We start from the raw sequence: 144,179 nt of genomic DNA, 5'->3' as shown, positions 1-144,179 counted from the left end.
ATGATTGCGTCACTCAATTTTTATTACACGCATGATACTGCATTAAGATTTAAGCATTAATGCAGGATATTATATTATATAATCAACTCCTATGTTAAAGAAAGAGTGAAGACGCGAAACATATAATTTAAAATATCATAGTTTGAAGGACTTTGCTCCCATTGATAAATGGGTGGGGTTTGTATATGGCTGAGGCCCCAAACAATCAAAGTAAGGCGCACCTTTAAATATTGTCGGTATATATATTTTGGTACTGAAAATATTTGTGATGGCTTGAAACTTTACTTTTATATCTAATTTTAAAATTTAAATCTTCAGAAATAGTGTAGTTTGAGCTGATCTATGAATACCTGAAAATTTTTGAAAATTGACAGTTCAGAAATAATTACAAGCTGGACTATTTTTAATACTTGAAATCCATTTTTTATCATGACCACACATCTTGAGGTCGAAATGATCGATTTGATAAATTACTATAATATAATTTCATTTACTGTCCGTTATTGATAATTATTCTTAGGTACCTTGCTTCTAATTTACATGTAGGTTCTTTCTTTTTGACAAAATATCAATAGAGCTTTCTCTTTTGTTTATTTAGTATTCTTTTTTCATTAGTTTCTAATTATATTGACTCATAGAATCATTAATGTGTTACTTTTGTAGGTGAATGGTGGAACGCCAATGTGGTGGATTTAGAGGGAAATTTTATTCGCACAGGCAGCGCCAACATATCTGACGCATTCACCATAAATGGGAGGCCTGGAGATCTCTACCCATGCTCTAGTGGTTAGGGTTTCTCTCTTTTAACATCTTTTAAATTTTAGAAATAACCAATAAATCTTTTATTTCTTCACAATAATATGACCATTTCAACCGATGATCCACTATAGAGCACAACAAATAATCAATATTTGGGTCCTGTTTGGATGTACTTGTTATTACTATTAATCATGATAATGAAGTATTTGTTGTTCGCTAGTACCTATCACAAAGTTTTTTGAAATAAATTTATAGACAAATTTACATATAAGTTTATCCTTTTGAATAGCTATTTTTACTTTATTGAAAATAATTTACTAAAAATCACTTTTTTTACAAAAAGTAGCTGAAAATCACCCAATAAACTTAAATTACTAATTAATTTCATACATGATACAAACTACATATCAAACAACTTACAAAATAATATTCTTCACCCAACTTTTTTTATTCTAGAATGTATTAAGTTTAGATAAAATAGTAGATTCAAGATGACATGAATTGTCATCCAAATAGGCCCTTGATCTAGTAAAGCACGCCCAAATTTCATGTAACCAAGCCATTACAAAATTCCATAATATGCTAATTTTTCTTTTTGCCTTTTTCTTGTTGCTTTACATTGTAAATGTCTACAGGTACATACAAGCTCAATGTAGATCCAGGAAAGAAATACCTCCTAAGGATCATCAATGCTGCACTCAATAACCAGCTCTTCTTTAAAATTGCTAACCACAACCTCCTGGTGGTCGGCGTAGATGCCTCGTACACCAATCCTTACAAAACCGATGTCGTAGTCGTTGCCCCCGGCCAAACAGTCGACGCCCTCTTAGTAGCAAACCAGCCTCCAGCAAGCTACTACATGGCTGCCAGGGCATACATAAGTGCGCCAAACACCACTTTCGATAGCACGACCGCAACCGGAATATTGGTGTACAAAACCCCTAACACTACAAAAGCTTCACCAATTATGCCTAGTCTCCCCGCTTTCAATGATACACCAACTGCCCATAAGTACTACACTGACATCACTGGCTTAGTGAGTAGACCTAAGTATATGGTTCCTCTTAATGTGGATGTGAAGATGTTTATAACAGTTGGATTAGGATTGTCTCCATGTGCTCAATGCGCTAGGGGATCTGGCGTTGCTGGTAGCATGAACAATGAGTCATTTGTGATACCAAATAAGACATCTATGCTAGAGGCTCAATTCTATGGTACAAGTGGGATTTTCACTAAGGATTTCCCTGATAGACCACCCCTTGTGTTTGATTACACAAACTCTAGTTTGCCAACAGTTCCATTTTGGTTTCCAAATAAGAGTACAAGAACAAGGAGTGTGGCCTATAATAGCACAGTGGAGATGGTGTTCCAGAACACTGCCATTGTAGCTGTGGAGAACCATCCTATACATTTGCATGGGTTTGATTTCTATGTGTTGGCTCAAGGATTTGGAAACTTCAATGAGACACTAGACAGGGGGAAGTTCAACTTGGTTAACCCTCAAATGCGTAATACGATTGCAGTTCCGGTTGGTGGTTGGGCAGTGGTTCGATTCGTCGCGAACAATCCTGGTAAGGAGCCTCTTTCACTTGATCAACGATGCAGTCAAATTTCAAAAAAAAAAAAAAAAGAAAAAGAGAAAGGAAAAAAAGAAAAGAAAAATGCATTCATTTATATTTTTGTTTTCTGACCCAACCTGGGTCTGGGTCTGGTCTGAATCCTAACCTTGGACCCAACAGTGGGTAGTGTTGCTTCAGCCGGGACCTGCCTTTCTCTGGTCATGTTCCGTGTCAACCTTAACCTTTTGTGTGTGTGTGTTATATGATACTTTCTGGGTCCGGATCTAGGTTCTAGGCCTGACAACGGACTTGGACCCAGCTGGGTTGGGAACTGGGTCAGGCCTGAACCCCAAGTTGGACCTTACCACCCTACAATTCTACCCCAATTTCTGCATGCTAATTTAAATGAAGATGTAAATAAATAAATGGAGTGTGCCCTATTAGAATTCTAACCCTAATTTTGGCATGTGTAATGAAATGTAGGTGTGTGGTTGCTGCATTGCCATCTTGATGTGCACTTGCCAACTGGTCTGGCTACTGCCTTTGTGGTGGAAAATGGACCAACCCCTTCATCTAAGCTCCCCCCTCCCCCAGCTGATCTGCCCAAGTGCTAAGCTCTTCAGCTAAATAAATTCATATTCAAAGTTTACTGCTTTCATCTCAATTATTGAAGGACTATTAAAACTCTATACTTTAAGGGTGCTAGGAAAATAATACTGCAAAAGACGGATGGAACCTGAAGCCTCAGAATATCCCATATATCCCTCTCACCATGTATTTGTCGAAGTCAAGTGTTTTTTTTGTTTTCTGCCCATTGAATAAACTGTAAACTAGGATAGTTATTGTTTCTTGTGGATTCAAAATTCTTGAAGATGCATTTTTTAATGTATGCTTAGTCTAAAGGGAAAAATAAACAGAGCAAGCGTACTTGGAACATTAAAAAAATAGTATGAAATTGATGTAAGCATTATTCCTTTGTGCTGGCTTTTTCTTTACAATATATATATGAGAGAGAGAGAGAGAGTTGAAAAAAGAGCCAGACGAACATGCTACTTGCGGTAAAAAGGATCACGGCGCGTATACTATGCTCCCACATGGGCATTACTGTACATATACTCCCTCAGTTAAAAGACCTATTTGTGAGAATTGTTGTAGTTTGAAATTTTAGGAACCATCTAAGGACAACCAGATTATTGTTTTCGAAAGAAAGAGTTTGAGTTTTATTTTTTTGACCCTTAGATGTCGCCCTTCAAAAATTGGACGGTCCCTGTTCTTGAGACTTTTTTTTCCAGTTCATACAGAGTTCAATTTGGATACTTTTTTAATGAGGTGAATCTATAGGTTGAAGAAGTTACATCCCGGAAATTTTGGCTCCTGAAATTACTCCCATATTGAATTTTACCCAATGAAGTAAATAGACAATATACTCTCGTGGGAGTATAATAACTTTTGACAAAGGATAAAGTACGGTTTGGGTAGAGGAATTGCTTAATTATTGAATCACTCTCTATATTGGCTTTGGAAATAAAGTGGTTTAGTTAAAGAGGAAGATTAGAAGTTCTTGTATTTTGTAGCAGAATTGGAAGATCCAATGGCCCTAAGGCCTAGTGAAACATACAAAAGATTTAGGCCAAAAGTTTCTATAGTTCAGCTGGAGCACATACTCAATTCACTCCTACGAGTGAAACCCTATTGAAAACTATTTTTAGGCTCCTCCTACCCTAACAAAATAAAATAGCATAAAACAAATAAAATTCACACTTTTTATATGCCTGGAAAAAATAACATCGACATAGACCTTCCGGCTTTCGAAAGCTCTGATCAAGGTCGTTAGGAACTTGAAATCAGTATGTATTATATTTTTGAACACCACATCTGGTTATTTCAATTTGAATTCTAGATTTTTTTTTTGACAATAAGAGTTTCAGAATGGATATTTGTTTCACGAGGTCTGGACCGCATTTCTACATATGCAGTCCAAAAATTGTAAATCCATCCTAAAAATAGATGCAAGTAGGTATTCCATCTAAAAACAATGGAAACTAAAGGTCCAAATATTTTCTTACTAAAATTATTATTTTTAATTTTTAAAATATATTTATTTTTTTATATTTGTGATCTCCATGTTAGAGATTGCATGTCCTTAAAAATTAAGTCTTAAAATCCATCTAAAAAATAGATTTATTACGAGGTCCACATTTCTAAATATGCCAAAAAAAAAATTTTGTTCTAGGGTGTAGCTATGCAGTATGCTCCTGCAATAGTAGACATTGCATCAATCAACATTTAGAATAATAAAAGGAAGGGCAATGCTTTAGAATACTTCTTAGGCTTTTGGGGTACACCCAACTCGGTCTTGTACCACCCCCTCAGGTGTCCTTCAAATTTAACAAATCCAAAGGCCCAATTCTCTTTAAGTGATCTAGAATGATATCGAGAGAATTTTACTAATTGGAAAAGGGGTAATTAGAGATTTCCAAACTCTCTATGTCTCACTTGTGCAAATATTTAGGGCACGTTTGTTTTCGCTCATGTTAGGTGTCGGAATATTATCACACAAATTGGTTTCAAAGCATTGTTTTACACCAATTGACAGTTAATTGATATGAAAATATTTCCACACCTAACTAATCATATTAGATAGTTTTTTTTCAGACATGCAAACTACACATACCGTTAGAAAGAGAAATATTCCCAGCATAACAAACAAATATCACAATCTAAACAGTTGTTTTTGTCCATTGAACATTACTTCTAGGTATTTGGGCATAAAGTTGGATGCAATAAATATGTGAGCTTAGGTATTTCGGCTTTAATGTGACGAGCTTGTGATATACTGGGCAATATTTACCCATATTCAAGTCAAACAAACATAGAAAAAGACTAAAAAAATTCAAGGGTTTAGCTTAGATGCATTTATCAAGTGGGTCCAAAATAAACTGCCACTAACCTTTAAAAATGTCAAACTTTACAAATATGCAAAAATCCAAATATTGGAGAATGCATCTAGCCTAGATGCACCTATGTGCTTTTGTCATGAAAGCCAGACTGGCAAATGTCTAGACTAAATCTCTATGGTTTTAGATCTACTTGTTTTTAATCAATTTTTGAGTTTAAAATTTTATGATTATAAATAAAAATAGACTTTTAGATAATCATGCGAAGTCTCTACATCAAAATTATATGTTATGATGAAATTTGGAGGTGTGCCTTAATTGGATTGTTTAATATTGCAACCTTATAGAAACCACATCCGTTGTGGAATCTATAATCTCTTGTAAGTTTTCACTATTTCTCCATGATGGATAGAATTTTTTCGAATAATGTCGGATTAAACTCAATCACCATTGAAATCATCATAGAACTTCCTACTTTCCAATATGGAGTATACTAAAGAAAAGATAATGGATAGGCGTTTGTTGAGTTGGCCGACTCACACTATTTTTGTACAGTCTTCCTATAAAATATATCTCAAAGATGTATTTTCGATCCAAATTTTTAGAGTTCGATAATCTCAACCATGACAATGATCTAACTTTGGAAATTTTCTTTTCCAAAAGATATAAATGTTATTTTTTGAATCACTTTCTTCACCATTTATTTTAACTTTTATTAGATATAACATTTTTCGACATCATTTTAGAGATTGACGTTAGATAAATAAGGGACCTCAGGGCAATAGGTGAGTTGGGAAATTCACCAAAACGGTCTTAGAGAGTAATTTGGTCCCCTCAATATCAAGAAGCCTCACATCAATATGCCCCCATACCATTTTGAACTTACCCTTACCTGTCATACGTTTCTAAAATCTCATATGTTCTTTACATGGATTTTATAAGTAAAATTAAGTTCAAATGACTCATTTTAGATTTCTAGAGATGACAGAGGAGGTGGAAAATAAAGAAGGGTCTGGGGAATCCAGAAGCTTTAGAAAAAGAGAGGAGGAAATGAAAAGGTTGCAGTGGTACCCAAGTTTGACAAATGTGGCTTTCCCTTTGGCTAAAGTCCTATCTACAAGTATTTTTAGGACCTTAAATTTTGGAGATATAACCTCATCAATCGAACGACGAACCTCTAACACGTATAAAATAAACTTTTATAGGTGCTTTATAGGTATTTGGAAAAGTAACACCTAAGATGGAATAGGGACCGTTCAATTTTTGGATAGTGAGAATTAAGTTTCAAGGAAATCAAAATCCAATTTATTTTATTTAGGAAAATTATTTCATGCGGCAAGGACTGCATTTCTACATTGCGGCTCCTGAGGTATAAAGCATCCATTTTAAAAATGGATGCAAATAGGTGTTCCATTTAAAATTAATTGAAAACTGATTTTTTCTTAATAAAAATTATTATTTTTTACTTTTCAAATTTTATTTATTTTTTCACACTCATGATCTCCATGTTAGAGATTATATCCAAAAAACCATCTCAAAAATAGATTTTTAAAAAGTGACACATTTATACATGGACTTATAGAAAGCGTGTCCTTTTATTTATGCTGAAAATATTCATATCAGATCAAAAAAATTCTCCAAAGTATGTCAGTATGTCCTAGAGAGTAAATGAATAATGCTCTACCGCGGGCACTCTTACATTCACCCCACGGGGTAAAAACAATCTAGGCTAGGACACCAAATTTTCGGAGGTGTAACCTCTTCAACTTATAGACCAACCTCGCAAAGAACTTTCATAAGCATTGATAAGGGGGAAAGGTTTATGTGTGACCTCAAGTAAGTTATATGTGACCCTACTTCTTAGCCGTTACATCTGAATCGACCGCTACGATTGTTCATGCTATAATGTCACGCTGAACACTATTTTATCTTTCACGTTATTTTTCTATAGAAAAAAGTTTGGATGAAAATTAAGGTGTCCCATCATAAACTTAGGGATAACCTAAAAAACATACAAAAAATATTTCCATAAAAATAAATGACCAAAATGCTCCTAAACTTTCCAGGGTTATTTTGGTAATTTTTTTGCCATTGGGAATATTGTTTTTGTTATTTTCATGTGTGCTTGTCAGATATATACATGCTCCAAATTTTGCTTCTTTATTGAATAAAAATAAAAAATAAAAAACTTTGGGCCGTCAAATCAAGATTTGATGGTTAAGAGCCTGGTTATGATATTATTACTCAAGTCATCTCAACCATCTACTCAGATCTGACGGCTGAGATCAGGGGTCACATATACTATATATGTGTATATGTGGGTGAGGTTATATAGAAAGTTTTCCCTTGATTAGGTACATAAGAAATAACAACTTGAGATTCAAAATTGGCAATGGGATCTAAGCTGTTCACCATTATTATCATCCAACTCTTATCCAATTTATTTGGGGTCGGCTATATAAATCGCGTTCAACCATTTTTCTCTATCGAGGGTCAACTCAGTAAGATCAAATGTCACCATACATTTTCTCACTACTTTTATCCATGTCTTTTCTGACCTTCTTCTTGCCTTTTTATAGCCTTTCACTTGAATAAAATTGTACCTCCTAACAGATGTTATATTAGGCTTACAAGGCATATGCCCAAGACTCTTACTTCTACTTTCCACCATCTTATCGCTTATTAAAACCAAAATAGGGTCTAAGCTTTTAAGAAATCAAAACAGTTTTGCTCTAAAAACAATGATCTAGTGATTTCAAAATGGAATTCAGAAAGTTAAGATTGAGAAAAGTATGTTGAGTAGATATTTATCCCTAGGGAGTCAATGTATGGTGTGCTCTTGCAATATGGCAATTGTGATTTGAGAAAATATAGATGTGGTACACAATGCACCAGATAGATATTGATTTGATTTGAGAGTGTATTATGGCAAATCCCCAAGATCTGAGTCCGAGCAGTTAGAATTAGAATAAGTTCGGCAGTAGATCACAAAATCTTGGTGATTTTCTCTATCTAATTAATAGAAGAGACTTTTTTGAAATGGTCCATCCCCGGGGCAAATTAGGTCTCCTTTGAAGGGGTAGAAAAATGGTTCAAACTTGAGAAGACATGTGGATGATAGCGTTCTTGACAAAAGTTGAGAGCTATCAACAAAATATTGAAAGAGAGGGAAAGAAGACTCGAGGGTTGTCCTTTTAAAAGATTGTGGCATTCATAGGATCCGATTTCAGTGTGTCAAGTGTATGTTATGATGGGCCTTCTTTTCAATGTTGATGAGCACTGTGTGTACACACAATGTTCCTAACTGCAAGGTTCCAATGGTTGCTCAATTTTCTTGCTTCTTTCATCAACAATGAAGGCCCATCAAGAGAGAGAGAGAGAGAGGACGACTTTAATTTCAAACAACTTTAGTGAGAGAGAGAGAGAGAGAGAGAGGCATAGTGTAGATCAAGAAGGGGCGGTGTAAGATAACCCAGTAAGAAAATGACAATGGACCAGGATGGGACCAATCCTAGTCTAGAGAGAGAGAGGCATACTGTACATAAAGAAGGGGGGGTGCAAGATAACCAAGAAAGAGAGAATGGACCAGGATGGGACCAATCCTAGCCTATCAACACTTTGGTTGCTTCGTGGGGGACGGAGAAAGAGACCACAAATCATGATCCACAAAGTGCTACAGAGAGAAAGATCATGGTCTACAAATGAGAGAGAGCCACAAATAATGGCCCACACAGTGTGAGAGAGAGAGAGCCACAAATGATGTTCCATGGAGTGCTAAAGTGAAAGAGAGAGACAAACCATGGTCCACACATTGCTAAAGAGAGAGCCACAAGCCACGGTCTACACAGTGGTTGAGGGAGACCACAAATCATGCTCCACATATAGCTACAAAGAGAGATTCGGATTGATAGACGGTGGGAGAGAGAGCGTTGAGGGCATAGTTATTAAACAAGCGAGAAATCCAGCAACCATTGGAATCAGTCAAACAAGTGGTCCACTCAAATTGGTTCTCTCTCTCCGCAATGCTTTTGATTCGTTTTTTACCTTTCAAAAATCAATTAAAACTATTGTTAGACTCCAACAGGGTTTAAATGGTTCAACAAGTTAAGCTCAACAAAATAAAAGTAATTCCCTAACTTAAATATTTGTCCATAAAGTATTTTGGGCATCGGAAATCCCACTGATGACTTTAAAATTATTTCTCAGTATCGATTATGAAATTTGAAGCTAAAAAAATGGTACAAATCTTACCAAAAAATATTTATTTTTAGTGTGAAATATACAGTCTTGATATTGTGTTACAATATATATTATTTTTAGAGCTTGAAATCTTCATTTTTTTTTTCATGACCATAATAATCAAGGCCTAGATGATTTTTTCAAACTAAAACTACAATATTCATTGAGTTTTGAGATGTGGCTTTACTTATTTTGATAGGGTTGTAATTTTATTAAAATACTTTTTTTTTTTTTTAACATATTTTATATTCTTAAACTATTATACTTATTTTTTTCTTTATTTTTTAAATTCGGTTTAACTGATTCGATCAGTGATTAGACCAATTTAGAATGAATCAAACTCCTCTCTAATTTGGTAGCCAATCCGAACCTGATAACCCAATTTCACTGTCCAGGATGTGATACGAAATCCTATCTCGTCCGACCAAGGGAACTTTCCAAAACTGCTCGAAGTGCCATCCAGAGATCATCGTCTCCCACAAAAAAAAAACTCGGCCAAAGAGAGTGACATAGTGGTGGTCACTTTTCGAATCCCTGCACCATTGTGGTAGAGAGAGAAGGGGCAATTGGGTTTCAGAGAAGAGGCAATTTGGCTCGAGAGAGAGACCATTGTGGTGTGGAGTGAGAAGAGGAGAACAATTGGGCTTGAGAGAGAGAGACCATGGTGGTGTAGAGAGAGAAGAGAGGAGGGGAAGTTGAGTTTGCAATTGGGCTTGTGAGAGTGAGAGAGAGAGGAGAGGACAATTGCGTTTGAGAGAGAGAGGCATTTGGGCTTTGTGAGAGAGAGGGCTCGGGCTTGGGCTTGGGCTTGAGAGAGAGAGAAGGGGGGAGGGGGCAGTTGGGCCTAAGGGAGAGAGAGAGAGGGAGGATTGGGGTTTAGAGAGAGGAGAGAGAGAGAGAGAGACTTGGGGTTGGCATCACGCGTCTCTCTCTCTAGCAATTGTTTGGCATGCGAGTTGGGTGACAGAATGGGACCCTGGAATCTGTAGTGTTGGGAAAAGTGGTGACCATGTCTTTGCGTTGCAGCCCCATTTCAAAGTGGTACCACAAAAACTCATTTCAAATCAAACCCCGACAACCTCATGCTTCTCTCTCCTGCAAATAATTCATGCATTCATTCAGGATCCCATCCACTCAACCACCCATGGCGTCACCATGAGGAGGTGTGAGGCCCATGAGATTTACACATGACATCCCTAGGGGAAAACCACCCCACAATTCCCATAAGGAAAATTGTTTAATGCGGACTGCACCGTATTCCTACAATATGCCGTCCCGACCCGAGGTACCAAGCATCCATCTAAAAATAAGTGTAACTAATGATCCAAATATTTTTTTAATATAATTATTATTTTTATTTTTTTTTATATTCATGATCGCTATGTTAAAAATTACTTATTTTTTAAACATCAGTATAAAATTATATTTAAAAATATATTTATTGCTAAGCCCGTATTTCTATAATATGTGGGCTGGCTGCACACAAACCGTGTCCTTCACATAAATGCTCTTAATTAAGACCTCGCCTATATTTACTTGTGGGACTTTAACCCCCCTCTCTCTCTCTCTCTCTCAAATTTTTTTGATTGGTCCCTCTCAACACTTACAACGGCCCTAAGATATCTCTCTCTTTATTTTTTGAATGGTGTAACTCTCTACCACTTGGGATTGTCTATAAAGAGACCATTTATTTATTTTTATACATAGAAGTTACGATCATTCTCACTCGTTAGATGTCAAATTGGATTGGTTTGAGGGGAGTCACGAAGTCTAAGATTTTTTTTTTTAACATTGTATTTATTTAATGACACTCTTTCAACCACCCATTTTGAAATTTAAGGGACGGGAATGATTGTAACCTCTATGTATAAAAGATAAAAGAAAGGTTTCTATACTTCACTTACAACATAGAAGATCTATACTTTCCCTACCATCCAGCAGTCCAATTTTGATCAAGAGAGCCTTTTGATCTTAGATCTGACGTCTCAAAGTATTTATACAAATACATCTCAAAGTATTTTATTTTTAGTTTTTTTTATACAAATTGTATGAATATGAAATTTGGTACGTGCTATCTTCTCATTGTGGCGCACTTATAAAAAGTATTAAAAATAATTTTTTGATAAAATATAATAACCAAAATACCCTTTTAATCTTTTAACGGTATTTGGTAATTTTATTTTATTGAAAATATTTTTTTTATATTTTTCGCTAGTGCGAATTTACTAGATGATTGGAAATACAAAATTTGAGGCAATCTTAGCCCTTCATTCTGAATGGACGGTTGGATAAGGGGAAGTATATAAGTTTTATGTTGTAGGGGAAGCATAGAAAGCTTGCCCAAAAGATAAATAGCCTCCTTGTAAACAATCCCCTCTCTCTCTCTTTCATTCTCTCTTGTTTTGTCAAATGCTTAACAACTTTAAATAGATTATCAGTACAATGACAATCATCAAATTCAATTACAACAACAAAAAACAATTACAAAAACTATCTTGTTTTGGTGGCTAAGCTGGGATCCTCACTCTCTCTCTCTCGAGTGTGCTTCTTTGAGAGAGGTAGAGATAAAGATGGATAAATAGAAAGTTGATGTAATACTTTTACAAAGTGTACTAATTTTAAGATTTAAAATCATTTTTTCGTAGCCATACATATTGAGGTTTAAATAATCAATTGAAGGGTTTTACAATATTACAATAACCTTTTTCAGGAGATTTTTTAGGGGCACCATACTTGACACCTTATACAAATCTTTCCCATTAATCTCAAATGGGTATTCTTCATCATCATGTACCCATGGAAAATCTATGGTCACATCACCATCCATTTGATGGATGGATGTTTGGTAGAGGGAGAGGAACTCGCTAGATAATTTATGGAGGTCACATATCCCTCCGTCGCCATCCATTCCTCTCTAGTTGGATCGACAGTGACAAGCACCTATGACCATAGAATTTCCTTGGTCCTGTAGACCATTGTCTACTGTCCCCATTCAATGCCAATGAATGTGATCGAAGTCATCCCAACTTCTTTGACTTGTTCTTGGATTCTTTTCCTACAAACTTACTATTACGAATAAGGATGTTTTTTACAAGTGAGAGTTTAAGAGAGGAATGGAGCTCAAAATCTAGTGTAAAAATATTTTTTAGAAAAAATTAAAAATAAAATGGTAAGAAATGTGACATCGTGATTGGAGTCATCTCAGCTGGCCATTCAAAATGGATGGTTGAATAGGGGGAGGTATATAAGTTTTATACAATAAGGGAAGCATAGAAAACTTGCCCCTAAGAATATTTTATATTCCAAAGATCTAACTTAGTTAACGAGGTTTATTATGGTGTAGTTTAACCAGAATTCCAAAACCACTCGATCATGAGTAGGAATTGCCTATCCATACTGTAAATTGAATATGTTTCAAGAAGATATACCTTTCATATTTTTTAACTTTTTTTTTTAAGTTTATCTGATATTTTTTTACGTTCTCCACTAAAATACCACAGCCACGTGAACCCCTTATTTTATTTTTTTATTTTTAATATTTTCTGAATCACCAATTTGCATTGATCCGGAAGAACAATACAACATGTACATGTGTGTTGGACGATCCACCTCAATGAGTTTTGAAATACTGAGCTCAACCATACCGTAATGGGTAAGGCCTATTTAGTTTTTTTTCCAATCTTTTATATATATATATATATATATATATATATATATATATAAAAGATAGAAAGACATTCATATATCAACTTTATTCAACCGTACATACCGCATAGGAATCAAAATTTTGCACAAACGCAGATCTCATCTTGACAGTCCAAATAAATAAAAACTGAACTGAACTCAGACAAATAGAGAAAGGGAAAAAATAATTCCGCTATTTTTTTATAACACAATCCGTCTCTTTAGTGCACGGTGGATCTAAGCCTTCGAGACCACAAAATCATTTTCTTTTTAATTTGCTTATTTATTGAATTATTGATGTGGATTTTAGCCAAAGAGATTTGAAATTAAGATGTTTCATAGCTCTGCCTATTCTGCAGTAGTTATAAACCTATTAGTTTATAGAATCTTCTACTTTTAAAGATTGTGTTGACATAAAATATGTTAGAAGCCAGAACTTATCAAGAGGAACTCAAAGGAAAATGCTTATATAAGGTGTCAACCTTATATTATACAAGGAAGCCATATTTCGACACGCGAAAACCTCAAATTGAACATCTCGAGCTTGAGATGTCTGAATATGACAAAAAACAAATGGTATTTTAAATCTTAAAGTAGTGCATCTTATAGCATATTTTCTCGGCCATCCATTTTCAAGATTTATAAGTATTTATAGATCTGTTTGATCTGTATGATTTTTTGAACTTCAAATTTTATGATTAGGAGTGGAACTAGGTCATCATAAGGTTTTCAGCACCAACCTCGAATTTGAAAATGCATCTTACTTTTGATTGTTTAAATTGGATGCCTTGTACAAATCTCACCCAAATTTAATAATACCAACTCTCCAAGTTCTACTACTCTTGAAAATTTACATAAAGAACAAAATATCCCTGATTGTGAAAGGTAGGCCGATTATGAGTACGATCCTCTAGCTCGAAAACATGGTTATGAACCATCAGTCCTACTAATCTTTGAATTGTCACAAAAACTCTCTATATTTTTAGAACCAAGCGCGTATACTATGTTGTCTTGAGAGCATACTATACATTTACTTCCTTCGACAAACGCTGATTAGGGAGTTTTTTTTTCCTCTCTCTTTGAAGTTTCGGGATCTATCTAATTATAACTAGATGCTTATTTTTAAAGGAAAAAATTAGAATTTGTCCCTCCAAAAATTAGACGATTCCAGTCCAATCTTGGGATGATATTTTTTGTTAGGAACATGAGACTGAGAGGCTTTTTCATCTTTGAGGTTGTTTGTCGGATTCTAGAGATCTCCAAAATTTGAGATAAAAAAGATATCCCTAGTGTAAGTTTTGCCCGAGGGAGTAAATGGATAGTTTACTCCCACAAGAGTAGGAAATCTTTTCACTTTAGAACCGTGAGACCTTATTGTTTACATGCTTAGTCAAGCGAAAAGGGAAATATGCCAAAAAAACAAGAAAATAAAATTGTTTAGCTATGAGGCAAAGCAAATATTTAAGTTGAGTGTGAATGGTTTCAATTGTCAATTTCATAGTTTGAGATAAAAATTGTTGATCGGGATAAGGAATTGTCTATCTAGGTTCGAGTTAAAAATTGTTGATCTGGATTAGAAATTGCCATTCTTGAGTTAAAAATCGACTATGTGGATCAAGAATCACTGATCAGATCGAATACGGTGCATGTGTAAACCACACCCTCTATGTCTGTCTTTTCCAGTAGTTTTAAGTTATTTCCAGACTAAGAGGGTTTTTTTTTTTAAAATCAGTTACCATGAATTTCATTCACGCATGAACAATTACAAGGAGGTTCAAGAAGAAAAGGATGTCACCGCCGATGAATTTTGGTGCACACAACCCTTTGCTAAAGCATCGTCTTCTATTTTAGGCTCCGAAAAATAATGAGATAACTCAAAAGAACCACTATTTAAAATGAAAAAGATTTCATCGAAAATACGGCATAATCTCCAATGTGGCTTCATTTTTCCTTTTGCCAAAACAATGACATTACTTGAATCACCTTCAATCATCTTTTGTCTCTCGAGGTTCTTTATTATCTTTAAACCCTCTAAAAGAGCTCTTGCCTCAGCTTCATTCACTGTTGTATGTCCACATGATCCCGAGTAGGTGAACTTGTAATTACCCATGTGATCTATAAAGGTACCACCATAACCTGTTGGGCATGGGTTTCTAATCGAGCTTCCATCAAAGTTGAGTTTTAAGCAATTTTCATAAGGAGGCATCCAAATAGCATTTCAAGTATGTCTGTCATTATTAAGCTTAGCAACTTCATATGGGTTCTCAATAATCAGTGATTTTGGGATAAACTTACAATCCTTATTTGTTGAAAACCATTTAGCTGTTGTTGCCAAGAGGACCCTTAAAATAAATATGTAGCACCTAAGGCATCAAAATGTTCAAAAACCCAAAAAATGACCTCAAAATTTGAGGTTGGTTTTCACAAGGGACGCACAATATATCCCCAGCAATGTCTTGGGTACCACCAGTTTCAATTCATTCGAGAACAATTGCACCATTGTAATTATAATTAGGAAAATATCATTTGAGGTTCTAAGTCATAGTTATCAAGACAAGACCGAACGTGCCATCTGGGTGTTAGGTAGCATGATCCAAAGCAAAACCAAGTTTACTAGAAAAAGTGATCGAAACCAAAATTTCAACAGTTTTGGTTGGTCGAGCCAACTGATTTTAATTGGCCAAATAAAGTTAGACAAATATCACACAACATATTTCATATTTTGACTATCTTTATTTTTTATTATTAAAATCTTGTTCATGAATTCCTTTAGTAGCTAGATTGGTTTTGACTAGACCAAATCCTTTACCACTTTAATGAGTGGAGTGATATTGATAATATTGGTTGAAATCCCATGTGACATCATTAAAGGGGTCACAAAAAACCAATTTACCCTAAAATATTTACATTTTGAAGTTCATTTCACTCAGATATTTCTCTAGAAAATATCTTTAAAAATACCCAAATTTCTATTGTTCAAAGTGGGGAATCTTCAACAAGCAAAAATATTTCAGTAATATGACCCACCTAAGAACTCCCAATCAAATGTCAAGTGCACCTTTCCTTGATTAAGGTGGATCAAATTATTGAAATGCCCCTATTTGATCACGATCCCAACCCTAATCAAAGGCAACTTAGATGCTCTTTAGATAATTTTTCTGGAGGTACCTAGTTGAAAATCGGATGGTAAATATTATCAAAACATACCTTACCTATATAGTATTTAACATTTCACTCTTATGTTATTAAAGTTTGTAACTATTCTCACAAGTATTTTGATGGGCATTTAGAAACTAAATCAAAAAATAAGTATAATGTCAAATAGTTCATCTAGTAGATTTGTTTTGGTAAATTTCTAATTAAAAGTTAATCATTAAGATTTAATCCTTCCTAGGTTTTTCATGTTCGTCAAAGCTTTGTTTTCAATTAAATGAGGTCGGCTTAACAAATCCCGATCGGCCATGATGCTCTATTGAGGGCCATACAAGGTCCTTTCTAGGACCCAAGGAGGAAAACCATTCATCTTTATACAGAGATAACAGAGACTATAAATGTACTCTTAACATTTTAAGGCCTCTCCCTTTATTTTTTTGAAAAAAAAAATAGTGATCGTAGACCAATAAATGAACCATCTAAGAAAATAAAAATAAAAATAGTCTTAAACCGTTCAAACATGCAACAAACATATGACTCTCTAAATTCAGGTATACAATTCGCTCTCTAAAAAGGCTCTCTCTCCAGACCACACACACATACACAGCATAGTCTCTCTCTCTCTCTCCAAACACACGTGCACAGCCAGCATAAGTTACATTTGTTGGTGGGAGGCATAAAAGGAGAGAGAGAGAGAGAGAGAGAGAGAGAGAGAGAGTGAAAGAAAGAGAGCAGTCCTCCATTATATATTGTGGGCTCGCATTACCTGCCTTTTCACATATGGGAAGGACGTTGTTCGTCTCAATTCCCTCTATTGATTCTATTCTATTCTATTCAATGGGGTTCTACTACAATAAAGAAGAAGCACGCTTTTCCGTGGTGCACCAGTCGGAATAACAAAAAACAAAAGAGGAAGAAGCTCTCATCAAGACTGCCATGGTTTTTGACCTCTGAGACGGGATGAAGCATCCAAAGGGATCGCATTGATCCGTCATGAGAGAGAGAGAGACCAGTACAGAGTTTTAGAGAGAGAAAGGGAGATACCAGTTTAGAGAGTGAGAGTCGAAAGATTGATGGATCATGCGATCCCTTTGGATACCTCCTCCTCTGGCTCCACTCTTTTATCATCTTCGAACTTTCTGGTTAGTGTTTACTGATCCATCCTCTTTCTTTACAAAAGAAAAGTGACAGTCAAAAGGGAAAAGTAAAAACAAAGCAAATTTCAGATCAGAGAACTCATCAAAGATTTTCTTCATTACTTATTCTTTTCACAAACCTTATAATTTAGGGTTTCTATTTTCTGATTTATCTTTAAATTGGATTATATGGAAATAATAGTTTATTAGAATCGAGCATCAACGATAAAATTAGTGTTTTCAAGTAGTGCAATCCACATCTATTTCCATTTTTACTGTATGCATATTTTTCAGGATTTAATGAGAATGTGTGTGTGGATCTCTCTGGGTTTAAAATATTGTTTAAGGAATTGTGTTTGCAGTTTGGAAACAAACTTGTTAATGGAAGTACACTTTGGTTTCAGTAAATTGGAGCTTTTTATGAGTTAAATAATTCAAGAATGAGGTTTGTATAACGCCTAGGCCTTATGAAAACAAAATAAAGTCTCATCTCAAATCCTGAAAGCACTTTCCGAATAAAAAATTTCCACGATGACTCTATAAATCCCGATAATAAAATTTAGAACTCAAAAAATTGTATAGATCCTTATGTCTAGGGCGAAATAAACAGTCTAGATGATTTCTTGCAATATACACTATTTTTAGATTTTAGATCTTGAAATCCCAATTTTTTTAAAACAACGGAAGCTGAGATAGTCGATTTAAAGGTTTTCCAACGCTTGAATTGATTTACAATGGTTAGGCTTTTCCATACTCTTCAAATACATGTTTGGTCTTGATATTTAGGCTTATGGGAGGGAGAGAGAGGGACGCTGAAATTTGTCATTCGTATGCGTTGCCTGTTTTTCCTGTTGTCTTTGTGGTTGAGATAGAGAGAGAGAGATGGTCTGTGTGCGTTTCCCTTCTCAGGCTTGTGTGTTCGTGTTTGCGTGTGTGTGTGAGAGAGAGAGAGAGAGGTGGGTGGAGAGAGTCTTTCTTTTTAGGCTTGGGTGTGTGTGTGAGTGAGTGAGAGAGAGAAGGTGAGTGAGAGGTGGGTAGAGAGTCTTTCTTCTTGGACTTGATTTGCATGCAGTTCTCAATGTGTGACTGTGTTTTTAACTGTGTGTGTGAGAGAGAGAGACAGAGAGAGAGGGAGGGAGGTTATATGTGTGTGTGTGAGAGAGAGAGAGTTAAGAGGGGTCGGGAAGAATGGTGGTAGTGGTAGGAGATATTTTCATTTGCATGTAAATTATCAATTTTTTGTGCCCGTGTATATGTACGCATGTGTGTTTAGAGAGAGTATGTGTGTGTTTAGAGAGAGATTGTGTGTAACAAGTTGGAAGTGGTGGATTTTGCAGCTTTTACTTTGAATTGTGAAAGACATATATATGCAGGGAAGCAATTGAGGAAAAATGTGTCTCTGTTCTCTACCCACCCAAACTGCCCAAAAAGATCTCTATACCAAAAGCTGCCCCTACCATACCATACCTTCTCTCTCTCTCTCTCTCTCTCTCTCTCTCTCTCTCTCTCTCTCTCTCTCTGTGCCAGTTATCCTCATTTAAGTAGTTAGGGGCGCATGTGATGGGCATAAATTCTATTCAGTGGTCCTCAAAAATTCCAGGATGGATGGATGGTGATGGCACTTGCATCATCCAATATGCAATGGAAGAAGTGAAGTTTTGCACGGGAGATGTGGACACTTTAGATGCCAAGTGCTGCACTTCCAATTCTATGTGACCCTTCCTAATCTGCCACATAATCTTTTAGCACTATAAATATTTATATATGTATATATTTATTGAAAAAAAGTTTGTATAAGGTTGCAACTTTAAATTGAAGAATTAAATTGCATTTTAAAAACCATCGAAAAGGCTGTTATAATGTTATAAAACCTTTTAATTCATCATCTCGTTCTCGAGATCAAATATGGAAAAACAAAAAAAATTAATTTCAAGTCGCAAAAATAATGCATCTTGTAACATATTATCTGGACTGTTTTTTTTTAAGATTTTTACTTTGTTTATAAATCTACTTGATTTGAACCATTTTTGGAATTTACATTAGATATGAAAATAGATTATTAAACATCCCAATAATTTCGACACCAAAATTAGGTGCGCCTTACTTTGATTGTTTGATCTTACGGCCTTATACAAACCACACCCAATATATTGCGTGTTTAAGTATTGTATACGTCATCAGTCCGATCCTTTGTAGGAGCTACCAGTAATAACAAGCTTCCAAATGGATATGTTTATCATAATGAGATATATTGTTCCTGACCCTGCTGCACCTTAGTTGTTATTTGAACAAGAAGATAACAATCAACTTTTCTTTTGGTAAAAGCTATGTTTTGGTTCAAATAGAGATAATATTTTCGCTTTTACATGTTCATGGAGTTTTGAAAAATCCAAACATATCCGAGAAAAAATAGGCATAGAGGCACAAATTTGTTGAATGAACCGCACTCTTTCGTATACATCAGGAATACATGAATGAAAAGGGGTAAGGGAAAGCCCCATGTTCTACGGTAATGAATAGAAGCACAATTGAAATTCATGGGGAATTATACATTTGTTTGCAGGCACGCATGCGCGTGGGTAAGCTCATCAATGAGGACAGAGAGAGATAAGCTTGTGTGTGAGGGAGAAACGTAGAGAGAGAAACTCATACACCTCCGGGCATGTGTGTGTATGAGAGAGAGAGAATCAGCACCATATTCCAAGAGGGGAAATCACCATTATACTCCGAGAGAGAGAGAGAGAGGGAGAGAGAGCATCACCAATATAGTATAGTCCAAGTAGCTGAGAAATTAAAGGATCTATAAATGAAATTGCAAGGTTTGAGTGGTGTTTCAAGGTCTGGTCACTTTTTCTTTGAACATTTCAAGGTCTCATCACTTGGACATCCTTATAGTGCACTTAAGTCCTTTCTATTTAAAGTGACCCTTGTGCGATGCCTTCACATGCCAAAATGCAACTTTCACCTATTTATCGAGATATGTATCAGCCTTAACCTTGGTTTAGCTTTAATCACGACCTTGGTTTAGCTTTAATCACGACCAGAGTTTTACCAGACACATAGTTTGGAACCGACCGTACAGGAATCGGTCGAGTCATGCCGACTAGGACGAATCTCAAACTGACTCAGTTGAATCGGGTTGCCTAACTCAGGTTCAGGACCCTAACACGTTCGAACCCCAGACCTTGCTCTAAAACATTGATAATGGGGAATGGGTTAAGAGATTAGTATTGGTATGTATTATGATGGTAAATCTTTCACATATAATATGATTATTAAGATCGGTGCGGTAGTTCCGAGGCTATACAATAGAAAGTAAAGCCACATCTAAAACCCTTTCGAAAAATGTCGTCCTGGCCATGACGATATGAAAATATATTTTATCCATGATTATGAAATTTGAAGCTTCAAAAGTAACGTAAATCTAATAAATTAGTTAACACTTGAAAATAGACAATCTAAATAATACTTTACAAAATACAACATTTTTAATATTCGAAATTCTTATTATCGTAATTCCAGAAACTCCAAGATCAAGATGATCAACTTCATGCTTTTCGCCTTCACCATCTTAAAAATATGATTAGCAAAAGTCAAAAACAAACACTACCTTGGACCATAGTTATCGGGAGAGCTCAACTAGGGTGGCGCTCCCGCTCCGGAACCTAGCTCCGACGCTCTGTAGCAGGATCTCGATTGAAACTCATTCCCTACTTTTCAAGAGCTCACTCCTATTTTTGGGATTCTCGATCTCGTTAACAACGAAGCTCGCTCTCGATACTGCACGGAACGTGTTTCTTAAATTTTAGGATCTCGTTCTTGAATCAATTAGATCCCTGCTCCCAGAGTTTTAGGAGCACGATCCCTACATTTCCGCAACTCCATCCCTACTTTCCCGAAACATCCTAAAAGAAACTTTTTAAATGAAATTAATTTTTAAAATAAGATAATTATATTTTAAGCCAAATTTTCATAAAAGTGGAGTTCTACAATGGGAGCGTGGACTAATCATGCACAAAACCCGATCCTTCCATGAATGGAGCTCAATCATTTCCAAATAGGAACACGGTCATTCTTAGATGGGGGTGCGATCGTGTTGTTGATGGGAGCACGATCCTAAGGAATATCGGAACACGATCCCATTTGACATGAAAAGTGTTCCCATTAAATAAGGATCTCGATTCCAATGTTTTGGGAACATGCTCCCTATTCATACAGGATATCGATCTGCTACTTTTACCATCACCGGAACTCGTTCCCCGAGCTGTAGAGTTTTGGGCAGACGTCGCTCCGACACTCCCGCTCCTGGAACCGGAGCCGTTCCTGCTCCCGGTAACGGTAATTATGCCTTGGACACATCCTTTATTTTAGAACATAATTAATATGGCCAGCCTTGCTTATATCTTTTCCGAGACTCTGATTGCATATTTACCATTTTTATATGATATATCATTTTTCTTTACATTTATATAGTCGTGCATTATACCTTACACTTACACTCATCAGGTATTTGATTATATCTGCTATGTAAAAACTGTACTATTTAAAAAAAAGATTCATTTATATAAGAAAGTCATATAAAAATTGGAATTAACAAATTTGAAATTAAATTTTTATATGCCAAAATTGAAATTAACAAAATCAGTATATTAAATTTTATCCAGTTTAGGAAAGTTTATTCCCAAAATATAAATTCCACTGGTGAAATACAAACCACCATTACCACTAATTGATTGCGCTTTTTTCGCCTTCCTTTCCATAAATCCTTCGGCGCTATACTTAACACTAATATTACATGAGAATAACAAATCTCCATCCCACCCATAATAATAACCATAACAAGAATAATAATAATAATAGTAACAACAACAACAACAACAACAACAACAATTTGGTTTGTATAAGGCAATCTATTTATAATGTAGAAGTGAGGGCACCTCTAAAATTTATTTGGACTCCAATGTCAGTATGATAGCTTGAAAATCTATTTTCATCCCAAGTTATGAAAATTAAACTTTAAAAAAATGTTACAGATCGAGCAGATATATAAGTATTTAAAAATCTTGAAAATAGACGGTTCAAATAATTAGCTACAAAAACAACTATAAGCACTTAAAAATTTATAAGCATTTAAAAACAACTATCCTAATTATAGTTCCTATTTTTAAAGCAATTAGAAGCAAAGACGATGATCTTTTCATCCTTCATTCCCACGATTTAAGGCCAATGTAGGGTCATGTACATTATTTGTGCCCCATATATGGACTCCAACTATCTTATGGTCAAGCAACCCAACCTAGTCCACTACACAGCCTTTCTCAAAAGTCTATTATCAAAAAGCGAATAAAAAGAAAATCGATAAAGCTACCTTTTCAAAATTTAATCCAATATTTGGCACATGTGTGGGGTTTCAATTTATTTGCAATAATTGGGAGGCAGAAGTTAATAAATAAATGTAAACTATGCTACTACCTTTTTAAAATTTAATCCAATATTTGGCACATGTGTGGGGTTTCAATTCATTTGCAATAATTGGGAAGCATAAGTCAATAATTAAATGTAGACCATGCTTTTAGCATGTATCATTACAAGAAACAACTCAAAAGGTTTCGAAATTGTTTAATATTACTGAGTCCTTGGATGTTTAGGGAAAACTTTATGATCCTTCCCATGCAATTATATTAATCACAAATTTAGGTGCTAACATATACTGCAGATCTTTGGTAGGACTGCTCTATTGAGAATATTTGGTCCATATATTTGTGCTTTTTGTGAGCTATTGAATATATTCAAGAAATAAGCTTGAATAGAAGCGGGCTTCTGTCGAGACGGTAAAGGCTAGGTTTTCGTAGTCCAACGTCTCAAGTGAACATTCCTATGTGTAACCTTGTCCAAAAAAAAAAAACCTCAAATAGAAAAGAAGATTTCAAACCATTGTTGAATACTCTCAGAGCCAAATAATAGGTTGAAACTCAAGGTGATTAAAAGAATATATAAATTTATATTAAATTATTGAAATCAATATATAAATGTTTTATATATGATTTCGATGTTATTTATGATGATTTGTGAGTTTTTTTTGTCAAATTCCCAATTTTTATTTTATTTTTTATCTGATTTTTTTGAAATATCTCGAACTGTAAATCAATTTTTCTAATCTATAGTTTATATTATTTTTTTCAGCTTATTTTCACTTTTTCTGTTGTTTTTTGGGTTAGTTTCATTTTTACTATTTTTATGTTGTTTTAAGAAATATATATATATATATATATTTAGGGCCGTCTTGGCCATGTGCAGCACTCGGCCAAGCAACGTAGCCAGTGTTCAAGTCTCACGCCCAAGCCCGAGCCCAAGCAGAGTTTCTAAATAAAATTTGAAACACTTTGTTCAAAACTCGGGCCAGTTGAAATGTGGTTTTCAATTTCAAACATTGCTAGACTAGGGAAATTTTGTTCATCTAAAGTATCTCAAAGAAAGAGATTTTTGTTGAACAAGTTAATTTTTCACATTTGGTTTGTGACATATTTTTGTCTAAGCAATTTACGTGGGTCATGCGGCTCTACAAAAGGTGTTAGGAAACTGTTTACTTTTGGTATTAGGAAGTCACAATTATTTTTAAGTAATAGAATTGAAATCCAATCGATTGAAGTGTGTCACATCATTCAAGATATTATATTTTGGACTTTGTGCTCAATCAATGACACATCCTCAACCATTTGATTTCACATCCAATAGTCAATAATGATTGTGATCTTGTTGTATCAAAAGTAGATGATCTCATTATATATATATTCCCATACAAAATGTGAAAAATCTTTGTCATTTCATACATAACATTTCATACATAATAACTAGCTTCATGCTGAAAGGAGGTATGAAGCTGATTTCATGAAATCGCAGGCGTGGAGAATGATGAAACCAAATCATAAGAGATATTCATCTCTTACTCGAAATGGCTGTGTTCATGAGTTGCAAAAACATGTTGGAGTGGGGACAATTTTTTTTTGCCATTTGCCAAAAGCAATGGTAAAGCAATAATATGAATTATGAAATGAGACTTTAACAGGAAGGCACCATTATGTGCATGATACATAAGGGTGGGAATGGGTAGGGTGGGGGCACTTTAACCAGAAGGTGGCATTATGTGCATCATGCATAGGGGTGGGAATGGGGGCAGGTTGCATCGGTCGTCTCCAACCCGGATCTGATCTGATTAGGTCCAAGGTAAACCTAAACCCAAACCCAAACCAGACCTGAACTCACTGGATGGTTAGGTCTAAGTTTATAAATACAAAGGGATTGTTTACAAAGAGACCATTTATCTTTATTACAATGAGGTAACAATTATTTCCATTAATTAGATGTCAAATTGGATGGTTTGGGGTGAGTTACGAAGTCCGAGATTTTTTTTTCCAAAAACTTATGTCTATTCAATGAAACTCTTACAACCACCCATTTTGAAATTTAAAGATCAAGAGTGATTGTGACCTCTACTTGTATAAAAGATAAATGATATTTTTCTAAAATAATAAAATATAAAAATTAGCTTATATATTATTATACTATAGAGATAGTAATATTTATGTGTATTTTATACTAAAATATACCAGACTCGGATAGGTTAGATTTGATGCCAAATTGGACCCAACCTACCTGATGGGATCCAAGTTGGACTTGGAACCTAGACCTAGACCCAACCCATCGTGTTCATTGTCTAGTTCCATAGGACACAGTTAGGTAGACCCACGTGTCGAACAGACCCATTTTCCACCTATAATCATACATCTCACTTAAAAACTTGTATTAGAAAACCATAACATGGTGCACGAAGTATATTGTTCACTTTTGAATCTATACAATTAGCTGCTTGTGGCCATTCACAAATAGCGGTAGGAAAAGTATACAAAGAGACAATTTACTTTTGGTACAAAGAGTTCACAAATATTTTTGTCCATTAGATTTCAAATCATATGGTTGTAAGAGTGTCATTGGCTAGACTTAAAGTTTAAATAAAGTTTCTCGAACTTTATTATATATCCAAAGCTATCTAACTTGACATGTAATGGTTAGGAATAATTGTGACGTTCTTGTAACAAGGATAAAAAATGTCTCATAGTATATCATCCCATAATGGAAAATATCGAGGTTCACCTTCAATCAATGTTATCAAATTCACTTCACTTTGGCCATAGAGGCCGAAGTCTTCAGTTTTCGGTGTAGACCGAAGCAAAGTTACGTTGCATCAGCTTCGGCCTGCATCGAGACGCTTCAGCCCGCTTCAGTTTGATTCGGCCTCTCAGACCGAAGCTTTGGCCTCTTCGCCCGAAGCACAGAATCATCGTTTCTTTTGTTATTTTTTAGCTTCTGAATATTTATTTTTTAAAATTTTCTTATTTTAATATATTTATATATATATAAATATATTCTTTATTTATATTACATTTTAAAAAAATTCCTCCGAAACACCAAATTGTTTGGTTTCTTTACCACCAAAGCGAACAATACTACCTTCAATGTCCTGCCCTGCCCATTCAGGACACGGGAGACCAAGAGATGAAGAGAAAATAAAATCAAAGGTTTGGAAAATGGTTTCAAAACTAAACCCATCAAAAAAGGGACTTCAGCAAATGTATGTCACGAACTCTCTACATCGGTACACAACCTAGGCAACGACTTGTTAATTCACAGATCTAAATTATGCCTTCATCTTTACTTGAAAGAAATAAAAGAAGGATTTTTTATATAAACCACTAATTAAGACAAAAGAAAGATAAATGAAATGAAGTCATAAGGAAAGAAACCTGGAGGAGTTCACGATATGAAGAAACAGATGGATGGCTTGATCTTGGTTTTTTGGAGCGATTGATATTTAATATTTGAAAGTGTGGTTCTGATCTCATATATAAATAAGGAAAAAGTTTATATAAGGTTGCAACCTTAAAATGTAGAATTAAAGATGCAGCTCAAAAATCCATCGAAAAAAATTGTTTTAATGTTAAAAAATCCTCTAATCAATCATCTCGAAATTGAGATGTATGAATATGATAAAAAAAAAGAAAAAAGAATTCAATCCCAAAAATAGTGCATCTTGCAACCCATTTTCAAGATTTAACTATATTATAGATCTACTTGATTTGACCATTTTTGGAGCTTAAAATTTTATAATTAGATATGAAAATAGATTTTAGATAATTCTAAGAATGTTTTACACCAAAATTACATGTTATGATAAAATTTAGAGGTGCGCCTTAATTGAATTGTTTAAGGTTGCAACCTTATAGAAACCACACCTAATAAATAAAGAGTTGTATACTATGAGACCATTTACCTTGTTGCAAGGATGTCACAATCAGTTCTAGCCATTAGATATCAAATTGGATGGCTTGGGGTGCGTCACAAAGCTCAAGAACTTTGTTTTTCAAAATTTGAGTCTAGTCAATTACACAATTACAACTACCCGATTTAAAATGTGATGGCGATGAATACTTAGACATCTTTGTACTAAAAATAAATGGCCATTTTGTATATTATTTCATAAATAAATATAATAGAGACTGAATCAGAGGTGTAATGATTGGATTGGGTGTATCTAAGTGCATAAATGGTAAATCTATTGTGTAATGCTTATGGGAGATCCATGATGCACAAGGGTCAGAACCACTCATTTTGACTTTGTGTGATCAGATTTGACTAGATCTGATTTGAAAAATTCGAAGATATTCCTAGGGTTAAGGGTAGTTATAAGTCACTATATGGTTAAGTTCTCGGGTTTAAATTCCTAAATCTAGGGCTATGATGGAAAGTTATAGGGTCATAGGTATTTGCTCCTAAGGATTTAGGGATATTTTGGGAAGTATTGGATAGAGAGCTAGGGTTCCTAAAGGTCAGGGTCTTCTCTCACAAAGAGTTTTTGTATCTCTCACAGCTTTCCCATGTCCCTAGTGGGGGTGTTTATAGGTGAAGGTTGATTTAGGGTTTCTATCTAATATTCAATAATTGCCCCTTTGATCACAAAATTCTGATTAAAGCCGACCTAAACCACCTATGGAATCTTCTACTCCTGTCATGAATTTGTCCAGCTTCATAAGGGGCGGCAACCGGTCAGGTTGGGGTCGATATGGGACTCGGATCTGACCCAAAAATTAAAATATCTATGTATTTAACTATATTTAAATATAATTCATTAATTGGGACTGGAAAAATATTATATGACTCGGACCTAGACTAAATTAGACCTAGACCAGATCCGTCTAACCACTCGAATCCAAATTTTGGACCCATACCCAAACTCCGACTAGGTCTACCCCTTGGTTCCCAGGTCTGGTCCGGGTACATTGCCACGCTTAACGTCAATTTGTCTACTGTGAAAGGCAAAACCCTACAAGCCACAAAATATTTGAGAGGAAAAGCGTTTTTAGGCTATGGCAGAAGCCTATGCTGTGAACTAGTAGCAATGGCTGCGATTTTAGGTTAGGTTGTCCGTAATATGGTAGAAAAATAAAGAAATTTGTTTTAATGTTTTTGTGAATTGTCGTTATTTAAGAAATTCTTTTAAAAGGTTTGATTTTATATGCATACTTTTTCAAGGTTTCGGTGATCCGGATCGTCCTTTTATATTTTCGATCTAGTTCGACAGATTGGCGATCTGGATCAATGATCCAATTTACTGAATCGCAAATTAAAAACAAATTATGAAAAAATAATTGGGAAGTTATGGTAGAGAACAGGCCAAAACCAGTCAAAATCAGCCAAAACCAGACTGTTCAATGATTAAAAGATAAAAATAATAGGAAAAAAAATGTTGGAACCAGTACAACCTAAGATGAAACTGGCCAGTTCATTGGGGGTTCTAACTAATTCCTGATATTTTATGTGATCCAAATCGGTGTGGCATTTTTTATCCAAATCGGCTAATTCTAATCCGGATCACTAATTTACTAAACACTGCTTTTTAATTAAATTTTTATTATTTTTTGAATTGCCCCCAACTTCTAACCTAAAAGATCTGGGGTTTGATCGTTTTTTTTCATAAACTTACCTCGAGGCTCACGAGTATGGTAATAAAAGTAATAAATAAATAAATTCTACAAAAAAAGCCCAACCTTAATTGGTTAGTGATTTGGAACACTATATCCTATGCTAAGATCCTAGTAGGGGCATTTCCCCACTTACTCACTGTCACACCCCAAGAATTTACAGTACTGTTATTCCTGAGATGTGACGGACAAAACATATATACATCTATTGATAGGACAATTTTACAGTGGCGAGGTCTTACATAGTAAATAAAAAAAGCTAGCACAACAACAGTATCTTCCAAGGTTGATCTTGACTAGCACTCAAAATGAATCCGTAGTTATCCTGAAAAAAATGTTTACCATAGTTTGATGAGTTTGGCTACTCAGTAAGTGATTATCATAATCCTAAAAATAATCATAATTGAAAGATATCAATATTTTCCAAAATGAGATCTATTAACAGAAATGCATCAACAGTTTCACTTTCAATAAATGCATAATTAAGTATAATCCGAGTAATTGAAATGCTTATAACACTTTTAACGGCAGTACATAATTCAAAGGATTTCACAAAATACCCTACTGGCGTCCCAAGTAGGTCACCTATATACCCCATCAGCGTCCTGATGGGTCCACTTAATCCCTATCGGCGTCCCAGATAGGTCCACTTAATCCCTGCAGGTCCACTTATACCTCACCGGCGTACCGGATGAGTCCACTTAATCCCTACCGGCGTCCCAGATAGGTCCACTTATACCTCACCGGCGAACCGGATGAGTCCACTTGCATACTTAAATTATTTCTAAATCTCTTTAAACATTCGAAAGCAGCAATATCATGTACTCAACATATCACTGAAACCATTAATATGAATTTCACTTAAACCATTAATAACAGTCACTCTCTATAACATTTAAAAAATAACCAATCAAATATTTTGGGCTCAAATTTAGAAAGGTAGTAGTTTGTAAAGGCATTCTAGCATAATTGCCAATTTAATATGTATAGAAAAACTCTTATAGAAATTCAAGAATACGGAATTACCACAATTTATGGGATATCAATCCACAAATAAACATTTCACAACAATACTATAATCAATTGCAAAAATGTCAATTTTTAAATAATAAGGCAGTCATTTGCACATGAATTTTACATTGTCTAAATATTCAAAACAGTAGAAAGAAATATCACAATTTTACTAAAAGCAAAAATATCACATTTATTTCTAACAATAGACAAGAAAAATAAATAAATTTATTTTTCTAATTTACAGCATTCAAAATTTCTAACATAGATAAAATATCACAATTTTACTAAAAAGATTATTTTTCAAGATAATGAGGTCACGTGCGCATAAAATTTATCGCGCCTAAAATTCATGATAATAAGCAGAAATAATTATTTCATTTTATTTTTAAAAAGAATGGATTTTTTTTTTTTGAGACAATGAGATCACTTACACACAAAACTGATAAAATAAAGATCCTAGACGGAAATATCACTATTTATTAAAAATAGACTATTTTTCAGAAAGACGATGTCACTTACACACAAAACTTATAAAATAAAGATCCTGGACGGAAATATCACTATTTATTAAAAACAGACTATTTTTCAGGAAGACGATGTCACTTATCCACAATTATTTGAGAGGGAGCTTCCGATAAAAAAATTCGGTTCGAGAGAGAGATCTCAAAATTTTCTAGGGTAGGAGTGCTCACCTCCCCTATTTAAATTCTTAGAACGTATTATTATAATATTTTATTACGCTCTACCTCATACCTGAGGTGTCGCGTTAAGCGTCTGCTTTTAACATACGAAAACCACGTCCGCTAAAGGACGTGGCCAGCTGCAAGCAGCAGGAGGCAAAAGCAGGCAAAAGAAAAAGTAAAGGCAAAGGCAAAGGCAAAACCTTTTGAAAATAGTGATGGTCCCCAAGGACCATCATACTCAAACAGAACATCACCTATTTAAAAGCATATTTTCTCCTTCTTTTTTTTTTTTTTTTTGAAATTTTAGGATTGTTACACTCACCCAAAAATAAATAAATTAATTAAACTATGGACATTCAACCAAAGTATGGGCAATTTGGAAATAAAAATAAAAATTTTCTAAACAATGGGCACAAACTAAAATCAAACTTTGGGGGCTGGTTCTATAATAACAGTAATTCAGAGGGAAATTAGCATAATGTTTTCTAGAAAATACCGGCATAACGGTTTGGAGTGCACAAGGTCCAATGCTAGCACTGATAAAATATGGCAGCTCATGATATATCAGAGTTTAAAATTGAAATATATAATAATAATAATCTTTTAGAAAAGGAAAATGGATTGATAGGGCTACAGTTCTATCAAATTAAATAAAGCATCACCTTATAATTCATCGAAAATTACAATTCAAGCATTAAAAAATATTTTTCATCGGTCATCTTGGCTTGAACATTATAGAGTGAAAAAAAAAAAGATTTCAAACTCTGAATTTCAAAAAGAATATACAAGATTTATACCATTGTTTTTAGTTTTGAATTTCATTGTTGTAATTGAAAATTGATTTTAGAGAAGTCATAGAGATGTATGTTGTCAAAAGTGATTTCGAGACGAGGATTTAAAATGAGGGTTTATTTTGTTTTTATAAGACCTAGGCCTTATATAAACCTCATCCTTTAAAAAATGTAGTTTCCTTGGTGCTATTTATATTGGGCCAAAATTTTTGTTGCTCTCGCCAGAGTACATTTGCTCATTCGGATAAAATTGAAGCCCTGAGCATTTCTAGGACCCTAAAATTTTGAGGATGTACCCTCTTTAACTTAGTGATCAATTTTAAATAAAAAATAATTAGATCACACATTCTATGTGCTCAAAACGTTTGCCGCCCCAGGATTGAACAAGGATAAGCACATTTTTGGACAGCAAAAAGTGTTGAAGAACTCAAAATCGAGTCTTGTCTCTTGAAAATTATCTAATGATTCTTAGGTAGATCTTTCTTTAAAATTATCTAATGATTTTTAAGTAGATCCCAAAATTTTTGATAAAAAAAATACTCCTACTCTTATGATCGAGGGAGTTGACATACAATATTCTCCCGTCGAGCATGCTATACACGCTTTTATACTTGTCATGAAAGACTATATAATAGTATTAGGATTCTCGGTTTTTTTATTAATATGCTCAAAGGAAATTGTATATAAGGGGTGATTTCTTAAAAAAAAATTCTATAATAGGATTTTTTTTTGTTAACAACTATAAAAAAAGCCACTAATATATGGCCAGGAAATTTATAAAAATTACCCATGAAGAATAAGATATTTAACATATGCCCATTTGCAACTATTTCGAAGGCATTTTGAAATTAAATAGAAAATATGAGTAAAGTAATAATTCGCTCTTCTCGATGAGTAATTTGATAAGTTTCTTATATGGCCATTAATGTTGACTCAGGGCATAAAGCTTTTTATGCTTCCTCTAGAACATCAAATTTATATACTTCTTTTTATCTAACCGTCCATTTTGAATGGAGGGCTAAGATTGCCCCAATCACATTGTCATATCTTTACACTATTTTATTTTTAATATTTTTTTCTATAAACTATTTTGATACCAAATTTTGGACGCTTGATCCTCTATTAGACTCGCACTAGTAAAAAATATTAACAAATATTTCCAATAAAATAAAATTATCAAGATCCTCTAAAGTTTCAAGGGGTATTTTGATCATTATATTTTATCGAAAAATTATTTTTAATATTTTTTGTAGGTACACCGCAATGAGAAGATGGTACATACAAAATTTCATATTGATACAATTTGTTTTAAAAACAAAAAATACTTTGAGACTTCAGATCTAAGATCAAATGGTGAGTGGCTCTCTTAATCAAAATTGGATGGCTGGTTGGTAGGGGAAGCATAGATCTTCTATGTTGTAGAGGAAGTATAGAAATCTTTTCTTTATATTAAATTTCCTTTTTTCTTTTTTTAAAGGAACCAATGTTTTAATATCCAAATAGGCCAATCAAAAAAGGAAAAGAAAAATGAATATCTTTTTGGGAAACAAAAAATTTGTCAAACAAGCCTGCTATTTTGATCTAGGTTGATTCCCAATACCAAGAAGGAATCGCCTATTCTGGATCGGGGGTTTTTAAATCACCGATAATATAACAAAGAACCTAGCATGATAATGGACATTAAACATGCCTTGGCAAGTGTCATAATAGTTATCCAATTGGTATTCTCAAATATCATCCGTGAACATAAGTTATAACATACGTTATAAGCGAGATATGTTCTATTATACCTGTGCTTGATGCTAGAGGGAATCCATGCTTAAATGTACAAAACGAAACAAATGGAAATTTGATTTAACAATAAATAAAGATTACTTATAATTGTAAGAAGCAATACTCATAAATTTTTAGTCAATAACATAGTGTACTTTTTATTCATAGATCATAACAAGACCCTAAAATATAACAGTAGGTGTGTATAACTCAGCTACAAAGCTCGAGCAAATGCTTAACCTCTTATCGAATAACTCAGCTACAAAGCTCGAGCAAATGCTTAACCTCTTATCGAAAATCTAAAAAAGAGTGGATCCCTTTAATCCTCTGCTCAATCATGTACAATGATGAGAGAATTTCATAAAAAAGAAAGAGAAAAAAAGGAAGGCCTAAATTTTTAGGGCTGATGGAGCTGGAGCCGCCGCACCAGAGGGCTCACACCCCTCTGCCACTCCTGAGCTCAGGAGCTCGGCCATGCTGCGTCTTGGGTTGATTATTTGCTCTTGACATAGCTTAGGCAAGTACACCCCTGCTCCAAAACACCATTTACATAAAAATTGTTAGAATAGGAAATTGTTACAAAATAAATCTAAAATAGAAAAGAATGAGAAATAGAGAGGATTAAAGGCCAACTCCAAAAACAGAGGATTTTTGGAACATCAAATTTTAGTAATCAATATGTTTCTCTTAGTGAAAAAACAGGGGCTATCTTCCTAATATAAAAGGATAGTCTAATATTTACTTTAGGAAAATTTATCAAAATAAACCTAAAAGTTTATCAAAATAAACCTAAAAGATAAACTATTGAGCCATTTAAAAGATCAACTCAATGGTTTAAAAAACGGATCGGTGACCCGGATCCGGCTTCCAAAAAACCGATCCGGATCTGCGAATCGGCGATCTGGATCGGGAATCGGGTGAATCGGTCAGAATAAAGCTTAAAAAAAATTCGAAAAAATTATTAAAATTCATTATAAATATTGTTTTTTAGGAATTCAATAAAAAATGAGGGTAATCCATTAAGAATTTCCATGTTTTTGAATGAATCTACGAATATTGATATGTTCTTTCCCTGCATGAACCGCCATTCAGCATTTAATTTACAGTATCTCGTGCTCATCCCTACACTGTTGCTGTTGGGACTCGATATGTGAATAATATGGCTGGGATAGGGTGGCATCAGAATCATCATCTTTCTCGTTTTCTTTTTGAATAATATGGATTAAAAAAAAAAAAAACAAATTTTCAAAAAAATAGATCATGGATTAAAAAAAAAATCACAAATTTTCAAAAAATTCTATCATGGATTACAAAAAAAAATTCGATCATGGATTAAACAAAAAAAATCACAAATTTTCAAAAAATTCAATCATGGATTACATAAAATTCGATCATGGATTACATAAAATTCGATCATGGATTACAAAAAAAAACAAACAAAAAAAACAAACAAAAAAAAACAAAAAATTCAATCGTGGATTACAAAAAAAAGAAAAAAATAGTTCGATCATGGATTACAAAAAATTCAATCATGAATTACAAAAAACTCTATCATGGGTTACAAAAAAAGCAAAAAACAAAAAAATTCAATCATGGATTACAAAAAAAAAAATAAACATTTCGATCATGGATTACAAAAAAAAAACAAACATTTCGATCATGTATTACAAAACATTCGATCATGGATTACAAAAAATTCTATCATGGGTTACAAAAAAAAAAAAAAAAACAAAAAAATCGATCATGGATTACAAGAAAAGAAAACAAACATTTCGATCATGGATTACAAAAAATTCTATTATGGGTTACAAAAAACCAAAAAATTCGATCATGGATTACAAAAAAACAAAAACAATTCGATCATGGATTACAAAAAAATCGATCAAGTATTACAAAAAAAATCTATCATGGATTACAAAAAAAAAAAAAAAATTCCGTACGGAATCGCCTATTCACTATTCGGACTCGCCGATTCCGTACAGTGAATCGCCGATTCACTGTACAGAATCGTCCGGTTCTCTCTAGAACCGGACGATTTCCGATTTTTTGGGCGATCCGGTCCCTTTTCACGATTTTCGAGTCGAACCGGGCGAGTCCGGTTCGACTCGGCGTTTTTTAAAACGCTGGATCAACTATTTATGATGTGTTTTTTTGGTGGACTTCTTTAAATTAAACAAAAATTAAAACGTTAAGATTTGGTATATTTTGATTAATTTCCCTTTACTTTATATCAACCCAACGAGAAAAAAAAATAAAAAAAAGTTAGATGTCAATACCTTCTCCAGCTGCAAGATTGAAGTAGAGATCGACAACATTAGGACAATTGTCGAAGCAAGGTGATGCGCAAAGCTTAGCAGTGAACTGGGGATCGAGGAGTGAGTCCGACGAGATCCCGACAGAGTTTCTATCAAGTCCACATGATTGAATACACTCTTCGATCTCGATCCATTCGCTGAGCCTCTCGACCTCCACCTCAGAGGAGGTGCACTTGAACTCTCCCTCTTCACCATCATTCCCTGTATATTTCTCTAGGACACATCGCTTGCCAGCTGATGAAATTGAAAAGGCACACTCTTCCTTCGACAAATTCTCGCATACGATCTCAGCTGCGAAAACATGGAGGCCAGTGTTTAGGAACACACAGAATGAGAGAGAGAGAAAGATTTGGTCTCCATGGTTGGAGGTAAAGGGTACATGGGCAGGAATCACTAACATCCTGGTTTAAAATTAGCCGAAAGGGAATATCAAAATGGTACATTATATCAAATAGCTACTCCAGAGACCTGGAATTTCATAACAATTTATTGTAATAGACTATTTTGCCATCCACACTAGATTTGAAATTTAAAAACAAGGATTGTATACAATGAGATCATTTGTCTTATATTTCAAGCTGGTCACAATTATGTAAAACCATCTGATGTAAATCCAATATTCCCAGTTAGAGAAATTATCTTTGAGATTTGAGTTTTGGTCAATGGAATAAATGCAACCATCTAATTTCACATCCAATAGTTAAGATTAATTGTGACCACCTTATACCAAAGATAAATGGTATATACTTTGCCTTAAAAAGAATGGTGCAGTTTTTATAAGGATGCAACCTTAAACAATCCAATTAAGCCGTACCTTAAAAATTTTATCATAACATGTAATTTTGTTGTAGAAAATTCCTAGTATTATCTTAAAATCTATTTTCATACCTAATTAGAAAATTTTAAATTTTAAAAATAGTTAGAATCAAGTAGATCTATAAATATATAAAAATCTTGAAAACAGATAGTCTCAATAATGTGTTGCAAGATGCACTATTTCTAGGACTCAAACTTTTTTTTTAATATTCATACATCTTAATGTCAAGATGATCGATTAGAGAGTTTATTCAACATTAAAACAACATTTCCAATAGATTTTTGAAGTGCATTTGGGATTCTACATTTTAAGGTTACAACTTTATATAAACTTTTCCCTAAAATGAACAGAGAAATTTATCTATCGTACGTCTACTCCCTTGTGCAAAACACCTCTTAAGAACAAATATTTTAGTTTAAAATTTTGATGACCATATAAGATTTATAGTTCCCAAAATAACAAATTTGAATTTTGAGTTTTATGACACGTAGTTTAGCTCTTCAAAAATTAGAGAGACTATTCAAACTTGAGGCATTATTTAGTACACAATGAGTTTATTTTAGAAAAAAAATTCATTAACATTGGTTTATGGGGTGTAGAGATTACATCCCCAAGTTTTGAATTCTAAAAAGTATTCCTCATATGTCATACCTAAGGGAGTAAATGGATAGTATACTTCCGCAGGAGTAGGAAATCTTTTAGCGTATCAAAATGGTTTCTATGTTTACCCCACCGTATAAAACTTATATATAATAGTTGAGATGACCCAATCACAACATCATATCGCTACACTTATATTTTTAATTTTTTCTACAAAATATTTTGACACCAAATTTTGGGGTCACTCTATATTAAACTCGCACTTGTAAGAATATATCAAACTCGCACTTGTAAAAATATATCAAACTAATAATTTCAATAAAATAACCAAAATACCTTTGAATGTCTCAAAGGGTATTTTAGTCATTATATTTTATCGAAAAAAAAATTTAGGTGCGTCCCATTTAAAAGATGGGGCATACTGAATTTTATATTCATAAATTTGTAAGAAAAAAATTAAAAATAAAATATTCTGAAGCGTTACATCTAGATCAAATGGTGAGTGGCTCACTTAATCTAGATTGAACGGCCAGAAGGGGGAGTATATATCTTGTACATTGCAGGAGAAATACATAAACGTTTCCCAATAACATTGGACGGCCGGAAAGGGGGGTATAATAATAATAATAATAATAATAATAATAATAATAATAATAATAATAATAACAATAATAATAATAACAATAATAACAACAATAATAACAACAACAATAACAACAACAATGACAATGAAGCTCTCTTCAATTCAGCCAAAACTTCAACAAATCTTATGCAATCTTCGACCTAAAAAGAAGATTTTAAAAAGAATGTTTTAAAAAGAAGTAAAAGTCATGAGTTTTTACATACCGAGTGCCCCATGAAGGACCATGGAGAGGACGAAGAACAATGCCAGGGGCATTTTTGGAATGCAGAAAGACGCCATTGATGCCTTCTGCAAATTTGATGAAACAGAAGCGCTCTCTCTCTAAGCTCTCTTTCTCTCTGTCCTCTTTTTTTGGGTGGGTTTTTGTACGTGAGATTGGAAGGCGGGATGTGGAATGGAGGGGTTTAAATAGGGTCAGTTTTCTTGGGTTAAACGGCTGCCAACGATTTAGATATCTGTTTAATATGGAAGATCAAGTTAATATGGAAGGCGTATATTCTGATGAGTATATATATAGAAAGTGCATATTGTGATCAATATAATATTTAAAAAATAAAATATAATTATGATCATTGTATATACTCTTTTTATATATACGGATCACAATATACACTTTCTTTTCACATATATATTGTCTATCAGATTAATATAAAAAATGTATATAATTTCCTTTCTTAGGTGTGACTTGTTCAGATCCTAAAAAAAACTAGGGCCTACCCACAAAATGTAGCCGGGCTAAGCTACGCCCGAAAAGGCCGCCTGAGTGAAGACCGTGATATCGCTGGCCTTGGCCCAGCTCGATTTTTTTCTTCTTTTAATTTTGCCGATTTTTTATTAGGTTATTAGCCTTAGCCATGCCTGAACAAGGCTAGGGTCGGGCTTGTGCTAGTCTCTCTTGGGCATGGCCCAAGCTAGGACAGGCTCGGGCTGACCCTATAAGCATTGGAGCCCGACTAGAGCCACAACTAGCCCAGCCCATGGTGAGCTATATTTGAAAATTAGCTATAGAATCCAAAGAATTTTCGGGCCAATTTTTGACAACTCTTTCTTTGCTCTTTGACTCTTAAGTTTAACGAGTTTTCTATCTCTACTATTTAAATAAATAAGTACATAAGGGTTTTGTTAGGCTACACCACCAAGTGTAGACTATTAAAGTGCTCAACATTTTTTAATACTAAAATACCTTTAAATTGTAATACAAAATTTTTCAAGTAAGGGCATTTTTGGCCATTTAAAAATGAATATTTTTATAACAAAATAGTAGCATTCTATTAGTAGTTAAAAACAATTAACACATCTTGTGGGTGATGTCACACATTATATCTGTGATGTCATTGTCCACTATTGTTAATAAATATTTTTGTTTCTATTAAGAATTATTAGGTTACTCTTGACTAATTACTTAAAATACCCCTAAACAAAAAGTTACTGTACTATAGGATAACGGTATCTAAATTTCTAAAAATGTAGAGCATGTTAAGCACTTGTGGTGTAGCTTAACCAAACCTATATATATATATATATATATATATATATATATATATATATAAGGTGTGGTTTCTATAAAGTTACAACCTAAACAATCCAATTAAGAGACACCTTCAAATTTGGTCATAACATATAATTTTGATGTAAAATATTATTAGGGTTATCTCAAAATCTAATTTCATATCTAATTATAAAATTTTAAACTTCAAAAATGGTCAAAATCAAGTAGATCAATAAATATATGAAAATTTGAAAATGGATGGTCTAGATAATGTGTTGTAGGATGTACTATTTTTGAGACTCAAAATCCTTTTTTCTTTCATATTCATACATATCAATGTCGAGATGCTTAATTGGAGGGTTTTTCAACATTGAAACAACCTTTTCCAACGGATTTTTAAGGTGCATCCGTAGTTCTACAATTAAGGTTGCAACCTTATATAAACTTTTTCCCATATATAAATTATGTGTATTTTATATTAAAATATACCGGACTCGGACTGGTCAAGTTTGACGCCGACCTGGACCTGTACAATTAGCTGATCATTGCCATTCATGAATAGATGAAGGAAAAGTATATCATTTATTTTGATTGTTCATAGACTTCATGACACATTCAAAGCTATCTAATTTGACATGTAACAGTTTGGAATAATTGTGACCTCTTGTAACAAGAATAAATAGTCTCATAATATACCACATCCCATAATGGAAAATATTCAGGTTCACCTTCAATGTCATGCCCTGCCCATCCAGGACAAGACAGACCAAGAGATGGGTTATTTGAGAGAAAATAAAATAAATGGTTTGGAAAATGGTTTCAAAACTAAACCCATTTACCCCAGCAAAAGTATGTCACGATCTCTCTAAATCATTTACCATTTTTGCAAGCAAGTTACCATCAGTTAGAGCCATTAGATATCTAATTGGATGGGTTGGAGTATCTCACAAAGCTCAAGAATTTTGTTTTTGAAATTAGAGCCTAGTCAATTACACAATTACAGCCACCCGAAATGTAATGGGGAGGAGTATTGTGACCATCTTGTACTAAAAGTAAATGATTTCTTTGTATATTACTTTACAAATAAATATGGATAGTGATTTCATACAATGTTTGTATAGTAATATAATGCAATAACTTTCAAAAATCATGTCAGGGCTATTTGTATGATCCAAGTTTTAAAATATACACTCTTTTCATTCTAATAAACAATCACAAAAAGAAGAATTTGATAATATAACCTAAAAATATATTTTTAGCCCAATTAATATAGGTCGTCCATTTTGGTGAGATGCTTAGATCTAGGCTTTAGAACGATCATTTTTATTTTCAAAATTTTTAGATAATTTAATTATCATTAGATTAATAATATTAAAAAAGAAAAAATGATTTTGATTCATAAAAACCTAGATCTTGAAATTCATTAAATGAACGGTCTACATTCATTGTTGGAGATGACTCATTTTGACCATATATAGAGTACAAATTATTATTATTATTATTGAGATGAAGAGAGTGTGTGTGCAAAATTTTGGGTCATACAAATACCTCAAACATAGTTTTCTAAAAGTGTGGTTGCATTATACTGTGATACAACAGTTGCATGAAATCACTACTAAATAAAATAAACACATATTTTCAATATTGAAACTCCATTTCTTGACACTATTTGAAAGTGTGCTTTACTTTGATTGTTTAGAGCCTCAACCATATACAGACCGCACCCTATACAAACTGTACCCTATCAATCAAAGTAAAGTGCACCTTCAAATAGTGTTAAGAAATGTAGTTTCAATATTGAAAATCCTTAAAAAATATTTTCATCTTTAATTATAAAATTTAATATTTAAAAAATAGTATAGATCGAGTAGATCTTTAAAAACTTGAAAATTGACGTTCCAAAAATACGTTAAAGATGCACTATTTCCAAAACTTGAAATCCATTTTTTTCTCATGTCTATGCATCTCGAAGTCAAGATGATTGATTTGAGGATATTTGAGCATCAAAACAACTTCTTCTAGTGAAATTTTTGAGGTAGTCTCTACTTTCTTTGTTCACAGCCTCAGCTCTATATAAACTTTTTCAAAATATAATAGAGGCTGAATTAGAGGTTTAATGCTTGGATTTGAAAAGTTGGAAGGTACTCCTAGGTTTAAGGGTAGTTATAAGTCACTATGTGGTTAAGCTCCCGGATTTAACTTCCTAAATCTAGGGCGATGATGGAAATCTAAGGATGTAAGGGTATTTTGGAAAGTCTTGGCTCAAAAGCTAGGGCTCCTATAGCTCGGGTCTTGTCTCACTCTGATAGAGTTTTTGTATGTCTGGCCCTCCAATGTCTCTTCATGGGGTATTTATAGGTGAAGGTTCAAGATTTAGGGTTTCGATCTAATAGTCAAGAATTGCGTGTTTTGATCACAAAATTCTCATTAAAGCCAACCCAAACCACCTATGGAATCTTCTACTCTTGTCATGAATTTTTCTTGAGCGTGGCAACGAATCGGGTCGGGTCCGAGTCAATATGGGATTCAAACCCGACTGGACTTGTATTCGTCGGACCGGATCCTGACCAGATTGGACCCGACCCAAAGTTAAAATATCTATATATTAAACCACATTTTAATATATTTTATTAAATAGAACTCGAAAAATATTATCATACCCAGGTCCAAATAGTGTTTGGATCCAATATTTAGACCCAGACCCGGCCCATTGCCACCATTACTTCAGATTGGTCCTTGGCTGGCGAGCTTCAGTGTTTTAACTAGAGCATTTCTAACATAGAAATGAAGTTTAGAGTATTGGAAAGCTCTCATGATTCCCTGCAAGATGTTGGTGAGCCTATAGTGTCTGTGAAGGCTTATGTGGATGTCTAAATGAGAGATGGATTTCAGTTATGCATCACTCAAATTTTAAGTGTCTACAACCATGAAAAGGTTTTTCAAAGTGTGGTGAAAGGGATTTTCTACCTTATGCCAAAACACCCCACTGGTGAGGGACAAGGGATACCTCAATTTGTATATTTCAGAGGAAAAGCGTTTTTATGCTATGGCAGTGGCCTCTACTGATATGGGCGATTTTAGGTTAGGTTGTCCCCAATATTGTAGAAAAATAAAGAAATTTATGTTAATGTATTTATGAATTACCGTTATTTTAGAAATCCTTTTAAAAGGTTTGATTTTATATGAATTATTTTTCCTAATGTTTCGGTGATCCTGATAGCCCTTCGGATTTTCAATCTAGTTCGGCGGATTGGTGATCTGGATCAGTGATCTAGTTTACCGACCAGAAATTAAAAACGAACTAGAAAAAATTACTTGGTCAGTTTTGTCAAAAACCGGTTATAACAAGTCAAAATTACCCCAAACCAGCATGTTCAGTGGTTAAAAAAAAAAAACCAAAACAAAATAAAAAAAAAAAAAAAATTGGAACCAATATAGCCTGGATGAAACCGGCCTACTCATGGAGGGATCCGGTTGATTCCCGATACTTTGTGCATTCCAATTTTTTAAACACTGCTTTTTTGTTAAAATTTTTATTATTTTTTAATTGCTCCAACTTATAACCTAGAAGATCTAGGAGATTTAATCTTTTTTTGCACATGAACTTACCTTTAGGCTCCTAAGTATGGCAATATGAGTGAAAAAAAATTAAATTCTAGAAAAAGAACCAAGGCTTAATTGGTTAGCACTTGACGATTTGCACCTCTATCTTACGCTCAATTCCTACCAAGAATAGGGGCCCTCTCCCCACTTACTTACCCCAAAAAAATAAAAAAATCGATGATTAAACTCCAGCCCAGAATAAAAAAAGCGATGATTAAACTGCAGCCCTTCAACCAAAGTAAGAATAATTTGGAAAAAAAATTAAAAAAAAAATTGGAAAAAATGGGCACAGACTAAAACCAAACTTTGGGGGCTGGTTCTATAATAACAGTAATTCATAGGGATATTAACGTAGTTTTTTTTAGAAAATACTGCCATAACGGTTTGCGGTGTGCGAGGCCGAAGGCTTACACTGATAGAATGCGGCAACTGATGATATATCAGGGTTAAAAATGGAAAAAGAAAATAATATTTATCTTTTAGAAGAGGAAAACGGTTGTAAATTATGCTTGTGAAAAAAAAAAAAAAAAAAATCAATTCAAGCATTAGAAAATCTTCACATTGATCATCTTAACTTGAACATTATGGTTATGAAAAAAAAAAAAGCTTTCAAGCTCTAAAAATAGTGTACATTACAACAAATTATCTAGATCGTCCACTTCACACTAAAAATAAATGTTTATATATTCACAAGATTTGTACTATTTTTTGAGTTTCGAATTTTATTCTCAATGTTGAAAATTGATTTTAAAGCCCTCATGGAGATTTCTGTTGCCAAAAATTCTTTCTAGACGACGATTTTAGATCCCAAAATTTTAAATAAAAAAAAAACTCCTGTAATGCTCTTTTGATGGAGGGAGTTGATATACGATATTCTGCCGCCGGCCATGCTCGCACTTTTATACTAGTTATGAAAGGCTATATAATAGTCTTCTTAGGAATTTAGTTTTTTTATTAATATACTCAAAGAAAATTGTATATAAGGGGTGATTTTTTTCAAAAAAAAAAAAATTGTATAATAAGATTTTCTTTTTTTTGTTGACAATATAAACCTCCAAAATCACAAATATATGGCTGGAAAATTTATAAAAATACCCACAAAAGATAAGATATTCAACATTTTATCTTCGGAATGATAAAAAAAGGGGTCACTTCGTTTTCTTTTTTATGCCCTAGCATTCCTACATTTTCTCAATATTTCCCGGGATTTATATTGAAACAAAATGTCTAAATCTATGATATTAATACAATCACAATACAAAATCCCGTATAAAACTCATGATTAGAAACCTATGAATTGAAAGCTGCCCATTTGCAACTATTTTGAGCCAAGACCATATGTACTTTTATGGGTATTTTGAAATTAAATAGAAGATATAAGTAAAGTATTAAATTGCTCATCAGAATGATTAAAGTATTAAATTGCTCTTCTTCGAAAAATAATTTGATAAAGTTCCCTAGATGGCCATTAATGTTCACTCTACAGGGTAGGCCCGATTAATTTAAGGACAATTATTTCATGTCGGCTGGACCGCATGACTATATATACAGTCCAAAAAGTGTAAATCATCTATCTTTAAGATACAATTATTTCATGTCGGCTGGACCGCATGACTATATATACGGTCCAAAAAGTGTAAATCATCTATCTTTAAGATAGATGCAAATAGGTGTTTCATCTAAAGATAGATACAAATAGGTGTTTCATCTAAAAATAATGAAAATTAACAGTCCAAATGTTTCATATTATAATTATTATTTTTTATTTTTAAAATTTATTTATTTTCTCATTTTCATGATCTCCATGTTAGACTTTATATGTCTTTAAAAATTAAGTCCAAAAAACCATCTCAAAAATATATTTATTAATAGTCTTGCGTTTCTACATATGTGGGCTTTGCCACATAGAAACATGGTCCTTACTTTAAAGCATTTAATACATTAAACTCCTCTTTTTGGTCTTTTTTTTAAAACCATTTTAGCAACCAATATTTTAACGTCATGATTGGCCAATCGACAAAAAAAAATAGAAAAGACAATGAATGTAGGTTTTGGGAACCGAGAAATTTTGTGTAATAGGGTTGGCATTCTTAACTAGGTTGATTCCCAATACCGAGTCAATTGCTAATTCTAATCTGGATCGAAGTTTGTAAAATCACAGGCAAAAACAAAGAACCGCTAAAATTATAATGCATTAAACATGCCTTAACAAGTGTTATAATAGTTATACCAAGGGGTACTCTCAAAAGGAAAAGTATACGATGAGACCATTTACTTTTGGTATAAGATGGTCACAAATAATCTTGACCGTTAGATGTGAAATTTGACGGTTGCATTTATTCTACTGACCAAGCTCCAATTTCCAAAAAAAATTTTCCAAACCTAGTGACATTCCTAAGCTATCAGATTTCATGTCATATGGTTGCCGTAATTGTGACCTCCTTGCATACGGTCTCATTATATAAAATCCCATTGTCAAATATAATCCGTTATTTGGAATATTTATTGTTACGATCAATGACTGCTCAGAAGTCATAACCTTTAAAACACGATATGTTTTATTATATCTGTGCTGGAAGCCAGAGGGAATCTATGCTTAAATTCACCAAACGAATCAAATGGAAATTTTATTTAACTATAAATACTTATGATTGTAATTAGCAATACTCGTAAGTATACTGTTTATTCATAGATCATAACAGAACTGTAATATATAAGAATAGGTGTGTATAACTCGGCTATAAAGCTTGAACAAATGCTTAAGCTCTCATAAAAAAACTAACAAAGTGTGAACCCCCCTTTAATCATCTGCTCAATCATGTACAAGAATGAGAGAATTTCACAAAAAAGAGAAACAAAAAGTTCTAAATTTATATGGCAGATGGAGATGGGGCAATCATTGAAAACGCTGCAACAGAGGGCTCAGGCCCCCCCGCAACTCCTGAGCTCAGAAGCTCGGCCATGCCGCGTCTTGGGTTGATTCTTTGCACTTGACATAGCTCAGGCAAGAACACCCCTGCTCAAAAACACCATTTACATAAAAATTGTTAGAAAAGGAAATTGTTACAAAGTAAATCTAAATAGAAAAACATGAGAAATAGAGGGGATTAAAGGCCGACTCCAAAAACAGAGGATTTTTGGGACCCCAAATTTTAGTAATCGATATGTTTCTCTTAGTGGAAAAAAACAGGGGCTATCTTCCTAATATAAAAGGATAGTCCAATATTTACTTTACGAAAATTTATCAAAATACAGCTAAAAGATCAACTATTTAACATTTTAACTATCTTCAATTACTTCAACTTATGTTCATGTGTTTTTTGTTAGACTTTTTTAAATTAAACAAAAAGTAAAATGTTAAATAATTATATCTTAGATTAGGTATATTTTTTATTAATTTCCCTATACTTTATATCAACCCAACAAGAAAAAATTAAAAGAGTTAGACGTCAATACCTTCTCCAGCTGCAAGATTGACGTAGAGATCGACAACATTAGGGCAATTGTTGAAGCAAGCTGTTGCGCAAAGCTTAGCAGTGAACTGTGGCTCGAGGAGTGAGTCCGATGAGATCCCGACAGAGTTTCTATCAAGTCCACATGCTTGAATACACTCTTCGGTCTCGATCCATTCGCTGAGCCTCTCGACCACCACCTCGGAGGAGCGGCACTGGAACTCTGCCTCATCACCATCATTCCCTGCGTATTTCTCTAGCACACATCGCTTGCCAGCTGATGAAATTGAAAAGGCGCACTTGTCTTTCGACAAATTCTCGCATACAATCTCAGCTGCAAAACCATGGAGGCCAGTGTTTAATCACACATGAGAGAGAGAGGTTAAGGGTATATGGGCGGGAATCACTAACATCCTGGTTTAAAATGAACAGAAGGCGAATATGCAAATGCTACATTAAATAGCTGAGTATATCAAAATAGTATATTAAATTCTAGAGCATATCAAATAGGTACTCCACTGACTTGGAATTTCATAAGAATTTATTGTAAAAAAACATTTTGCCGACCATACTCGATTGAAATCTAAAAATTACTATATAAAATAATAGAGAAATTTATCTATCGTGTACTCTGCTCCCACGGATCATATTGTTAGTCTGCTCCCTTGTGCAAAACACCTCTTTAGAATAATTATTTTAGTCTAAAATTTTGGAAACCACATAAAAACTATTACATCAGTATTTTCAGAATAATAAATTTGAATTTTGAGTTTCATGACACTTAGATTAGCTCTTCCAAAATTGGATGGTCTCTATTCAATCTTGAGGCATTATTTTAGTAGACCGAGGGTTTATTTCAAGAAAAAATTTATTGGTATGAGTTGATGGGTTGTAGAGATTACTTCCCCAAGTTTTGAGATCTAAAAGGTATTCTTTGCATGTGTTATACCCGAGGGAGTAAATGGATACTTCCGCAGGAGAGGGAAATCTATTAGCTTATTAATATGGTTTTTATATACTTCTTCTTATTCAACCATCCATTCTCAATAGAACGGCTGAGATGGTCTTAATCACATTGTCACATCACTATATTATTTTATTTTTAATTTTTTATACAAAATATTTTGACACCAAATTTTGGACATCTACTCCTCTATTAAACTCGCACTTGAAAAATATAAAAAAATATTTTCAATAAAATGACCAAAATACCTTTGAAAGTTTCATAAAGTATTTTGGTCATTATATTTCATTAAAAAATTCTTTTTAATGTCTTTTAGATGCGCCATATTGCAAAGATGGTATGTACCAAATTTTATATTCATAAAATTTGTAAAAATAAAATAAAATACTTTGAGATGTCTAATCTAAATCAAATGGTGAGTGGTTGATCTAAATTGGACGGCTGGATGGGAGAGAGTATTTATCTTCTATGTTGTAGGAGAAATATAGAAACCTTTCCCCTAATAACATTTAGTATTCTTAAACTATTAATTAAATATAAATAAAAAAAAAGAAAAAAGACCACATATATAATAGAAAGAAAATAGAGAAAGCAAGTTAATAATAATAATAATAAAGCTCTCTTCAATTCAGCCAACATTTGAACAAATTTTCTCCAATCTTCAACATGAAAATTGGTTATAAATGGCAAGCAAAATGCGTAAAACAAGAAAAAGAGGATTTGTCGTAGAATTTCAAAAGGTTTATTATTTTGGTTCATTCAGCTATAAGAAGGCTCTTCATTTAGGAGCCGAAACCAAAATTTACATAAAAATCAATATGATGTTTTAAAAAGAAGGAAAAAATTTCATCATCAGTTTTACATACCGAATGCGCCATGAAGGAGCATGGAGAGGACGAAGAACAATGCCAGGGGCATTTTTGCAATGCAGAAAGATGCCATTGATGCCTTTCTGCAAATTTGCTGAAACAAAAGCTCTCTTTCTCTCTCTAAACTCTCTCTCTCTCTCCTTTTCTTGGGTGGGTTTGTCTTGAGAAGGGGAATGGAAGGGTTTAAATAGGGTTAGTTTTCTTGGGTTAAACGGCTTCCAACGACTTGGCTCCAATTTGAGGAAGTTTGTGTGAACCTGCAATCCCTATTTTTTATTCCATTTCTTTTTTAACTTTTTAGGAAGAATTGACCCCAAAACCCCCCGTACTTTCTATAATGCCCAGCACAACAAACTTTTGAAATTTTGGTAAGAGGCCGTGAGTTGATGTTGCCAAAGGAAAATATATTATATCCTTTCAATGTATACTGATTACAATATACATTTATATTAATATGAATATATATATACATCTTTCGTATTACGCATTAACCTGAAAATACATATACACTTTCTATATTAATCTGATAGACAATATATATTTTCTTTTAACGTATGTATTGTCTTTCAAGTTAATATAGACAATATATAGCTTTTTTTTTTTTACAGTTGTGACCTCTTCCGGTCTTAAAAAGCTAGAGCCCACAACAAATGTGGCCGGGCTAGGCTAGCGTTAAGCTAGGCCCAACAATCGTAAGAAGCCAAGGCCATGTTATGACTGACCCTGGCCCAGCTCGATTTTTCCTTTCATTTAAGTTTGCCTTTTTTGTTATTAGGTCTATTAGCCTTGGCCATGCCTGAACATGACTAGGACCGGGCTTGTGCTATCTCTTGGGCACGGTCCAAGCTAGGATAGGCTGACCCTATAGACATCTAGGCTTGACTAGAGCCACATCTAGCCAAGCCCATAAAGAGCTATATTTGGAAATTAGGTATAGAAGCCCAAAATAATCACTAAAAGAATTGGATGCCTTTGGGTATTTGATAAAAGATAGGGGATATATTCCTGTACACAAAATTCAAGCCAATTTTTGGCAACGTTTTCTACGCTCTTTGCCTCTAAATTTAACGCATTACAACCCTTGGAAATTTGGTGACCAAATTATTGGCGGTCACCGCTAGATTTGTTGGTCCCGCGGGTTCCGCTGAGAAGTCGGTTTCTTAAATTTTTTGCCTCCTCGGAATTCTCGAAATTCTAGACTCTCACCTCTTTTCTTGTTTAGTTTGGACGCGTCTCTAAATTTGGAGATCCTTTTTTTTAGCGTGTGCAAATTAGGAGGTATAAATTGGCCTTCACTAAATTTGGAGGATCATTTGTAGGGTTCCCAATAAAGCGTGTTTTTTAGGGTAAAAATGGTCCACACCTTTCAACTCTAAGTTTCTCTCTATTGATTGAGGAACAATTATTCCCTTTGATTTTATCAGCAAATTAATTAATTATCTCTGTTGGCCTTTGGATTTTGGTGGAAATGAATTAATTTTTTTTTTTTTTTTTTGCATTTGGAGGGTGGGTTTTTCTTCTTGAAACGTTCAAGGATTCGAGCTCTTTCCATTTTAATTTTTTTTTCTTGAACGTTTCCAGCTCTTTCCACTTTCCAGAAGGTTCTCGGTGTGAATCGTCTTTCCACTTTTGCCTGAACGCGTCGACCTTAACGTGCATGGCATTTGACTCCGTCGTCATTGTTTTTGGGATGAAGTTTCTGTGAGGCCTAGGCTTCATCAAAACAAAATAAAGTCGCACCTCAAATCCTCGTTCTCGACTACGCTTCTAAATTCAATTTCGAACACGGACAATAAATTTGAAACTAAAAAGATAATACAGATCTTATGGATCTATGAACACTTACTTTAGGGCGAAAGAGATGATTTAGATAATTTGTTAGAATATAAACTATTTTTAGATTTTGAAATCCTAAATTTTTTTCAAAACCATAATGTTCAAGCCGAGATGATGGACGTAAAGTTTTTTCAATGTTTGGATTCCAATTTTCAAAAGGCAAGATCTAATTGTATAAAAATTCAAAATCTAAATTTTTCTTTTTTTTTACAAAAATAATCATTTGATGATACTCACATAGATCCTAAAATATTGAATTGAAAAAAAAGAAAAATTGTATGTGGTCTCAACCTTAAACTGTAGAAATATGGTGCACCTCAAAAATCCATCGAAAAAGGTCGTCTTGACAAGGGAAATTCGTCTAATTGATTTATCTCGACCCCAAGATGTGTAGTTATGACAAAAAGAAAAACATATTTCAAGTCTAAACAATAGTGCAAGATTTTCATATGTTTATAGATATGCTCGATCTAAACCAATTTTAGAGTTTAAAATTTTATTATTAGAGACCAAAATATATTCACGTACTATGCTAAGAATTTTTTACAATAAACCTCCATCAAAAGACAAAATTTGAAGGTGCCTCATACTTTGTTTGCTTATGGTGGCAACCTTATTCAAATCACACTCTTACAAAAAAATATCTCCCGACCAAGTCTTGTATCCAAGGGGAGTAGGTGCATCATAATATATAGTGGAAATTTTATAAAGTATTTATTTCCTGCATTTAATTAAAAATTTTGGAACCTTGAGGTCAAGACGACGATTGGGTCCGAAAATATATTTAAATCACACCCGTCTTCTCTCGCCACGTGTCAATCACGTGACCGTGCAGGCGTGTGGATTAAGCAAGGACAGCCGCGTCTATGGTAAAGCACCAATTAAAGGAGATTGTGACGTATGATCTTAGAGTGAAGGGCACGATGGTCCAAAAAAAATGAAAAAAGAAAAGGTCAAATATTTTAATAGAGCTCCAATCCTATCAAAACAAATAAGGAAAAAGCTTATATGGAACCTACCTCAAAAATTTCATTAAAAGGGATTGTTTTGATGCTCAAATATCCTCAAATTGATCATCTCGACATCAAGATGCATAGACTTGAGAACAAGTTTTGGAAATAATGCATCTTGTAACATATTTTTTACCGTCAATTTTTAAGTTATTCAAGTTTTCATAGATTTGCTTAATCTACACTATTTTTAAACGTTAAATTTTATAATTGAAGATGAAAATATATTTTAAAGTTAGTAAAAAATTTCTAGTATTAAAACCACATTTCTCGATATTATTTGAAGGTGAGCTCTCATTTGATTATAGAGCCTCGACTCCATACAAACTATACCCAATATATAAAGCCTCATCTTAAAACTCATCAAACATTTATAATTTTGACGTAAGAATAGGGGTGGCAATGCACCCAAACCGGACCCAAGACCCAAGGGGTAGACCCTATCTAGGTCTAGGTCTGGGTCCGACAATATTTTTTGGGCTTTAATATATAAAATATATTTAAATATTGGTATATGTATAGATATTTTAATTTTTATGTTGGATTTGGTCGGGTCTGAGTCTAGGTCCGGGTCCCATACTATATTTTCAACTCCAAGTCGGGTGAATTCAAGTCCATTTGGGTTCGGCTCCGACCGGACCTTGACCCAACCTGACCCGTTGCCACCCCTATTAGAAAACCTTCAAGTCAATCATCTTGGCATTGAATCTTACTGTTGTTAACAAAAAAAACTTAGGATTTCAAATCCTAAATATAGTGTATATTATATTACACATTATTTAGAGCCATCATGCAGATTTCAATGCCCAAAGTACTTTTCGACAAGGATTCGAGATGAGACTTTACTTTATTTTTCATAAGTGCCCAAATCTCATAGAAACTACATCCACAAAAGAAAAAGTCAGATTAAACAGTAGACAGGAGCATGGTTTTTGATACGCCATGAAAACATTTACTGATGGTGGAGATTAAACCAATTGTTTGTTCGCGAGACATTCACCTCGATGTTGTGAATGTCTGCCGTCAATTACTGAAAACCAAAGGCCTACATCCTGGGGTAGCGCATGTCATACACAGCTTGTGTATGGTATGCAATCCCATAACGACATTCTTTGCTTTGGTTAGACTCTTGGAATGGACCATGTGAAAAATGTAGAGTAAAAAGCTAAGACATCAAACGAATAAATTTAAAAACTTAAAAAAAAAAGCAGAAGAAGCAAAGTCACATACTTTGACACTTTATTCTCTCAATGCACGCCATATTTAGAGCTTCTAACAAAGCACTTAGATCTGTTTAGGTAGGGTCTAGGTGTGGCCGGGAACACATATGTTATAGTGAGTCCATCTTTCTAAAATTTAGAGAAAATTATCAAAAGGATGTAGTTTCTATGAAGCCTAGGCTTAATTAAAAACTGCACCTCGAATCATTGTACGCAAAGCACTTTGGGCATCAAAATTCTCTATAATGACTCTAAAATCAATTTCTAACATTGAATATGAAATTTGAAGTTCAAAGAATAGTAGAACTCTTGCGAATCTTGTAAACACTTATTTTTAAGTCAAGATGGACAGTCTAGATATGTGTTTCAATATACACTATTTGTAACGCTTGAAATCCTGAATTTTTTTACAACCATAATATTCCTGGCCGAGATGATCGACTTGACGGTTTACCGACTCGATAAATGTAATTTTTGAGGTGAGGCTTTACTTATTTTGATACGGTTGTAGCTCCATCAAAATATTTTCCTTATCAAAATACCCATTGGAGATGAAGTATTTAACACTTTGCCCATTTAGCAGCATTCCAACTCAATGCCATGTGTATTTTTATAAGAATTTAAAATTGGTTTTATTAGGCTACTCTTACATATGGAGTATTACACTTACCCTTACTCCACATGTACTAACTTTTTTTCCTGAATGTATTTTAAGTAATTTATCATGAGTGAAGTAGAAATTTTTTCTAGAAAGAAAAACATTTATTTGCCATAATGGGATATGATATCATCACATGGGGTGTGACTGTGATATCACCCATATTAATGAATTTCTAACGATTAATAGAATTTCACTATTTTTTACAAAAATATCTATTATACCCCTCATAATGAAATAAAATACCTTTGTCCAAAAAAATTTGTATTAAAAAATACAGGTAATAAGTGTCAAATGAATGTTGAGTAATTTAAGTGAATACTCATGTAGTCTAACAAAATCCAATAAATAAAAAAATATAGGTAAAGTCTTAAAAATCCAATAAATAAAAAAATATTAGTAAAGTGTTAAATTATTCATCAGGTAATTTGGCAAATTTTTGTAAAATTTATTTTAAACGTAAATTCAAAATTCAAAATTTCCAATTGTATCATCTAAATCACCACAAGCACATAAACTTGGACATTCAAAAGTAGTATGTATCTTCCAAAACCGTTTATCTTAAATCCTTAAGTCGGCATCTCTATTTGGCATCCGCTTAACTACCCAGCACGCCTTCCTCGTTGCCAACTTACCCTTGCGCCTGACTTCTCTCTTTCTTCAGGTAACTTAAAATCATTAGATTTACATTATTTTTAAGGGATCGTATATTAAGAGACCATTTATTTTTTTTGTATAAATAGATAACAATTATTTTTACTCATTAGATATGAAATCTAATAGATAAAAGTGTGCCACAACGTTCAATAAATTTTATTTTGAACATTGTACCCAAATAAGAACACGTCATCAACCACCCAGTTTCAAATCCAACAGTCAATAACCTCCTTGTATCAAAAGTAAATGACTCATTATATATATTTCTTATTTGTAAAGCTACATATTTACATACAAAGATATGAGTTTGGCATCCCCATGCCCTTGCGGCCACATGAGCCTGCCGACGCCAATGCTTTTCTTATAAAAAATCATTTGCTAAGATGTTTAAGAGTTGGGCACGGCTTGTGTAGAGTCGAGGCTGTAAACAATCAAATTAGAGCCTACCTTCAAATGGTATCAAGAAATATAGTTTTAATACTTAAAAGTTTTGTGATAGCCTTAAATTATATTTTCATCTCTATGTATAAAATTTAAAGCTTAAAAAATAGTGCAGAACGAGCATATCTATGAAAACTTGAAAATATTGAAAATTGACAGTCCATAAATGCATTACAAGATATACGATTTCCAAAACTTAAAATCCATTTTTTTCTAATGCCCATGCATCTTGATGTCGAGATGATCAATTTAATGATATTGTGGCATCAAAACAACCTTTTCTAACGAAAGTTTTGAGGTAGGCTCTAATTTGATTTTTTAAAGCCTAGGCTCTATACAAACTTTTCCCTTAAGAGTTAAAGACCCCCCTTGCTCTTTGCCATAAGCTTCACATAGGACATCAAAGAGGCCAAAGTGATCTTCGAGCCAACTTTTTGTACCCGTTTTATTCTTAAAAATAAGGGTATGTTTGGAGATTTACTCATTACCATTCATTGTTCCAATAAAATTAATCCCAATAAGGACTTATAGGGTTGCATGTAATGAGGCAATTTATCTTTATTACAAGGGGGTCATAATCCCTCTTACTTATTAGACGTCAAATTAGATGTTTAGGGCTAGTCACAAAGTCCGAGATTTTTAAAAAAAAACCTTTGAGCCTTTCTGTAATGTGCTTACACCAACCCAATTTGAAATCCAAAAAACAAGAGTGATTTTGACGTCGTTATACAAAAAGTAAATGATCTATTTATATACTTTTCCATGACATATACATCATCTTATAGTTTCTAGCATAAAATTATCTAAAATAGGCTTAAAAGGCAATATCACACATATGTTTGCCTTTATAAAGCTATTTTTAATTTAGGGTGAAGTTTTTATAAGACGCCTTCCTTGTACTACAGAAGTAACATGCACTTCTAAACTTTGCTTGGAGATGTATTTCGGTGTTAAAAACCTTATAATGGTTTGAAAAATATTTCACGTCTTTAGTTATGAAATATAAAATTTTAAAAAAGATACATGTCATGCGTATCTATAAAATATTTGAAAATTTTGAAAATAGATAGTTCAAATAACTTATTACAAAATACACTATTTTGGACTTGAAGTTCTTTTCTTCCTCATATTCATACATCTCGAGGTCGATGAGGGTTTTTCAATGTGGAAAACTTTCTTCTAGTAGTTTTTTTCTCTTTTTTATCTTTTCTTTTTTTTTTGTTCACCTTATTTCAATAATATAAGATTGACACCTCATATAAGCATTTTCTTTTACTTCATTCAGTGCATTTTATCCAATCCGGAGCTATTTGTCCAGGAGGGAGAGTGAATGAGCAGGACTCTCTTTATCCAACAATAATTAAATAATATTTATACATAATACAAGGTATGTAACAAACAACTAATGAACTAATCTTATCCAAAATAAATTAATTTGATGTAAATCTACTTTAGACATAATTAATTGTCATTAAGATAGGCCTAACATGTATAAACTTTTTCTTGGATGTGAAACAATTGTAACAAAAAAACAAAAATGTAAAGACTTTTTAATTTTCTTTAAAAGAAAGGGAAAAGTGTCTATATTTCTTCTACCGTATAGAAGTTCTTCCCCCCATCCAACTGTTCAATTTAGATCAAATAACCCATTGATCGTTTGATCTTGATCCGACACCTCATAGTATTTTATTTTTACTTTTTATTCGCAAAGTATATGAGTATGAAATTTGGTACGTGCCATCATCTCAATGGGCTGCACCTAAATAAAATATAAAAAATATTCTCAATAAAATAAAATAACCAAAAATACCCCTAAAAGTATGAAATTTAATACGTGCCATCATCTCAATGGGCTGCACCTAATAAAATATAAAAAATATTCGCAATAAAATAAAATAACCAAAAATACCCCTGAAACTTTCAAGGGTAGTTTGGTTATTTTATTTTATTGGAAATATTTTTTGATATTTTTTCCATGTTCGAGTTTAAGAGACGAGTAGACACCCAAAATTTGGTACCAAAATGTTTAGTAGGAATAAAATAAAAATAAAATGTTATAGAAGCATGAAACTGTAAGTGAATCCATCTCAACCGTTCATTCTGATCTAACGACTAGATAAGGGGAAGTGTAAAAAGGCTAGATAACGGGAAGGTCATAAATAAATTGAAAAACTTTGGACATTTCAGATACCTATTGAAGTCAGCTTTGGGGAAAAATTCGTTTGATACATTAAAAAAAGAGATGATGAGAGAAAGCATTCTAAATTGGTGTAATTTACAGTCTCAAAAAACTATAATAGGGGGATCACTAAGGAGAAAAGTTGTGACCAAATGGACCAAAAATTAAATCACGAGAAACAAACTAGTTGAACTTGTTCAAGTTAAAGGTCACAATCTTTGATATTCCATTGCTATTTGTGTTTGTGTTAGCAAATCGTTAAATGAGAAGTACTTCGCATAAGGATAATCTTTACTGCATATACTAAATTTCTTGTGATTTTTTTATAGTTTTCCATTGCAATAAATTTGATTGTTATTGCATAAATAAGGAAGTTACATCTTATCTATGGGTGAGGTTTGTATAAGGCTCCCTCCTTATACTGAAGAAATAAGGCATGTCTCTAAAATTTACTTCGAGATGCCGTTCCTGTTGAAAAAATTTGAGGGAAGAGATGGACCCACTCTTAGGATTAAGGGCAGTGTCTTTAGACTATCGATCGCAAAGATCAGGTTTTTACCAAAACTGTGAGAACTCTGTAAATTTTTGTGTACCTCTTCATGGTCATGAAACCCTTCTTAAAGAGGGATGGAGGAGACCATTCTTTAACGTTCCGCTTCCTCCTGAAATCTTTGAGAAAATGTGACCCTATAATATTGAGAAGTGGGTGGTTACTTTCTAACCGTTAAATAACGGCACTTTCTCTCTCTGAGAAGTTTAACTTTTTTAAAATTATAAGAGAGAGAAATATTGCACCTTTAAAGGCCCCATGGCCACACACACATACCAACATCTCCCACTTGGCCATGAGAGCCAGATATATTGAAATATCATAAAGTATTTATCACTTAATGAATTTAACATTTATGTGAATATTTTTATCATGAGGCTTTCACGCAAGTACTGTTATACATCTCATCACAACACTGTCCAAAGTCATATCATGGTTTTTCACGCTAATGCGGTTTTTCCTCTCATGACCAAGACATCAAAAAATATCCCATTTGGGAGTTCCCGACTTAAATATTTTTAAGTCCCATCAAAACTACATGCTTTGATAATATTTCTGCATTCAATCCCTTTGTTAAAGGGCCAGCAATTATATCTGAAGATGGCAAATAACTTACAGTTATTTCATTCTTTCTAATAATATCATAAATATAATGATAATCAATTTCAATGTGCTTACCCTTAGAACTATAGGCTCCATTTCTAATTGATGAAATAGCAGTCTGATTATTACAAAAAAATTTAACAAGTCTATCGGCTATATTTAGCTTCAAATCATTTATGAAGCGTTTAATCCAGACTACATAAGTTGTAGCAATGTTATAAGCAATATAATCGGCTTCCATAGTATACCAAGATACACAACTTTGTTTCTTACTAGACCAAGAAACATATCTACCACAAAAGAGAAATACAATTCCTTAGGTTAATTTTCTATCATCTAGGTCTCCTGCAAAATCTGTATCAGAGTACCCAGTAACCTCTAAGTTGTCAACTTGGAAGCACAACTTATAATTTTAATTTTCTGAATATATCTAAGTATCCTTTTTACAGCTTGCCAATGAGTCATCCCAAGATTACTCTGAAATCTATTTACAAGACCATATGCATGACTCAAATCAGGTCTTGTACACTACATGGCATAATTTATGCATCCTACAGCTTGAGCATAAGGAATTCTTTCCATTTCCGCTTTGTCACTATCATTTAATGGACACATTTTCTTTTATAATTTTAAGCTTTTACAAAAAGGTGTATCTATGGGCTTGCAATTTTCCATCTTAAATCTCTTTAAAACACTTTCTAAATAATTTTCTTGAGATAAACATAGAAGTCTTGAACTTCTATTTCTTGTTATCTTAATGCCCAATACATATGAGGCTTCTCCCATATCTTTCATCTCAAAATGGGAACTTAGCCATGATTTAGTATGGTTAATCATGCAAATATCATTACCGACTATCAAAATATCATTCATATATAGTGACAATATAAGAAAATTGCTCTCATTATTCCAGACATATACACAATGGTCTAATATATTGGCTATATAACCAATTTCAGTGATTGCATTAGGAAAAGTAAAGTACTATTGCCTAGAAGACTGTTTTAGACCATATAAAGATTTCTTAAGTTTTTATATTTTGTCTTCTTGGCCTTTAATTACATATCCTTCTAGTTGTTTCATGTATATATCTTCTTTTAATTCTCCATTTAATAAAGTTGTTTTGACTTTTATCTGAAATAATTCTAGATCATAATATACAACTAATGCAAGGATGATCCTAATAGATGAAAATTTTGCTACTGGAGAATAAGTTTCTGCATAATCTATGCCCTCCCTTTAGGTAAATCCTTTAGCTACCAACCTAGCTTTATATTTATCAATGGATCCATCTGCGTTAAGCTTTTTCTTTAGGACCCATTTGCAACCGATGTTTTTTCTTTCTTTAGGGAGGTCAACCAACTCTCAGACTTGATTTCTTTTAATAGAATCAAGTTCATCATCCATGGCTTGAGTCCATTCAGCTGAGTCATGTGAGCTAATAGTTTCACTATAGCTACGATGTTCATCTATCGTAGGTGGGGCTCTAGTTCTTTTAGGCCTATCTGGTATACTTGATTCAATTGAATCATTCTCACCAAATGTAGAGGGAGTTTGAGCAACAACGTCTTTCAGACCCTTATCTTTATCAATTTCATGTAAGTTAATAGGCTTATTTAAAATATTTTCATCATCTATATTTTCCAAAAAATGAGCATCACGACTCTCTACTAATAACCTAGTATCATGGTTATAGAATCTATACCCTTTAGAATTTTTTGAATAGCCTATAAAATAGCATTTTATAGTTTTACTTTGTAATTTATCTCTATTTTGTGGTGGTATAAGCACATGTGCCCAAGAATCCCAAACTTTCAAGATAGTAAGGTCAAGTTTCCTACCTGTCCATAATTCATATGGGGTCAAGTCTATAGATTTAGTTGGAACACGATTAATGATATAAATTACAGTGTTGAGAGCCTCACCCCAACAATGAGGCGATAAATTTGAATGGCTCATCATGGACCTAACCATGTCCATTAGAGTTCTATTTCTCCTTTCAGCTACATCATTTTGTTGTGGTGTATATGGCATAATTGTTTGGTGAATTATACCATGTTCTTTACAAAATTCAGAAAATAAGGCGGAGCAATATTCACCTCCCCTATCTATTTGAAGAATTTTAATATGTCTACCTAACTGATTTTCTACCTCAGCTTTATATTCTTTAAATGTTTCTAATGCATCTGATTTCTTGCAAATTAGGTATACATATCTATAACGTGAATAATCGTTTATAAATATTATGAAATATTTCATACCCCTATGTGTTTCACATTTAATGGGCCACATATATCAAAGTGAACAATACTAAGTAGTTCACTAGACCTTTTTCCTTTAGGGAAATGCTTTTCAGTTGAGTTACCAGAAATACATGGCTCGTATGTTTTAAACACAATTTCTCCTAAATTGGGGAGAAAGCATCTTTTAACCATTTGATTCATTTTGTCTTTATTTATATGTCCTAATCTTAAGTGCCATAAATATGGATCATCCATATACATAAAAGCATCAAAAGAAGCAACAATATAACTAGCAAATGAAGAACTTTCATTAATATTCAGTCAGTACAAATTGACAACTTTAGTACCGTACACCAAAGCTCTAGAAAGTAACCCATCCAAACCTGAACCTTATTTCATAACCCTTGTCATCGAGCCTTGGGACATAAATCAAATTTCGCCTCATATTGGATGCATACAATGTATTAGTCAATAAGATATTTGTTCCTCCTGGTAAACGCAGCTTGAAAGTACCAACACCTAGTACATCGCAGTAAGTGTCATTTCCTATATAAATCCGCTGGTTATCGGCTGCATTCTCTTTCAATTCTGTTAATCCATCCTTGGTCCTCAAGACATGTTGAGTAGAGGCTGAGTCGACCCACCAATTTCTCAGGTCATGATCGGCAACTATTGATTCTATGACTACGCAGATCAAGTCCTTTCTCTTATTTTGATTATTTCGAACAGGGTTGTTATTTTAGTTCCTATTTTTATTTTTCAACTTAGGACAATTAAACTTGATGTCCCCAATTTCCTTACAATAAAAACAGGTCTTCTCAACCTTATTCTTTTGATTTTTAAAATTTCTCCTCATTCCCTTATCCCTAGTATTTTTCTGATAATTGAAAGATTTATTGAGGATTTGAGAAGATGAACTTTGGGCAAAGTGGAGCTCATTTGACTTCTTCCTCATTCTTCTCTCAGCTTCAATACTAAGATGCATGGGAAGATTTAACATGGTTATCCGTTGTGCAGAATGGTTCAATGCAATTACAACAGACTCCCAAGATGGAGGGAGACTGTTAAGGACAATGGACACTTGCATGTGATCGGGGACTGGATTCCAAGCTGCAGTAAGGTCCTTTGCGAGCACTGTCATTTTATTGACATGGTCGGTCACTAAGTCCGTTTCTTTTATTCTGATAATTGTATTTTTCTAACAATAATTGTACATGGGTCTCAGACATGGGTCTCAGAAGTGGTCTCATACTTTTCAAATAGGGCGCCTATCATACTTTGAGCTGTGGTGTAATCTTCAAAGACTCTAATTAAATTATCTTCCATAAAGCTCAACATAGTAGTCCTAGCTACTTTGTCATCTTCTAACCATTTTTCAAGTCTCCTTTTGGCTTGAGTTTTTTGGTCCCATTGAGTTTTTCAAGTTTGGATAATTCTGACATGACTAGCCTACATGCCATTTTAAATTTTTAGATAATACATAAAAGTTCAAAAACAAATTTAATTGTGTTTAAGAAAAGGTAGTTTGGTAGCTAAATCAATAAGTTTGCCGACTCTCAGTGAGCTGCAACTTCAAAGAAAATTTTTTTCGAACAACTTATGTTCGCACTGCTATGATGCAACAAATAATTAATAAAGTAAGGCAACAACTACTTTTATGTCAAATCTTGGATAAGAATAATTTTCATAATATGTGCATATATCTTAGGCTCTTAGCACAAGATAGAGAGTCTACAATGATATTTGATATTTTTCAATAAAAATATGGTATTGCATAATCACCAAAAAAAAACGGAAAATTCACAAAATCAAGATCATGAAATTTTCTAACTTAAAGAGACCAATGACATATATGCAATGCAATGACATTTATTATGCAAATAAAATATGTCGAAAATCCCTAAATTATAGGTCACAATATATATATATATATATATATATATATATATATATATATATATATATATATATATATATATATATATATATATATGCAATTGATATGTAAGCCTTTACTTCAATAGAATTTGCATGTGCATAATAAGATTCAATAATAATAATAATATGCACAACAAAAAGATGGAAGAAACAAGATGACAGCCGCTTGATTTTCATCATAATAATAATATGCACAACAAAAAGATGGAAGAAAGAAGATGCCAGCCGCCTGATTTTCAGCAGTCCATTGTCAGTAAAAAAAGTATAAAACAATAAGTAAATTTAGATGCTCAGCTACCTTGCATAGAGTAGAAGAAATTTTATTTTATTTTATTTTTTCTTGACAAATTACTATTATTAATTTTATTAGAAAATAGAGAGAAGAATTATTTGCCTTATTTTCTGTTACTTGGCCGTGGGCTCAAGTATGTATTGTATGAACAACTTCATCTGAGCGAAAATAACTACACAACTTGTTCTTACTCTAGAGATAGGCCTAATATTGAGTCGTAGAGAGAGCCTAATATTGAGGCGTAGTGAGAGAAAATAACTACACAACTTATTCTTACTTTAGAGATAGGCCTAATATTGAGGCGTAGTGAGAGAACCTAATATTGAGGAGTAGAGAGAGAACATAATATTGAGGCATATGCCAAGTTAAGATAACTCTGCTACAACAACCTTTAACTTATTTTCTCTCTTTCTATTCTTTTGATGATTCTTCTAGCGTCTCTATCTCTTTAACTTTTCTCTACAAAAGATTAAATTGATGACTCATCTGAGTACGCTATGATCATGTAAGCCAAATGCAATCTAGAGAGAGAAAATATGGCAAAAAAATATATGGAGAGAAAATATTCCAGAACCAACAATACCAGTAAAAACAAACACTGAATCGCAAATGATGAGCAATAAATTAAGAGAGAGAAATTTATAAAAAATAAATAAATTCATACTATTAAATTTAAGGTTAGAAAAAAAATTTACATCAAGATATACGTGAATGACAATGCACAATATCAAAGTTACTGTAAATTAAACTTGGAAAAAAAGAAAAAGATATAAAATACCAAAAAAAAATTGGGACCTGTAGGTTATGAGCCCACCACCGGCACAATCTCATCTCGGCCATAATAGAACTAGAAATATGACATCTATTACATACGTATTAGCAAATCTAATGATACCATTTCCAACTCGAATTCTTGCCTTACTATTAGTAGGGACCTCAACGAGTGAATAAAGTCCACTCGACTAAAAGGAGAGGGGGTTGAAGCAAAAAGTCGAATTCTTGATCGAGCTCCCTTAGGTAAACCGGTTTGCTCTCGATATAAGGGTTTTCTTTTAGGGCGGATTCATCTATATCTAGTTCTATATTCTATACGTATTAACCACGGAAATAGGAAGATGGCTGCTCCCGATCAATCCCCCCTTACTAGTTGGTCCCCTCCAATATCTGGATCAGTGTGGCCTGCTGAACGATAGAGGGATCGAATGAAAAGCTGGCATTAGTGAGTGGATACCATCGCCGCTCCTATTGTTGCTCCCCACCCCTGAAGAGCGAATGTCGATCAATAAGAATCTGTATAATCGGCCCTACTATTAGAGAAGTAGCTCTCCCCTCACTTTCTGGTTTTTCGCCCTGGGGTTGATGGAAGCAGTCAAGAGATCGAAGCCCCTTCTTAAATGATCAGGTTGGGTTAGGCGCAGTGAAAAAACTTGAGGGAAAAGATGGACCCACTCCTAGGATTAAGGGCAGTATCCTTAGACTATCGATCGCAAATATTAGGCTTTTATCAATTCGCAAAGATTAGGCTTCTACCAGAACTGTGAGAACTTTGTAAATTTTTGTGTACCTCTCCATGGCCATGAAACCCTTCTTAAAAAGGGATGGATGAAGCCGTTCTCCAACGTTCAGCTTCCTCCTGAAATCTCTGAGAAAACGTGACCCTGTAATCCTCGGATGTGGGTGGTTACTTTCTAACCATTAAATAATGACACTTTCTCTCTCTAAGAAGCTTCCATTTTTTAGAGATAAACATTAAATTATAAGAGAGAGAAATATTGCATGTTTAAAAGACCCCATGGTTACACACATGTACCAACAGTTCTGGTGTCAACAACTTTATTATGGCTTGAAATCTATTTTATCTATAGTTATGAAACCTACAATTTCAAAAGTCGTAGAGAGCAAACATATCTGTAACATTTGCAAATATTGAAAATAGAAGGTTCGGATAACTTCTTACAAGATGCATTATTTTAAGAGTAATTTATGGTCACTTGATAATGGCCTGGAGCCTTGGCGGTAGTATTGTTGAGCCCCATGATAAGACCTTTGAGTCCATTCTCACCAAAGAGTAGGAGCCCAAATCCCCACTGACTTACTACTTTTTTGGGAAGAGGCAGGGTGTGGTGGTAGCACCCTAGACCCTAGTTACCACGTTGTAGTTTTCATTCCCACCACTACACTAAAATCTTCAGAAAGCTAACTCCTTGTAGTTTCCATTCCGACCACTACACTAACATCTTCAAAAAGCTAACTCCTTGTAGTTTTCATTCCCACCACTACACTAACATCTTCAAAAAGCTAACTCCTAATCTACTTGAAAAAATAGGTGGAGCTTACCCAAAAAATATAAATATAAATATAAAATTCATGGTCATGATATTCTCTTGGTTTAATCAATGTCCATGATATTCAAGATGAAGTCTTGATCGATTGCTGCAAAAATCAACCAAACCTATGCTAATATTAGGAGAAATTTGAAAATTTTCAAACTAGTGCTGGACACGCTCAATGAAGGCTCTAAGGTATCCGTACACTCAAGGGTTATCACTCAGAGCCGAATAGTTAAAAGAGATTGGTGATAAGAGTAACAACCAAACCTAAGCTAATATTAGGAGAAATTTGAAAATTTTCAAACTTATGCTAGACACGTTCAATGCTCTAAGGCTCTAAGGTATCAGTACACTCAAGGGTTATCATTCAGAGCCAAATAGTTGAAAGAGATTGGTGATAAGAATAATAAGTGCTATAATGTGATGTCTTGGATTTAATTCTTGAAAATAATAAAAATTAACAAAAAAAATTTTGAAAAAAAGACATTTAACCTTGAATACATTGTAACAAGCACACGGGAATCCCATTGACAACTCATAGTTGCATTCAACTTGTCTTCTCATGGTCATGAAGACGAGGAAATGATTCAGTCGTCAAAGGAGTCACAAAATCCTCTTTGTCTATGACAAGATTTAATTTGTTTGTGATAAGATTTTAAATTTTTCTCGGATTCTACATTTCTGTAAACAGACTGGTTTCTATAAGGTTGAGGCCATTAATAATCAAAATAAGGCGTACCTCTAAATAGCGTAAAAAGATGATATTTTAGTAATAAAAACATTTGTGATAGCCTGAAAATATATTTTCATATTTAATTATAAAATTTGAAGGTTTAAAAATAATGTAGATAGGCCAGATATATAAAAACTTAAAAATTTGACAGCCTAGATAAAACTTATAAGATGTACTTATTTCCCATACTTGAAGTCCATTTTTTTTTGTCGTCTATATATCTCGATGTCGAGATGATTGATTTGAGGGTTTTTTTTAAACCAAAAAACGGCTTCCAGCGAAATTTGAGATGCACTCTAATTTGATTGTTTAGGGCCTCAACCTTATTTAAAGTTTTTTCTTTTGTAAAAGAAGGTCATGCACTGTGCATCAATTTTGCAATGCAAATGAAAGCTAAGATATCATCAAAGTAGAAACAAAAGGCGACATGGAGAATTGAGGAGAATATGCGTTTGGAATACCTATAGACCATAGAGGGTAAGCACACTATGTGGACCACTGAACTCTGTTGTCACAGTGGTGTTGTCATGGTGTCATCACTGATCATTATATTGATGGTGAGAAAGTGAGACCCACAAAACTAGACATGACCCAAGCGATAGGACCACTCACTCCCCATCACCACTCCTCCATTGATAAGAAATGATGGTCAGTTAGGGTCATAGGCTCTTTATGTTGACAGCGGATTCATGGTATACCACCTACTATAAAAGGCAAGTGATGCCCTAAACCATTCCAACTAAAAGATATCAGCAATTTCGTTTTTTCCTCCACAAAATACCAAATAAGAACTGCCTTATCCACCTTAATTTCATGGAAAAATAAACGATCAAAAGATTTTGTGCTCCCATGAGAGTATCTTGTCTTTTTACTCCCTCAGGTAAAGCCAAATCTAAGAGTAATTTAGGATCCAAAATTTTTGGGATAAAGTATTTTCAACCCATAGATTAATCTCAATAAAATAATTTCCAAATTTCACTTTCTATTGACAAAACATTATCTCAAAGTTGAATAGAGACCAACCGATTGTTGAAGGATGAGATCTCAATGTAAAAAAACTCAATTTCAAATTTATTATTTTCAAAATAGTCATCTACTGATTCTTAGTTAGCTCCCAAAATTTTAGATTGAAAAAAATCTCCCTAGTCTTCCAAACGAGGGAGTACATGCACAGTTTGCTCCTGCAGGAGCATATATACAACATCAAATATAATATGATCTATATGACAGTCATAACAATACTCAAAACAAAAAAAAAAAAATCCCATTTTCACTTCGGACTTATCTAAGTTGAACTAAGATCAAGAGCCAAGGGATCAAGGAACTGGAAAACTGAAATCACATGTGAACCCGATAGAACATGGACTCGCCCGAGTCATACTAGGGAAACTCGGGCTTAGACCTCAGGCTACCATCACTTTTGAGTCCCAGGTTTTAACATTGGCAACATACTAACAATCAGGGCTGAATTGTCCAATCAATTGGTTGAATAGTGATGGTGGTATAGAGAGGAAGCAGGGCTACTATTCTCCGTCACTGCCAATATGTTGACAGGACAATGATAACCACACGATTATGAAGTTATGATAATCGTATGGACCATATTGTTCAGGCCTTAATTTAATGGGTGAGAATGTGTTTAAGGTGTCAACATTATACTATTGAAGTAAGGTGCACCTGAAAACTATGCCAAAAGATACAGTCTCGGTGCAAACAATCTAGCATGAAAATCTATCGTCAAATCTTATCATGAAATTTAAAGTTGTAAAAATAGTGATGATCAAGTAGATTTATAAACACCTAAAAATCTTGATAACGGACTGTTCATATAATGTGTTAGAAGATGAACAATTTTTAAGACATTAAATCAATTTTTTTTATAGGGGTAGGATAGTAAAACATCCGAGCATTGAGGGTATCATTATTTATAAGGAGATGGGCAAACAGAGGCGGATAAGGGGCCGGTTGTTATTGAGGGAAACATTACCAGCCTTACATTCTCCCAAAAATCATCGTAATCTGCATAGACCAAACAAATATTAAATTGGGATATGGTCCGAAAAAATCCTCATTAAATATATCAAAGACATATGTGTCCCTCTATTTTTAAGCATTGAGAAATGCTAACGGGCGTTAAGTTTTGGCTTTCTTGTTTTTCTTTTTAACTATTTCAAATCCTCGGATTAGGGAATTTAATGAGGTTTTGAGTCTAAGCTCTCAAGCTTGATGAGAATATCTAATGAAAAAAAAAAACTTATGATTCTTTTTCTGTTGGGAAAGCTTTCAGTTCACATAAAATGTGTCAAATATGGCTATTCAAAAGAAATATTGAGTAAAATGAGGAAAATACTTAAATTAATGTGATAAAATGATTAAAAATTCATATTTTGAAATAACTAAATTTTTTGTAAATTTCATATAGAGAGAGAGACGCCCGATTACCCTTGAATGAAACATGTTAACCATAAAATGTAGAGAGAGAGAGAGAGAGGTCCAATTAGCTTTGAATGAACCATGTTAACTATCAAATGGAGAGCGAGTAAGATAGAAATATTGAGGCGTGAGATAGAGCATCCAGGTTAGCCATACAACGAGTGGGAGAAAGGTAGGGGGACTGCACAAGTGGGCCATCTTCTGGTTCTGCCCCATCCTTTAGAGAGACACAGAGAGGGTCCGACAATGGCTGCTGCAGTTCCGGCCTCGACGCAGCTATCGCTCCCCCACTCACGGTCACTCTCGCGCCTGAGCACCGCCGGAAAATACTCCGACGTGAGAACCCCAAAGTGCCCTCACCGGAGGACCTTAATTTCCGGCACTACCCTCAGAATTCGAGCACTAGCAGTGAGCACAATGCAAGCATCTGCCCCAAAGAAGAAGAGCTCTTCTTATGACTTACAACCCCTAACAAGTTGGCTTCTTAAGCAAGAGCAAGCTGGTATTATTGATGCAGAATTAACAATTGTTCTCTCAAGTGTCTCTATGGCTTGCAAGCAAATAGCTTCCCTGGTTCAAAGAGCTGGTATCTCTAATCTCACTGGCGTTCAAGGTGCCATTAATATTCAAGGAGAGGACCAAAAGAAACTAGATGTAGTGTCCAATGAGGTAATTTAGTTGTTTTTAGAAATTTTTTAGAAAAAATTATTATAAAAAAAACAAGGTTTTTAAAAATAGTTTATTGATAATTTTTTTTTATCATCATGAATCTTGATCTGCCATTCTGATTTGTTCCGTCATTCTAATTTATTAGTAGTTATTTGATTGATATTTCCTTATGTAGTGGGTGTTCATTTCCTATTTTATTGCTTGTTCCTTTTTTTCATTTATCACGAAAGAGAAGATTTATCATTTGTTATTACTGTTGAGGCTTTGTGGTATTGTTTTTTTTTTTGTTTTCGGGATGGTATAATGTGATACTCTTGACCAAGGGGATATGTAGTCACAAGGATCATCACCATCCAATCATTTGTTCTAGGTTCATGGGAGAGAGTTGAAAGCTATCATGTACTGGGTCCCAAGCTCTATCCATCACTGTCCAACCTATTGATTGGATGCTAATAATCCTTATGATAGTCATACGGTACAAGAGTAGATTGTATCCTTGTTACGTAGGGCGGAACTCCAAAAGATTTTTTTGTCTTTTTGAAATTTTGAAAAACATAGATTTCGTTATCAAAATAAAAATTCGAGAAAATCTTAAAAGTTAGGGAAATTTTGGAGACTTGCAAGCCTAGAGTCACTCGGTTCTTGGTCTGGTCCCAATAAAGGCTAGTTCTGAGTCGAACCGGCAATTTTTTAAACACTATTGTGAACTTTTGCGGCTTTATTTTACAATTCCTAATTAATTGTCTAAAATGTATGACTTTATTGTCGGTCCTCTCTGATTGCCTCGCATTTGATAATTATGTAGGTCTTCTCCAATTGCCTAAGATCAAGTGGAAGGACTGGAATTATAGCCTCCGAAGAGGAGGATGTACCAGTTGCAGTGGAAGAGAGCTATTCAGGCAATTACATTGTGGTCTTTGATCCATTGGATGGCTCCTCAAATATTGATGCAGCAGTCTCCACAGGATCCATTTTTGGGATTTATAGCCCTAATGATGAGTGCCTTGCAGACATCGGTGATGATGAAGCGGTATCGTCTTTCTTTACATAATTGATCAATTTATTTAATGTATTTTAAAATTATAAATTGTATAATTGAATTAAGAAACTTTGAAAATATTGTGAATTATTTATTTAATCTAATTAAGAAGCAACCGCTAACTAGTCAAGCCCAAGACTAATTCCTTCCTCTCTTAATCTGTTCAACATTTAAGCGAGTCAATACTTTTGATTTTTTAAAACAAAAACATTTTTTTAGTACTAATAACTTTTAGACTGAACAAAGGCTAGAATACATCTTTTAGCTATTAAAAAATAGTTAGCAATTCATATACATCATTCTATGTAAGAGTTATGTGCCATCAGTGAAATAAGAAATAAAGAGTTTGGTTCTTTATCTAAATTTTTAATTTATTTTTGATTAATTATTTAAAAAATTTCTAAATAAAAAAAAAAAAATTTATATAACTTAATTTTTAAAAATACATGAGAAAATAACCTAACAAAATTGCAGGCATTAAATTTTTTATTAAATACAAAAAAAATTATTAAAGGAATTGTCTACAAAAAACCCATTTACCTTTTAAACAACGAGGTCACACAACTATTCTCGCTCGTTACATAAACGTCAAATTGGATGGCTTGGAATGAGTAATGAGAAATCCACTCCTACAAAACCAGGTCCTCATCCCCAAAATTCAATAACATACCTAAAAGACGGATTAAAAAAGTTTGATCTCTTGCAGTATCAAACCTGCATAGCAAACTCCTATGCACTCCCCCGTCCCCTGGCGTTCCAGCTATATACTTTCATTACCAATCGACAAATCCTTTACTCTGACAATGGAGTTATCATTGGCGGAGTCAAAGCTAGAGCTGTATCTTTTTACATGAGAAATGCACTTTTTACAGTGTTCCAACCCATGATCTATGTATCTTTTTATGGGTAATTTGAAATTGAATCAAACAATATGGATACAATGTTAAACAGTTCAACTGACATGGGTATTTCAAAAAAATTCCCCTATGAGATCAATGAAATACTACCCACAAGCAACTAAAGTTTCCTTGATCCCCTCCTGTCGAGATAAATAAACAAAACTAAAATTAAAATAATAACCATAAGAAAATTACAAACCAAGAAACTGTAAATTTCTCTCATTGCACCACAATTGATAGGGAAAGATACTCTTCCCTCTCTCTCTCTCCTCTCTCTCTCTCTTATGGATGCTCCATTGTGGTGCACAGTTAGACCAACTGGAGCAAAAATGTGTGGTAAGTGTGTGTCAACCAGGAGACAACCTGTTAGCTGCTGGATATTGCATGTACTCAAGCTCAGTCATCTTTGTGCTCTCCATTGGCAATGGAGTCCACTCCTTCACCCTTGATCCCATGTATGGCGAGTTCGTTCTCACACAACAAGATATCAAGATCCCAAAACAGGGCAAGATATATTCCTTCAATGAAGGGAACTACAGGCTTTGGGATGAGAAGCTCCAAAAGTACATGGATGACCTCAAGGACCCCGGCCCTTCCGGCAAGCCGTACTCAGCCAGGTATGAGAGAGAGAGGGAGTGGTATCATAAATGTTCAAAAAATAAAATGATATTTATGTATTGGAAAAAATCATGTCAGCCCACTCGCTTATGGAATAGTGTAAACCCAACAGCTTAAATAATTATATTTTGTATTTAAATTGTAATATTTTTATACAAATATAAATCACTTGAAATTTGAATCATCTATTTGTTTTCATCAAAGTACATCTAATAAAAATATTAAGAAAATTATTCGTAAAAATTAAATTGATCAAAGTACCACAATAATTTTTAAAAGTTTTTGGTCAATTTATTTTCAATAAAATATCTTTTAATACTTTTATTAGATTCTTCTATTTTTCGAGATTAGATTTGTAAAATTTCAAGTGAATTAGATTTATAAAAATAATATTAAAATTCAAATGCGAAATACAATTGTGACTATTGGATCGACTCTGATTCAATCTGGTATTGGGCGTTTATTGTAGCTGTCAGTTAGTGAGTTGATCACAGACTTTCCCTATACATATTGTAAAAAACAAAAGTAGGTTTTTAAGTTCTAAAACTAGTGCATATTATAAAAATATATATATCTAGACCATCCATTTTTAAGACTTTCGAATGTTTATAGATCTATTGGATTTGCATCATTTTTTGAGCTTTAAATCCACAATTAGGGGTGGAAATCTGGCACTAATATTGCATCCTCGGAAAAGGATTGAAGGTGCGCCTTGCTTGGATTGCTTAAGGTTCATGCTTTATATAGCCTATTTAACAAACTCCAACTAAAATATCAACTATTCTAATCCTCGGATGGATTTTTCAAATTAAATTAAAAGGAATGAATGCGATGTTAAATAGTTTATATCCGGAGTACTTTTTTATTAGTTCTCTTCTTCATATGAATGATATCAGCAAAATTTTAGTTGAAAAATAGAAAAACCTTTTAGCTATATATTTTAAAGAAAAGCATACAAAGCAACCAATTACTCTTAATATAAAGAGGTTGCAATCATTCTTGTCCGTCAAATTTCAAATATAATAGTTGTGAGTGTGGTATTGACAAGACTCAAAATTCAAAAAAGATAAATGGTCTCATAGCATACAATCCCATATTTTAAAGCTCGACATACAGATCAATATAAGCCATGTTGCTTATACAAGTTATCATGAGAGAAAGTATGAAAAGAGTACGCATACATAGAGGCACAATTTAAGCACACTGGAGAACTGTATCTTTTTCATTTTCTTTAAAAGTTGACTTGTAAGTTCTTCCATGATTGTTGGGATTTACAGGTATATTGGAAGTTTGGTGGGAGATTTTCATAGAACATTGTTATATGGAGGGATTTATGGGTACCCAAGAGACAAGAAGAGCAAGAATGGGAAGCTAAGGCTGCTGTATGAGTGCGCACCCATGAGCTTCTTGGTGGAGCAGGCTGGTGGTAAGGGGTCTGATGGTCACAGAAGAATCCTCGACATACAACCTGAGGAGGTGAGAGAATCAAACCACTTATTTTTTAATATTTCAAAGAGAGAGAGAGAGAGAGAGTGATATATTATCATGTGTCTGATCGACACAAAAGCTTGTTTAAGTCGACCTTCCTATCTTTGTTTAAATTCAAATTGCCCACCTAAGACTCATTGAAAAATATCAAAATGATCAAAATGCCTCTGGTAGTTTTCTACCAAGGTTATGAGAAGAGCAACTGCCTCAATTATGCTATCCCATACCACATACTTTGAATTTTTTTCAAATTTCCGCATGTTTTCCTTTCCGACCACTCCCACCTGCTCCACTGTAGCCACAACGGATGTATAGTGAATTTCAAGTCCAAAAAACCCCGCTTTCGATTGACAAATTGATGAAAAATTTGTTCAAGAGATGAAATGCGGTGCGGCAAGTTTTTGCCGCAATTAGCTGGAAAACCACAATTCCTCAGCTATTTCTCAACCGTTTTCTGTGAGATCCATTTCTCTGTTGTCTCAAATAACACCTCATCAGTTTCAACTAAAAAGATGGATCAGTCTTGAGTTGTATAATTACCAAAGCACTTAAGAGAGCCAACACGCTACGAATTCTTTAACAGTCACCTCACTCGGCCCAGTTTTATCCTAGGTGTATATTTGCCCAAGACTTGATTGCATCATAAAAAAAATTATGTTGATGACATCTAAATACTTTGTGAACAATAGGAACATCCCATGAGTCTCAGTTCAATTGAATTGAAGCACAACCAAAAAGGAGTTCAAAATTGCACTTCCACCTTGCTCAGAGCCTCCTCTTTTTGCAAAACATGGATCCTGGTGTGACTTCAACTATCACTGCTTCAGTGACATTGGCTATGAGTACCGTTTGCATCCGAGTGGTTCCATTTAGTTGAGAATCAAACGTGAAAGTGTGAACTAGCTTCTCGATATGCTGAAAGTTCCCGAGCATCATTTAAGAGGATTAGTAGCAACTTTCAAAAGATTGAGGATTATGCAAATTCCTATCTTTCACCACAATTAACTAAGAACCCTCATTTCAATCCATAGTTTTGCAGAGTTTGGACTTGCTTGGCACAACTTGACTGAAATCTTATTCCTAATCCAAGTGAGCTTTCTGCAAGTAACCTCAATAAGAGTGGTACACCAATCTTTCACCCTGGCTAATTATAAGGAGGCCATCTTTCGCCACATTTAAGCAGAAATGGTGAACTCTCACCGAGTTAAATGTATTTCAGTCGTGGTTTGGCCTCAGATAGATCTACACTGAAAATTAACCATGAAATCTTACATCTAAATTTTTGCAAGATCCAAAAGCCAATGAGATAGAGAGAGATTACATTTGCATTGCCTATCATCAATGAGACCAGATTACCAGGCGCATGACAATCAACAATATGTGAAACGTTTAAAAAAAATTATGTATTTTCCATTTTTTAGATAAAGATATTTTTATGTCATTACAAACTACATGTGATTAACTGTTTACTTGTGCTGTTACAGATCCACCAGAGGGTTCCTCTTTACATTGGGAGTGTCGAGGAAGTTGAGAAAGTGGAGAAATACTTGTCATGATAAACAACTCTTCAATCTTTTTTTTTTTTTTTTTCAGTGAAGCTCTGTGATGGAAAAGAATAAATTACCAAGTATTATGTGATGAATTATGTTTGCAATGAAAGAATTGTGATTTCTTTCAGTTATGAGCTAATAAGACAGATGCACTAGTTAGAATACTTATGAACCATTATATATATAGAGAGAGAGAGAGAGAGAGAGAGAGAGAGAGAGAGAGAGCTGGTTTGAGAACTCTTTTATATGAAAAACTCAAATGTAAATGATAAGAACTCAACATATTCAATGTTTTAGAAGTCCAATGTTTCTTCTTACAATAGAAGAAAAAGAAAAAACACCATATTCAGTGACATAGGTCATTAGAGAGATTTCTATTGCTCTCTCCTCAAACAATGTAATTTCAACTCCAATTGAAGACAAGGAACTACAAATTTTTTCCTTGTTCTCTCCCCAATAACGAACAATTCAGTTAGAGCTCAAAAAGAAGAATAAGACATTATCTTATAAATCAGGTTAGGACCAAACAACTAAGAGCCCAAAGTTATAGGATTGGCATGAATCAGGTTAGGACCCAACAACAAAGAGCCCGAAGTTATAGGATTGGCATGTTCTCCAATCCTGCAGAATGCCTCTTATCCTTTCTACCTGTTCCATTTTGTAAACAAAAATTCAGGCTGAATTCAAATAATCAAATCCAAATATCTAGAATTTTACGAAATATGCACCCCACACTACAGAGAAAAACGAAGAGAGAGTGGTGTGGCTTAAGTACCTCTAGTTGCAATTTTGGTGCCAGTTCCCATTGAATTTGATGATTTCAAAGCTCCCTGACCTGTTTATGGAACACCCCATCATAAGACAATCTAAGTATGAGGAGTTCCTGGTATGAAATTTAACTAAAAAATGAAGTATGAAATTTTGAAAATACAGTGGGCAATTGTTTTTAGCGTTGTGGGGGAAGTGATAGAAGACCTACCTTGCCTATTCATGTTGATCTCTGAAAGAACTCCACATTCATTTGTCGAAGGAAAGCCAGATGAGACCAGATTTGCTTCTAAAGGGTCACTTTTGGAGGTAGAAAGTGAACTGTGCAGAATTTAGATAGACAAACAATTTGAAGAAATCAAGATCTCTCTCAATTTTGAAACAGAACAACTTGTGAAATTTCCCTCAATTTTGAAACAGAGCAATACCTTGTCATAAAATGAGTTGCTTGATGAGAAGGACGGCCAAGGAAATCCAACTCATGGAGCTCAACATCTTGTAAAAGTTCTGACAAAGAGAAATCGTTCTCAAATAGAACAGCATCAAAGTCCAGAATATCACTCATGTCTAAATCTTCTCCCGATTTTGTATCATCGTCAGAAGGCCCATTAACCGCATTCTTTGCTGAGTTTTCTCTCTCCACCAAACCATCAAAATCCAGCCTGCTTTTAATGTTCTCTCTCTTGCCTGTACTCTTGCGGTATAATTTCCCAGGTGATTGCGCAACATTATGAATTCCTTCCACCTTATGGTTCAAGCTTTGGCCATGGTTTCCATCAGGTTCGACACCAACTGGGGTGTTGTAAATTGGTGTGGTTGATGGTGGATTAGTGGAATTTACAGTTGAAGAGGTCTCTAATGGTGGGTTAGTGGAATTTATAGTGGAAGGGGTCTCCAGTGGTGAATTAGCAATATCAACATGGTTTGGAAATGGCTGTGGTGGTGTTGGAGGACAAGCTGACTCATTTTGTGGTAGAGGGGATTGACTGAACAAATTCCTAGAAACAGATGTTTCTCTCTCTAAAACGCCATCTCTAAGGGGACAATTGTAAGGGGGTGTTTGAAACTTAGACTGACCATTAACCTCCTGATTAGAGAGAGAAGATGGGTTTTCTGATCTGTTAGAAGGGGATTTGGTGCAAGCTTTTTTGGTTGTCGATGGACCTGAGAGAGATTTTGAAGCCTTCCTCTTGTTGGCATCTGAGGCTTTAATTGCAGGCTTTGGAATATTTGATGGAACGGAAGGGGTTAGCATTGTTGTAAGGACACCTTCAAAAGAAAAAAGCACAACCATCTTCAGTTCAACTTCTAAGAGACAACACAACGCACAACCCACAACACAACGCACACACACACACATCCCATATATAAGAACAGCTAAACAATACTTGTCTGAGAGTAATAATCAAGATTAACTGTCATGTTCAAAGATCTTTCTGATATAGCAAGTATTTAAGTGAAATTTAAGAGAGACAAAGAAAGATCAATACATAAGATCTTTCTGATATAGCCAGAGAGACAAAGAAAGGGAGAAATATCAGTACATAGGGTGGAGAAAGATTAATAGTTTATAGGCAGTTCTGCTCAATTTCATCTAAAGGATCACAATAGCAATGTAAAAGTTGATTTCAGATTCAGGGCAGAAGAATGAAAAATAAATGAAACTGAAAATGTACCTACACTAACCCTATTAGAGAGAAAAAATAGCTCTGGAGAGGGAGAGCAAACAGAGGGAGAACAAGGGTTTTAGAGGGAGAAGTTTGACAAAAAACAGGGCTTGGAGTGCAACTAGATTAGTAATATACCTGAAGCAACCAGATTACAGAGAGAACATAGAAAGAGAGAGAGAGAGAGAGAGAGAGAGAGAGGGAATTCTAGAAAGAAGTTCTGAAAAAAATGAAAAGAAGATCATGAGCAGCAATTAGAAAATTAATGTACCTGAAGCAACCCCAACTTGAGATTCCACAGTAGAATGAAAGGAATGAGGCATCTGTGAAGCTTGAGATGGAACAGCACCAATGAACTGGTAAGCACTAATTACATCTTGCATACCATGCAAAAGTTTCTCAACCCTGCATTTCTCCTGCTCTACAGCAATCTTCTGCTCTTTCATCTCTATGTACTCATTCAATATATCCGCCAAACCTAACAAACTCTTTGGAACCTGAAAAGCCCACATCATATTCATGAGGAGAGAGAAAGCTCATAAATATTTAGATAGAGAAACCACCCAAGAGGGAAAGTAAGAGTTAGGAAACTCTTTGTTTCTTGAAAAACCCACATCACACCCACCTTAGAGGAGAGCTAAAAACCCATAAAAACTTAAGAGACAGAGACTAAACAATACAGAAAAATTAGAAGATACGAAACTCATTGGCACCTGAAAATGGCACATCATATTCATCATCTCAGATGAGAGAGAGAGAGAGAGAGAACTCGTAAATTTTAAGAGAGAAACTACCCAAGAAAGAAAAAGGGAAGAAGGAGAAAAGAAACTGATTGACACCTGAAAATTCAATACCACATTCATCTATGGGGGAGAGAAGGCCTATAAAAAATCAGAGAGAGAAACACCCAATAGAAAAAGGGACAGAGTGGAAAATCCTTGACACCTGAAAATCCATAATGTTCATCGTAGATGACAGAGAAAAACCCTTAAAATCCAGAGAGAGAAACCAGCCAAAAAAGAAAAGGAAGAGTAAGAGAGATAATGTGAGTGAGGAACTACCTCTCTGCTCTGTGTTGTGGGCATTAGAGCTGCAGCTTCAGATCTGAAAGCTAATTGAGTTTGAGTGTAGCGGTTATCGGTTAGGTACTTGTCCACTATGAAGGCCACCTGCACTGGAGTCACCTTTCCCGTCCCAAATTTCGCAGCTTTCCTCCTACTTTCCTTACCCATTTAGAGAGAGAAACACAGTCGGGTAAGAGAGAGAAGCTCAGAGAACCAGATCTGAGGAGGAACAGAGAAGAAGAGCAAAGTAGAGAGAGAGGGGGTTTCACAATAACAAACAGTTGGAAGGGTATAAAAGATGGTGTGGGGGTTTATGTGAAGAGAGACAGAGAGAGAGAGAGAGAGAGAGAGGAAGGCGGGAGCGTTCAAAATTTGGTGGAAACGGGGAAACAGGTTTTTGGATGAGGCGGGTGTGGGTTATTTTTTAGAGAGAGAAAAGTTTTTGAGGCGGGGGATGACACTCTTCTCCCTCCAATTCTTTGAATTTTGGAGAGAGAGGGTATGGCCGATTAAGTTAAGAGAGAGAGAGAGAGAGAGAGTGGTCGTTTGGCTTGGCGGTTTTTAGAGATCGGAGTGAATCGAGGCTGCAACCTTAAAATATAGAATTCCAAAAATTTTCTAATTTATCATCATCACATCGGGATATATATGAACATGAAAAAAAATATTTTGAGTTTTAAAAATAGTGTATATTGTAACACGTTATCTAGACTGTCTCTTTTTAAGATTTTTATATATTTATAGATCTACTTGATTTTAACCATTTTTAAAATTAAACATTTTATAATTAGATATGAAAATTGAATTTTAAATAATCTTAAAAAAATTTAACACCAAAATTATATGTTATTATAAAATTTAGAGGTGTACCTTAATTAGATTGTTTAAAGTTGCAACCTTATAGAAACCACACCCATTAAAAAAACAATTGAATGGTTAGTTTCAATTGTTTTTAGAATGATCACATATTTGCATCCATCTTTAAAATTTATGGTTTAGATTTCTAAACCACGTTTGTAGAAATATTATTCAGCCTACATGAAAAAAAATTTCTAACATAAAAGTCAAAGATTGGATGCTCCCTAGGTCAAATATGTGCCTTTTAGTATTTTCAAAAGTAACCCTATTAAAACAAAGTGAAGCCTCATTACATAATTCATCCAAAATTACAATTCAAGCTCTTGAAAAAGTTTATGTTGATTATCTCGGCTTGAATATTATAGTTACATAAAGAAAATCATGATTTTAAATTCTAAAAATAGTATATATTGTAACAAATTGTCTAGACCGTTTATTTCACCTTAAAAATAAGAATTGTAAGATCTGTACTATTTTTGTAGTTTCAAATTTTATTTTCAGTGTTGGAAATTGATTTTAAAGCCACCATGAATATTTATGTTGCCGAAAGTACTTTCCAAACAAAGATTTTAGATGAAGTTTCATTTTTGTTTTCACAAATCTTAGGCCTCATAATTAATTTCCCAAATTTTGATATTTTGAAAATGATGAAGTATTTATGGAAAATTATGGATACCCCCACCAATTTCAACTTTTCATACATCATACCCCTATTATTTTTTGTATTATACCCTAAACCACAACATTATTTTTTTTCTTATATCTACCCCCAGTCAAATAGTCAATGAGTTTTAGAACAAAAATGCCCTTTATTCTCTCCCTTCCCCTTTTGAAAAGATTGGTCACGTGTTATCAATTTGTCTCAAAGTGTACTTTTCCTCTATCTCTCTATCTACTACCTCTTCCATCCTCTCTCTTTACTCACCGACTCTCTCTCTTTCTCTCTCTATCCATTATCTCTTTCTCTCTCTACCCATTGTCACTCCCATTATCTCTCTACACCAAATGATACAAGGCTTGAAAATATGGTTTGGCATAATTAGTGTCGGACCAAAAATTTTTATCCATAAAACTTATGGAAAGTTACCCGTCTAACATATTTTGTACCGGATCGAATTTAATTTTTGCGGTCTAGCACATTTGTGGTCCAGCACAAAATGTGTTAAACCGCCAAAAAAAATTTCGGTTCGGCACAAAATGTGCTAGATCAGTAACTTTCCAAAAGTTTTATGGCTAAAAAATGCAGTACGACACAAAATGTGCTAGATCGTAAAAAAAAAATTCGGTTCGGCACAATGTGTGCTGACCGGTAACTTTCCAGAAGTATTATGGCTAAAAAATACGGTTCGACACAAAATGTCCTAGACCGTAAAATAAAATTGGAGAGAGAGGGAAATAGAGAGATCAGATGAGAGAGAGGTTTTTTGGCTAGGTAAGTAGAGAGAGAGAATACCGATGAGAGAGAGTTTGTTTTGGCTTTTGGATAATATGGAGAGAGTTTTTTTTTTATAAATGTTATAAACTTTTATTAAAGTAATGCTTCAAGAGCATGAGATTACAAAGATTTGGTCAAATCGTTAGAAACTTGTAAAAAGGGAAGAGAAACATCATGTTCAGCTAACCCACCAGCAACATTATTGGCTTCGCACATGGTGTGGCCGAAGCTTATCATCAAATTAGGCCAAGCACATAGGTCTTGAATTTTTAACAAAATAGTAAATAAGGACCAGGGAATCTTTTACTCTTTTTTACACCACTTGATAATATTCATGGAATCCTCTTCAATTATAATATCACCAATAAAACCCCTGTCGATAATGATATGAAGGCCTTGAAAGAGAGCAGTCACTTCAACATGATTGGCTATTGTAGACCCACAAAGATCCGAATAAGAAAAAAATAATTGATCCAAAATTGTTGCAAAGAAGCCCACCAACACCTGCAGGCCCTGGATTTCTAAATGAGTTGCCTTCAAAAATGAGTTTGAGGCAAGCTTCTAGAGGTGCAATCTAAGTTCTAAAGAGACGGCTAGAGTGAGAAGAGGAATGAGCCAAAAAATTCAAATTGATATAAATATCAGTCTGAAGAGCACCCCGTCCTTCAGGCGTGGAGGAAAACCAATTCCAAATAGATTATAAAATGAGATCTTTTACCCTTTTAATACTCTGAGACACACATCAAAGGTTCTTCTGTTATGTTCTAACCAAATTTGCCTTGAGATTGAACTTCTGAAAATTTTCTAAATCTCAACTCTTTTTTGGTAATCCAATGGCAGAAAGATGATCAATAATATTGATGAGATTCAAATATATCGTGAGGAAAAAATCCAATAAAGAGAAGGCCGAGAGCCATAAGCTAGAGGCAAAAGGGCAATGAAGGAAAAGATGAAAGCAAAAATATTCATTATTTTTTCACATCAAGCAAATGTTTGGAAGAAGTTTACCCATCTTTTACAGATTATCTACTGTTAAACATTTCATTTGACATGCGACTCATAGGAAGGCTTGAATTTTAACTAGAACTAGTCATTTCCAAAGAGAACACAAAGATGTATCAACAAAATGGACCCGATCCATAAAAAGGAGCCTATACACTGATTTGACATAAAAAGGTCCATTAGTTTCTAATTCCCATATGACCAAGTATTTAGAATTATAAGAGATGTAAACTTGTTCAAGTTGTTGGAGGATATTTCGAAGCTGCGAAATAACCATGTCTGGTAGCCTATTGTAGCGGCATCCGATGTTCCAAATCATAAAATTAAAAGGGAAAAGGGAAATCAACTCTGAAAGTTTTGCATCAGGTTGAGCAACTCTCGCAAAGAGGTCAGGATAGGTAGAAGAGAGAAGTGTATTACCAAGCCATTTGTTGAACCAAAAGATAATGGTATCTCTATTGCCAATAAGTCATCTGATGTTGTTGAAAACAATATTTCTGCAGCTATAAATATCTTTCCAAATCTGTGAGGTGAATTTGACTCCTCTACCTTTTTTAATCGAGTGGGTGAGATGATTGGAACCATATTTAGCAATTAGCACATCCTTCCAGAGATGAGAAAAGTCTTGAAAGATTCTCCACCACCATTTTGATAGAAGCGTCCAACTTACAAGTTTAAGCTTTCTGATATTCAAACCCCCTAGCTTCGACAGCATACAAACCTGATCCTAGTTCACTAAATGAATCTTTCTGTGGTTATCCTCCATATTACCCCAAATGAAGTTTCGCATATATTTTTCAATAAGCTTGATTAGTTCACAGGTATTTGTAGGACTGACATCAAATAAATAAGAAAATGTGCATAAGTGGATTTAACCAAAGTGATATGCCTACCAAAAGATAAAGTTTTGATCATTTATAAATATAATATAACTTGATACCTGTGAATAAGAGGGTCCTAGGCTTCACGAGTAAGCTTACAATCAGAGATAGAAATGCCCTAAATATTTAAGGGGAAACTTCTCAACTCTGCAACCCAAAATTGAAGCAAGAAAATCCAAAAGACTATTAGAGCAAGAGATGCCCACAATTGAAATCTTATAGAAATTTACTTTAGAGTCCAAAGCGAGCTGGAAACATAGAAGGAACGTGCTCAGATTCTGCATTTACTCTTCACTGGCATCGTCGAAAATCAAGGTGTCATCTGCATATTGCAAATGTGAAATAGTAGGTCCAGATGAGGAAACTTGGAAACCTGTAAGAAGATCTGCATTTACATCATTTCTAAACATCAGGCTAAAACCTTCTGCTACTAAGGTAAAAAGAAAATGATATAGAAGGTCTCCTTGTTTAATGCCCCTAGAAGCATAGAAGAACCCCTTAGGAGATCCGTTAATAAGAACTGAGAAATGGGTTGAAGAAATGCATTCCATAATCTAAGAAATCCATCGGACACCGAAACCCATTATTCTCATAATCTCACTGAGCATTTGTTGTTTAACTCTGTCAAAGGCCCTCTTCATATCCAATTTAATAGCCACTCTCAGCTGCTCATAAAGATTTCTAGAGTAAATGCATTATTGGGCAATAAGAATGCTATCTGTGATCGTGCGGTCTCTAATGAAGGTTGATTGTTTATCAGATATCACAAAAGGGATAACCAACTTAAGTCTCTCTGCTAAAACGTTTGTAATAATTTATAAAGACTAGACAAGAGACAAATCGGCTAATATCTCCAATATAAGCAATGATATCTTCTTTGAGAATTAAAGAAATATAAGTAAAATTAATGCCCTTGAGAACACTCACAGGGGACATAAATTCCTTAACCATTAAATAAACATTATCGTGTAGCAGATCTCAAGAACGGTGAAAGAATATAAGAAGGAAACCATCAGGGACAGGGGCTTTATCCCCAGGAATAGCAAAAACTGTCAGTCAACTTCTTCCAAAGAAGCATCCCTTTCCAGATAAAAAACAAAGAAAGGTGGCCGAGATTTAAAAAGAATACCATCTAAGATAACCCTAAGGTTAAAATCACTAAAAAAAATAAACTCAAAATGTTGAACAATAGCTTCATCATGAGCTGAAACGTCACCTTCTGATACACCGGGTAGATAAATAGTAAAAATATCATTTTCCCTTCTACGAGTATTCACGATAGCATGAAAAAAATTGGTTTTTCTGTCACTCTCCTTAAGCCATTTAACTCTTGATCTCTGCTGCCAATAAATCTCCTTCATCCTAAAGAGATCATGTAGCTTATTGAGTAGAGAATTTTTATTAATAGTCATCTCATCAGATAAAACTTGGTTTTTCAGAATAAAATTTTCAATCATCACTAAATCCATCAAAGTAGTATGAATCTTTCATTTAAATTGATACTGGTTTACTTTTTTTCCAAGAGATGCGTTTATGCTTTAGGCAGATTAGCTTCTTATGAAGACATAAGCTAAAACTTCCCAAAATATAACACCTACCCCAAGTATGATTTGATGATATCTATAACTTCAGGCTCATCCAGCTAATAAATATCAAAACAAAAAGGTTTAGGCCTAGATAAGACCTCCTCAGTATAAAGACAAATAGGGATATGATCAGAGGAATGTTTAGTAGGAGCATTAATGTTGACGAAAGGAAATACTATTTCCCAAGCCTCTAAGACAAGAAAGCGATCAATCATGGACACAATCAGATTGGAGAAACAGTTATTGGACCAAGTAAAGTGAGTTCCTGCGGTAGGAAGATCTAATAAATCATTCTCATATGGGGTAGTGAACAGGGTTAAAATCCCCTCTGATGCAAACTGGAAGTCCCGAAGATGAAATAAAAGATATCAAATCATCCAAACAAACACATTTAAAGGTAGCCATATTAGGCCCATATACATTAATAAGCACCAAACGGAAACCCCTGATAGGACCTTCAAAAATAATTTTCAAGAACCTATCAGATTTAAAAACATCAAATAAAAGCAAAGCTGTTGGGTCCCACATACCCCTAGAAAATCCAATGGCATCCACACCCTCAAATCACACTGAACCATTACCTCACAGAGTATTGGCATCCAAAAGAGATGGCGAAGCACACTTAGTTTCTTGCATAATTAAAGCAACTAAATTTAGAAATTAAGAAATTGACCTCCTTTTTGTGTCGATTAGCACAGAGACCACGCATGTTCCAACTAATAATCTTCATGGGCGAGATGAAGATTCACCGGGTCCTTCGAAGCCACCATCTTCATAGGGACGAAAAGAGCTAGACGAGCAAGTATTGTCGGTACAACTAGAAGAGGACTGGTTCTTCGAAGTCGCACGACCTATCCTGAAAACCACTCCACCTAAAGGAGGAGTTGAAAAGCCCCGAGAGCCATGAGCAGCTTGCCTAGCTGATGAGCGCATAGCTTTATAGCCCGCCTTTAAATTGGGTTTCAGTATCACCTTAAAGACATATGAGGAGACCTCAAGGTCATTCGTTGAATCAAGATAATGGCACACAGGGAGCTTGGCTAGGTCTGTCTGAGTCTCATCCTTCATTTTTTTGGACATTTCTTGGACCACCTTAACCGCTTGACATTTCACTGCCAACGTCAACAAAAACCCCCACCAAATTGGCTAGACATTGAAAGACTCTAAGATTCCAAGCATGGAGAATGATACCTCCAAAGCGAACCCAACAAGGGGAGCATGAAATGAGATTAGCGTGATCCCACGGTTTCCAAGAATCCACCGATAAGAGTTTGTTCCGGATACACCATGTGTTACAAATAAGAAGGACTTTACAAACGTCATCAGCAGAGGAAAGAGAGAAAACGATCATGTTACTCTTAAAGGAACGGGCCATAGGGGAGTAAGGTAGATTCCAGGCTCTCTTAGCCCAATCGCTAATACTCCATATATCAGTAGAGAGGGGAAAATGAACCAATAACAAGAAAAGTAGTCGCTTTAAGAGATTCAGAAAGAAATGATGGAGCAATAGAAAGGCTTGGGGGATGAAGATCCATCTAGAGTCAGAGAGCTTCACGGATCATCCATGGATAACCATCTTCCTCATCCACCCATCCTCTCAGTCTATTGGTTATCTCTCCACACATGAAGCATTGCATGCCCCTTGAACCTCTCTTTACAAAATCTAATATGGGTGATAACCTATTGAAAAACCAATGTGGGTGATAACCTCTCTCTAAAAACAGAACTTGGGTCTTTGTTGTAAATCCTTCTTAGCCATAAACTCTAGAATTACCTGATGAGAGAGAAAGAAGAGAGAGGTAGAGAACAAGTTATCAGAATGAGAGAGAACATGCTTCAAAGCCTCATATCTAATAGTTCAATCTCAAATCTCTAATATCTCAATCTATATGAGCTTCTTGAATCTTAGGATGGTGCTTGCAATCTGATGAGGAAGCCTAAAAAGAAGCATAATTTGCAGGGGCCTTACCCTTCAATCTGTTACACAAGAGGATGCTTCTTCTTTTGCAGCATTTGAATCAATGGGTATTGTCCCTTTAGAGAGTTTCCTCTGCTGTTCTTCGAGGAGAAGCTGGTACGAACGAAACCCTAATTTTGGCAATCATTGGATTGGGAGCAAGAGGGAATATGGGCTTGACGGCATTAAGGAGAGGGAGAGAGGCTTCAAATAGGTTTTAGAGAGAGAGATAATTGCAGAGGGGTAGAGAGAGAAGATTTAGTGAGAGAGAGTTTGTTTTAGCTTGTGGGTAAGTATAGAGAGAGACAGTTTGAGAGAGAATATAAAATAATAAGTTGAAAAGGGAAGAGGGAGAAAAAAAAGGGGGTATTTTGGTTAAAACATGATTTGACTATTTGATTGGGGGATGTATACAAAAACAATTAGTGTTGAGGTTTAGGGTACAATACAATAAGTATTGGAGCAGGATATATAGAAAGTTGAAATTTGGGGGGTATCTATAATTTTTTCAAGTTTCTATAGGGCTTAGGCTTTATGAAATCAAAATAGTCACCAATTAGATCATTGAATACCAATTAGATCATCCCATTAATAAAGTAGAAGTAAACTATGAATTAATTGAAAACAAAATACTTACCAATTATAGGTATTCATACTTAATTCATTGTGCTTGCACAATATGAAAATAAATAAAATATTTTATGAGAATAGATAAATAAACAAAGAAAGTTCTAAAGACTTCTAAAGCAGAATTAAAAACTAAATAACAAAATAAATGAAGAAACAATAATAAATAATAAAACACTGGTGATGGGAAGGGGAAGAGGGAGAAAGGACAATGAGATGGGGAAGAGGAAAAAGTACAGGGATATGTGAAGCAATCACTCTCTGCATCTCTCTTAAGCCATTCTATCTTTTTGTCTTTGTTTATGTCTATCTAAAATCTCGTATTGATCTATAGGAGGTCTCTTATTGATCTATAGAAAGATGTGGGTGGAAAAAATAATATTAGGAAGAAAAACAAAACCTAATAAATAACAATATAATTATATTAAAAAGTAGAGAAAATCACAAAAACATCCCAAGATTATATTTTCTATGTAATTTACCCCCAATACTTTCTATATAAATAACACCCAACCAAAAAATAAATAAATAATACCTAAACTATATTCCCTTATTTTTACCTTACCCACACCTCTCTCTCCTCTATCCCACCAGAATAGGGGTTCCGGTATGTGTAAGTACGGACCAGCAATAGGGCTCTGGCACTGTCTAAAGTGAAGTCTGGCAGTAGGGTTCTGGCACTGTATAAAGTATGATCCGGCAGTAAGGCTCCGACACTGTATAAAGTGCGGTCTGGCGGTTCGACAATTGCAGATGGCGGTCCGACGGTTATAAAGGGGGGTCCGACAATAGAAGTTACTGGATTCCAGGGCTCCGACACTATGTAAAGAGCGGTTTGGCAGTACTCATTGTTGGTCTGGTAGTTGTCTTAGGGCGGTCCGACACTTCGGTGCTCTGGTAATGTGATGGTGCGCTCCAGCAAGTACTACTCGGGTCCAAAAGTCAATATCAAATCTGGCCAAAATGATTTTGATGTACAAGAAGGGCAATTCCATCTTAAAAAAATGAAAATTTTCCATTGGGGGTATTTGCATAGAAAGTTTTTTTGGGAAAAAAAGTGAAAGAAAAGGTAGGTTGGAGGTAAATTGTATAGAAAGTGTAGTCTAGAGTTTTTTTTTTTTTTTTGAACTTTCCCTAAAAAAGATTTGCTTAGGTTTAGTCAATTGGATTTCCTAAAACCATCGGAACTCGATGCTTGAGTATATATGTTAGGTATCATTCCATCTCTCTGAGCTCTTTATCCTATAATTACCCCAAAAAAAAGTCTCTATCCGATAATATTTTGTAACTAATCAAATCATACATTTAAAAAGATAAACCGCATCTCTTTCTTTCCTAAGAAAATAAAATTTTATTTGTTTATGAAATACAAATATGCCATAAATTGTTCGCGCATGTGCCCTACATTTTCTCTAAGGGTGGGATCCCTGTTTATTCGCGCATCATGTGTCCGCGACTTAATAATATAGTGTAGATATGAATGTATATATAAAGTTTTGCTTTGTCAGTTTAGAAGACTTTTAGCGGGGGGAAAAAAAGGCACTGTACAACCTAATTTCTATCTTTGTTTAAATAATAGATTTATAATAAAAAAAAATTCCTATCTATATAGAAATTTAATGTATAGATATGTTACCATAGTCATTATATGCTAATATAGCGCCTAAATATGTTTTTCAGTTAATTGATAGTGTTATAACATGTTATAAATTAGATTATAGAGTCTATTTTCCAATTTGTGTATCTGAACTAAGTACCTCTGTAACACCTAATAGTTTTTTTTTATAAAATCCAAAAATAAATAGAAATAAAAATAAATTTTAAACTATTTTCAAGAAAACCTTACAAACCAAATGTTAGTTTTCCTACAATTTTTCTACTCCCACCAAAATATATTCATTGTAAAAATATTCATTATACTGAGTTTTCTTCTCCTCTCCCTCTCATATTACCTATTGCACAATTAGATTATCTCACCAAAAAGAGTTTATTTTCATATGTAAATATTGGTAGTTTTCTATTAATAGAATAAAAAAAACTCAAAAAGAAAATTAGATTTTAAATTTTTCTCAAAAGTTCTTAATAAATCTGATATTAGGTTCTCTACGATTTCTTTAGTTCCTTCGAAACCCTTTTATTACTCATTGTTCAACTAAATCTTATAGAATATTCAGAATCTTCTTTATCACTCTCTCTCTCTCTCTCTCTCTCTCTCTCTCTCTCTCTCTCTCTCTCTCTCTCTCGCCCCATTTTATAGCTTAATGTTCAGTTAAGTCCTCTTAAATTATTTTTTGCAATATCTTTAGTTCCTCCAAATCTCCTTCACTATACATAAACTTTTTCATCTCATCTCTTTTTAATGAACGATCAATTACTGGTTCTCCAAATAAAATGAATGATCAATTACAAGGATGTTCAGAGCTGTAAAGGTTAAAATTGGTATTGAAGACAACTTGATAGGAGATGGAGAATAGTCACCAAAGGTGTTCTATTTGACAACTAATCCCAATCAGCTTGATTTGGAATCCCTAAATTTAAAAGTTGATTTTCAGAAAGCTCAAAGAAATAAAGTCCAGCAGTTAAATCATTTAATTTATGGGACTTCTTTATATTGTTTGCATGGCATATCTTAAAGTGTGATAAATGAGAAAAATATAGAGGATTAAAATATCTTAAAATATTTTAGTTTTTTACTATTCATTAGCTTTTTTGAGGAGAAGTAAAAGTGTTTCTATTCATACTTTTTTTTTATTGGGATGTAAAGTAAGATCTGATGTGTATATTTTTTATTTGATTTACTGTAAAGGAGGAAGAAAATTCCCTCCTGAAACCTATAAATTTTACCCGTTGCATTCTAATAAAACAAACGAGTTGTAAAATTAAAATTGTCTAATGAGTGAGATCGTTTTCTTGGTACGTTAATCCAAAATCCCCTGCAATCTTTAGTCTTGCACCTAAAGGGAGTGAATCCACTATGCGAGGTATTGCTCAGAGTGACTATTAGGGTATATTATATCACACCTAACAGCCAGTAAGTCTAAGTCTCTTAAGCATCTTAAAAGGATTCTTTCTCATCTTTTCTTCATAGGAGTAACCTATATAAGAGGGGTCCCATAAGGTGGTTCTGTCTTCTCACCTCTTTCATGTCTTTCTCACTCTATAAAAGAAAAAAAAGTTTTATCTCCCTACCTGTCTCTCTAATATTTCATGATGTTCAAAAACAACTTTGCCTCTCTCATCCATATCTATTTGTATCTCCCCCTAGACAAAAAAAAAATAAATCAACCAAGTGTGCTTGTGCCACTCACTCTTAATTGCTCTCAGCGTCAACTTGAGAGTTTATTTTTTTAGTTTTTATCTTTATTATCCACAAATACCAAAAACAAATTCAATTGGTTGTGTTTTTGTTTGAAAGTCCAAAAAAGGGTCGGTCGTCGGTGTGTTCATCTTTGTTTTCCTTCATCAAGGCAAAAAAAAAAAAAAAAGGGAAAAAAAAGTGGGTGTCAAGCAAGTGCTTCTACGTACTTGTGAGGCTAACCCGGGCTGAAAGTTGACATCAAGGTTTCATTGTAAAAAAAAAGAAAAAGAAATAAAAAAGGTTCACAGGTTTAGTGATTAACTTAAAAGACTTGTATAATTCAACACTATATAACCATAGTATCAAAGGTTACTCAAATATAAACACGAGAGACGGGACATATATGTAGATTTAACAATGAGGAATCAAAAGAAATTCCAGCAGATTATTGACTCCTCAACTAGATGCCTAAGAGTCTCCAAGTTACTAAGCACTATGGAAGGGGATAGCTTTTATGAGACAAACAAGCTTTAAGGTTTTCAATTCTCACACAGTAACTCAAAGGGAAGAGAAGGCTCCATGAGAGCTTCCAAAGGTGAGGCCCTTGGGCTGGTGAGACCCATGCCCTCGGTCATGTCAAGTGAAGAGCAGCCAAGAGGGAGGTGCCAATCAAAGCTATGGAGGAGGCGGGCCAGTGCCAAATGCAAGATTGAGAGCGCGAGGGACGTGCCGGGACATGCTCGCCGGCCTGCCCCGAATGGTAAGAACTGAAAATGTTGCCCTTTCATGTCCACCTTGCTCCCTATGAACCTCTCCGGCTCAAACTCGAGGGGCCGCTCCCACCACCTTGGGTCCCTTTGTATCTTCCATGCATTTATGATCAGTTGGGTGCCGGCAGGCATGTGGAACCCGGCCACCATGCAGTCTTCCATGGATTCATGTGGGATGAGGATTGGGGCTGGTGGGTACAGCCTCAGTGTCTCCTTGATAACGGCCTGTAGGTAAGGGAGGTTGGCTATGTCAACCTCCTCCACCCTTCTTTCCTTTCCGATCTTTGTGTTGAGCTCCTCTTTCACTTTCCTCATGGCCTCTGGATTGCTCAATAGAGCAGCCACAGCCCATTCCAGAGTCACCGAAGAAGTGTCCGTTGCACCGAATACGATCACCTTACAACCAGCCAAACATGTAGTGAGCTCAATCAAACTCCAACAATGAACCATTGAATTCAACTCATCGACTAGGGCTCGTACCCTTGTCATTTGGAAAATCAGTGTCACGATTGAACCCCCATGATTCGAATTTTACAAGGACATGCATTATATCATAAATTCATAGTATACACTCATTATATCAGTCTTCTACCACGACCCCACTAACACCTTATAAAAAAAGCTAACTCCTATTCTACTCAAAAAAAGGTTAGGGGCTCGTCTCCCTCGCTCAATTCCAAAAAAAAAAAAAAAAAAAAAGAAGAAATGTTGAAAGGAGAGGACTAACCAGAAGTGTAGCCTTGATTATCATATCCCTCCTTTGGGGAGTCGATTCAGATAGCGAAACGATCTTCGGGTCATCCGACAGGGATAACATCACATCCAAGAAATCTGTAACCTTCTCGCCATCTACAGCCACCGCTTGCCTCGCCTGTCGCCGCTCGTCCAACCACAATTGAGAAATGGCACTTATCTTCTTTGCCACTTTCTTCATGGTCCGTTGGGAGCCCTGTAGATCGATCCAGCCCAATAGAGGCAGAACGTCCCCCAAGTTCGGCAAGCCACTCACATAGAACACCTCCTCCACCAATTCCTTGAACTTCACCACCTCCTCTTTAGAACCCAGCCTCAAACTGCCCCTTCCCCCAACCATCCTTCTGATAACATTTATCACCATATCCACCATGTGCGCCCTCATGCCCACTTGCACCTTATCGCCCTCCTCCTTCCTTCCTGCTTCCCACACCCCATATAATCTCTTTATGCAATTTGCAGTCTCTTCATCTCGGACATGGCTGAGCGTTTCAAGCCGACTAGTTGATAGCAGCTCCACTTTACACACCTTGCGGAGGTCCTGCCACAAGGGGCCGTAGGAGGCCCAAACAAATGCGGTATAGTCGAAACCGAGGAACCTACCCACGGCCAACTTGGGGCGACCGGCGAAGGCACGGTCATGTGTGGTGAGGCACTCCTTTGCGATATCTGCATCACTCACCACCACGGTTGGCTTCTGGCCCATTCGCAATTTCATGATCAGGCCATGGTGATCGGCGAGCGATGCTAGCACGCGGTGGAGGGGCTTGTTGCCCATGAGCAGGTGGAGGTGGCCGATAAGCGGCCATCCCGGTGGTTCGGGCAGTGTTTTCCTTTTGGTGGAGGTGCCATGGAGGCGAATTCCTATAATGAGCCACGCCACCAGTAGCGAAGCTGCTAGTGCTTGGGCTGTGCCTCCTAGAAAACAACTTGTATCCATTTACTGGAAATGAAGAGATAGGTGTTGAACAACCTCATGTGTACTCCTGTATATAAAGTGCATATGAAGAGACGAGGACTGTAAAAAAAATTCCCCTCGGCGTCTTTCAAAATAATGGACAGGTAAATAAAGTAACCCCCAAATGATTTTATGCTCCTTGGGGAGCATACAGTCCATTTGCTCCATGGGAAAAACTTATGCAAGAGGTGTTTTTTTAAGACCGAAAAATTTTAGAATGTAATGTGTTTAAAAAAAGTTGATATAGAGCAGAGGCTTTAAATGATCAAGTTAGAGCTCACTTCAAAAATTTCATTAGAAGAGATTGTTTTGATGCTCAAATATCTTTAAATTGATCATCTCAACATCAAGATGCATAGACATGAGAAAAATATTCATTTGTATTTAAAGTTTTGAAAATGATGTATCTTATAATGCATTTTTAAACTATCAATTTTCAAAATTTTAAAATTTTTAATTTTCAAGATTTTCAAATTTTTAATTTTCAAGATTTTCAAATTTTTAATTTTCAAGATTTTCAAATTTTTAATTTTCAAGATTTTCAAATTTTTTTAAATCTACTCGATATATACTATTTTTTAAGTTTTAAATTTTATAATTAAAAAAACATATGTTAAAGCTATTATAAAGATTTCCATAATTGAAACTACATTTCTCTTCCTTATTTGACGGTGAGGTTTAGAGTCTGGACTCTATACAAACCACACCTATCTTGCAATGACAAGCACGTGTTTCACCAACCTTGAAATCACAAGCACGTGTTTTATGTACGGAGAACGTTTTAGTGTACAGACACGTTTTATTATCATTTAATGTTTTTCTTATTTTATTTACAAGGAGTATTTAATGTTTTTCTTATTTTATTTACAACCAGTATCCCTCCCGCTCCCATTACGGCTTCGTTTTGCACCAACATCCGACACGCAACAAAGCCTACACACTTCTTAAATACACTAAGGAAAGGGGATGTACTCCGGCAAGAGTATAATATAAGTTTACACCTTCGGTAATTGGGAGGATTTTTCAATTTAAAAGTTTTGGAACCACCTAATTATATTATTTTTAAATGTTAAAATTTGAAATTTGAGTTTTTTTTAGGAATATGTAGTATCCTGGGTAAAAAAAAATGCGGTTTTAAATAACCATGTTACCCCTAAAAAAATAACATGTTCGATATTTTTGTAGTTGGGTAACTATTTTGTGTACTAACAAATAACAAAGATCACCGATATTTTTTTAGTCCATGATAGATTCCATGATCGAATTTTATTTTTTTTTGTAACCCATGATAGAATTTTTTGTAATCCATGATCGAATTTTTTGTAATCCATGATCGAAATGTTTTTTTTTTTTTCTTGTAATCCATGATCGAATTTTTTGTTTTTTTTTGTAACCCATGATAGAATTTTTTGTAATCCATGATCGAATTTTTTGTTTTTTTTTGTAACCCATGATAGAATTTTTTGTAATCCATGATCGAATTTTTTGTTTTTTTTTGTAACCCATGATAGAATTTTTTGTAATCCATGATCGAATGTTTTGTAATTCATGATCGAAATGTTTGTTTTTTTTTTGTAATCCATGATCGAAATGTTTGTTTTTTTTTTGTAATCCATGATCGAATTTTTTGTTTTTTGTTTTTTTTGTAACCCATGATAGAGTTTTTTGTAATCCATGATTGAATTTTTTGTAATCCATGATCTAATTGTTTTTTTCTTTTTTTGTAATCCACGATCAAATTTTTTGTTTTTTGTTTGTTTGTTTTTTTTTTGTAATCCATGATCGAATTTTATGTAATCCATGATCGAATTTTATGTAATCCATAATCGAATTTTTTGTAATCCATGATAGAATTTTTTGTAATCCATGATCGAATTTTTTGTAATCCATGATCGAAATGTTTGTTTTTTTTTCTTGTAATCCATGATCGAATTTTTTATTTTTTTTTATTTTTTGGTAACCCATGATAGAATTTTTTGTAATCCATGATTGAATTTTTTGTAATCCATGATCGAATTGTTTTTTTCTTTTTTTGTAATCCACGATGGAATTTTTTGTTTTTTTATGTTTTTTTTTTTTTTTGTAATCCATGATTGAATGTTATGTAATCCATGATCGAATTTTATGTAATCTATGATCGAATTTTTTGTAATCCATGATCGAATTTTTTGTAATCCATGATCGAATTTTTTGTAATCCATGATTGAATTTTTTGAAAATTTGTGATTTTATTTTTTTAATCCATGATCGAATTTTTTTTTGTAATCCATGATAGAATTTTTTGAAAATTTGTTTTTTTTTTTTTTTAATCCATGATCGAATTTTTTTTTGTAATCCATGATAAAATTTTTTGAAAATTTGTGATTTTTTTTTTTAATTCATGATCGATTTTTTTGAAAATTTGTTAATTTTTTTTTTAATCCATATTATTCAAAGAGAAATTGAGAGAGATGATGATTCTGAGGCCACCCTATCTCAGCCATACTATTCACATATCGAGTCCCAACAGCAACAGTGTAGGGATGAGCACGACAGTGCAGGTGAGCATGAAGAATGGACAAGCTTCGGGGATTTTAGATTGGGAACACAACAAAACACTAACACTCAGGGATTTGAGAATAGTCAGACGCCTGCTAATATCGATGATTCGTTTTTAGATCGAATCAATGAATTGTTAAACGAATTCAATCAATGGCACCGGCGTGATCAAGAAGAACAATAACGTCGTCTATCATTTTATTTTTAGATCATATATTACTAATTTTATGCTTTATTGTAGTCCATGTATGTTGATATACTTATTCTATGATAATTCTATATTTATCCTTTTGTGTGATGTAAATTAAATGCTGAATGGCGGTTCATGCAGGGAAAGAACATATCAATATTTGCATATTTATTCAAAAACATGAAAATTCTTAATAGAGTACCCTCATTTCTTATTGAATTCCTAAAAAACAATATTTATAATGAATTTTAATAATTTTTTCGGATTTTTTTTAAGCTTTATTCTGACCGATTCACCCGATTCTCGATCTGAATCGCCGATCCAGATCGGTTGTTTGGGTGCCCGATCCGGGTCACCGATCCTTTTTTAAACCATTGATCAAAACATATCATTTTCTATTGGGAAAAAATTGTGTACATATCCGTTATAGTTTCCGTTATTACTAAAATACCTAATAGTTTCTGTTATTACTGGAATGTCCGTTTTTTTCACTTCATAATGAAAATTTTAAAAAATGATTTTTTTTACCCTTTTTTGGTTTTTTAACAACCGAAAATAGGTAGAAGCTTGGAATTAACATTCTTATTTTCGGTTGTTGAACAATCGAAAATGTCTTGTTTTCGATTGTTGAACAACCGAAACTAGGACTGCGTTGGAATTTGCATTCTTATTTTCGGTTGTTGGAATATGCAGTCGTATTTTCGGTTGTTTGAATATCCAGAAGCTTAAACGAGCCCTGCTAAATCAGCTTATTTTTGGTTTTTGAACAACCAAAAATCTAGCCATTTCGATTGTTCAAAAACTAAAAAAGGGTCAAAAATTCTTTTTTAAAAAATTTCGTTATGAAGTAAAATAAACAGACATTCCAATAATAATATAAACTATTTTGTATTTTGGTAATAACGTAAACTATAACGGATATATACATAATTTTCCCTTTTCTATATTCTAATTAGAGAGTGATAGATAGGTGCATGCTTTGATTTTTTTTATTTTTTTTTATTTCCTAAAATGGGTATCTATTCCCAAATCAAATTCAAAAGAGAGAGATATGCATACATATCTAAGTTTGTTTCCATATCAAAACATACCACATTCTATATTCTAATTAGAGCGAGACAGATAGGTGCATGCTCCTAATTAGAGAGAGAGATAAGAGCATGCTAAGAGAGATAGATAGGTACGAGAGAGAAAGGGAGATACTTACCATATTCTATTAGGGCAATGATTCCATGCAACCGTTGTATAGTAGTATGATGCAATAACCTTAAAAAACCATCTTATGGCCATTTATTTGATCCAAATTTTGAAATATACATTATTTTCATTCTAATGAACAATCACAAAAAAAAGAAAAAATTGAAAACACAACTTAAAAAGTATTTTTTTAGCCCAACTAACATAAGCCGTTCATTTTGGTGCGATGCTTAAATCTAGGTCTTAGAAATATTTTTTCATTTTCAATTTTTTTGGATGGCTTTATTATCATTAGATGAACAATGTTATAAAAGAAAAAAATGATTTTGAGTTTATAAAGGCTAAGATCTTGGAATTCACCAAATGAATTATCTAGATTCGTTTTTGGAGCGGACTCATTTTGACCATATCTAGGGTTCAAATTGAACTTTTTTTTTTTTTTAGGGGAATTGATTATTGAGATGAAGAGAGTGTGTGTGCAAACTTTGGAGTCATACAAATATCACAAACATGGTTTTCTAGAAGTGTTGTTGCATTTTACTATAATACAACTGTTGCATTGGATCATTGCTCATTCTATTATTATCTAAACATACCATATTTTATATTTTAATTAGATAGAGAGATAGATAGATAGATAGGTGCGTGTTGTGTTTTTCTGTCTTACTCACGTCTTTCCTTAAATGTCTCTAAGAATTTTTATTCTCTCTTTCTCCCCCCTCCTCTCCACGATTCTCTCTCAACCGTTTTTAAATATAATTTGATTCTAAGTTTTAAAGAATATATAATCTTTAACATGGAGATCATGAATATGAAAAAAAAAATTGAAAACTAAAAATAACAATTATATTGAGAAAACATTTGGACAGTTAATTACACTTATTTTTAAATGGACCACCTATTTGCTTCCCATCTTTAAGATTGATACTTTATACTTTTGGACCGTATAATGTAGAAAGGCGGTCCAGCCAGCATGAAACAATTTTCCTTAATATATATCTACTCAATTGAATATATGTCTATGTGCTTTCTACGAAAAGGGCCGTCGTTGGCTCCATCAATGCATTATTGGTTTTTTATTTGATAGTCTACAGTTTGCACTCTCCAATGTATACATTTAGGGACATAGAAATAGTGATGAATGCTTAAAGTTCACCAAATATGTGGATTTCAAAATGCATTTTTTTATTTTATTTTTTTTGAACAATGCATTATTAATTTGTTTCTATTTGATTATTTAATATTATTCTATTTATTCTATTTCTATGTGCAACGCAGATAAATCTACTAGTGGAGGTTAATGTATGGGTTGAAGATCTTATATCCCAAAAATTTGGGTTCTTTAAATTAATCCTAAATACAATTACTTAAGGGAATAAATGAACAGTATACTCTTGAAGGAGTGTAATATCTTTTGATAAAGCTGGGCAGGGTTTAACAAAAAAAAAAAAAAAAGTTTATACAGAGTCCAAGGCTCTAAACAATTAAACTAGAGCCTAAGTAGGCTCTAAACCATCCTCCAAAGTAGGTCTTTTTACCAAAGGAGTAAATTTATATTATACTCCCGTAGGAGTACGTCTCCTTTTCTATTTAACCACAATATATTTAGGGAAAAGTTTACATAGAGCCGGGCTTTAAACGATCAAATTAGAGCCTACCCCAAAAATTTTCATTAGAAGATGTTGTTTTGATGCTCAAATATCCTCAAAATGATCATCTCGACATCAAGGTGCATGGACATAAGAAAAAATGGATTTCAAGTTTTGGAAATGGTGTATTTTATAATGCATTTTTTGACCGTCAATTTTCAAGATTTCAAGTTTTCATAGATCTACTCGATCTACACTATTTTTTAAGCTTTAAACTTTATAAATAAAGATAGAAATACATTTTAAGGCTATCACAAAGATTTCTAGTATTGAAACTACATTTCTCGACTCTATTTGAAGGTAGGCTTTAATTTGATTGTTTAGAGCCTAAACTCTATACAAACCGTACCCAAATATTTACGGAGTGTGTGGGGTTTATCACCGGTCGGTGTTGTTATTGTCAGGGCAACTTAGAAAAAAAAAGCACGGTGAGGGAGGGGTGCTTCTCGTAATTTTTGTAAAAAATAATATTAAATAGTAATAAAAAGACCCTGGTGCGGTTTGTATAGCGCCTAGGCTCTAAAGAATCAAATTAGAGCCTACCTTCAAACTGTGTTGAGAAATGTGGTTTTAATACTAGAAATCTTTGTGATAGCCTTAAAATATATTTTTATATTTATTTATAAAGTTTAAAGCTTCAAAAATAGTGTAGATCGACAGATCTATGAAAACTTAAAAATCTTGAAAATTGACGGTCCAAAAATGCATTACAAAATACACTATTCTAAAACTTGAAATCCATTTTTTTCTCATGTCTATGCATCTTGATGCCGGGATGATCAATTTAAAGATATTTGAGCATCAAAACATCTTCTAGTGAAATTTTTGAGGTAGGCTCAAATTTGATTGTTTAGAGCCTCGGCTCTATGTAAACTTTTCCCATAAGTAAAAAGCTAAAGAAAAATTCCAAAAGTAGTGTACATATGCCCTATAAAATTTGCTATGTGATTGAGTAGAGGCCATCCAACTTTTTTTTTTTTTACGTTAGATCTAAAGGTTTCAAGAACTCAAAACTTTCTTTTTAAAAAAATTTATCTAGTAATTTTTAGGTGGATCTCAAAATTTCAAATAAAAAGATTATATGAAATAGCTCTTTTGCTTGAAAATGATATACACATAGATACTATTTGTTGTTTTTGTAGAAACAACGAGGACGATCTATGTCACCTCTTGTTTCATTGTTCTCTTTTGCTGACTGTTTAGCGATCTTTAGCTTGGTTGTGTAGCAAGAGATTTGCGTCTGGTTCTACAATCTTGGATATTCTTTACCGGTTGTTAGTCTTCAAATTCAAATCATAGGGGTTACTTGACATCTGGACAGCTATTTTTTTACAACAATATGATATATGTGGGAGGAGCAAAACATATGACTCTTTAGATCTAACACTTTAAGGAGGGAGCATATTGTAATTTGTATTACTACACATGTCAAGGCTCTAGCAGAAGTTAAAAAATGTGTCTTCCATTTGTCAGAAGATGCGGTTATTGAAACCTTACATATCTATTGGCGCCAACATAAGCCAAAATCCTTAGTCCCAGTTGCATGGTCAATTCCTCAATTTTATAAATTGAATATTGATGGTGCGTTCTTGCACAATTCTGGTTTCGCATGAAGTAGTGGAATCATAAGAGATAGCAATGGTGGATTTGTGGCAGCGTTCGCTAAACACTTTGGAGTTGCGTCTAATAATTATGCAGAGTTTTAGGTTCTTGAGGAAGGTATTCTCTTAGTTATCTAGATAGGCTGCTTTCTGATATAGATAGAAAGTGATTCATCTTTGCTAGTACATACTATTCAGGATCGTTGCAGCGCTTATGAACGATAGTTGACAAATGTCGTTCAAGGCTCTTGGCCCATATGTAGACTATTGCTCATGTTTTTTGTGAGACGAATATAGTTTGCAGGTGCAACAATTTGGCGCCGTCGTCCGCCCAGATTTTCTTTCTCTTCTATTATTACAAGATTTGGAGCAACTGCCTTATTATAGAGTCGTAAAATAATGTGTTCTTCTTTGTCCTATTAATAAAAAAATTTGGGTAGGGGGCCTTCTCCCCCATTGACTTACCCAAAAAAAATGTTAATTTAATGTATGTTGCAGCCAGAACATGCTGTATAAGCTAAATAAAATGATTGTTAATGTTGTTAAATAGGCTTTTATAGTGGATGTGGTTTATCTAAGGCTTTGTCCCCAAAACAATCAAAGTAAGGGACACTTTCAATTAGTGCCGAAATATGTTATTTCAATATCAAAAATCGTTATGATGGCCTGAAAATTTATTTTCAGCTTTAATTATAAATTTAACAATTAAAAATTAGTGTAGATCGAGCGAATCTATGAACTCTTGAATATTTTAAAAATGATGGTATAGATAATACATATAAAATGCACTATTTCCAAGACTTGAAATCTATCTTTTTTCTCATTTCCATACATGTTGAGGTTGAGATGATCGATTGAGGTTTTTTTAGCGTTGAAACAGCCACCTAGGAGAATTTTTGAGGTGCACCTTAATTTGATTGTTTAGGGCTCGCCCTTACATAAACTTTTTCCTTATATACTTCATGTTAAAAAAAAAAAAATCACATAGTATTTTTATAAAGGATTCAAATTAATAAATTATTGTCTTCATTTAGTGCATGTTTGGCTCCTTGGATTCAGATTTCTAAGATTCATTTCCTAAAAAAATGCCGGGCCAATTTGAGTTTGGCTCATTTAGAATTGACATTTCTAATGGAATTGAGTTTTCTATATGATTTTTGAATACTCATTTTAAGCCTAAATTTTGAAAATCTCAATTCCACCAAAATAGGTGGAATTGACATTTCATGGAAACGACCAATTTTTTCACAAACCCATTAAAATTTTAGAAAGGGAAACTATATCAAATTTTAGAGAGAGAAAGTGCATGAATTTTTTTTGGAGTGAAAATTTATCTCAAATTTAAAGTTTTAGAGAGAGCATCTTAAAATTTTAAAAAGAGAAGTATTTTAAAATTTTAGAGAAATAAACTACATTAAATCTTAGAGAGAGGAACTACTTAAAATTTTTTAGAAAAAAATATTTTAAAACTTTTAGAGAAAAAAACTATCTTAAATTTTAAGTTTTAAAAAGAGAAAATATCTCAAAGTTTTAGAGAGAGAACATCTTCCACCCTGCATTTGTCCGACCTGTTGCCACCCTGCACTAGTCCGATGTCGAAACCGAATAGCTCACATACATCTTCCTTTTATCGTAACCGGTTAAATGAAAAAGGTTCAAATTTGGGTATTGGGTCATGTCAAGTTTTTTATAGCCCCTTGACTAAAGTGTTTCATAGCACCTTGATTATACTCTGTGGATTAAATTTCATTGCAATGTTGTATTGTACAAAAAAAACAAATAAAATTTATGATAGATAGAAGGCTTCGTGTAAGTGTTTACTCCTTGCATATCGACCTCAAGTAGTTGAGACAAAGATCTGATAACGCTGAATTGCAAATTGAAAAGGGAAATAACCATGAGACTTTTTAGTTTTTACAAAAGCAAACAAAGTCAGGACACAAGAAAGTCCGAGGCCCATGGAAAATTTTCCATAAACCAATGATCCACTTTACCAACATTTTCTCCAGCCAAAGCATAAACGTTGGAAATGACTACATAAAACCTGCTACTCTTTTTCTATTTACTCCAACATTATGATGAAAATTGTTATGACTTTAAGACATATCTGGTTTGTTGGAAATCTCTACCTGAAGAGAACTACTGTCTTAGAAGAGAGATTTATGTGGGATGGAAAACTAGGCTCATACCTGGCAAGATATAAAGCCGATTTGTCGCTTTTAAAAAGGGATTGTCTACGAAGAGACCATTTATCTTTTGTACATGAAAGTTACTATCATTCTCGCTCATTAAATGTCAAATTGGATGGTTTAAGGTGAGTCACAAAGTTCGAAAATTATTTTTTGGAACTTTATGTCTATTCTATGACACTATTGTAATTACCTATTTTGAAATTTAAAGCCCGGTAATGATTGTGACATCCATGTACAAAAGATAAAAGAAACAGTTCATATAGAGCAAAGGCTATAAACAATCAAATTAGAGCCCACATCAAAAAATTTAGTAGAAAAGGTTGTTTTGATGCCCAAATATCCTCAAATTGATTATCTCATCATCAACATGCATGGACATGAGAAAAAAATAGATTTCAAGTTTTGAAAATAGTGCATCTTGTAACGTATTTTTTGACCGTCAATTTTCAAGATTTTCAAGCTTTCATAGATCTGCTCGATCTACACTATCTTTGAAGCTTTAAATATTATAATTAAAGATGAAATATATTTTAAGGCTATCACAAAGATTGCCAATATTGAACCACATTTCTCGACACTATTTGAAAGTGCACTTTACTCTAATTATTTAGGGTCTCGGCTCTATACAAACCGCACCCAAAGATAAATAGCCTCTTTGTAGACAATCCCTCAAGATATGTCAGGTTCAGCGATTAACTTAAAAGACTTGTATAATTCAACACTATATAAACATAGTATCAAAGGTTACTCAAATATAAACAAGAGAGATGGGACATATATGTAGATTTGACAGTAAGGAATCAAAAGAATTCCAGCCGATTATCGACTAAGAGTCTCCAAGTTACTACGCACTATGGAAGGGGATAACTATTATGAGACAAACAAGCTTTAAGGTCTTCAATTCTCACACAGTAAGTTAAAGGGGAGAGAAGGTTCCATGAGAGCTTCCAGAGGTGAGGCCCTTGGGGTGGTGAGACCCATGCCCTCGGTCATGTCAAGTGAAGAGCAACCAGGAGGGAGGTGCCAATCAAAGCTATGGAGCAGGCGCCCCAGGGCCAAATACAATACTGATAGGACGAGGGAGGTGCTGGGACATGCTCACCGGCCGGCCCCAAAGGGTAGGAGCTGAAAATGTTGCCCCTTCACATCCACCTCGCTCCCTATGAACCTCTCTGGCTCAAATTCAAGTGGCCACTCCCACCACCTCTGGTCCCTATGTATCTTCCATGCATTTATGATCAGTTGGGTGCCGGCAGGCACATGGAACCCGGCCACCATGCAGTCCTCCATGGATTCATGTGGAACGAGGATTGGGGCTGGTGGGTACAGCCTCAGTGCCTCCTTGATGATGGCCTGTAGGTAGGGGAGGTAGGCTATGTTGGCCTACTCCACCCTTCTTTCCTTTCCGACCTTCACGTTGAGCTTCTCTTTCACTTTCCTCATGGCCTCCGGACTGTTCAATAGAGCAGCCAGAGCCCATTCCAGCGTCACCGAAGAAGTGTCCGTTGCACTGAATACGAAATTCATAGCATACACTCATTACCACATAGAATTTATTAAGAGTCCACTAACACCACCTCACTAACACCTTCAAAAAGCTAACCCCTCATTTTCTCAAAAAAATTCTAAAAAAAAAAAAGAGAAAAAGAAAAAGAAAAAAAAAAAGGGGGCAAGGGCTTGTTTTCCCTACTGAATTATAAAAAAAAAAAGTAAAAATAGGAGGACTAACCAGGAGTGTAGCCTTGATTATCATATCCCTCCTGTGGGGAGTCAATTCAGAGAGCGAAGCGATCTGCGGGTCATCCGACAAGGATAACATAACATCCAAGAAATCCACGGCCTTCTCATCATCTACCGCCCCTTGCTTTGCTTGTCGCCGCTCGTCCAACCACAATTACGAAATGGCATTGATCTTCTCCGCCACTGTCTTCATGGCCTGTTGGGAGCCCTGTAGATCCATCAAGCCCAATCACGGGAGAACGTCTCCCAAGTTCGGCAAGCCAGCCACATAGAACGCCGCCTCCACCAATTCCTTAAACTCAACAACCTCCTCTTTAGGACCCAGCCTCAAACTGCTCCTTCCCCCAACCATCCTTGTGATAATATTTATCACCATATCCACCATGTGCTCCCTGATGCCCATTTGCACTTTATCGCCCTCCTCCTTTCTTCCTGCTTACCACACCCCATATAATCTCTTTATGCAATTTACGGTCTCTTCATCTCGGACATGGCTGAGTGTCTCAAGCCGACGAGTTGATAACAGCTCAAGTGTGCATACCTTGCGAAGGTCCCGCCACAATGGGCCGTAGGGGGCCAAACAATCGAGGTGTAGTCAAAACCGAGGATCCTACCCACGGCCAGCTTGGGGCGAGCGGCAAAGGCACGGTCATTTGTGGTGAGGCACTCCCTTGCTATATCCACATCACTGACCACCACGGTCAGCTTCTGGCCCATTCGCAACTTCATGATCAGGCCGTGGCGATCGGCAGCAATGCGAGCACACTGTGGGAGGACTTGTCGCCCATGACCAGGTGGAGGTGGCCGATAACCAGCCACCCCGGTGGCTTGGGCAGCGATTTTCCCTTTGGTTGAGGTGCCATGGAGGCGAATTCTAATTATGAGCCACGCCACCAGTAGCGAGGCTGCTAGTGCTTTGGCTTTGGCTTTGGCTTTGCCTCCTAGAGACCAACTTATATCCATTTACTATAAATGAGGAGATATGTGCACTATTTATATGCAGGAGGAGACAAGATCACAAGAACAGTGAAAAGATTACCCTTTGGCTTCTAATGGGCAGGGAAATAAAGTACTCAAAAGATTTTATGCTCCTGGGAGACCATACAGTCCATTTGCTCCATCGGATAGAACCTATGCTACAAGGTTTTTTAAGACCTCAAAATTTGGGAATTTAATGTGTTCAACTTAAAAGAAAATATTTCAAAAGTATTATACATATGCCCTATAAAACTAGTGCCATGAGATTGAGTAGAGTTGCATCACAATTTCCAAGATTCGAACAACTTGCCCCTAACTTAGCCCCAGAGTTCTCGAACGATTGATAACTTTTTTGCCATTACAGTTGAAAGAATACAAAATAAACATCTAGTTTTCCAAACTTAATTAGTACATTTGTCGGAATGATTCATTTTCCTACAAGCTTGTTTGGTGTTAAAGACATTGGACCAGTACCACAACCACCCAACAACGTGCCTATTCAGTATTGGATACTATGGCCAAAAACTTACAAGATTCCCCACCTATCCTGTGTTGGAAATGCCGGCAATTAGAAAATTTGGACCCAAAAAAAAACAAAAGCCACAGCTGGGGGTGGTCTCCCCCTAATTTTTACAAAAATATGAACCACACCGTAATAAAACGCGTTGAAACCATGTGCCTATGTAACTTTTCCTAGATATTATGGATCTAGGTATCATCACATTCCATTTAAGTTAAATAAGCATAATTAGACCTGCTTTTTATATATCTATTGTTTTACTTACATATGAAATTAATAATAAATAACTTTGGAAATAACATTAAAATGCCCATTTTAAATAAAAATATTATCGATATGGCATATTATTAAAGATAAGGATGCTATGGTCTTTTGTAATAAAGATATTGGCCATTTAAAAGAAAAAATGTAAATAATTTATTGTTGACCCCTCTCCCCAACATATCTCACTGCATAAACGTTTGTTCTAGAGTGCTCCCTTAACAACACATTGTATACTCGATCCATAAAGAAACATACCTACTTAATAGTATTTTTATGTAATCTAAAATTTAATTACCTATATTTAAATGAGTACTTTAAAAGGTTAAAATTTGAATTCTTAGTGGAACTTTGTAGTGAGGGATAATGTACCAAAGGAGTATACAATTAACTTGTAAGTCATATTATTTAATTTGCAGATACCAGCCTAACCTGCATATTATACTAACTTGTACGTTATATTGTCAACATAACGACTTTGAGATCCCCAACCTACGCTTTGGAACTTCCCAACCTCCAAATATATTTCTTGTTGTACACCAATCACATTTTACATATCAAATAGAAAAAAATTACATTATATCAACTTACATTTTTAAAATATACAAGCACCACAACTCAAACGATTATACACAGCTATACAACAACCCTTTGGGAGATTTAATCAACATAACAAGTCATATAACTGTGAATTTGGACCTTCCTTATTACCTATGAAATTTAAGTTCAAACAAGCTCCAAAAAAAAACATAGACCCCAAATATTCAATACCACAGAAGAGAGCAAACTGAATCAGATGTAGTGCCTTGATGAACTTCAGGCAGCTGCAATGAGCTTTTCTATATCCTTCTGCAAAGACAATGTACAACAGTTTACCTACAGAGAGAGAGAGAGAGAGAGAGACTCCGTACATTCTAAGAGAGATTAATACTCGGAAATTTTATCAAAATATCCATAAGAGTTGAACAAATTTTATCGAAATATCTATAAGAGATGAACTATTTAGCATTCTACCCATTTGCAACCATTCCAACTCAAAAATCATGTGTTTCTCTATGGATATTTTGAAATTAAATAAAAATATATAGGTAAATATGTAAAATTATTCATCTCTTACAGACAATTTGATAAACTTCCCTTAATATTATCTACAATCTATGGCGTCTAGTCCAAGTCATCTGCTAGGTGCCTATCACACACACACATATTTGAAGAAGATTTGAGCAATACTGCATAAGTTCACCTACCCTCCAACTTTGTGCTAGTTTCATTTTTTTAGGGTCATTTTTTTTGTTGATGTCCAAAAAGATTAGAATGAACTATTGCAAGAAAACATGATTATGATCACATCTAACTTGTCTAACATGCATTAACACAGACAAACTACCATATTCACTCTCTCCAAAAACTATTTTTTTGGTTTTTTTCAAATATTTTTGTGGACGTTGGCTGACATCAAGAGGATGTGTATACAAATAATGGCCTTAAAAAGATAAACACCAAAATGGGGTTAGACGAGCTATAATAATGCTAGCCTATTGGCTAGCGTAACCCTTTGCCATACATACAAACATAAATGTGTGTGTGTTTATGATGCCACCAGCCTATGGAATGGTATAAGCCCGACAAACTAGATTGAAGGATCTAAAAATAAAAGGCTAGCGTTGCATGTTAGAATCCCTCACCACACCCCCCACCAAAAAAAAAAAAAAAAAGGAATTGCTACAATTGTTGCAAATATGTGCGCTCAACTACGTGCTCCAAACAAACGTTCAAAAAAAAAGATATGCTCAAAAGAGTTGGCCTATTGAGTTTATGATATAGTATAAGCCCTTCCGCTTAGAATCTTCAAACTATACACACACAGCATGTATACTCTAGGCAAAGAAAAGGTATAAACTTAAAAACCATGCTGATAGAAACCCCTGTTTCTTACACTGAAATGCAACCCATGATTCCAATTCCCATGCAAAATTAACCAAAAACCATACACCTTTAAAATGGAGGCAAAGTGTGAGCTTCTAACCTCAATGCTCGATGGAGAAGTGGTGGGCGCATATCGGGCCACTACATGCCCATCTTTGTCAACCAAAAATTTGGTGAAGTTCCACTTGATACCCTCACCGAAGAAACCAGTTTTGCTTGATTTCAAGAACTTATAAACAGGTACAGCATTCTTGCCATTCACATCAATCTGTGCATGAATTTGTCAGATAGCTAAGAAAAAAATTTGATGTTTCCTAAGTAAGAAAAAAGTTTAATATAAATGTTCAAAAATACGGATTCAGGTGCCTACACGTTTTAGGTGCCTACCGCCTAAGCAGCCGGGCGCCAGCCCAGGAACCAGGTACCCTTACAATCCTCAAAAAAATTGAAAGCCCCCTCCCCCCTCTCTCCCCCCTTGATATGAGTTCTATATGAATATATAAGATTAAGATGTTACTGTCTTAGTTTTACAATAAGACTTTACTCATTAAGATATCATATAATTAAGAATTAAGATATATGATATGATATCATTAAGATGTTAGTTTCAAAACAATATGAATTAATATTACTTTACAATAAGACTTAAATGAATATATAAGATCCTAGTTTCACTTTAAGAATTAAGACTTAAATTCATTAAGATATCACATAAATACATAATCATTTATTTATCAAATAAAAAAAACAAAAATAATAAAATAACGAAAAATGACACATTGTACAAAAAAGGAATCAACTATTCATAAAAGAATAAAATATATGCACAATTTTATCGTCCAAATGAGAAAAAATTCAATTAATCAATCTTTAACCTACAAACATGTAAATATATTGTAAGCGGAAAAAAAAAGTAAAAGAAAATACACATGATTCACATCATAATATATTGTAGCAAAATAAAATCAAAACCCTCTTCCAAATATGATAATACTTTAAAAATATCAAAATCAAATCGATGTAGGTGCAAACCTCATTTATTGGGTTGCCAAAAGTTCTCAAAATCAACTACTAGAAGCTCCAAATCTACCCACAAACTATTGCCTTTGTTTTGGGAAGACATCGAAAAAATAAAAAAATTATCGATCTTTCGTTAAATCACAAAAGAGTGGTTTTTGGAGGGTTTTCTCACCCTAAACGCCACGGATTTTGTTTTGGGGGTTTAGAATACCCCCCAAAACCCATTTTCCCCCCTAAAAACTTAAAAATTTTGACCCTAAACGAAGTTTTTTCCCGCCCATCCGCAAAGTGTCACAGGGCGGTGCCTAAGCAGGTGCCTAGATAGTAGCACCTAGACGGCGCTTGGCAGCCCAAAGACAGCGTGCATAATGACCCCGCCCAGACAGCGGCTAGGCATTTTTTGAATTTTTTTGCCTAGGCAGCAGCCTAGGCGGTCGGGCGGCCGAATTTTTGAATAGTGTAGTTGCTATATATCATAATACATGTGCACGGAGAGAGATAAAGTTAGAGAGAGGGTAGAAAGTTTGCAAACCATATATTAATCATGCACATGCTTGAACGTGCAAGTTCATTAGTGAGAGAGCCTATTGAAGGTCTAGCCTATTATATTTTCAAAAACTCATCACGTGGGTCTTACTAGAGGTCTAGCCTATCAGAGAGTTGAGCATAGCATTTGGGAAATCAAAATTAGCTAAGAGAAGCACAAAGCAAGAAATGCGATATCAAGTTAGTAACTAGAGAGTTCAATAGGAAATTTGACCAAGCACAGATTGCAGGTTAATTCCAAGAAGAATTTGTGCAGCTTATATAAGTGAGATACTACCCAAAAACACCAAAGACACTATATAAACAGTCACACACTCTCTTGGGACATGTAACTATTATGAGCTGAGATATGAGGTAAGTATAGTTATTGGCGTTGAACTAAGATATCCCCAAATTGAGTAGAGCAAACCACATTCCACAAATTTTCATTATATTTTTATTGAAAACTATCATTTGAGGGGTCAAAACCCTACAAAATCATTATAGGGTTCAAAAGATTCCAATTAATATTAGAGGCTTTACTTTTTAATTTTCATTTCACTTTGGCATCTCCACAAAAGACATTTTCAATAATGCCAAAATTGCCCATGTTCAAGGTTAAGAACCTTGAACAAGTAGGGCTTTTTTGGTAATTTGACCAACCTTGAACAAGTTGGGTTAACATCATTATTGGTTGGGGCCCTCTTAGGTGGGTAAGATTACTATAATTCCCCTGCTTGTTTAGGGTTCCTAACCCTAAACAAGGGTGATTTAGACACATTTTTAACTATATTTTTGAGGAGGTAGCTAAGTAAAATGACAACTAATAAGGATGTTTTGACCTCCTTAATGATTTTGTAAGGGATTATGATCCCTCAAAAGATATTCTCCTTATTTTATTTTTAAGGAAGAGAAAGGGGAAAGTATGGATATTTAGGAAGGATCATAAAGAGGGAATAGTCAATCATCAATGATAAAATATTGCAGACAAATTAGGATAGACACAGAAACCATTTGTAAAAAACAAATAACCCCACATGAAAACTTTCTAAAAGTAATTAGTACTTATAAAGCTCAAAATGCTAAGACACAAATTCATCACCAGTATATACTCCAATTAACCCTCGTCTCAAACCAAACCTGAGGCCAAAAGAAGTGTAGAACTAAGATGCTGTTTGTCAAGAAAATTTTTTGGAAGTTTCAGTTTGAGCAACAGATCAAGTATGAAAGAGATACTCATAGGAATCAAGTCAAATCTATTACCATATCTTTTTTCTTTTTAGCCTTCATATCGTTCTAGGAGTTTTCAGAGGTCCTCAAACCCCAAAATTCAAGGAGTTAACCAAATATTTGACCAGACCAATCGATTTCAATCAACTTTCATCAATTTAAAAAATCTAGCTAGTTGACTACACTCTAAAAAACTTAACACTGCTAAGCAAGCAGCAAAAAAGAGCCATCCAGATAAGTAAACAAGCCTTACTGCAAACCACCAACCTATCCATATAATAGAGTTGAAAAAAACTGGGTGTGCATTTATTGATGTAAATCCCATTGAATAAAGGAGGATAGCACCCTGAATATATAAACTTGAAGCAGCAAATCAAGAAATATCTTTTTCAGGGCCAGTGCTTCTTCCATTTATTTTTCAAATGAAAGGATGGAGAGGTACTGTTTTTCTATGTTTCAAAGAGAAAATGGTGTCACAGTAATAGTCAGGATGAGAGTGTAGAGAAATTGATAAGGGCAGGAAAGCATCTTTAGCCTTTCCCAAAAATAGGAATGTAATGATTATGTTTGGAAATGAGCCAAACATCCTTAAAGTACCCAGAGCTTGTGAAAGCTAATACCATCTCATTTTGAATCATTTCATAAGCTGCACAGTTTATCATGTCTATCAATCAACAGAGATACTAACATAAATAGAGGTTGATGAATACGATTGGACATCCCAGAGATAAGAATGACTTATTTCATAATCTACAGAATAGTAGGAATTCAAGTCTTACCTTGCCAAATATTGGAAACTCAGCTTTGAAGCGAGTGCAAGCGGTCTCCACAATCTGCTCATTGGTCCCTGGCTCCTGACCACGGAACTGATTGCAAGGAAAAGCTAATATCTCGAAACCTACAAAAGCCAAAAATAATTATGGAAACCAAATAAACTCCCATAAACAAATCTTCGTGCATACTTGCCTCCAAACCTTTGATACATGAAAGAAAAATAGGGAGGAAAAAAGAAAAAATTAACAAAAAAGAAAAGATTTGCAAGAGACACGAATTGAGAGAGAGAGAGAAAGAGAGAGAGAGAGAGAGAGAGAGAGAGAGAGAGAGGGAGGGAGGGAGAGGAAGGAAGAGAGGATTGGAATGATACAAATCACAATGAACGAAAAGATACTCTCACTCTCTCCACTGCCTCTCAACTCAACCTACAAAATCCAATAGTTGAAAGCCCATATTCTAAATATGATTCCATGTTAGAATCTTGTCTCCTAAAATGAACAACCTAAGAATGATACGTGCAATGGGGTGGAATGGATCCATCGTATCTACCTTGCCATTTGGTGAACCGTACCCCCATCATAGAGAATTCTACACATAGATCGATAAAAGACTCACGAAATCGGTATACATCTAGCACATATCCATGCCACTCAATCTAATGAACAAGCAGCCCCCAACAACCAAGGATCTCATGAGGTACAGAAAGCAACCAATGTGGCAACCCAAGCTTGTCCTATGACAGAATCGGGGTGTCCTTGCAAGGCTTGGGTACACCCTGGACTCTAGGCACCTCTGAGAAGAGTGAGAGAGTATTAAGAAAGAGAAGACTTAGTGCAAGATAGCCCTCAAACCAGCAGCTCATGCCTTCCACATAAAGCCCTAATCCATAAAATGGTGTCTATGGGTAAGCTAACAATCGCAAACGACATGCAAACTAGTCACTCATGCCGACTTGGCAAAAATGACATGTCAAATAGTCACTGATAGGATGAGGAACAATCAATTTAGGTGGGCCAGCCATATGCAGCGTAGGTCTAATACATAACCGGTTAGGATGACCGATTTGGTTCAAGTGAAAGGCTCTAAAAAGGCAAAGGAAGGCCTAAAAGGACATGGATAGAAGTAGAGAGAAAAGATATGATGACCTATGGTCTAACCAAGGGTATGACCCTTGATAGAGTAGAATGGCACAACATGATTCGTGTGACCAACCCTAAATAGTTAGGATAAGATTTAGATGATGATGATGAGGACGGTGATGATTAATGTACATATGGCCATGGCCCGTTCTTTTTCTGCCCATGACTATTCATTCCTCGACTGTGGCCAAGTCCATGGACTACCCTGATAGACTTCAACACACTACCATGGCAGTGTCAACAGATGACTGCAGCAGAATCTATGGACCACCATCGCAAAATGTGTAGCCACAGATTTAGACCGCAGATGACCTTTGTGATCCCACACATGCAACACTCGTGTGTTTTTTCAAAATTAACTCGACCAACTGACCGAAATTACTTCAAATCTACAGTTTTACAAGGCTAACTTAGTCGCTATTTGCATGTCATTTAGCCTAGCCATAGGCATGCATTTCACCAAGGGGAGCTTTATAAAAAAATACATTGGCTGTTATTTGAAGACTATATTCACTAGACCTTCTCTCTCTCTCTTCTCATGCTACTCTATTGCTGTTTCCAAAGGTGCCTTGTGTCCAAAGGTGTACCAAACCTGTAACAAAATGCTGATTTTACCACTGCAAGCTTGGACAGTCAAATTACTTGTTTTTGGATTCTCTTTCTACCCAATACCTGCAAGTTTTCTTAACGCATTTCACAGAGAATCGTCTTCAACCATTAGGCTAGTTGCAGCACTCTCTGCCACACAATCATTGCCAAGATTTTGACTAGATTACAGTAGCTTGATGAGCTCATTCCATATCTTTTACATTGCTATTTTGTGTCACTAAAAACAGGGGAAAACAAGTAAAGGAGGAAGTGTAGAATGGCCATTTGCATGCATGGTTCAGGTGAGGCCATAATAAAAGTTGCATCTTGCTTTGATTTTCTGATTATCGTGGGTATCTATACTTGCATGCAAAATATTTGATTATCAATCATTAAAGCACTATTTGCTTGATTTGCTTCTCTGTAGCCTAAGTCATTTCAACATCCACCACTTCAGAGGAAAGCTTGCCTACAAAATTTCCAACGTAACAAACCGTAATATAGAATGTGGGACTAGTACGGGACTTAAATGCCAGTAAGTCTCACCCAAACTAGAACTAGTGGGATGCACATGCTTTACAAGTGTAATTAAAGCAACATAGATAAAATACAAACTTATCTTCAATCCTTCGATTTACTATATCAAACTTTATTTTGAATAAATGTTACATGTAAACTGTAATTGGTAAAATATTTTGGATAAAATTATATTACTTCGTTTCTTAAATGAATTAAAGATAAGTTTTCATTACATGGAGAGTTTCTTTTTCAAAAAAGGATTTGCATTAGAGAGCTCATATGAAGAGATAAAAATACAAACTGTTCTTCAATCCTTCGATTTACTATATCAAATTTTATATTGAATAAATGTTACATGTAAACTGTAATTGGTAAAATATTTTGGATAAAATTATATTACTTCATTTCTTAAATGAATTAAAGATAAGTTTTCATTACATGGAGAGTTTCTTTTTCAAAAAAGGATTTGCATTAGAGAGCTCATATGAAGCGATAAAAATACAAACTTATCTTCAATCCTTCGATTTACTATATCAAACTTTATTTTGAATAAATGTTACATGTAAACTGTAATTGGTAAAATATTTTCGATATAAAATTATATTACTTTGTTTCTTAAATGAATTAAAGATAAGTTTTCATTACATGGAGAGTTTCTTTTTCAAAAAAGGATTTGCATTAGAGAGCTCATATGAAGAGATAAAAGTAACATCTAAAAGGTACGATGTTTGTGATTGGAGGAGCTTTATCTTCAAATTACATTTGAATAAGAGAGTACAAGAAGTGAAAGATAGTTAAATTAGAAGTTACCCTACCCTAGAACCTGTTTCTGTAGGGATTCCCACAATAGGTACCACCCTAAACTCTCTCTTGGTAGGGTCCTATTCTAGTTGAATACCACATGTCCACCCTTTAGCTCTGGCTTAATAACGAAAACTATATACTATGAAAGCCCAACAAAACAAAGGTGCATTCCAGAAGTATCCAACCTCCTCTCCAGAGTCAAAACATCAAATTCTTCAAGCAATTTTGAGGCTTACTCACACACAGAAGTATCCTAATTATGAACTTGGGAACTATCCAACTCTACAACCATACTCCTAATTAAGAGAGAATTTTCCTGAATAAGAGATAAATTTGTTTTTTCATATATATCGTGCAAGAGAAAGCATTGGATTTAGAGTTGTCAAAAAAAAAGAGATAAATTTATCTTAGACACACGCATGAACAGGAAAGAATATCAGAGTCCATTCCAACATCCATAAGCAAGGCCTTTCCTCAAATTACTACTTGACCTAACATCTCACTTATGGCCCTTCCCAATATATGGTCAAAAGGAGTAGAAGTCACCTTTCATTGAGAATCAATGAACCTTGTAAAATACATTGTTCTAATACTCGACGGAGTTAACTCGGAATGGGCAGAGAAACTAGGCCTTGGCATTCTGCCTAGGCAAGATTTTGTTTCCAACTCGCGCTTCTTAAAATATGTTAATTAAATTAAAAAATTTCTTAATAAGTCACTAATAAGTTATTTAGAAATATTAAAAAGAAAAAAGTGATTTAGAAATATGTTTATACATGAGTTTTATATTTTTAATGATGATTGTGAACTTTTCTTATTATATGCTTTAATTTTTATTTCCATTTTCTTGGATTTCTCTGAATTATTTCAAACTATAGAGCAAAATTTTCAAAAATCCATCTTTCATATACTTTTTTCACCTTTTACAAAGTTTTCGTTTTTTTTTTAACTTATTTCAGGTTTTACTGATTTTTAATTATTTTGAACCACTTCCTTTCATTTTTGGGCATGTTTTGCCTTGTTGAGGACTGAGCCAAGTAATTTGGCTAGTGCTGAGCCAAGTAATTTGGCTAGTGCCAGGGCCAAGTCCAAGGCCCAAGCGGATTAATAGAACATTGGTAAAATAAGAACTGTAGATCAGCCATGAAAACAGTTAGTATTGATATGTTTGACAAGATAATTTTTTACATAAATAGAAATTAACAGTTGAAATTCCATAAGAGATGAAGGTAAAGGGAAAAGAAATATTAAACACAGCATGACATGACGACGCACGCGCTCACAGAAGGGGAGAGAGAGGAGAGAGAGAAAGAGAGAGAGAGAGAGATTATTTTTTTGGGTAGATCAGTGGGGATGGAAACCTAGAGAGAGAGAGATTCAAACCTTGATCTTTGTACTTAGGGTAGAGCTCGTTCAATTGCTTGTAGTTAGAATTAGTTAATCCGCTGCAACAACAGATAATCCAGAGCCCGATTTGAGAAACAGAATTGTTGATTCAGCTTCGCGAAAAAAAAAGAAGCAAAACCTTACGAGAGCAAAATAGAGGGGGAAGAGAGATAGAAGACTGCAAACATGAAAATAAGGCGAAGGGAAAAAAAATGACGGGGAAATTATGCATAAGAACGAGAGAAAGAGAGAGACAGAGATCAGAATTAAGCTCAAGATCTCCAAATTCCTCACAGAATTCCAAATTCCAAATAACTAAACAATATGCAAAATTAACCAGCTAAAAAAAAAGCACAAAAAAAGGTACCATTCCGAAGCAACATTTACTACCAGAAGAGCCTTCCCTTTGTAAATGCTTAAATCAACATCATTTCCCTTCGCATCCTGCAAAAAACCCAATACTTGAAAATTCAAAACAATAACAGCTTTTTTATTATAATTCAGGAGAACATATTTCAAAAACCTGCCAAAGCCCCAACACTTCAATAAAATTCGAAAAAAACAACAGTTTTTTATTGATTATTTTGAAGAATATATTGCAAATTAATTTACTACTGAAAAGAGTTTCCATAGACATAGACGAGAACATCAACCTACCAGTGAAAAAGCAAGCAATAAAACAAATAAACCGAAATGGAAAGAGGAACAAAAGGAAGGATAAAGAGAATAAGGAGGATTGTAACCTTGACTGTGAAGTCATGGATAGAGCCAGTAGGGCTCGAATGACTCGCACCCATCACTAGAATTAGAATGAAATGACCAATGAGTTCTAAGCTCTATGGAAGGTTTATATGTAGAGAGAGGTAGAGAGAGAGAAAGAGAGATTTAATGAGTGCAGAAAATGTGTCGAGAGATAAGCGTGGGAGAAATGGAAGCAATTTATTTTCAGATTGCAGAGAGAGAACAGTAAATAGAGTTTTGTTCAAGTCCAGAGAGAGAGAAGGGGGGGGGGGAGATTTTAGAGCGTGAGGAGTTTGGTTCTACTGTTGAGAAAAAGACAACTCGTGACCAAGAATTCCCTTATGACACCCCTAACTTTGGTCAAAATGACCTCTCGTTTTGATCATTTGACTACACTATAGTCCTTAGCTCCAAGTATAATCGCATGTTCGACGGAAATAAAAAATAGGATTATCGGGTACGCTTTCTATGTTTATTCTACGCCATACAACTTATATACTTCCTTTTATCCAACCGTTCATTTTGAATGGAAGGTTAAGATTGTCTCGATCACAATGTCATACCTCTATACTCTTTTATTTTTAATTTTTTTTTATAAACTATTTTGACACCAAATTTTATACGTCCAATACACTATTAAACTCGCACTAGCAAAAAATATAAAAAAAAATATTTTCAATAAAATAAAATTATCAAAATACCCTTGAAAGATTCAATATGTATTTTGGTAATTATATTTTATCGGAAAATTATTTTAAATATTTTTTATAGGTGCGTCCCAATGACAAGATGGCATGTACCAAATTTCATATTTATACAATTTGTATAAAAAAAATAAAAATAAAATACTTTGAGATGTCAGATCGAAAATCAAACGATAAGTGGCTCTCTTGATCAAAATTGAACAACTGGATGATAAAAGAAGCATAGATCTTCTATGTTGTAGAGGAAGCATACAAACATTTCCCTTATATATATACTATTTATTTTTGTTACAAAGAGGTCTCAACTTATTACCGGTCAATAAATCTCAAATTGGAAGACTTGGAATGTAATATAAAGTTCAAGGCTTCTTTTTTTTTTTTTAACATAGAGTTGAGCTAATGACACTCTCATAATTACTCGATTTGAAATCAGATCGACAAGAGTGATTGTAATTTTCTTGTATTGAAAGTAAATGGTCTTTTTATATGTTTTTCTAAAATAAATACCCCAAATCTAATAATCCCGACCTTGTAAGATTGGCAAAAAGTCTGGTCGGGTCTAATTCAAAATTTTCAATGGAATTGGGTGACTGGTATGTAAGCAAGTGCCCACGCAAATTGAATAAGGGAATACATATACATAGGAAAGCATTCACACACAATGTTTCAATTGCCTTGGACTTGGGGGCATTGAGAGTCTTATGGACCCACTGTCTTTTATGAAAATTACAATATCATCTATAGATTATTAAAAATAAAAAAATTAAAATTTTTCTAAAAATTACATGATCATAGATTGACTTCCTCTTTAAAACCATACTCGATGAGTATTTTTAAGATACCAAATTTTGAAAAAAATATAGCAAGATTCTAAAAGAAAAGGGAAAATTTGTGAGAAATTATATTATACAATATCATAAAAAAAAAATTATGTATATTTTAAATTTTACTCTAGATTATAGTATTTTTTTTTGGGTAAGTATGCTTGATTATGTTGTATATTGTAATTTTAGTTATATTATATTTCCTATACACTAGATTAAACCCAACTTTGGGGAGTTCGTAGTTTTGACTTCTCATATTTTGCAAAAATACCAAAAAATTTAGGGACATTTTAGTTAATTTTATTTTTACTGTGTTGTACTTCTTAATATTTTTCGTAATTGCGTTATGGTGAGAAGTACGGATGCTCAAACTTTGAGCTTAATTCGATATATAGAAATAATAATAAAATTAAGAGATTTAAGTGTAATAAACATAAGACTATTTTTTAATTTAAAAAATAAAAATGGGGTTCTTTTGTTAATCTACCAATCCCTAACAAAAAGTAATGTATCAAGGTTAAAGAGAAGTATCCAATTTCCCAAAAGCCGTATATTTTTTTGGGAGAGAAGACAGCCTTTACCGGTTTTCTCGATAGGTCAGGAGTTACATTTTTTAAAGTGGTAGTGGGTAGGCCCCTAACCGTATTTTCAAATAATTAGGAGTTGGGGAGGTGACGTCAGTCGTAGAGTTGGGTACGACCAATGGTTTAAAAAGCGGATCGGTGATTCGGATTGGGCGTTTCAAAAACTGATTCGGATCGGTGAATCGACGATTCGGGTCGGGAATCGATTGAATCGGTCGGATTAAAGCTTCAAAAAAATCCGAATTTTTTTTTAAAATTCATTATAAATGTTGTTTTTTAAAAATCCAATAAAAAATGAGGGTACTATATTATTAACTTTTATTTTTTTCATCAATTTGTGAATATTGAGATCTCTTTCCCTGTATAAACTTAAGTATTAAATTTGCATCACATAAAAAAACAATCATAGCATTATCATGAATAAAATGTATAATTATACATGAACTATAATAAATAGTAGACTAAATCAATAAAAGAATGGCCATTAAAATCTCGTTTTGGCGAAAAACCCTAATCCGCTTAAAAAACCCAAATTATAACAACCTAACTAACTATAATCCAAAATTATTACAACTTAACTAATTATAATATTATATACTGAAATTATAATTATTAGTTTATATTTTATAATTATTTTATTAGATAAATAATAACAAATTAAAAATATTTTATAATATTATCTAATTTAAAATGTATTATTGACAACTGTAAAAAAAATAGTACATTACATTATTTATAATGTAAAAATTAATAAATAAAATAAAAAATTTGGTGATCAATGTAAAAATTAATAAAATGCATACAAATTTTAGAAAAAGCACTTTAATTTATTATATGCCCAAAGGGGAACAAAAATTAGCTCAAGAAAGGATTACTATTATATGGCGCAAGAGGGGATTCGAACTTGAGATGTCAAAGCAAATAATATTAGTGATAACTATGTTGATTCTTGAGTCAAACTGGGCGAGTCCGGTTCAACTCGACGTTTTTCTAAACACTGGTTTTACGTGAATAGGAAGGAGAGAGGTGGCTAATGAGTATTGGGTGTGAAAGTGAAATAAAAGAAACGAAAGCCACAAGGCGTTTATTTGAGCGAGGAGGGTTGGACGAAAACGAAAGTTACGAAATCTTAACATGAAAAGAAACAACGAAAAAGGGTAAAGGGGGTGTTTCTTTTGTGGGTTTTATTTAGTGGGTTCTAGTGAGAGAAAGGAACAGGGGAATGGGAGAATGAGAGGGATAGCCGTGCATCATGAGAGAGAGAGGGGGAAGGCAAAAGCGGGCCGCAAAGGAAGAGGATGGGGAAGCAGCGTGAGCAGGGCGCGAGTTGTAGGTGATGGGGCAGCAGCGCGAGACGCTCGTGGTTGCAAGTTGACAGAGATCGAGCAAGGATGGAGGCCGCGAGATCAGGTGCAGGGAAATGAGGAGGAGTAGGAGGATGGACTCAGCAGGCGGAGGATGGAAGAGAATGGCGGAGGCAGAGGTTGCAGCAAAGGAAAAGAATGAGTGAGGCGGAAGTTGCAGGTTGGAGTAAAGGGGTGAGATTGGGAGAGGCGGAGGTTGGTCGTGACTTTAATTTGTGATGGCGGAGGAAGGTCATGGCTGCAATTCGTGATGGCGGAGGAAGATCATGGCTGCAATTTGTTGCCTCTTGGTTGCAGGAAGTTAGAGAAAGAAAGAAGCAGAGTGGATGGGAATTGCAGAGATTTTAGAGAGAGAGAGGGAGTAGCAAGCTAGAACTGGCTGGGAACCGCTAGAACCGGGTGGGAACCGGCGGTTCTGCTCTAAAACCAAGCGGTTCCTGATTTTGTACAAGAACCGACACGGTCTGTGCCGATTCCCGAGTCGAACCGGATGGTTCGACCCGTCGCTTTTTTAAACACTGGGTACGACACTGACTGTATATCGCGACCCTACCAACACGACCCTAGCTCCTTACCTCAAGTTTGGTTTGGGTGAGTCAGTGCTACTAACTTATTAAGAACTCAAAATCCATGTTTTGCATTGTGAATATTTTCGATGATTATCATATGAACTCCAAAATTTCATAGACAAGTAGGTTTTTATCCAATGGAGTAAATGCACAATGTACTCCCACAAGAGTTGCTAGGCACTCTCTCTTTCACATTAAGTTATTAGGCACTCTCTCTTTCACATTAAGTTATGCAAGTCTCCAAAGTACTTAGCACCGGGTTTTTCGATTCTACGATCCAACTAACAAGGGTCCGTTTAGATACCTGGAAATATATTATTGGTGTAATACATTATTTGTAAATGGATTGTCACTGTTTGGGTGGTATTTAGATGCAACTTGATAAAATACATTTCTACTGTTTTGTTATGTCTGAAAGAATATAACTTGAGAAAATACATTGCTACTGTTTGGAAATACATTGCTACTGTTTGGTTATGTTTAGAAAAAATATGAGAAATGCATTACCATCTAGATATGAAAAATTTGGCTATGTTTGGCTAACATGATTAGACATTGGTTTCAACATGATAAGTTATTGGAATAACATGATTTCATTATGATAAACTTTATTTTTATTTGTGTGAAATTTTTATTATGATTGTTTTGTGTAATTTCTTATCGATTACCAATTACTATTATTATTGTTTTTGTTTTTATATGCTGCTAAAATGAGGGCTACAAACCAAATTGGGGATAAATGGATGTAGAATTTATTATTATTATTTTTGTTTTTATAGGCGTCTGATGGAGGCCTATAAACCAAATTGGGGATATAGGGATGTATAAATTTTTTTATTATGATTGCACTAGAAAATTGTCTTCTTCAAATCAATTTAGATTTTCCACTACTTTCACTTACTCATTATTAAATATTTTTATTTTTATATGAGAGTCAGATGAGGACTATAACCCAAATTAGGATAAAGGGATGTAGAAATTTTTTATTACGTAGAAATTTGTTCTTGTACACCTGTTCAAGTCAATTTAGATTCGTCTTTTCATATCCTTTACTTTCACTTTCTATTTACCATAATAATTATGCAATAACTTGAGAGAGGGAAATGTGTTTTTAAGTGGAGATAGAGCAGAGAGACGCATGCGAAACATTTCCAAAAATTATCCGTCAAGCACGTGATAGATTTTTCACCCGTTACCCCCCACAGATTTCGTGATTTTTTGGAAAATCTTGAGTAATATCGGATAACGTCTTTTCATTTTCTTATTATTAAAGTGTACCCAAACAATATAAATATCATATTTCCTTGTAATCTATTGTAAGGTAATAGATTTCTAAATAATCTATGGGAAAAAGTTTATATAAAGATACAACCAAACTACGGATGTACCTCAAAAATCCATCGGAAAAGATAGTTTTAAGGTTGAAAAACCCTTTGATTGATCAACTTGATATCGAGATGTATGACCATAAAAAATAAAAAGATTTTAAGCCTTAGAAATAGTGCATTTTACAACATATTATCTACACCGTCCATTTTCAAGATTTTCATATTTTTATAGATCTATTTGATTTTAACTATTTTTGAAATTTAACATTTTATAATTAGATATAAAAATAGACTTTGAGATAAGCCTAAAAACATTTTACATCAAAATTATAATACCATGATAAAATTTGAAATTGCACCTTACCTCTAGATATGCCAACTGCACCCATCAGTAAATTAAGCATGACTGGAAATTTTCCTCTAACATTATGGATTCAAAGTCTTTACCTATCCTTAATATAATAGACGATTAAATTTCTATGGGGTTGATCCTTTGGTCTACTTCTAAAATAGCATGCATTCCAATTATATGCCTACCCATTGAATAAGTTATGATTAAATCTTTCTTTTAAGGGCCTAAAATGTAGGATAATTGCATTTTGTGGGGCGAAGCTTTGAACTCCCCCTCTTGACAAAATGTTGTTAGCAGATACTATAGTTTTGATAAGTGAGACTCGAAAATGCCTCTTGACAAAATGTTGTTAGCAGATACTATAGTTTTGATAAGTGAGACTCGAAAATGCCGTCAATACAAGGTTAGAACTTTGGAGAGATGTTCTAGAATCGAAAAATTTTAAAATTAGCCGAACTAAGACAGAGCATATAGAATACAAATTTAATAATTATAGGAGGAGAAATAAAGAAGTAGTTAATGACCGATGGTCAAGAAATACCAAAAAAATGTACTTTCTATGTCTTGGGTCGATAATCTAGAAAAATTGAGAGATCAATGAATATGTATACCAATAAAACTGAAGGACAAGTTCTCTAAGACAATTGAGAGACCATTTTTGCTTTATGGGTTAGAATGATAGGCGATTAAAAAACAACATACCCATTTTAATCAACATACCCATAAAATGAGTGTAGCTTAGATGAAGATGTTTTAATAGCCATTTTGCCCAAGGAAATCGCTGTATAGTATGCTCCCACATAAGAGAAGCATATAAGGATCAAAGAACTCAGGATTTAAAATTTTATTTGAAAATCATCACACTCTAAGCAAATCCCAAAATTTGTATATCAATAAGAAAACGTTCCAAGTAAATCCTAGCATTATTTCAAACATTTAATCGAAGCCGAAATTTAGAAGTCCGAAATATCGGACCCAAAACTAAAACAACGAAACCGAAATTGCCCAAAATCAACTGAAACTGAAACTTACAGTTTTGAAATGAGCAGCTCATCGAAGCCCAGGATAACGTTGTACACTTGGTTTTGCTGAGAGAGAGAGATGAAGCAGGGCCTTGTATGGAAACCCTCCTCTCTCTCTCTACCCCCCATTTCTTCCAAATGGACCTGCAACTCTACTTCCTCTCCTTCCTCTCTCTCTCTAGATGGAAACCCAACTTCCCTCTCTCTAAAAACCTCATCTAATGGCGATATTTTATCTGCGAAAGAGAGGAGGCAGCTGAGGAACCAGAGGAGAGAGAGCAAAACAAGTAATTGGAGAGAGGAAATAGAGGAGGCTCTCTCTAAAAAGACCAAGAAGAAGAAGAAACCTTCTTGGACTGAACAGCTAAACCTTGATAACCTCTCTCTATTGGGGCCTCAATGGTGGATGGTTAGGATCGCTAGGGTTTCAGACGTGGATGCAGCTGAGCCTCTTGCTCGTTCCCTTGTTAGGAATTTCCCCAATCTTGAGTTCCAGGTTTTTTTTTTTTTTATCTGAAATATTATGATTAAAATTTGCAAGGTTTCAATTGAGTATCTAATTCTTTGATTTTGTGTTCAAATTTTGGGCTATTATCTGGTTCTTGAATTTGTGGTTGAACTTTAGGTCATTATCTATTACTCATAGGATCCACAGACTCCACGTCCGCAAATACCCTAAAGCATCTATTAATTTCAACATTTTTGTGAATTATCAATGAATTTCTTCGTAAAATGGTATAAATTGTTGAAGTTTATGTCTTATTTCAGTTCTGTCTTATAGATATATCGATATTAATCCCAACTGCGTGGGAATTGATTTTTTGGTACTTCTAACATTTTTCTGAATTATTGGTATTTTTCAAATTTATTTCTATCTTATTTTTCCATTTATCCATTAAAAAGAAACTGATAGAGAAAAAGTGGCCTCTCTTACTAGTTGATAATTGATTGCCCTAGGATTTAATTGTGCAACACCATTTTCGCTTTGCATTTGTTTTACTCTATGTGTTATTTTTATTCTTCTGTAAAACTCAATGTATAGTTCTGTTTTTCTTTTTGGCTAAGTATGTATGGGTATTCTCCTTGATAAGTGACTGATAAATTTGATGTAAAACTTGAGTTTGGTATCCTTTATCTTACTGGGAGCTGTTATATAATGCACAATGAGAGATGATTGATAACCCAAATTTGCTCATATGCTTTAATAAAATAAAATGTGGAACAAAAACCAAAAGGAACACAACTAAATATAAAATTATTTGAGCATATGTTTACTAACACCCCACAAACTAGTTAGTAGGAGGGAGGGAGGGAGGGAGGGAGGGAGGGAGGGAGGGAGGGAGGGAGGGAGGGAGAGAGAGAGAGAGAGAGAGAGAGAGAGAGAGAGAGAGAGAGAGAGAGAGAGAGAGAGAGAGAGAGAGAGAGAGAGAGATTTTCTTCATATTTTATAGAGTAAATGATAAAAGACTAAAAGTGATATGAATGTGAAATCCCTTGTGTGCAGGCGATGTATGGTACCGTTAAGTCTTAACATACTCTGAAGATGTGGCTATAAGTTAAAAATAAGAGAATATATTCAGTAGTTATGAGTGTGAATCCCCACCCAGTTCATGTTTTTCTTTAATTATGTTTGTGCTGGTCTTAGAAATGCTCAGAATATGATTTTATTGGATGAATTCATGATCAATCTTAATGAAATGACAATCAGCTCAAAATGGTTTGTTTATTTATGAAAGATCAAGTATCTGCTTCTTTTGTTGTCTTCAAAATATTGGAAATCAAAATTGATTTTCTTTTTGGTACTGAAGCAATATGGCCATCACTGGTGTTATTGCTAGAGTGAAACAAGAGTAGGCACTAGGCAACACTAAGAAAGCTAGCATCTCCTAATACTCAGAAATTCATACGAAGATAAAGATTATGTTGGAAGTAAAATGATTCGTTCTTCATCACAAATTGACTGTTGATCTCAATGTGCTCTACGTGTCCATGAAAAGTCAAGTCATCTATTTTCTTCTTGCCTTTTTTCAGCAAATACCAGAATTTGAAGAGGTTTCTGGTTGCAAAAGTTATATGGGGAAGCAACAGGATCATCACTGGTGCTTTGCTCCCAAAAACAAAAAAAGAAAAAAAAGAAAAGAAAATAGGGTCATCACCGGTGTTATTGACAAGGGAAACAAGAGTGAAGAATGCAAAGATTGAACTTAGAAGCACGATACTATTCCTCGTCAACAAAATTGCATCTCCCTAGCTTTGGGATTGCATTTTGAAATTATTTTGCTGCGGCTTTTACTTTTGATCTTTGAGGACGTGATAGAGAAAACGATGAAAAGTTAAAGAAACAATCCATGTTGGAGTGCTTATCATGAGGTCCTCTCTCATTTGCTTTTGATGGTCAAACTATATTCCGTGTGCACTAGTTATTCCACTGAGTTTGATTGGCTGTAGATTTGATTAAATTGCATTTTCAGCTAATAATGTCTATTAAATTTTCCATACCTTTTTTATTTGTTTCTTCTTGGTTCTCGAATATGTCAACGCTTTGGAAATTTTAGTTTATTTGGTCCATACGTTCATGACTTATCATATAGTCCATTTTTTGTGTATTACTATAAGTGGTATTATAGTCATAGTTTGCAAATAGTGCTTTTTATATGGAGGGACAGTTTTACAGGTTTACGCTCCAGCAGTCCATGTAAAAAAGAAGTTGAAGAATGGTACTTACTCAGAGAAGGCAAACCCACTCTTTCCTGGTTGCATATTCTTGAGATGTGTTTTGAACAAGCAGATACATGACTTTATCAGGGAGTACACTGGTGTTAGAGGCTTCATTGGATCTAAAGTTGGAAATACGTAAGCACTTTTTTTTTTTAATAGCAATTATCATCTCTCTCTCTCTCTCTCACGCACACACCTACACACAGAGGGTATACTTCTCTCCAGAGAATATTGGCAACCAGAACCTCCCTGCAACTTGGTTCCTCGAATTCTGAATTTATTTGAATATAGAAAACTGGTAATCAAAATCAGAATCACAATCAGATATCTCCTTTAGCAGATCTATATAATGGCTTACCAGTCAAGCGGCCATGGCTCTCTAGATACTCCATCAGGACATTTTACTATTGACTGACCTTTACAATTTGTTATGCTTAATTCCATCTACATTGTCTCCTTTCATTTTCTGTTTTTGGTGGCTAAGCTGGGATTCTCTCTCTCTCTCTCTCTCTCTCTCTCTCTCTCTTTCTCTCTCTCGCTAAGATTCAAACCTTGGATGTTATCTGTGTTTACACCTTAGCTACTAAGCCGATAGGCAAAACCCTCATTCCTAATTTTCTTCTGTATGGCAAACCATGCTTTTTGCAGCATACGCCAGATCAATAAGCCCAAACCCGTGCCTGCAAATGAAATGGAAGCTATATTCCGACGAGCTAAAGTAGAACAGGAAGAAGCAGACCGGGTATTCAAAGAGGAGCAACAGAGAGAAAGACTCGTTAATGAAACAAACGGAGAGGAGAACACTGCTGAGAAGCCAAAAAGACGAACGAGGAAGAGTGCCAAGCCATCTGCAAGTGAAGATGCTCATCAACTCAAATCAGGAGAGGGGTCTGAACTTCTCCTTCCAGGTTCTAGTGTTAGGGTTTTGTCTGGTCCATTTTCAGAGTTCACAGGCCTTCTAAGAGAAGTGGATCACGATGCTTCTAAGGTAAGATCCTGGGGCCTAAAAGTTCAGATCTTCTTACCTTGTTACTTGCTCTATCTTTCGTCGACTCTTTCATCTATGGTAGTCAACTTATCTGCCAAATATTTTTTGTTATCAGCAAGTAGAGTAGAATCAATGAGAGTTTTATCAAATCACAACCAAAATATTCAATAACATTTCACCCATTTCTTTTGTCTTGGTTTCTAAAAGTCTATCAAGGTACACGTCATGGGGTTGACATGTTTTTTTTGTATGACCAATTTTCAATGTTGCCTCCCAATCAAAACCAATGTGGTTTTCAGGAAAAATACATGCGTGAGATGTTTGGCATTTTTGAATACCAATGTCTGATTGAGCACTCTATGAGATATTGGTATTTGTAGATACCAGTATGGCTTAGTGATATATTGGTGTTTCAGACATTGGTATTTGTGGATACTAGTATGGCTTACTGATATATTGGTGTTTGAAACTCTCTGTAAGATATTGTTGTTCAAAATGCAATATCTCACATGGTACTTAAGAGTGATATAATGTTGTGTAAACATAATTTCTTGTGAAAACTTAACACCCGTGAGGTTTTGGTCATAGGGTGACTTAATGAGATATTGGCTTTAGAAAATACTAATGTTATATTATTTTTTAGTGTTGGAGACTTCCAAAATACAAATATCTCGCAAGGTACCTTCGTGTTCTACAATATCAATACGTCACATAGAGTTTAGAGCGAGGTATTGGTATTAAAAAATAATGATATGTCACATATGTGGTTTCCTTAGAGGAAAAAGTTTATATAAATGAGAGGCTCTAAACAATTAAATTAGGGCGCACGTCAAAATTTTCACCAGAAGAGGTTGTTTTGATGCCCAAATATCCTCAAATTGATCATCTCGACCTCAAGATGCATGGATATAAGAAAAAAAAATGGATTTCAAGTTTTGGAAATAATGCATCTTGTAATGCATTTTTGGACTGTCATTTTTCAAGATTTTCAAGCTTTCATAGATCTACTCGATCTACACTATTTTTTAAGCTTTAAATTTTATAATTAGAGATGAAAATATATTTTAAGGCTATCACAAAGATTTCCAGTATAGAAACCATATTTTTCGACACTATTTGAAGGTGCGCTTTACTTTGATTGTTTAGAGCGACAACTCTATACAAACCGCACCCGTTCTTAAAAGGTACTTTTGTTGTGATGGACACGTTAAAAAACCAGCCATCGAACAAGTTTTAGTCTATTATTGTATGCCTTTTGAGGTTTTCTTAAATTAGGACAACAAAAGGATTAGTTTCCATCTAATCCATTGTTGAACCATAGGCATGTAGGTCGAGGGTTTTCTCAAATTAGGACAAGAAAATGGGTGAAATGTTAAATAGTGCATCTTTTGTAGATGGTTTGATAAATTTCCTAGGGAAAATAATATTGCATAAGTTCTTCTAAAACTTGCATATATGAATTTTTTCAAACAATGTGAGCCCAACGACCATGATTGAACCACCAAGGCCAATCTGGATAGCCAGTGTTAACTGAAAAGGATGGGGATGTTTTGTTAAACTTTTGTGTATTACTTTTTTAACACATCTAGGTCAAGTGCATGCCCCCAACTTTTTTGGCCAATTCAATCCCTTACAAAGAATAAGCAGAAGATCTATGTGGTAGCTGTTAGATGGGCCTAGATTCTATCTAGCCCGTTGGGCTTATTAGAGTGTTCCAAGCTCCCACCGAATAATATTATCTTTTTGTTGGCATGTAATGGAAAGAACTGCAAATACATGACATATTCATTAATAAGTTACAAGTAATTTGTGATGCAGGCAAAGGTTGGTTTCATGTTGTTTGGAAAAGAGAGCTTGGTCGACCTCGACATCAACCAAATTGCTCATGTACCTAAGTGAACAATCGCTCTTCCAGTTTAAGATGGGCTCCAAGGTTGTTTTGGTCATATCATGGAATCATAATCTTGAATGCAATTGTAACGCTTGGATGAGTTCCAAATTTTGTACGAGTTGAGTGTAAATTGGATAAAATATTGTTTTTAGAATAAATGAAAAATTAGCACTAATCTGCCTGCACTCATGTTATCAAGTAGACCATGGATAAATTACAAAAAATGAGAAAATACCACTAGCAGATGTTCCTGACATTTTAAGGATGCGAGGACATTATATTCTCTCATAAACATTGTAGCAACAAATTGATATATGTGAGAGTATTTTAGTTTGGAAAAATATCTGTTAAGTGGACCGATTCATGCGTTAGCCCTGATTTTTAATGGTATTCATGATTGAACACATCTGAAATTAACATAAATCTTTTTTGCACGAGTCATGAATTTGGAGCTCGAAATAGCGTAATGGATCTAATGATCTTTGGCTAATTGAAATGAATAGTCCAAGAAAGGTATAAAAAGTTCAATTTTTAAAGCACAAAATGTAATTCTTTGCAAATTCATAATCGTGGTAGTCTACACAACAAAATGCAAAATTTCATACCCAAAAACCATCTTATCAGCGGGTGGACTCATTGTAACATGTGTCTCAGAATACACCTAAACCCTATCCTTTTAGTTTGGACAGACATGGTTTCTATGAGTCCCCTCTTAAAAATCTATTTTTGAGATGGATTTGTGGACACAATTTTTAAGGACAACCTCTAATAGGGATCATAAATGTGAAAAAAAAAAAAAAAAAAAACACAACAGTTTTATAAAGAAAACATTTGGATCATTAGTTTCATCCGTTTTTAGATGGACCTCCAATTTGCATCCTGTCTTTAAAATGGATGTTTTATACCTTGGGGGACACGTAGAAATGTGTCCCCCGACTCATGAAACAATTTTCCTTTCAGTTGTCCACATTAAAGTACAACATTGATCATGCTCAAGTTTTTTTCATTGTTTTTGTTCCTGATTTATGATCAAGGTAACATGGTAACCTAGATGACAGCCCTGCAAAATTTCGGACAACAGCCCACCTCGAGATGGATTATGGGTATGTGAACTTACTAAGTGAGATAATGGACGCACCAAAACTGTATCATCTCAGTTTTTCTCAATAAGTGACAAAAGTTGATGTTAACATCCAATGTTGGTCGCATTACCCAATGATTGAACATCGTAAGTTTCCTTTCTAATCATGGCAAATTGGAAATCCTAACTGAAGCGTCCAAGAGGATCAACTGAAACAAAGGGTCCCATGTAGTAATGACAGAAGAAACAAGCCGCATTGAATCAGTACATATGGGTATGCTCATTGATGGATATGAGAGAAAGAACAACCATATTGATTAACATTAGACAGGAAAAGGAAAAGAAGAGAAACAAAAAAAAAAAAAAATTAATAGGCAACAAAGGAAGCTACATGGCTCGATTTGGCTAGTCTGCAATCCCTCCATGTTTCTTTGTTTTAGCTGATCAACAGGAGGGTAAGGGCCTACTGAAACCCCTGAAATATGTGTGAGACAGAGAAAGACAGACAGAGTCAAGCCTGCACTTCAGATCTTGATTCATCCTTGATGGTCTTTTTAGAGTGCGGAATATACCTCCATCCTCTTTTATGAACTCCGCTTATCTTGTTTGGAGTCTCTGCAGTTGGGACATCTGCAATGATCCAGGAAAAAGGTGAACAGGTTTCTCCACGAACTCCAGAATAACCAATAGAACTACAGTACATGGTAAATCAGAGTGATTCTCAAATGGATGGCTCAGATTTCTCACTTGCATGCATGCCCTTGAATGATGCATTCAAATGAACCAACACCTAAATCCTATAACAAATGAACCAGATTTGGATCAAGTTGAAGTTCACTTCTTCTGGTTTTTATCTCATACGTGCATACATACATACATTCACAAGATTTCAGATGAAGCTCGGCGCATACCCTGACAAAAAACCCAGAGTTCTAATAACATTATGGGAGTCTAAGAATCCACTTTGTAAATGTTAAAGGTTTTAAAAAGTTGACAAACCACCAACTTTCTAGCAATGTTGAGACCAAAGTACTCCACTATTTTGCTGTCCAACAGATACTAGACATGTCAATGAAGTTCACAATGGATTGAAATGAATGTCCCACAGTGTTCTACTCCAAATAAGTGTGTCATCAAGATATACAGCTTTGGTTTCTTTTTTTAAGTTTGAAATAGTGTTATTCTTCATTCATTCAGCTTTGTAACATCGGGCATGCCTTTGCTAGGCCAAAGGTCATGATATGGAATTTGAAATAGCCCTCAGAGTAGAAAAGTTTCTGTAATATGTGCTCACTTTTGACAATCCTGCTGGGGCCAACCTCATATGATGATGTTTATTTCTGGAGCTTTTTTTTTTTTTTTGGCAATGCTGCTTTTCAAGGCTCTAAAGTTCACATTCACATGAATTTGCCTTTACTAGTAATACTTTTGAGCTACTAGAACCAGTGTTTAAAACCTCGGACTCGCTCCAGAACTAGCCCACTGCCCAGGGCACGTTGGCTTGACAAGCCCCAAGTTGATTCAGTGAGTCTCGTCCTCGGAAATTTGAAGAATATACACTCGATTTTTGTAAATACTCGGACCGACTAGGAGCATCCCAGTCTTGGTTGAGTCCAAGTCAGGTTTGCTGAGTTTTTAATCACTTTGTAGAACCAGTGAGAGTAAGTAATGATAGAATTGCGGAATTCCTGCTTCACCATTTCATGTAATAGCTTCTCAACTTCTCAGTTTATTTGTCATATATTTATCTATGTAAGATGCATCAGAACAAAAGGTACATTGACTACGGTTCAGAGACTGGCTTCTGAATAGTTGGATAGCATGGTCATGCAATTGATGGGGTAACAATTTCTAGGAAGCCCCAAAGATCTGCACATATTGGTCCAAGAGCCATGTATTCAGGACGCTCAGGGCTTGAAGTTAGCCAGAAGCTCTACAGAAAACAATGAGGTAAAATTCTATGAAATCCATTAAAAACCATCTAAAGAGAAGACTAAAAGGCCACAACAGACCCATAATCCCCTAAAAAGTATATTGACTTACCTAGATGCTAATTGGCATTCACAGATTCTAAAAGTCACACACTGGATATGGACTCTATGTCCAAAGCCATTAGGCTCCAAGAACTATGTCAAAACCTCAGAGGGTTCAAAATACATCTTCTATAATACCCCACTGTAAGAACCATGGCTTGACTTCTTTCTTAGCCAGATAAAGTGGCCCCTTCTCTACCATAAGTTCAATTCAAGGAAAAAAAAAGCAACCACAGGAGAACGCCATCCAGGGGCCTCAAATCCCTGGTCTACCATTCCCCAGAAAGCAATACCTCAAAGCAACAACTCAAGAAGGCCTCAAGGTCATATGAGCTCAGGAACTGGCTTCCGCTTCCACTGAAATTTTCTACTGAGGCTGGCCCTAAGATAGCACGTGTTGCGGTCACCCTCTGGAAATGTATCGTAAAAGATGATCCATATACATATATATATATATATAAGGGGTTTGTCTAGAGTTAACAACCTCTCAAAATACAAAGGTTCAAATTAAAAGGGGTTGTGATGTGTGTATTTATCAAAACAATCATTATTTTTTTATTAAAATATTATTTAAATTGGTAACTTTACCATTAAACAAGGGCAAATTTGAAATTTTCACAAAACTACAATGGCATTTTGGAAGTTAGTATCCTGGAACTTTATTTGTAGAGCACCTTTGTCCTTTAGTTAAAATTTCAATTTTACCCTTTATGGAGATGACAAAAGTACCCTATGTCTTGTAGTAATATTTACAAAATTATCAATGTTGAGTATCATGATAGGTTGTTGCTTACGCAACCCAAATCCATCATAGTTCACACAATTGTCATAGTAGCAATGGAATGCAGAAACAACATTTTTGGAAGACCTTGCTGGTTGCAGTGGTGTTTCGTTGTTCACTTCTTGTCTTCCACACTGTATACCATATGTTGGTGGTATCTAACAGATATCATAAAGCCATTAGACCTCACAAAGATGGGGTAATGTTTTCACCACAAAGGCAGTAAGATCTTTGGTCAAGAGGAACAATGTGCTTGGTGGAACAATCATACTTATTTCAAAGTTCTGACTGGGTCCTAATCGTTGGGACTATGCATGCAACTCCTTTTTTCATAGCTAAGCAAGACGACTTGGTTTTCTAAACTACAAAGATAATCAGAAACAATTTTAAGTTGGCCCAACTTATTTGCTTCACAAGTGGAGCCCACAAATTTGTTGGACAATGTTCCAATCAAACCTAAGCCGGGGTCCATTAGTTCTTCTGATGTTATGATAGGAGTAGGACAGTTTAGATATAAATGGACTCAAGCCATTGATTCAAAAAGCGGTCCGCCCAGCACCTAGGCGGGATGGGGGGCCCGGGCCCACTGCCCAAGCCTGGGCAAACCAACTAGGCGGACTGTCTTTGGGCGCCCGCTTAGGGTCCCTGGGCAAGCGCCCAAGGGACTGCACCCGGCTAGGTAAATAAATACCCTTCGGGTGGGCTATTTTGGTTTTTTTTTTTGTTTGGATTATAAAAATGCATGAATATGCATATTTAATACAAAATATGTACCTAAAACAAGGTTATTGGACACCATTTGCCCCATTTTAACCTACACCGCAGGTTCTGGGCAGCCACCTAGGCGCTGGGCGGCCTAGACCCCGCCGGCTGCATAGGCGCCGCCGGGAATTTTTTGGAACACTGAATGAAGCTGAATGCATTATGTGTTTCAGTGACCCAATTGACGGAAGAGTTTCAAAACCCATTATATTATCAAACCTCAAATATTCATGCATACCCTCTGAAGATGCATAACATCACCACGAAATTGATGTGAAGATGCCCTAGGCCCTAAGAGTGCAAGGGCAACAGGTGTTACTCGATGAGACTTGTTTGGACAAATTGATTTTTGTTTTAACTTGCTTCAATCACCATAGCATCAAATCTCAAATCCAATGCAGAATGCATGCTTCAAAATGCTTTATCTTCGTGAAAATACCCTAGGATCTTCCCAACTTTCTGATTGAGAAGAAAATATATATGAAGTACTTGATGGGTTCCTTATTTCTATTAAGAGGAGTTCCTAGTTGATGGGTTCCTTATTTCTATTAAGAGGAGTTCCAAGGAGGGCAATTGTAAAGAATGTTGAGTGCACAATATACGCTGCTATGCCATTTCATTATAAGGAATTTTTACCCTTTTCTACATCAGTTAGATAAATGAATAGACCGCTATGATTACTTTCCAAGAACATCGCTCTCATCAAGAAAACTTAAAAAAATTCCCTTGACTCGAGATGTTTACACTTTTTTTTTTGTCTTTTTTTTTTAAATTGTTAACTGTTGTATAGAAGAAAAGGGGAGTACAAAGGTTAGTCTGAGAAACCCAAAGCCCGGGCCTCCCGGCAAAAAATCAGGCTACCCTAGGAAGGTAACCCTATACAAAAAATTGAGGCTTATAGCGATCGCCCATTACAACAATGTACAAAGAGAGCCATAGACGGACTTATAGCAATCGCCCATTACAAAGATATACAAAAAGCCAAAGGAGGGGGAGGTCCTAGAGATGGGACCAAAACCAGTCCTGTGGTGGCAAAATAAAAGCCGTAGTCTTCTAAAGGTCAGTCCCCGATGCTCCAAGATCTGTGGTCTGTGCGAGTACTCCATCCCTAGCTAGCTGGTCTGCGGGGGTGTTTGATTCCCTTCAAGTATGCCTCCATAAGACGGGAATATCCCTGCAGATGTGAGAAAATCTCATCAAAGATCGAAGCAAGGTACCAAGGAGGAGGGGCGCGATCAGCAGCCCAAGTTATGATATTTCTGGCATCTCCTTCTACTAGCAAGGGTAGGTCCCAACCAGAGTGAAGTGTCTCGAGAGGAGTGCCAAGGACTCGGCCAGCTGAGAATCAGCATGGCCGATATACGTAGAGTAGGAAGCCAGGATGTTTCCGAGGTGTTCTTGAAAGACCCCTCCTATTCCTGATGGTCCGGGATTCCCAAGGGAACACCGTCAAAATTAAGTTTGGTGTGGCCTACCGGAGGAGGACTGCAATTGTCTGCTCTCGCCACCCGACGGGGTTGGAAATGGATGACATTTTCACAACTATGAACGAGAGCCATAGCCGAGACATCTTTGAAGGCTTTGTGGTTGGTGACCTAGAAATTCACTAGGGAGGCGATTTTGTGGAAAAAGGCCGAGACCTCTCTTTTGACTCCTCGAAAAATCCTCGAGTTTCTTTCGGTCCAGATTTCCCAAATCGTAGCAGCTATGGATGCCCACCATGGGCCATGGAGTGTCCACCGCAAGAAGAAGGAGAGTTGGGATGGAGGCAAGAAGTGACCCAGGTCAGACCAAAGAGTCCGAGGAGTTTGCTCTATAGGCTAAGGGCGAAGTTGCAGTGGATGAAGAGGTGAGGATTAGTCTCTTCTTCACAACTGCACATAACACAACGGTTGGGAATAGGGATACCCCTCCGTTGGAGCTGGTCGACCGTGAGGGCTCTTTTGGAGCTCGCAATCCAGTTAAAAGCCTCCACCTTAGGTGGGGCAATAGAGGACCACACCTTGAAGACGACGGATGTTGTGGATAGGGGGTAGGTGGGCGGTTCCAACAACCTTTTGTAAAAAGAAGTTATCGAGAAAACACCCGAGGGTAAGGGAGTCCAGATCATTCTGTCGGTCCAGAAGGGGCCAAGAAAGTGGCATGCCATAAGGAGGCCAGCAAGGTAAACTCAAGGAATTCGGAGTCGAAAAGGGACCATCTAAAGAGGGGTTCCATACCCTGAGACCCCTTGAACCAGGAAGCTCTTCTGCGATGGAGGAGGGATTGGAAGCCAAGGAAAATAAAGAAGGGAACCTGTCCCTCAGGGGAGTATGACCCAGCCAAACGTCTGACCAGAAGCACATTCTATGACCACCCCTTGGGTGGAACCGAACATTTTGCTGCAATAGAGAGAGGGTTGAAATAAAGGATTTCCACTCCCTAGAAGTTCCTCCGACAGCCAGGCATTAGGTGGGCTACTGTATTTGCACCATATCACTTGGGACCAAAGCATATTGTTGTGGTTCACTAGACGCCACCACCATTTGCCAAGTAGTGTCGTATTCTGTTTTCTCAAGATCCTAATCCCTTGTCCTCCCAAGTGCTTAGGTTGGCACACTCTCTCCCAAGATACAACGTGAAACTTAGAAGAATCAGCCTCACCTGGCCCAAGAAAGTTCCTCATAAGTTGTTCCAGATGGTTGGCTACTGTTGCCAGTATATGGAATTGGGACATAAGATGCACCGGAGTATTGGACATTGTAGCCTTTATGAGCGTTGTTCTTCCAATGAAGGTTAAGAACCTGCCTTTCCAACCGGCTAAACAGCAGACGCTGTCTATAACATGAGACCACTGTCTCTTTTTAGGATTCCCTATCCCCAAAGGCATCCCTAGGTAGGTGGTTGGAAGTTCTTCGATTTTGCACGTCCATTGTGGGATAAGCGCTTTTGTCTCCGATAGAGAAAGAACCACCCCTATCATAGTGGACTTCTCCATATTAACCTTGAAGCCAGTGGCATATTCGAAGCACTTAAGGAATAGGCGCAAGTACTCGATTTGATGTGGTACTGCATCGATGAACACCAAGGGATCATCAGCATACTATAAATGCGTTACAGTAGGACCTCTTAGACTGCTCTTGAACCCAGAAAGAAGGTCCGACTGGTACGTTCGAGAGATAGATTGGCTGAACACCTCGGCTAAGATTGCAAAGAGGAAAGCGGAGAGAGGATGCCCTTGCCTTAGGCCCCTAGATGAGGGGAAAAAACCTCTTGGTGTACCGTTGATCAGCACAAAGAAGTAGGGATGGGAGTAACAGCCCTCATCCACTTTCTCCAGCGATTCCCAAACCCCATCCTAGCCATTGTCTTGTCCAAGATCGACAAGTCGACGTTATCTTAGGATTTTTCCCAGTCAATCTTAAAGTTAAGATCGGGTTTTTTGGCAAGATGTCTAGAGTGTATGCACTCGTGAGCCACCAGGACCCCGTCAAGGATCTGCCTTTTTTTAATGAAACCACTTTGATTTAAGGAAATCACCAAGGGTAGCACCTCTTTGAGCCTAGAGGCCAGCACTTTGGACAAAATGTTATAGCTTGAGTTGACCAAACTGATGGGTTTGAAATCCTTGAGTTCCTCAGCCCCTTCAACTTTGGGTACCAAGGCGATAAAAGTCGCATTCATCGCATTGTGAAGGATGCCCCAATGGAGAATTCATCAAAGAACTTGAGAAAGTCGGGCTCAAAGGTATCCCAGAAGATCTTGAAGGGGGCTATAGGAAAGCCATCCAGGCTTGGGGCTTTGTCTTTGCCCAAGCCCGTTATGGCATCTAGAATTTCTTGTTCTGAGAAGGGCCTCTCCAACCATCGGGCCCAATAATTGGGGACAGTGAGAAACTGAAGGTCCCCCATCCTAGGCCTCGGGTCCAGTGGAGCCGAATAGAGGAAGCGATAGAAGGAGAGGATAGCTGCTTCTATCTCTGATGGTTTGTCCAGTACGGTATTGCCCACCTTAAGCATGGAGATGGAGTTCTCCCTATGCCGACAATTTGCTATTATATGGAAATAGCCAATATTGTGGTCACCATGGCAGAGCCATTCGACTCTGGAACAAAAAAATCTCTTCTTTTTTAAGGATTGAGAAGTAGTCGAGTTTAAGTTGGGTTCAAAGGTTAGACATAAAGGTGGACAGGGGCCAGGATTCTTTTGATAGTTTTGGGTAAGAAATTTTCTTAGAAATCCTATAAATAGCAAGGTGCTTATTCCTAAAAAGCAGCAACAGTGATTCATAAGGACCTTTTGATGAGTATCTGGGGTTTCAAGCGATTTTTGAGCTTTTCTAAATTTTATGGCAGGTCCTTAACCCACTTCACTCACAAGAATGGTTCTACTCCAAGTTTTGAGGGCTGCTTTCAGAAGTTGGATTTTTCTTTGAAGGATGAATCCTGCCCTACTTGAGACTAAAGGTGAGAAGAAGTCCCACTACTTGAGAGACAAGAGAGGATAAAGATGACTCTCCCAACCAAACAAGCTCAAACCGGAAGGGTTTGGAGCCCCTGTCAGTGGAGTGAGTTAAGGACCTGCCATAAAATTTAGAAAAACTCAAAAATCGCCCGAGACTCCAAATACTCATCAAAAGGTCCCTATGAACCATTGTTGTTGCTTTTTAGGCATAAGCACCTTGCTATTTATAGGATTTCTAAGAAAATTTCTTACCGAAGAGCATCTTTGAGGCCATTGACTAGCCATCCCAAAGCTTTCTTTAATTTTACTCCTCGCCAGTTTAAGATTTTTCTCAACTTTGGAAAGTAGAAGAGAAAACATGAGCCTTTGTGGCATCTTCTTCTCAAGTTTCCCCACTCTAGGCATCCATTTCATTTCAGCCCATCTTCGATCATATCACCCATTTTGGAACCTCTACTTTGTATGGCTCCTTCCTACAAGATGTTCCTCCCTGGTTTTAAGTCTCGTCTTTTTTTAAAGGAATCCCTAGTTTTGACTCTTGTCCCGTCGCTCTAGTAGAGCTTCAATCACCCAATATATTCCATCATCTTTTGTCATATCATACAAAGCATCTTCACCATTCAAGCAACTCAATGTCGAAGAAAAAAATTCGATATAAACTTTTAAACAATTGAGGACATTAGTGTCCATAAAAATGCAAGGGTAATGGAATGACATGCTGAGCTACAGAAGGGTGTTTAGTACACAAACTTAATGTTGGTCATTTAAATATAATATGTTTAATACCATGATCCAAGACACATTTTGTTTTGGGTAACACCGTTAGTGGGCCAAGAGTTGCCTAGTATCCCTAGTATCCCATGAACCCTATCCATATAAAAACACTTAACGAAGCCAATTTGCTAACCAAACCACCACCAAATATGAAGCAATGAAGAATGGACTAATTAAAGGAAAACAAATGCTCCCCATCCACTCAAAAACTTAAAATAGCCAAATGACACAAGCTCTTTAAAAAATATACCATCTTCCTACAATCGCTTGCTGCTCTATATTTCACCAAATTGCTGTTTATACGCCACTGCTAAGTTCTAACTATTTGATTATTTCTCATTCAAAAGATAAATTCACTTCTTGCACTCACTAATTCTGCAATTCTTCCATCCTGTTCAAAGGCTCAGCATATCATTTCCATTCAAATTTTATTTAAATCCATAGTAAATTTCCACCATTCTTATTTGTACCAGTCACTATAAACATTTTTTTTTTGAAAAATGTTAACCAGTCATTATAAACATTATACAAACAAAAAAAAATTACAAGTATTTCACTACAACTTACGAGCTTTATGGAATATACCCCAAGCCTTACCATGGCGCCCATCCTGTACAAGAAAAATAAACAAGCAAATAAATAACAATAATTTGATAACCTTTTTCTTAAAAAAAAAAAAAAAAGAGCAATAGGATCAATGTGAACAAACAAAAAAAAAAGGTTAATAAACAAAGAACATGCTCGCAGGAAACAGGGGCATAAAAATCCGGAAATTATTAACTAGGGGGGCACATTGAAGGTTTGAAGTTTTAAGGCCATCTGAGATTGAGAAAGCCAAATCATCGTTTAAACTAGAGTTTATCTCCAAAAAGATTGAGACAAAATAACACGTGAAAAAGGCAGAAAAGTAAATGTTTAGAGACCTTGCAGAGAACCAAAAACCCTAGACAAGAAAGAGGAAAAAGCGAAAGAACCAAGAAGCAAAAACCAAAACAAAATTATTACAAAAAATACAAAGCATCTTTTGAGCAGATGCAGGTATGAAAGACAACCCTAATTGATAGAAACCCAAAAAAACAAAAAAAATAGAAAACCAAAAACATATAGAAAAGGGGCCAACTAAATAAAAAAGGAAAAAACCAAGCATTTGAAAACCTTACAGAGATAAACCCCACACTGATTATTGAAGCCATTACCCCAATCTCTCTTTCAAAAACATTCTGAGACTCAAAAAAACCCTAATTCATCAGAAATATCAAAACACAAAGGCTCAAAAAATCGAAAAAAAAAAAAAAACTAAAACTAAAATGGGGCAAAACCGAATTTAAAAATTAAAAAAAATAAGCATTTGATCACCTTGTATAGATTAACCTTAGTGATCTGGTAATAAAAACCATGAGCCCAATGATTCTTAGCCAATTGATAGCCAATACCCCAATTTGGCAAGAACTGAGCAACCTCAAATAAGTTTTTCTTCTTTCTTCTCTTCGGCTTCTTTTGAGCCGAAGCTTGAGCCGACTCGGAAGGAGCCGAAGTAGAAGCCGTGCTAAAGGTTCTCATTGTGAAGAGAGAGAGAGATCGGCTCAAGAAGCCGGCGTAGCCGGCTCGGCTCAGCGCCGTCGCCATGACAGTCTCAGGGCCTTGCTCAAAACTCTAAACCCTGGTTCCTTTCGTGTGGTAAATGACGGAAAAGTTCCCGTTGTTGGGCAAAATTTGTTGAGCACCCTTAATGTTATGAAATTTTGAAATTTACGCTCCATGTATTCTATAAAAGGAAAATTGTTTGATAGGGCCGCAGCCCTATTAAATTTAATAAATAAAGCCTCACCTCATAACTCGTGCCTCACCTCATAACTCGTAGAAAAATATAATTCGAAGCATTGGAAACCTTTACAGGTGCGGTTTGTATAGAGCGAGGCTCTAAACGATCAAAGTAAAATGCACCTTTAAATATTGTTAAGAAATGTGGTTTTGATACTGAAAATCTTTTTGATGGCCTTAAAATATATTTTTATTTTTAATTATCAAATTAAAATTTTTAAAAATAAGGTAAATCGAGCATATCTATGAAATCTTAAAAATTGACGGTCCAAAAATGTGTTACAAAAGGCACTATTTCCACAACTTGAAATCCATTTTTTCTCGTATCTATGCATCTTGATTTCGAGATGATAAAATTGAGAATATTTGACCATCAAAACATCTTCTAGTGAAATTTTTGAAGAGGAGTCTAATTTGATTGTTTAGAGGCTCGCTCTATATAAACTTTTTTCAAAATGTAATTTAAGCATTGGAAACCTTTACGGGTGCCGTTGTATAGAGGCGGGGCTCTAAAAAATCAAAATAAAGCCCACCTTATAGTATCAAGAAATATGATTTCAATATCGAAAATCTTGGTGATAGCTTTAAAATATATTTTCATCTTTAGTTATAAAATTTAAAGCTTTAACAATAGTGTGGATCGAGCATATCTTAAAAATTGATGGTCAAAAAATATGTTAGGAGATGCATTATTTTCCAAAACTTGAAATCCATTTTTTCTCATATCCGTGCCCCTTCATGTCATGATTATCATTTTGAGGATATTTAGGCATCGAAACAGCCTCTTCTACTGAAATGTTTGAGGTGGGCTCTAATTTGATTGTTTAGAGCATTAGCTCTATATAAACTTTTTCCAACATTTAAATTGATCTTCTCAGCTTGAACATTGTGGTTATAAAAAAAATTTAGAATTTCAAGTCTCTAAAATAGTGTATATTGCAACAAAATATCCAGACCATCTAATTTGCCCTAGAAATAAGTGTTCACTTATCCACAAGATAGGTATCATTTTTTTAGTTTCTAATTTTATTATTGGTGTTGCAAATTGATTTCAGAGCCATCATATAAATTTCCAATGCCAAAAGTGCTTTCCGAATTAGGATTTGAGGTAGAGGTATTATTTTGTTTCATAAAACATAGGCCTTATAGAAACTTCATTGATTACGAACCCTTTATTTTTTTTTTATACTTTTTAAGGAAAGGAAAAGTATATAGCGATAACATTTACGTTTAGTACAAGGAGGTTCTAGTTAATCTTAGACTATTGGATGTGAAATTGAGTTGTTGTAATTATTCTATTGACCAAACTAAAAAAAATAAAAAATTCTAGAACTCTATGACACACTTGAGCTATCATATTTCACTCTGGATGGTTATAAGTAATTGTGGCCTCCTATAATAAATGCCCTATTTGAGGCCTTTGAACATCCCAAATGAAAAGTCAGTCGTTGTGTTTGAATCCTCTAATATGAAGTTGAGACTCGAAGTCTTAGATTCGAATATTTAAGGTCAAAAGTCAATATTTTCTTCTTAACATTTAAAGTCAAAACTTAATATTAAATCTGCACCATCCAAATAAAATATATAATATAGATTATTACATCCTAACCTCCACAAGTAACATTGTAATTTAAAAGAAAGAAAGAAAAAATATGAAAATAATTTAAAAATCAAAATGACTTGGCTTGTTAATAAAAAAAATTGCTAATGATAAAATTATTAAACGCATATGAATACCGAGAGTTTGATTCTAGTTTGAGTGGAACGTGGTCATTTCACAATAAAAATGCAATAATTCCTACATTGCCTATTTTGATTAAAAAATATACAATTATTAAAAAATATATAAAAATAATTATTTCAACATTCTAGTCGAGCTTTCTCTTAAAAAATAAACGAAAATGAAGCAAAAAAACAAAAATATTTAAAAAAATAAAGGAAAAACCAACAAAATATTATAAAACTTATCTAACACATTTTTATAACAAAAATTGTAAGAGCAATTAAATATAATATTTATGAAAATTCCTTGAAAAATACAAGGCATATTTTCAAAAAATTACTGAATTGAGCAATAGAATATCAATTTCATAAAAAATCAAGGGAAAAATTAATAAAAATTACCTAAATCAATTCTAATACAGTCGAGAGTAGAAACCCAAACAAATTTGAACATTAACAGTAGTTGAATACATTTTATTCAACTACTTGAGGCATTTTTTCAGAACAATTGAGCTTATATCTCCCTATATTTTCTAATCGATCAAGCAAATTTGTAAAGGGATTAGTTGGTAGGATCAAATTGGGAATAGTTTCAAATAAATTTCAAATTGTCTGGATGAGATACGAGAGATAACAATGAAGAATGGTGGATTAGGGTTTTGGGCCTCAAAAAACACAAATTTTGAATGTTAAAACATACTAAAAATAAAATGTTTGAACCAAATTATCTAGGGCATTCTCAATAGGATCAATTATCAATAATTTGTAGCAAATTTTGAATTATTTGGTTAATATTCGAGGCAGACCAACAAAGAATGATGGGTTTTGGGGGTCAAGCCTAAAGTTTGATTCTAAAAGCTCACCCAAATCAAAATTTTTCTCCCATTCCCCCTTGGGCTTTACTAGTGGGCTCAATTACCAACATTATGAAACAAATTCCAAGTTTTTTGGTTGAGATTTGAGGCTCAATTACCACCGTTCTGATACAAATTCCAAGTTTTTTAGTTGAGATTTGAGCTAGAACAATAAGGTATAGCAGATTACGCTTTTTGGGGTCAATAAATGTGAAATTTTGCCCCTAAAACCTCTCCCTCATCGATACCTTAAGGTTATTTATACGAGTGATTGGGAGGATTTTTTTTTTTTTTGTAGAGAAGATCACAATTTGATCCAAAAAGGTTCAACAAGAAACTTAACTTTTGTTTTTATTCATTTCTTCAATTCTTATAACGGAAAAGAAAAAAAAGAAAGAAGGATATCGGGCCGACTCCCCCAATTTTGGGTGAAAACAGTGGCGGTGACCTACCAAGTCGGAGTCTAGGTCACCCGTCTGAGTCGACTTGCCCATAAATAAAACCTTAGTTCATATACATGTGAGTTGAAAAAATCTAGTGATTATCATCATCGTCCATTGGCACCAATAGTGGAGAATATGTTGCACAAGTGATAAGGACCTTATGGATTGTAGTCCACTTGTCCAATGCCCAAAACCAAATTCAGGTATATGTAGAATTATTATCAACATCCAAGTTTTATTCCAATTTCTCACTACTTATATCCATGTTTTTTTGGGCTTTTTTTTTGCTCTTTTAAAACCTTCCACTTGAACCAAATGATACCTCCTAAGCAGTGTTGTATTAGGTTTACACTGTACATGTCAACCCCTCTTACGTCTACTTTCCACATTTCCCTTGTATGTATTCATTCTTAGTTCTATTCCTTATTGTCTTGCCACTCATCCATCTAAAAAATCCACGTCTCAACTATGTTTGTATGATGAATGTGTTATTTCTTGTCAACCAACATTCCATCCGATAAAGTATGGCTAGTCTCAGCTATATGTACAATGTTTCATATAAAAACATCCCCCTAGTTAATTACCCTAAATAAAAATAAAAAAATAAAAAAAGAACATCCCCCTAGTTTAACATCTATAGCCTCATTCCAATTAGTGAAATGAGCAAGAGGTGCAAGCTATGCATGTTTCCAAATGCTGTGAGGGATTGTGGACAAGGGACATATAGAATAGTATTTTCCAAAATATAAGTTCATGAAAATTTGGGAACAACGGATTAGGTTTCCAATACAAATGGTATTCCCCAAAATAAACAATAATTATCTTAAAAAGGAGAATGTGGTTATTCAGTTAGGTTTTTTCTTACATAGTTCCAATGAAATATCTAATGCGAGTGTTTATTAGTGTTATCTTGAATTCATGTTTATGAGGTCCCCCTCAATAGGAATCCCACCTAAAATCTGTCTCCTTATAGGGCCCTACCCTAGTTAAATCTCTCATGTCTCTATCCTTAATCAGGGCTTAATAAACGTGGAGCTAGATAAATAGTGAAAATTAACTTGAGTCATCATTTAAGGGTTCATGTTTTGTGGTACTCAAGTTTATATAAGGTTGAAACTTCATAATGTAGAAATAAGGTGTATCTAAAAAATTCATCGGAAAAGGCTATGTTAATGTTGGAAAACCCTCTAATTGATCATCTCGACATTGAGACCTATGAAAATGAAAAAAAAAAAAAAAAAATTTTCATGTAACAAATTATACATTTTGCAACACATTATTTGGACCTTCCATTTTCAATATCTTCATGTGTTTAAAAATCTACTTGATTTAAACCAATTTTGAAGTCCGAACTTTTATAATTAGAGATGAAAATAAATATTTAAGCTATCTGAAGAATTTGTTACATGAAATCTACATCTTAAGAGAAAATTTGGAGCTTCAACTCACTTTGACGGTTTAAGGTTGCAACCTTATGCAAACCAAACCCTTTATCCAGCTTTGGAATATCTTCCGAAACAGCACTCACCACCTTAAGTTGTTGATATCAGACGGTTTGGGAGCTATTTAAATCCAAGGAAAATATAAAGCATGTTTCATGCATTTAAAAGAGGAGAGCACAATACATTTTCCTACTTTATTATTCACTTGAAATAATATATATGTCAAAAGATTATAGGGAAAATTATTAAAAATCCCCCAGAATGAGCTTTTAAGACCTTCTACCCCTACCCTAATTTTTTTTACTCATTTTTTTAAAAAACCAACTTTCCTTACTAAAACCCCTCAACTGAAAAGGTTTATTTTTTTTGCCAAAAATACCCTTTTCTGTACCTTGAACGTGCGATCAAATCTTGTGGACGGACCCCAATTTCCATTAACACCGGACCGCGGTTATTATTCACCGGAGTGCTTATGAGAAAGCAATATGCCGGATCGAATATCTAAAACGTCGAACTAAAGTGCCTGTGTATCCAGGAAACATATCGCCGGAGTGATACGATGAATCGTCGTACTGAAAAATTTCCAAGGAGGAAACTGTCGGTTCGATGTTCTTCACATGGCGGATAACCCATGATCCCAATGACGTTTTCGCCAGACTGAGGCAGACAAACGCCAGAGTGATTGGGATTCCAGGAAGCAAACTGCAGGTCTGATTTCCTCATATGCCGGACTGCCCGTGATTCCAGTGAGCTATTCGTCGGACTGAGGTATTGAATTGCCGGATTGGCTTTTCGTCCAGGAAGCTGAGTGCCGGACTGATATGAATGAAGCGCCGGAGTGGCTTCATCATGGGCTGGACTGTTAATAGACCTGTTTGTCGGAGTGCTTTCCACATGTGCCGGAGTGTCAATTTTAGTCAACTATTCACCAGAGCAAGTTCATCAATTGCCAGAGTGCTTTCCAAATATGCAGGAGTGCATTTACAGATGCCAGACTGCCTATTTAATAGTGAAGTATTCTCCGTAGTTCTCTTCACAAGTGCCCGAGTGTGCTATTATACAGTAAACAATTCGCCGTAGCGAGCTCATGAAATGCCGGAGTGGTTTCTAAATATGCTGGAGTGCATTTTACATATGTCAGACTGCGTATTAACAGTGAATAATCACCGGAGTGTTTTGCAAGAACTGTCGGAGTGATTTCTAATTTTTTTAGAGTGCATTTTACATATGCCAGAGTGCTTATTAACAGTGAACGTTCTCCGGAGTGCATTCAGAAAACGTCGGAGTGCTTCTTAGTTTTGCCGGTGCACATGTTTTAGATTCCGGACTAGCTATTAGCAATGAATCAATCTCCGGAGTGGATTCAAGAAAAGCCGGAGTGCCTTTAGTTTTGTCGATGCGCTTTTTACAGATGCCGAACTGCTTTTTTATAGTGAACTAATCTCTGGAGTGCTTTCAGCAAATGCCGGAGTGCAATTTATAGATGCCAGAGTGCTTATTTAACAGTGAACATTCTTCGGAGTAGATTCAATAAACGTCGGAGTGATTTTTAATTTCGTCGGAGTGCTTTTTACAAGTGTCGGACTGCTTTTTTATAGTGAACTAATCTCCAGAGTGCTTTCAGAAAATGCCAGAGTGAGTTTTAGTTTTGCCGGAGCGTGTTTCATAAATGTGGG

The 144,179-nt window shown here is 34.9% G+C and overlaps 9 protein-coding genes, 1 long non-coding RNA gene and 1 pseudogene across 12 annotated transcripts in view; 4 read left to right on the top strand and 7 right to left on the bottom strand.

Moving 5' to 3' along the window:
* Window positions 1–3,550, top strand: part of LAC7 (laccase 7) — a 5,682-nt gene extending 2,132 nt beyond the window's left edge. Inside the window, exons 4-6 of the mRNA XM_006847971.3 lie at window positions 664–786; window positions 1,395–2,330; window positions 2,802–3,550. Of these exons, the coding sequence (XP_006848034.1) occupies window positions 664–786; window positions 1,395–2,330; window positions 2,802–2,932 (1,190 nt within the window). The 3' untranslated portion in view covers window positions 2,933–3,550. The remainder of the gene's footprint in view (window positions 1–663; window positions 787–1,394; window positions 2,331–2,801) is intronic.
* A 13,516-nt stretch (window positions 3,551–17,066) lies between these two features.
* LOC148780707 (uncharacterized) lies at window positions 17,067–19,451 on the top strand. Its single transcript, XR_016060365.1, has 2 exons — window positions 17,067–17,433; window positions 18,765–19,451. It is a non-coding gene; the product is annotated as an uncharacterized LOC148780707 (long non-coding RNA).
* Window positions 19,452–32,855: 13,404 nt separating this feature from the next.
* On the bottom strand, window positions 32,856–37,493 carry LOC18437773 (uncharacterized). Its single transcript, XM_006847972.4, has 3 exons — window positions 37,303–37,493; window positions 35,001–35,330; window positions 32,856–33,253 (listed from the first exon to the last, which is right to left on the bottom strand). Exons 1-3 carry the CDS (start codon window positions 37,376–37,378, stop codon window positions 33,114–33,116), a joined length of 546 nt encoding a protein of 181 aa, XP_006848035.4. The 5' UTR covers window positions 37,379–37,493; the 3' UTR covers window positions 32,856–33,113.
* A 7,349-nt stretch (window positions 37,494–44,842) lies between these two features.
* Window positions 44,843–47,724, bottom strand: LOC18437774 (PAR1 protein). Its single transcript, XM_006847973.4, has 3 exons — window positions 47,474–47,724; window positions 45,648–45,977; window positions 44,843–45,207 (listed from the first exon to the last, which is right to left on the bottom strand). Exons 1-3 carry the CDS (start codon window positions 47,547–47,549, stop codon window positions 45,062–45,064), a joined length of 552 nt encoding a protein of 183 aa, XP_006848036.2. The 5' UTR covers window positions 47,550–47,724; the 3' UTR covers window positions 44,843–45,061.
* An 18,968-nt stretch (window positions 47,725–66,692) lies between these two features.
* Window positions 66,693–72,989, top strand: HCEF1 (high cyclic electron flow 1). The gene is made up of 5 exons (XM_006847974.4): window positions 66,693–67,268; window positions 68,074–68,298; window positions 69,516–69,823; window positions 71,102–71,300; window positions 72,797–72,989. Exons 1-5 carry the CDS (start codon window positions 66,846–66,848, stop codon window positions 72,866–72,868), a joined length of 1,227 nt encoding a protein of 408 aa, XP_006848037.1. The 5' UTR covers window positions 66,693–66,845; the 3' UTR covers window positions 72,869–72,989.
* Window positions 72,990–73,102: 113 nt separating this feature from the next.
* Window positions 73,103–77,920, bottom strand: LOC18437776 (uncharacterized). The gene is made up of 6 exons (XM_006847975.3): window positions 76,359–77,920; window positions 75,569–75,794; window positions 74,059–74,899; window positions 73,842–73,951; window positions 73,638–73,697; window positions 73,103–73,510 (listed from the first exon to the last, which is right to left on the bottom strand). Exons 1-6 carry the CDS (start codon window positions 76,527–76,529, stop codon window positions 73,458–73,460), a joined length of 1,461 nt encoding a protein of 486 aa, XP_006848038.2. The 5' UTR covers window positions 76,530–77,920; the 3' UTR covers window positions 73,103–73,457.
* Window positions 77,921–88,336: 10,416 nt separating this feature from the next.
* Window positions 88,337–90,487, bottom strand: LOC18425513 (xanthotoxin 5-hydroxylase CYP82C4). Its single transcript, XM_006830054.3, has 2 exons — window positions 89,503–90,487; window positions 88,337–89,171 (listed from the first exon to the last, which is right to left on the bottom strand). Exons 1-2 carry the CDS (start codon window positions 90,466–90,468, stop codon window positions 88,545–88,547), a joined length of 1,593 nt encoding a protein of 530 aa, XP_006830117.2. The 5' UTR covers window positions 90,469–90,487; the 3' UTR covers window positions 88,337–88,544.
* A 10,141-nt stretch (window positions 90,488–100,628) lies between these two features.
* On the bottom strand, window positions 100,629–102,556 carry LOC148780706 (vinorine hydroxylase pseudogene; annotated as a pseudogene).
* A 1,294-nt stretch (window positions 102,557–103,850) lies between these two features.
* On the bottom strand, window positions 103,851–114,257 carry LOC18437778 (putative phospholipid hydroperoxide glutathione peroxidase). The gene is made up of 6 exons (XM_006847977.4): window positions 114,007–114,257; window positions 113,631–113,707; window positions 113,261–113,322; window positions 108,833–108,951; window positions 105,379–105,546; window positions 103,851–104,201 (listed from the first exon to the last, which is right to left on the bottom strand). The coding sequence occupies exons 1-6, from the start codon at window positions 114,058–114,060 to the stop codon at window positions 104,169–104,171; spliced, it is 513 nt and encodes a 170-aa protein (XP_006848040.1). The 5' UTR covers window positions 114,061–114,257; the 3' UTR covers window positions 103,851–104,168.
* Window positions 114,258–120,772: 6,515 nt separating this feature from the next.
* Window positions 120,773–126,523, top strand: PTAC13 (plastid transcriptionally active 13). Of its 2 annotated transcripts, none has more exons than XM_020669429.2 (4): window positions 120,773–121,217; window positions 123,426–123,604; window positions 124,118–124,457; window positions 126,276–126,523. In XM_020669429.2, exons 1-4 carry the CDS (start codon window positions 120,831–120,833, stop codon window positions 126,354–126,356), a joined length of 987 nt encoding a protein of 328 aa, XP_020525088.2. In that variant the 5' UTR covers window positions 120,773–120,830; the 3' UTR covers window positions 126,357–126,523. The 2 variants fall into 2 exon arrangements, with proteins under 2 accessions (XP_020525088.2, XP_006848041.2); XM_006847978.4 differs by having other exon boundaries at window positions 120,773–121,247.
* A 1,162-nt stretch (window positions 126,524–127,685) lies between these two features.
* Window positions 127,686–138,100, bottom strand: LOC18437780 (uncharacterized). 2 transcript variants are annotated; one of them, XM_011626394.3, is made up of 3 exons: window positions 137,578–138,100; window positions 136,789–136,831; window positions 127,686–128,059 (listed from the first exon to the last, which is right to left on the bottom strand). In XM_011626394.3, the coding sequence occupies exons 1-3, from the start codon at window positions 137,845–137,847 to the stop codon at window positions 127,941–127,943; spliced, it is 432 nt and encodes a 143-aa protein (XP_011624696.1). In that variant the 5' UTR covers window positions 137,848–138,100; the 3' UTR covers window positions 127,686–127,940. The 2 variants fall into 2 exon arrangements, with proteins under 2 accessions (XP_011624696.1, XP_011624697.1); XM_011626395.3 differs by having other exon boundaries at window positions 136,819–136,831; window positions 137,578–137,959.
* Between the last annotated feature and the right edge of the window lie 6,079 nt (window positions 138,101–144,179).

The sequence above is a fragment of the Amborella trichopoda genome, chromosome 8 (assembly GCF_054954075.1).
Source record: "Amborella trichopoda isolate Santa Cruz 75 chromosome 8, AtrichopodaSantaCruz75HAP2 v2.0, whole genome shotgun sequence".
Classification (NCBI taxonomy): domain Eukaryota; kingdom Viridiplantae; phylum Streptophyta; class Magnoliopsida; order Amborellales; family Amborellaceae; genus Amborella; species Amborella trichopoda.
Note: the sequence above shows the minus strand (reverse complement) of the source record. Positions and strands in the feature narration are given on the sequence as shown.

Excerpts from the sequence above, each read along its gene's own strand:
- LOC18437773 (XM_006847972.4), bottom strand. The coding sequence starts at position 37,378 with ATGGCGTCTTTCTGCATTCCAAAAATGCCCCTGGCATTGTTCTTCGTC. Across the intron at positions 35,331-37,302 it reads GGTCCTTCATGGGGCACTCG|CTGAGATCGTATGCGAGAAT; the intron begins GTATGTAAAAAC and ends ATGTTTTCGCAG. Across the intron at positions 33,254-35,000 it reads CAATCTTGCAGCTGGAGAAG|GGGTGTACTTGCCTAAGCTA; the intron begins GTATTGACATCT and ends GTTTTGGAGCAG.
- LOC18437774 (XM_006847973.4), bottom strand. The coding sequence starts at position 47,549 with ATGGCATCTTTCTGCATTGCAAAAATGCCCCTGGCATTGTTCTTCGTC. Across the intron at positions 45,978-47,473 it reads GCTCCTTCATGGCGCATTCG|CTGAGATTGTATGCGAGAAT; the intron begins GTATGTAAAACT and ends ATGGTTTTGCAG. Across the intron at positions 45,208-45,647 it reads CAATCTTGCAGCTGGAGAAG|GGGTGTTCTTGCCTGAGCTA; the intron begins GTATTGACGTCT and ends GTTTTTGAGCAG.
- HCEF1 (XM_006847974.4), top strand. The coding sequence starts at position 66,846 with ATGGCTGCTGCAGTTCCGGCCTCGACGCAGCTATCGCTCCCCCACTCA. Across the intron at positions 69,824-71,101 it reads GGCAAGCCGTACTCAGCCAG|GTATATTGGAAGTTTGGTGG; the intron begins GTATGAGAGAGA and ends TGGGATTTACAG. Across the intron at positions 71,301-72,796 it reads TCGACATACAACCTGAGGAG|ATCCACCAGAGGGTTCCTCT; the intron begins GTGAGAGAATCA and ends GTGCTGTTACAG.
- LOC18437776 (XM_006847975.3), bottom strand. The coding sequence starts at position 76,529 with ATGGGTAAGGAAAGTAGGAGGAAAGCTGCGAAATTTGGGACGGGAAAG. Across the intron at positions 75,795-76,358 it reads CCACAACACAGAGCAGAGAG|GTTCCAAAGAGTTTGTTAGG; the intron begins GTAGTTCCTCAC and ends TGGGCTTTTCAG. Across the intron at positions 73,952-74,058 it reads GCAACTCATTTTATGACAAG|TTCACTTTCTACCTCCAAAA; the intron begins GTATTGCTCTGT and ends AATTCTGCACAG.
- LOC18425513 (XM_006830054.3), bottom strand. The coding sequence starts at position 90,468 with ATGGATACAAGTTGTTTTCTAGGAGGCACAGCCCAAGCACTAGCAGCT. Across the intron at positions 89,172-89,502 it reads TAATCAAGGCTACACTTCTG|GTGATCGTATTCGGTGCAAC; the intron begins GTTAGTCCTCTC and ends GCTGGTTGTAAG.
- LOC18437778 (XM_006847977.4), bottom strand. The coding sequence starts at position 114,060 with ATGGGTGCGAGTCATTCGAGCCCTACTGGCTCTATCCATGACTTCACA. Across the intron at positions 113,323-113,630 it reads GTAAATGTTGCTTCGGAATG|CGGATTAACTAATTCTAACT; the intron begins GTACCTTTTTTT and ends CTGTTGTTGCAG. Across the intron at positions 104,202-105,378 it reads CTTCTCCATCGAGCATTGAG|AAGGATATAGAAAAGCTCAT; the intron begins GTTAGAAGCTCA and ends TTGTCTTTGCAG.
- PTAC13 (XM_006847978.4), top strand. The coding sequence starts at position 120,831 with ATGAAGCAGGGCCTTGTATGGAAACCCTCCTCTCTCTCTCTACCCCCC. Across the intron at positions 121,248-123,425 it reads TCCCCAATCTTGAGTTCCAG|GTTTACGCTCCAGCAGTCCA; the intron begins GTTTTTTTTTTT and ends ACAGTTTTACAG. Across the intron at positions 123,605-124,117 it reads GGATCTAAAGTTGGAAATAC|CATACGCCAGATCAATAAGC; the intron begins GTAAGCACTTTT and ends TGCTTTTTGCAG.
- LOC18437780 (XM_011626394.3), bottom strand. The coding sequence starts at position 137,847 with ATGGCGACGGCGCTGAGCCGAGCCGGCTACGCCGGCTTCTTGAGCCGA. Across the intron at positions 136,832-137,577 it reads CTAAGGTTAATCTATACAAG|GATGGGCGCCATGGTAAGGC; the intron begins GTGATCAAATGC and ends TTTCTTGTACAG. Across the intron at positions 128,060-136,788 it reads GGGTATATTCCATAAAGCTC|ATGTCCCAACTGCAGAGACT; the intron begins GTAAGTTGTAGT and ends GGATCATTGCAG.